Source organism: Panthera onca, chromosome B4 (assembly GCF_046562875.1).
Source record: "Panthera onca isolate mPanOnc1 chromosome B4, mPanOnc1 haplotype 2, whole genome shotgun sequence".
NCBI lineage: Eukaryota > Metazoa > Chordata > Mammalia > Carnivora > Felidae > Panthera > Panthera onca.
Window position 1 is genome coordinate 74,476,216 of NC_138345.1, and position 112,284 is coordinate 74,588,499.

At 41.4% G+C, this 112,284-nt stretch overlaps 2 protein-coding genes across 8 annotated transcripts; one reads left to right on the plus strand and one right to left on the minus strand.

The window, feature by feature from the left end:
* Positions 1 to 12,053: 12,053 nt before the first annotated feature.
* SENP1 (SUMO specific peptidase 1) lies at positions 12,054 to 67,195 on the minus strand. 6 transcript variants are annotated; one of them, XM_060657809.2, is made up of 19 exons: positions 66,955 to 67,195; positions 63,170 to 63,217; positions 61,595 to 61,725; positions 59,563 to 59,647; positions 58,664 to 58,705; positions 53,992 to 54,151; positions 49,711 to 49,882; positions 42,891 to 42,994; positions 42,522 to 42,808; positions 40,955 to 41,009; positions 36,649 to 36,687; positions 35,700 to 35,784; positions 35,309 to 35,464; positions 34,099 to 34,230; positions 21,310 to 21,513; positions 20,402 to 20,481; positions 19,382 to 19,466; positions 18,769 to 18,864; positions 12,054 to 17,823 (listed from the first exon to the last, which is right to left on the minus strand). In XM_060657809.2, the coding sequence occupies exons 1-19, from the start codon at positions 67,166 to 67,168 to the stop codon at positions 17,761 to 17,763; spliced, it is 2,238 nt and encodes a 745-aa protein (XP_060513792.1). In that variant the 5' UTR covers positions 67,169 to 67,195; the 3' UTR covers positions 12,054 to 17,760. The 6 variants fall into 6 exon arrangements, with proteins under 6 accessions (XP_060513792.1, XP_060513795.1, XP_060513796.1 ...); XM_060657812.2 differs by lacking the exon at positions 66,955 to 67,195 and adding an exon at positions 66,320 to 66,943; XM_060657813.3 differs by lacking the exon at positions 66,955 to 67,195 and adding an exon at positions 66,375 to 66,942.
* Positions 67,196 to 68,276: 1,081 nt separating this feature from the next.
* On the plus strand, positions 68,277 to 111,454 carry PFKM (phosphofructokinase, muscle). Of its 2 annotated transcripts, XM_060657807.2 has the most exons (24): positions 68,277 to 68,367; positions 69,017 to 69,139; positions 91,100 to 91,192; positions 97,367 to 97,440; positions 98,284 to 98,361; positions 99,990 to 100,179; positions 100,391 to 100,556; positions 101,311 to 101,355; positions 101,781 to 101,889; positions 102,002 to 102,097; positions 102,332 to 102,424; positions 103,040 to 103,165; positions 104,320 to 104,384; positions 104,876 to 104,945; positions 105,697 to 105,846; positions 106,267 to 106,337; positions 106,700 to 106,787; positions 106,862 to 107,014; positions 107,501 to 107,665; positions 108,722 to 108,783; positions 109,013 to 109,124; positions 110,413 to 110,512; positions 110,594 to 110,699; positions 110,924 to 111,454. In XM_060657807.2, exons 1-24 carry the CDS (start codon positions 68,286 to 68,288, stop codon positions 111,066 to 111,068), a joined length of 2,562 nt encoding a protein of 853 aa, XP_060513790.1. In that variant the 5' UTR covers positions 68,277 to 68,285; the 3' UTR covers positions 111,069 to 111,454. The 2 variants fall into 2 exon arrangements, with proteins under 2 accessions (XP_060513790.1, XP_060513791.1); XM_060657808.2 differs by lacking the exons at positions 68,277 to 68,367; positions 69,017 to 69,139 and adding an exon at positions 87,659 to 87,765.
* Positions 111,455 to 112,284: the final 830 nt, after the last annotated feature.

Sequence of the window (112,284 nt, forward strand, 5' to 3'; positions counted from 1 at the left end):
TTCCCCTGCTGGGAGAAGAGGCCAGGCAGGGTCAGAGCTGGCTCTAGGGCCCTTCCCTGATCATTTGCACTGGCCAGCCCCTGCTCTGGCTCAGGCTGGGGTGTGCACGAAGACACAGGCCTGACTCCAGTTTCTCAAGGCATTCCTTCCCAAGGACCAGTCCAAAGGCAAGACGTGGATCTGCAGCAGTGAGAGAACACTGGCACTGCATTCAGGAGGCCTGGATTCAAGTCCCAGTTCTCTCACTTTTTAGCTGGGTGATTTTTTTTTTTGAGGGGGGGAGGGGCAGAAGGAGAGAGAGAATCCAAGGCAGGCTCCATGCCCAGCACAGAGCCCAACTCGGGGCTCTATCTCACCACCGTGAGATCATGGCCTGAGCCAAAATCAAGAGTCAGATGCTTCACCGACTGAGCCACCCAGACACCCCTAGCTAGGTGATCTTATACAAACTATGTAAAGTCATCCAGCCTGGCACTCTTACCTGTAAACTATATAAGCCACCCCCCCCACCCCCCAGGGCCATTGGGCAGATCCATGGAAAGATACCAAATGGACTAAGTTGTATGGCACCAGTAAGACAAGAAGGGATCCAGACACATTTCTCCAGGCTCTGGCAAGGGGCTAGTGTTGACCAGAGTCTTGGTAACCAGCACCACTCATGCTCTCTCTGCTGTAGCAAGAAGGTCAAAGAGAAGCTCACGGCATCAGTCATCTGAAAATAATAGATTCCAATACTAACCATGAATGTGAAGTTCTTTCCTGTAAGAAATCTCCTGCATTTTTGCATCACCAAGACTTGGGTTTAATCTGCCTAGACTCAGGTTGGTAGAACACATGCCACTAAGGACACCCTTAAACTTTTGTCCAGAGGAGAAAGTTGATCTCTCCTGGGATAATTTATGGAGCCAGCAGAGGATGATGTATTATCTTTCCCCTGTATTTTGGAGCTGGTGTTTTTTGAATGACACAGATCAAAGGGGAGAATGGAGCTAGGGTCCAGGATGCTTTAAAGCAACTTTTGGAGGGACAAATTAAGATGTGGAGAGACTATAAAGGAAACCCTACTTATGGGACAAAGAGCTGGGCAGCACAGCTGTACCCTGGAGCTAGGAGAGGGTTAGGGAGTTATAGAAGCCATGATCAAGAGCAGGCTGTCGGCACTGCAGGGCCTAAAGCATTCCCAATGGCTTGAGGCTGAGGAGGGGCCCAAGAGAGAAAGAAACAGGGAGGAGGGCTGCAGCAACATGGCTGCTGTGAGGTAGAAAGGAGTGGGCTTGGGGAGGCTGGGTGGCTCAGTTGGTGAAGCATCTGACTTCGGCTCAGGTCATGATCTCGCGGTCTGTGAGTTCGAGCCCCGCATCGGGTTCTGTACTGACAGCTCAGAGCCAGGAGCCTGCTTCAGATTCTGTGTCTCTGTCTCTCTTTGCCTCTCCCCTGCTCACACTCCATCTCTGCCTCTCTCAAAAATAAATAAATGTTAAAAAAAAAAACAAAACAGAAAGGAGAGGGCTTGGTGACACAATTGGAACAGTCCCCCAAACTGGCCCTCAGCAGTGCCTTTGAAAAGTGACTGATGGAATGTGCTCAGGATATGAATAACATTAATAGTTAATGACAAACGGTTAACACTTACTGGGTGTCAGACAACTGCTCTAAAAGCTTTGCATGCATTATTGCATTTAGTCCTTACAAATGCATGGTGGTTGCCTCTCCATGCAGCCATCATCATATCCCACCCACACTGTGTAGCAGACTTGCAGGCTAGGCAGGGTTGACCCGAGTCCCAGGTCTGAGGGTAGGCCCCAATAGATCTGAGCCAATCAGGGTAACCCCATAGCGCATGCCAGAGGAACACCTTCAGGTTGATCCAAATGAAGTGTAGACTAGAACTTGACTTAATAATGAGGGAAGAAAAGACCTCTCTTTCCGTTTTATGCTAGACTGTGATATGTACAGGTGGGAGGCCTAGAATTGTCTGCAGCCATCTTAGGATCATGGGTGAACCATACTGAGGATGAACCAACATATCAGGAAGGCAAAGCCAGAGGAATCATAGATAATAAGCAGAAGTCGTGATTAAACTATTCCTGAAACTCTCATGACTTTAGGATTGTCATGTGAATTAATAAAGTCCATTATTAAGAAAATTGAGCTGGATTCTTTCCTCCCTCCCTCCCGTCCATTTTTTTTGTAACTTACAACCAAAAATATCCAAACTGATGCAGAATATGTGGCCCAGAGAGGTTAAGTAACTTGTCCAAAGTCAAGTAAGTTACATAGTAAGTGAAGGAGCTGGGATTCAAATGAAGGCAATGTGAATCTAGAGCCTGTGCTCTTACAACAGCATCAATGAAACCCACAGCGGCTGTATTCTGACCACACACCAGCTCCATGCCAAATCACTCTCCACTTCATCCCACAGCATCCTCACAGCAGCCTTTCGAGATGGCAGCTACCATTATTCCTGTTTTTACAGACAAGGGACTGAAGCTTAAACAGGTTAAGTAACACACCATCATCACACAACTCTGAAACAACAGAGCGAAACTGAACCCGGGTCCCTCTGATCCAGACGCTGGGCCTTCTCTCCAGTCCTGTAGGCAGGGGCTGCCCAAGAATGGTCCCCGACAGTCTATTCCATTCCCTTTGATGGTGAATTGACTTCCAGTTGTTCTGTCCAGGTTAGTCGTATCTCCATGGAGGTTGCACAGATAGGTGAGTGTTAAACGGAGGTAGGAGGCCAATTTTAGCCCGACATTAGGAAGAACATTCCTATTGTTCCAGCAATGGGGCGGGCTACCTGGGAGAGTTTGAGCTCTCCATGGCAGGCAGGCCAGCAGGCCAGGGATGGTGGCTATGGCTGCTGCCTGCATGAGCTAGGCTGACAGGAAACGCTGAGGCTCTGAGCTCCTAAAGCCTTCCCCTCCCTCCCTGGGCCTCAGTTTCCCCATCTGTACAGCGGTTAGGGCAGGACTGGGTGAGGGCTGAGGTTTCTTCCAGCTCTAACATTCTCGAATTCTGGAATTCCCGGAGGCAGGACTCCAGGCCCCAGGGTCTGGCCAGGAAAACAGAGACGAGGCTGTTTGGCCAGCTGGGTAGAACAGTGGAGCTTATTGAGCCCACGGTTCCCTGAAACAGAAACAGCCAAAGGGCACAAGCAGGGAAGATAATTTCATTTGTGGGGTTGGTGAGAGCAACTGAAAAAAAATGCAGTGCTTGAGGGCTGTCCAGGGAGGGCCGAGTTTCAACCGGTGGGTTGTGCCTGTGCGCCTGCCGGGATAGAAACTGCACACAAGGCCACATTCTGCCCTGGCCAGAAGGAAGACAGTGAACCTGGATGTGACGGTCCCCATCAACAGCACAGGGACCACGAAGACCTAGCTGGTCAGGGATCCCTCAAATGGGTTCACTTCCCCTGGAGACTCGAGAGACCTGTTTGTCATTAGCAAAGGAAGCCTTTTGGAAATGGGCCTTGGTTAAACGTAAACCACTGTTGTTCAATGTACATGTTGTTCAGGTAACCAAAAGGTGCTTATCAGCAATACAGAGACCATTCTCACAAAGTTGTGAGGCCAGAATTAGAGAGGAGGCCTGGGGTCTCCTTCCCTGGATATCTTTGGGCTGGCTTAGAGGCCAAGAAGTGGGCAAAATGCCACTATAAAGCTTTGGGGTGTCTCTCCAGGATCTTACCTCCACTCTTTGCTCTAATGATGATTAATGTTGATGTTGTGACTATTTTCAATGTGCTCTGACATCTGCAATCCCATCTGACCTTCATTATAATACCCTGAAGTAGACAGTGGGATAACTTTGTGCCCATCTAGACAGGAGAAAATGGAAGTTAGAGAGGGTAAGCCTCAAGTAGCAAATGACGGTTCTGGGGTTGAACCTAAGGCCCTCGGCCCCAATCCTCTGCCCTTTTTCTGTGGTACCCCACCATCCCTCCACCCCCCTTTTTGGGGACACAGAGGGCTGACTTTTCCAGGATGCTTTTTTTCTCTTGCTTAGAGACAACACAGAGCCCTTGGAGCTAGATTAAAACCATTACAAGTGCCGGCTTTGAAAGGATTGGTATTCAAAATAGAAGCAATTCTAATGGTAAAGTAAATGTAAAGAAGTCCAACAAAGTTGTGACTTTTATCATGATGATTACTTCTAGACTTTAAAATAAGTCAAACATTGGAAATTAAGTGACTAATTTTTTATTTGGTGTCCCCACTCCCTACTGGTGTCCTAAGTAGTTTCTAGCCCACATTTGAACCATCTCAGTCCCTGAGGCCCCTAGGTCACACTGCTCTGCAAAGACAGGAAGTCTCTGGAATTGGCTGTGAAATTGGGCCAGGCTATCAGGCTGGGAAGATGCCTGTGTTGGAGCAGGAAGTGACTGCAAGCAGAGACCAGGGCACCTGCAGGAGGTGTTCCATGAGTGGGGAGAAACGAAAGCTCTCTGAGAACAGCCTCATACTGTGCCTTGCAAAGGAGGACAAGCAAACAAAGTCACAGAAATGGAGGCTCTGGTAGAGCTATAAGTCATATTCTTCTGGGGTTGGGGAAACGCAACAAAGACCACCATCCTCACCCTCAGGAAGGAGGTGGAGCCCAAATCCAGAAGGGCCAAGGCAAAAAGAGTGACAAGAATGGCAGAGGAGGGTGTTAGGAGGGTCCAGCAGCGGGGCTAGGAAAGGATTTGGAGATTCCTTGCTCCCTAGGGGATCTATGGCATCCTCCAGAGCTCCTTGGGACTAGGGCTCCTTCCCGTGTTCTCTAGTTCCTTCTAGACTCCAGTCTGGGGATGAGGGGCTGGAATTAAGTGCAAGGACATCCACTAAGAGTTCAACTCTCATATTTTCCTACTTTTCCTGTTCTTTTTTTTCCTTTTTTATAATAAGCTCTATGCCCAACGTGAAGCTTCAGCTCATGACCCCGAGATCAAAGTGTACATACTCTACCTTCTAAGCCAGCCAGATGCCCCTTCCCCTGCTCATTTTGATATTGCAGAGGCTGAGGGGGCAATGGGAAGGATTGCGGAAAGAGGTTGGGGAACTGTATCAAGTGGTTGGGGGAAATTCTGAGCTCTTCAACAGCAATTGGTAGGAATTTGCAAAACTCTTTTAAGCAATGTAAAAATAAACAGCTGGTAACTCTTTGATTCTCTGCCTCAAAAGGAGAAAATGTGTTTGTTTGGGGAGCAGCCAGCAGGCAGCCCCCCCACTCTCATTCTCCCTGACCTAGTCCCTCCTGCCCACTCCCTGTCCCTAGCTGTCTGGCCCTGGTTCCTCAGCCACCCACCCTTTTAGAGACCCCATGGCTTCATGGGGGCTAGCTGTTCTCTGGCAGAGGGAGAGTGGGACTGGAGACCCTTGTATGCTGGTGGACCAGGCCAAGGTTCCAGAGGACTCTGGGTTGGAGAGTTCTTTGTAGAAGTCGGAGCACTGAACAAAGAGGTCTTTGAGACCTGGTGAAAGCCCTCAAGAGCCAGTGCCTTCAGCCCAGCCTGCTTGCTGTCCTCATACCCCCAAGGACTGGCTCAGGCAGACTTCTGGCTCTGGCCCTTTCTCCCCAGAGGAGATTTCTGATGCAGCTTTGTGCCCCAAATCCTGCACTGAGGTACTCAATTCACCTGAAATGTCACCAGGGATGGGGCTGTCCCCTCAATGCCCTCTCACTCCTTCTCTTTTTAAGACTTTGGAGTCAAACGGACTTGCTGTCAGTGTTAGCTTCTACCACTTACTGGTGGAGGGATCCTGAGCAATTGACAATTTTGACTGAACTCATTTCCTCATCTATAAAATGGGAATAATGATATTATTCACTTCATTGGTTGGTTACACAATGCTTAGCACATGTTAAGCACTCAATACACATCAGAATCATGATTATTATTTCTAATATCTATCACCATTCTTTCTTTCCTCCTAAACCCTGCTGGGCTTGACCCTCCAGTATGACCCCAGTCTGACCCCATCCCAAGTCCATCAGATGGGAGACCCTCAGTTGAGCCTGACCTGGGCTCTTTATAGATATAAGGTGTGTAGTTCCCCAAGGTGGGGGTATAGGAGTGGGAGTCATGTGAGAAAACTTCAGGCACTAAGTAGTACAGGGTGGGTTTGACACTGACCTTAGATGATTGAGAGGACTTTCAATGGCCATGTTTGTATCACTTACAAGCACTCAACTCCTAGAGAGTTCTGGAAAGTTCCAAAAGTTCACTGGTTCCTCTTGCACTGTTGGTGGGAATGCAAACTAGTGCAGCCACTGTGGAAAATAGTATGGAAGTTTCTCAAAAAATTAAAAATAGAGCTGCCCTATAATTGATCCATTAATCACACTACCGGGTATTTATCCCCAAAATACAAAAACGCTAATTCAAAGCACCCCTATGTTTATTGCAGCATTATTTACAATAGCCAAACTATGGAAGCAGGTCAAGTGTCCATTGACTGATGAATAAAGAAATGTATGTGTATATGTGTACGTGTGTGTGTGTGTGTGTGTGTGTGTGTGTATACATACATACCTAATGGAATATCACTCAGCCATCAAAAAGAATGAAATCTTTTTTCAAATCTTCCTGTTTGCAACAATATGGATAGAGCTAGAGAGTGAAATAAGTCAGAGAAAGACAAATTCCATATGATTTCACTCATATGTGGAATTTAAGAAACAAAACAAACGAGCAAAGAAAAAAAAGAGAGAGAGACAAACCAAGAAATGGACTCTTAACTATAGAGAACAAACTGATGGTTACCAGAGGAGACGTTGGTGAGGGGATGGGTGAAATAGGGGATGGGGATTAAGAGTATACGTGTCATGATGAAAAAAAATAATAAAATGAAGTAAAATAAGATAAAATAAGTTTACTGGTTCTTAAGCTTTGAGGTGTTCAAGGGATTTATGAGAAGCTGGCTAAACTTCTGAAGCCTCTTTCTAGCAAAATGTAGAATTCTACATGTTTTGCATATAATTTTAGTAGGCTTATCTGTGGACCTCAAGTTTTCCTGTACTCATATCAGTTCAGAAACTGACACCCAGAGGGGTTAAATAATTTGTCTGAGGCCCCACAGCTTGCAGTGATTTGAACCCAGACTGTAATAGTCCTTGATTTTGAGGAAAATGCCTCCATCTTGTCTCTGATTGAGATTGTGTTCACTCCCCGTCTTGGGCACTGGGAGTCTTTGCAAGCCCATGGTGGATTCCCTGGGATCCTGACGAGGTTGTTCGAGGATGAACTCAGATGGGACTTGGGCTGCGTAAAGGGATTGAGAAAGGCAAAGCCAGATCCCATACTAAGAGCCCAGAGGCCCTGCACATGGAAGTGAAGGGTTAACAGAGCCTGAGTGTGGCTTTGTATGTGCGTGCTTGAGAGCAAGGTTGCATGTGCAAAGGCGCACGTCTCTCACTTGTGCGTGTTGGTACCACAGGAGCAGGACCGCAGGCCAGCCTGGGAGAGAGGTGCCGCAGTGTCCTGGTATGAATGGGCCTCTGTCTTCAAGGCTGTGTGAGCCTCTGTGTGTACAGGTCCCATTAACTCGCCCTCAGCCACACATGGGAAGGGGAGGAGAGGCCCAGAGAAGCCGAAACCACTCAGAGTCCTTCTGATTTTAGAATGAAGTGGAAGACATAGAAAAAATAAATAATAAAGACCCAAACTCATATGTGACTAGAGTATACACACCACACACACACCCTCTGGTGCCGTCATAACCTTCTGTACCTATCTGGGTGCTTTGGGGTGAAGAATCTTCAACTCTTGTCCTAAAACAGATTCTAGATTGCTGACCCTATTTACCTTTGTAGCTGTCTTCTCTTTGTGAGTCTGGGTTTGGCTTCTCTCTCCAGACTCACCTGCAGCTCTCATGATGCACACGCATACCTCCAACCCACCAAGCAGGCCTCACTTGCACCATTATGCCTGGGATGGACAGGCTTGGCTCAAGTCCTGTCCTGAGCCCCATGTTCCCACTCCCCCTTCTAGTCCTCTCTGGGCCCCTGTTGCCCTTGGCTGTGGTTTGTTTAATGGAGCAACTCCTGTCTGGGAGCAACCCAGAGCTCAGGACACAGGCAGACACTTGTCCAAACTGGCTATTTTTTCACCAAAGGAGCCAAACCACAGTGATGGGCTCAGTGGCCTGGCCAAGTGCCTCCTCATTCCTCCAACCACTAGCCTGGCCCCCACTCCCCTGACTGGCCCTGATTACCAGTGGCCACTGGTTCAGGACTCCTAGTTACCTATCGTGAGACCTCCTCAGCTGGAGTCTGGTCCCCCATGTGAGGGGAGAAGAGAGATCTAGCTTCTGAGGCAGTAGCTGAGACTGAGAGGGATACCCTGGGGACCAAAAAATAGACCAACAACCATACCATATTCATCCCTCTCTTCCCAGTTCCTGTCACAGGGTAGGTCCTAAAAAAATAGATGAGTGAATGGTTGAATGAACAGAAGATAGATAAGCGGATAGGTAGATGGATGGATGGATGAATAAAAAGACACTCTCAGATCCAAGTAGACATTCTGATAAAAACCTAATTTGGGGTGCCTGGCTGGCTCAGTCAGTAGAGCATGTGACTCTTGATCTTGGGGTTGTGAATTCAAGCTCCACATTGGGCACAGAGTTTACTTTAAAAAAGTAACAAACCTAATTTGATTCCTTGGTCCAATCATGGGAAAGAAGGAAGGAGAGACCCAGGTCTAGACGGTGTAACCATCTTACTCCAGAATCTAAAGGAAATCTCTGAGCTCAGACCCTTTATAGCAGGACTTTGAGATGCCCCTGGAGGTCTGGGGTTGAGTGAAACTGGCCTTTTCTCCATCCTCATGTCTATTCCTCAGGCCCCTTCTTGCAGAGGCTTCTCTGCTCACTAGAAAATGTGCTCTGCAGCTGAGCAAAGTAGCAGTGAGTCAGGGAGGCGTGGAATGCACAGAGAGAGGAGGCTCAGGCTGATGGTGGTGGTGCCAGGAACAGGGCCTGGGGACAAAATGTTTTAGGCTGGGACCAGAGCAAAGTGTTATGTGCTTGGACTGGGAGACTGAGGACATTTCCAGCACCTAACACAGGGATCTGGCATAGAGTAGGCACTTAGTTATTTTTGAATTAATTAATTAATTAAACACTTCTATGTCCTCTCTTCTCTCTGGCTAACACCCCAAAATAATTTTCCAGGGGCTATATAGGATTCTAAAGAGCCCTGGATCACTAAGGATCTTCCTCTGGAGGTAGAATGAATCAGGGTCAGCAGCCCTGCAGAGGGAAAAAGGGACAGTGTGTGCGTGTCTACCCCCACCATCCCCAGTCCCCCTCTCTCACCCTCATCTTCCTCCCTACACCAGTTACCATAGTATTGATCCAGAAGCTGGGGGCACCAGGAGGGAGCAATACAAAGCCTCCATGCTTACATGTGTGTGACTGTGATGGTCTCGTCTCAAGCTCTGGCAAAAGGCCTGCTCACCCCACTGGCATAGGATGATGTATGGGGCCGGAGGCTGGTCTTCCGGTGGAGAAAGGCCTTGGATGGTAAGATAGGCAGCTCCATACCACCAAGGCCACAGCGGCAGGGCTCAGAGACCCCATTCAGGAGTCCAGTCCCCCAGGCCAGGCCCAAGCTCTCTGCTACTAAGATCCTCATGGAAGGAAAGGCTTAGAGCTTCTCCAGGAGCCTTGCTGCTGGAATGTGCTCCTGAAGTCTGATCAGTATTTCTTGCTGCAATCTGCCTTGAGAGAGTCCAAGCAGCAGCCTTCCTTACAGCTCACCCATGGTCAAAGCTACCCTCTGTATTAGATCTAAAGTCTGGGTTTTGAGACCCAAAGAGGCTTGCCTCTGGTCTGAGTTGAGCCCATTTTCTGAGCAGACACAGAACTGTTGGCTCAGGGCAGGCAAGGAAGGCCTCGTGAGCCAAGAGAAAACAATTAGGAGTAATTACCATCAACAGAGGCCCCCAGTGAGGGGTGAGGGTGGGAAAGGCCAGTCTGTGTGAGAGGGAGCTGCAAGTGGCAGACTGATTTTGGGGAAGAAATCAGAGAGAGGGTGGGAGGAAGGGTGTGTTGTCTTTCTTCTCCAGTAAAAGAGGAGGACCCTCCCCCACTCGGCCGGCCTCTAGTTTGAACTAAGTTCCACCTCTACAGGGGCTCTGTGTACGGAGGTGGGGGTGGGGAGCAGGAGGGCACAGGGCTACACATTCCTGAGATTCTCAAACCAGTTGGAATGGCTGAGGAAACTCCATACTGAGGGGACAGAGCATGAGACACAGAAACAAGCGAAAAGACAAAATGGAACACTGTGGAACACCAGAAATGTCTCCAGATGTCCCCACGCACACACCCTTGATTCCTGGGCCCCTGTGGGGATGAGCTCCACCTGCTTGGTGTCTCCCTCCTCATCACCCTCCCATCTTCAGCCCTTCCCCCTTCTAGGTTAGGACCAGAGGCCTCCAAGGAAAACGTGCTAATGTGGGCAACCCAGAATTGGGGATGAGAGTGGGAGGCAAAAGAAAGGCAGTGGGAGAACGGGTTGTGGTAGGAGGCGTGAAGGGAATTCCTCGGTACCTCTTTCTGGAGAAGCCGAGAGGAAATGAACCCAAAGGCAGAGGGACCCCACCATGCCGCTTGACCCTCCAATCTAAGGTGAAGAGGCAAGGACCTCAATCCCTCTCAGGAGACAAAAGAGGGAGGGTTAGCCTTTGGAGACCTCACCAAAGTTTTCTTCTTTGGTTTCACATTGATAGAGCTCCCATGATGTCCACGTCAGGTGCTTGCCCTGTTAAGATGCAACAGTGCTGGCTGTGTGGAAGCAGCACCTCATGGGGCTTTCTAAGGGATTTGGGGACATATGTTCTTGGCTTGGAGTCCCTCTTCCTATCACTGTCACTCTGAGACTTTGGGCTAACTTAGCCAACCCCTACGCTCTGTGGTTTCTCATCTGAGAAATGGGGATAGTAACAGCACCTATGTCATGCACTTGTCAGGATTAAATGAGGTAATGTATATAAGGTGTTTGGCACAAAAGGCCTCAATAAATGCTTATTCTTACTGTTAATGTTATTGGAAGGAGATAGTTCTGCTAGGTGGATAATGCATTTGAAGCCAGAGACCCCGGCTTTTACAGTAAACCAGACCCAAGGTTTGGAGAAGAGGCTGTCAAAATGGAAGGGACGCTGAGTAATTCCTTCACTCCTTCAACAATCCTCTCCTTCCACTGTTCGAGGCACCTGGGACACAGAATGAATAGGATTTTAGTGAGGGACAGACAGAACAAATGAGTAAATAATAGAGTCATATCGGAAATGCTACGGAGAAGGAATGAAAGCAATGGAGCCAGGGAGTGTGAGAATTGAGGTGTGGGGTTGACAGTGCACCAGAGTCTGTAGGAAGCAAGGGAGTCTATCTGGGGAAAAGCCCTCCAGACACAGGAAGCAGGAAGTAGAACCTCTGTGAGGTGGAAGCAAGTTCGGTTTGTTAAACACCAAGGAGGCCTGTGTGGCCGAGACCAGTGACCCTGAGCTGAGGGGTGGGGGAGGCTGTTGGAGGGGTGGTGGGCCCACAGTGTAGGGCCTCGTAGGCCATGGTAGACAGAGATCACTGACCGGTGATAGGCTGATGGGAAATGGGACACAGGTACACAAGGAAGCAAAACAGTTTCCCTGGAGTTCAGAAGAGTGTCTGGAACATGAATTCCTTAAGGAACAGAACAAGCCTCCCCACCTTCTCCCCAGGCCCTTTGTAACTTTCTGCAGTGCAAGGCCACGCCAGGCATCCCAGGAGCAGCTGGGGACAGAGGTTGACTCTGACTCATGATCTGATCCAGGTTCCACTTTGAAGGAGTCTTCTCCCTGTTTGGTGATGGACATGCAGATCCAGGCAATTATCAGCTACCTTTAACCACATTCAGGAATCAGAAAGTAAGAATGGCTTGAAGGCTTCCCTCCTCGCTCCAACCATTTTCAAATGGCCAAAAAATCTTAACCATGCCTAGAAAAATATCAGAACTCAAGAATATCCTGGAGGCTATAAGAGACTCATTCTAACTCACACACATAAAACCATTTTATCAACATAGTGGAAGATTTTTCAGAAGCTGGTGCTTCCTTATGTTTTATTCTCTGGAGTGTGAACTTTACAGGTAGAGCACTTCTTTTAGATTGTGAGGAAGAAGGGGTGCAGGAGAGGGGAAAGGAGACAAGGGATGCTGTTAGCAGAGTGGGTTGGAAGTCCTGACTGGTGTGTTTGGCTCAGGAGGGCTCTCTGGCCAGCTCCACAGACAGGTCTGGTTTTAAAAAGTGCCGGAGAGCCACGGATTTGCATGTTATTTGCGTTCCAGGCTTCAATTCCAGGTATGTGGAATGAAATGAATGAATGAACAGTATTCAGACTCCTGGTTAAGGGGTGGACTCAGGAATCCAGACCACATTGAGGATCCAATCACTGGTCCCACTTGGATCAGGAGACACAGACACAGAGACAGAATAAACAGTCAAAGAGACAGAGAGACAGTCTTAGAGAGACAAACACCACCAAGTCCTTTTTTACCAGGGAGTTTCCAGTCAAAGCAAGAAAGCAAAATCCACAGAATTTATTTTAAATAAATCAACCTTTAAGAAGTAGGGAGAGAGTCACATGTAAGTAGATAAATGCAACACCATCCCTGACTTATCTCCACCTCTGTCCTTCCATCATCCACAGCCAGCTTCAAAGTGGACTGTGTGCCTACGAGTCGGCCTTCTTGATGAGGTCCACTGTTTGGTGTCTGCCTAGCCTCCAAACTAGTTAGACTCTATGGCCTTTGAGGACAGGTGGCTTTTATTTCCTTGGTCAAACCAAATCTTCACACCACCCTCCAGGGCTCCCGAGTCCAGTGATTTAAACACATGCTTATTAAAGACCCAGTGTAAGGGGTTCCCCAGAGTATCAGATGAGGCAAACGCCCTCCAGGAACTTAGCTCTGGCTAACAAACAAGACACAGACAGGCAGCACGTAAAATGCTCCATTTAAAGGGCAAGGCAGAAAGACAGGGACTCACAGTCTCAATCTACAAGGGATGTACATCACTGGAAATAAAAAAGATGGAGAAAACCAGAAAGATGTGTGGTTAGAAAAAAAAAACACTTTGATTAGCCCCTTGGGACAGAGACTATGACCCCACAAGGGCAGGCTAACCTGCCAAGGAAGATGTGCAAGGACCGAGTGGGGCTTTAGGTGTTGGACCAAAGATGACCTGTTTGGAACCACAAAGGAGGTGCAGCCCCACTGCAGGCTGCCATAGGCAGCCCTCCTTCTCTGATCCTCAAAATGCTGTCTTTCTGAGTCAGTGTTTAATGCAATTACCCCCATTCCTCCCTGGCCAGCCAGAGAAGCAGCTCACACTCTTGGCTTGAAGAAAAGGCACCAAATCATTCACCTGCCCTCTGTGGCAATGGGTCTCAGACCATTCCTGATGTAAAAGACAGACTACAGGGGTGCCTGGGTGGCTCAGACGGCTCAGTGTCCGACTCCAGCTCAGGTCATGATCTCGCAGTCCGTGAGTTTGAACCCCACATCGGGCTCTGTGCTGACAGCTCAGAGCCTAGAGCCTGCTTTGGATCCTGTGTCTCCCTCTCTCTCTGTCCCTCCCCCACTCATGCATGCTCTTCCTCTCAACCAAAAATAAACATTAAAAAAAATTTTTTTTAAATAATACAATACAAATACCATGTGGAATTATATCATTTTCTGATTATAAGGGCTGCAGCGGTCTAGTAAGAGATTTTAAGATAATGCAGTCAGGGAAGGCTTCAGGCAGATGGGGATTTGGGTCTGTGTGTGCTCTACAGGTACTTGTGAAAGGAACACAGGAGTAAACTGAATGAAGGGTGTCCAGCGGATTGAAGACCCTGGGCTCCATGTATCTCTCTTTCTCAAACTTTCCCTTCTGGACACTCCGGTTCTGCAGAGGGGGAAGGACATTCTCCAGGAGTCAAGCAGTTGATGGCTACTCTTCAGCTGAGAATGGAGAAAAGGCAACAGCTATGATCTGTTGCATTAGGATGACACTCTGACCTGGGCCTTATTATTATGACGAAGCCATATTCATACTGGCCTTAAACTTTGAATCTTTACCTTGACTGAATTCTATTCCAAGCAGGATTATGGCCCTCAATGTTTCAGAATCTTAGACTTTGACAAGACTCTAGATATTTGGTCCAACCACTCATAATTGGAATTATCCCTACCCTATCCCCAACAGACCAAAGAGGCAGCCTGCACTAACGTTATCTTAAGGTTTATTTTCTGGCTCAAAGTCTTCTAGTTTCTCTTTTATATTCTACAGGGGATTCATGAGTGGATGACCAGCATGACCCCACATACCCTTAGGTCTCTCCTCATCTCCAAAGCTGGGAATGGTAGTCTTACTAGATGGGCTCTTTAATAGATAATTAGTGTTAGGACTCAGCACAGGTGAAATAGGCCCTGGGCTATAAGGAAAGATGCTGGCTCAGCCTTATTTGTCCCCTCCAAAATTTTAGGATGAATTTGAAGCTATGGGCAGGTTCCTCCTGGGCAGGGAAACATGGCAACTTCTCCAGGGGCTCAGCATATAGCCTGTTTGAATCACCAACAGGGCCTGAGACTCTATATTCTACCTTGCCCTGGCCCATCCAGGTGGAGCAAGGGAGAAGACAAAGTCTAAGTGTCAGTTATCTGTCTCTCTTACTCTGAAGACATATTTGAGAGCTGGAGGGATGGCAAGGGAGAATGACCAGAAGCCGAAACATTAAAAACACTGGTGCTCTTAAGTGAACCCTCTCCTTCTCCTCTAGGCCTTTTATAAGCCATGTGAACCCAGGTGGTGATGGACAGAATATGGGATGGGGTTGCTGGCAGTACTTTTTCAGGCTACCTGTGTCTGCCCCAGGACACTAAAACTTGGGGCTAACATTGCTAGGGACAGTGGGGAGAAGATGCTGGCACAATTACTCAATTAGAGGGGCTAAAGAAAATTTGATACCACACACAAGTATGAAGCATCTCATATATAGAGAAGTCAATTTACACATTTATACACAGTCTCCATGATGGAGAGGAAGAGGGAAAAGAACTCTTACATTCAACCCCAAACAGGACTCCCAGGAGCAACGATGGGTCCCAGGCAAAAAAATGGGACAGAACTAACCTCCATGCCTTGGGCCATGTATTCTCAAATGTTCTGATTTTCTCTGTACAGGGTCCAGGAGTGATTGTTGGGACTGTGGTTTCTGTTGAAGGCTCTATATCTAGATAGAGTTCATCATCTCTCGAGTGTTCCTTTTTAAGGGGAGGTAGGTCATTACGAGCACTGAGCACAGAGAAGAATGGAAGACAGGAGAAAAGGAAAGCAATAGGCTTTAGTTTAAAGCAATTTAAATAAGATATTGGTAGCATGCCCTTAGCCATGTAATGCAAGAACCTCTTTTTTCCCCCTCCCTGGTCATCAAAGCCCACCCTTAAATAAAGGAGAAATTAAGTTTCCAGATGCTAGTCCTGATTTTGTGGCTAGCTCTCTGGAAAAATAGCCCACCATAGAAGTCAAATATAGACCCAAATATAGTCAAATGGGTGGTTCCCATTGAGCCACCCTGGGCTACAACCTATGTCTCAGCTTGGTCCACCCATGTAGGGTGGTCTCAGGATCACTAACTTCCCCTTGTACAAAAATGTATTGACCAGAAAGGGGGTCCACGTTCACACAGGCTCAACAATTCCTTATATATTTTTCAAAGTGCTTTTGTTGCATGTTTCATTTTCTGTTATACATGGCAATAAATATTTGTTGCTTTGGTCTGTACAAAAAGTCTGTGAGGAAGGTAAGACAGATGTTATCTAAATGGACAAACAATAAATACAGAGAACTATCTTGTTCTGAGTCCCCCAGACAGTAGCAAGAGCACCTGAAAAAACTCAGGTCTTCTGATTCATAATCAGAATCTATACCATATTGCCACCTTTCAAGTTGCCACTGAAATACATTAAGTACCAAGAATCCATGTACAGGAGTCCTACAATGAGCCTGCATGCCACAGCTTTCTAACAGAGAATGTGAAAGGTCTCAGCAACTCATAAATAGAAAGCTATTTATTTCCTATAGAAAAACACAAGAAAGAAAGAAAGAAAGAAAGAAAGAAAGAAAGAAAGAAGGAAGGAAAGAAAGAAAAGGTGGTCTTCCCCAAAAACGCAGGCAGTTATGAAAAAGGTAGGACATCTAGTTGCTGGAGTGGAAACAGTAACATTCAGTTAACAATGGAATATTTAAAAAAAATAGTTTTCTTTTCAAATTGTAACCTGTGGTAAAACATAGAAAAATGTACTAAACAAGCTTGGTATAAAACAGAGTAAAATTTTCAAATAAGCCCAGAGAGAAAGCACAATGTTGGAAAGGATGGGGTACAAGGGAAGAAGAGAAAATATTTCATACAAAACTACCTATTACAATACAGAAAAAAGTATAAAACGTTCCTATTTTGGAACTGAAGTACAAAATGACACTGGCATTGGATCGTTTCACTATCTAGCCTGAGGAGCGCTCGGTGGGTGGGGGAGATGCTAGAAAGAACAAAAGGAATAGCGGTTTTTTTAGTCTCAAGTCGATCAGTCCAAATTCCACCCGTTTTCCAGTTGAAAATCTTGCCTCCCTCTGTAACCTCTACCCCTAAGCCAAAGTTCATTCAGGCCTCAAAGTATTGTTAGGAAGTCCACAAACACCCTACACATAGGGGCTGGGCTCTGTGCGTGCTAGAGCTAAATTTGGAAAATGGAACTAAATCTACAGGCTAAAGTGGTGAACACATTCAGCCTTTTAAAAAAACACGTATCCCTGTGAAATATATATATATATATATATATATATATATATATATATATATATATATATAATTCTCTGTGGTTAGAAACATATTTAAACTAACTAGCCACAGACCAAACTAGACCTGCATTCATCCAATGCTGGAATTTTATGCTAAAGACTGAGGTCCTTCTTCTTGGTCAGAAGTAGGCGGCAGTAAAAGTGGTGCCTTTGTTGCTCCACTAAACCGCTCCCTGGGTGGGTCTTCCCCATATCATGTGTTGTGAGCACATGCAAACCCCTGCTTTAAGGAAAGGACTGCCTGGGACTTTGGGGTCCACCCAGGGCTCATGTGCTGTGCCTCAGGATGGGAGGAAGCTACAGATGATAAAATAGCCTTGTACAGAAGCAGACGGATTTCACAAAGAGGCATATAAATAGGGAAAATCCTGGAGGAGGGACTTATGCATGTGACCCAAAGTCCAGTTTACAGTCACTTTCCTGACAACACATCTTGAAAATCCTGTGTGTATGTATGTGTGCGTGTATATGCTGGTGGTTTTCATCCCTACCTTTTTGCCCATGCCCTTTCCTACCTCTTAGTAAGGCCTAACAAGAGTTTATATGAAACCAAGAATCTGTCCAAGCTTCTCTCGGCCCCCAAATTAGGGACTGAGTGAGGCTGGAGCCCTTTGAAAACAAGATGGCAGAACTGAAGAAGTGAAAAGCAGTCTCTCTCTTCAGCTTAGGGATGTCCCTCACCCCTTTCACAGCACCAAAGTTTCTTTGCAAAAATAGTATCTGAGATACAAAAGGAAAGGCAGATGTGCTTGTGAATGCATCTCGCCAGGGCCTGGTCCAGGATCAAGGGCTTTACAAGAACAGAGGGTTGGGAGCAGCTGTCTCCAAGGTCTCTGGCTATAGACAACAAAGAGCTGGTCCCCCGCAAGGTCAATGTCGGCTAACTGAGACAGTCTTCACAAGAGCTTTCGGTGGAGAATCTCCCAGACCATCCGCTTCCGGAAGTATGGCATGTGTTGCTGTAGGGACACAGAGATACACTTAATTTTTTTCATTGTTTTTACCCAGACCCAATACTCCTTTCCTCCCTTCTCAAGATTTACAACTAAAAGAGCCTCAGTTGCATTTCTGGTCTTTCAAATTGCTCAATTCTTGATTACATGTAATTTTCTTCTATTGTTTTCTACTGCTATCTCTATTGCTCTTTTCCATTGTTGTGGCCTTACAAATTTTATTGGGCATTGCTAGAAGTCCCCAGGCTATACCTGAACTTCTCTAAGAATTTTGAGAATGGTGTCTATCAAGTACTCTATGTTGAACCCTGAAGAAGATAGGAGTCTAAGGCCCAAAAATCAAAAATTCACTTTTTAGGGGAAGAGTTATAGGAACTGCAAGAATCAGCTCCACTCAAGGGCTATGGTGGAAAAGTCTGGTAAAACCATTAATGTGAAGTGAAGGACACAGAATAAACCATAATCTCTAGTCTCAATCCACTCTGGTCTCTGAAGGACCACATGGACAGAAATAAACAATCACAAACTAAGAGAAGAATGATCAGGTGTATCAGGTGAGGGGCAGAGAGGAGGAAGGCAACATGACAAATACACTAGGAGTTCAAGGTGTGGCCTGTTCCAAAACCTGACTGCTAACTAAATAAAGAGAAAATGAAGAAAACGTGCTCTGGTCCCAGTTCTCTGTTTCCTATAGGAATTGAGGTAGGTGAGGGAGAGAGAGAAGAAGAATCTGCTAATGACCAGGATTCCTTGACTACGATACGTGATGTAAGATAACCCAGGATGTAGCCTATCACTATCCTTTTTCTTGTGATGTGGTACAGGCAGTAACCACCAGTGTTATGAGCCACAGACAGAGTCCCATAAGCAGAGCAAGTGGATGAAAATACATCTATCGGGCAGCCTGGAGACAGGGTGGTCACAGGGCTCCTTCCTGAAGGCTCAGCTCACCTGTGTGAAGTTGATTGGTCTGTCTTTGGTAATGCAGTCAGCATATTTGCAGGCAAACATGCCACAATCACTTCCATTCATCTGCTGTGGAATTTCCTGAAAGATCAAAAACAAAAAGGTAACATTGTTCCAAACTTCTTTCCTTCTAATTAGATTATAAATAAGAACCAAAGAATACAAATGTTATAGGTTTCCCTGAATTTTGAAGAGATGACCCTAAGTCCACCACCCAGAACAACAGAAGCTCAGAGGAAAAAATATAGCATCTCAGTCAGGTCTTCATATTAATATTAACCTTCCTATTAATAACACAGGAGACTCTCTTAGACTTCCATGACACCCAAGGATGTAAAGACTAGTCCCTCCCACAACGGCCAATCAGCAAACATTTCCCACAGGAGTGAAAAGCTCAGCAAAATAGCTGGGCATTTAGAAAACCTAGTTCTGCATGAGAAACACATTACCAGTTTTCCCACAGAACTTACTCTATCTTCCCTGAGGAACCAAACAACCAAGCTGAAGTCAGGCTAGACACTAAGATAGAAGGTCCCTGGGAATCAAGCAGTAAAACCTTGCCTTCCCAGGATTTCTACTTTATCAAGATGAAATGTACCTGGCTTTTCTTGCTGAAGAGCTGCCAGCCATTGGTGTCAAACTCTTTCCTTTTCTTGTCAATGCTTTCTTGCTTTAGGTATTGGCTAAAGGCATTGGGAGAGAATGAGATGAGCTGTGGGAACACTGAGGACAGCTGCCACCTTAAGAATGGGGCTAACAATCCTTAAGAAGGGTTTTGTTTGCACTTCTGGGGAAAACAGTATATAATGCAATGCTGGGCAGGGAATCTCTGGACTCCTAAACTTCCCCTGCAACTCCCCATAATTCATGCCCACCCTGGCAACCCAAGAGAAACATGACCTCTGCCTCTGACACCCAGGTTCCTGCTACCTGCTACTCATCCTGAGGAATGAGTTTTGATTCTTTTCCCTGGTTTATATGGTCCTTTAGAACTCAGTCTCGTGGAAGAAGATTTCTCTAGCAATATCAAGACATTTATTCACTATTTTAATTTTGACTCTCCTGTGTGAAAATTCAATCCAAATCACAACTTGATGAGTGCATACCTCATATACAGCACTCTTCTTAAGTGCAAACTGTTCATTCTGGAACCTACCTCCTCCTGGCCACCAGAGTGGTACAGTGGTACAGTGAGGAATAGGCATTTTGGAGAGAGAAACAGATAAAGGGTATAAAGAGATTTGCATTCTGGTTCCCAGTTGAGCCACTAACTAGTAGGACCTGAGCATATCAAAGTCACCTCTGTGAGTCTTGATTTCTTCATCTGAAAAATTAGGAGGGTGGATTAGATGATTTCTAAGTAGTTTCTATATCTATATATACATATTGACTCACTCATTATTTTTAGTGCACTGGGACAATAGTTGTCCCATATATTTGGGGTATCATATATTACTATAAAACTTGACTTACTCAGACATAAAATATCCATTCCTAATATGAAAATTTTCTTTATTAATCACTCCATTGATGGTAACAAAAGAACTGAGTTCAACAGCTGGAAAAACACAACATATGCCCTGACACCAAACTCTTTTGTCCTCAACTCCCTACTTACAGGAGGATCCTGCAGGCTTCATTGTTTATCCCACCCATAGAGTCGTAATAGGTAATATTCTTCTTTCGAAAGTCCACAACCTGGGAATAAAAAATCTGCGTGTTTATAAAATGAAGAAAAGTAGTTTCTCAGCTTTTCCCTTCCCTGGAATTTAGAGCCTTTTGCCAGATTTCTTGTGAAATCACAACAAGTTTAACTGATACTCTGCATTATACCATGCTTAAGCTGTGAGGAAAGAAGAAGGGGATTATTTACATGGAACTATGGTGACCTCATTAGTGGCCCTGAAATCTTTTTCTCGTATGTAGGTTCTTCATCTGCAATGCAGACAACAGTGAAGACACACATGCTCTTCAGAGACTGTAAGATGAATAAAATCATTTCCACACAGTGTCAGAAAGATGGTAAAAGATTTGGGGTTTTGTTCTTTATGTACAGAATTTCTCTTTGGCTTTATGCTTTTAAAATGTAATTCAAAATAGATTGTGAAATAACTTTTATATTTTTGTTAATATATTAAGCTAATGTGTTCATGTTCTCAGGGTCATAAAAAGTATTAAATTACCAAGTATGCAAATCATGATTAGGCAGAAAACAATAGTCACAGAATCTGAGTTGGCAGCATCATAAAAAGTCACTTTTTCTCCCCATGCCTTGCCTTGAGGCTGTTTATAGACTTACAACTCCCTTTTAAATATTTCCAGAAAAGGAAATTCCACAACTTTCTTCAAAGTCTAAGTATCTCCCACTCTTGACAGGAAGTTCATTGATCTATCCAATTTTCAGCCAACTAAATACTATTCTTTCTCACAATCATCCAGTGAAAATGTAGAATTACTACTCACTACTCTGTATATTCTATAATTATGTAGATTTCTTTTAAATTTGATTAAAGGAGAGGTACTCACAGCAAGACACCAGTGCACTCCCAGGTGAATGGGCACCAAAAGAATGTCAACAGAAAACACATCCACTTTCTTTGTCCAACGTTTCACTGCCTGATAACCAGCCGTTTTTAACTTAGTGAAAAAAAAGGTATTAAATGCATGCACACTTGGTAATCCCTTCTCTTTACTTCGCTCCATCAACATATTCATGTAGAAATTGATGATCTATGGGAAGAAATTTATGTATTAAAATAGATATTCAGTCCTTTCAAAACAGTTGTATTTTATGAAGGAAAAGCAGTTGCTGTATTGCACGGCATATATTATTGTTTCCTAATCAATTAAGACTTCAACACCCAACAGCCTCATGCCCCTAGATCAAATTCTGGAGGGTTGAGGTACTTGTAAACAGTGAAAACAGAAAAAGTGAACACACACACACACACACACACACACACACACACACACACACATATTATGGGTTGTAGGATCCATATGAGAGCATGCTGGTCAGATCTGTAGAAGACTGAGGATTAGGTCAAAAAACAAGAGTGCGGAGGAAGGGGTGCTAGAAGGCGAGACTTAAGAGAAAAGGAAAGGAAGGAGCCAAACATTTTGATAAGACACATTAGTAGTTACTTTAATCTACTGAGGCTGGGTGAACAACTTAAAGAAATCCTGAGCTCACAGTCTAGTATAATAGCTAAGACCAACAGTTCAATCCTTACATGTGGGTCACGTAATTTTGCACAGACAGAAAACTGTTCCATGGCTAAAGACTGCCTTTCCAGCCTAATAAGCCATCTTGCAGAGGCAAACTGCTTTGGTCTCAAGTAGAATTGAGTGACAGGATAAACCATCAACCGCACTGGGAAAAACACCTCTAAACTGACAGCTCAGCACTGTACCTTTACAGAGGCAGACACGGATGTTGTATAAAAACCTACATTACCTGAGACCTGAAAGCCCAGTCACAAACATGAAGAGTAAAGTTCTCCTCCAGAATCTATATGGTTAGCTTTCTCATTTTTGTTGACTCTATTTATGCCTCCAGTATCAAGTATGAGCGAAAGAAATTTAATTCACGTTATGGAAGATACGTGATACTTTCTGTTAATGAAACAACGTATTCTCTAATATTGACCGTGTCCACTATGGTTCCTGTAGGTCCAAGACACCGTGGTACTCAAGCCTGAAAGTTACCGTGCCGGAAGTTACTGCATACCGACTTTATGTGGCCAGCTAAGGCCAGGCCAGTGTCTGTCAACTGCAAGGAATGAATGGGCTAACTGATCCACAGCTTGGAAATATGACTAAGAAAACAGGCACATTTTTCAGAATGCTTTTTGGGGAATGGGAAAACGCCCCTGTCCTTTGACAAATATTTACACACTAGGATGCCAGAGCAGTGAGCTACTGCCCAACAGTAGGCAACTACATACTGGGTAGGCAGCAGGGAACACTGCCAGGAACACACCAAAACATGGTCTAGACTAGAGAAAGGGCCTATAGAAGAGGACGCCTAGGCAGTTGCAGGGAAACCACACTCGCCTTGAAGCAGAGCTCTGAGGGTGGGGGTGGGAGGGAAGACTAGGACTGAAGACAGACACTGTTCTGCCTGCATCTCTGAAGTCTGAGCAACAGGCCCAACAGGTCCAGAGGACTTGGGTTGTGGCTAATCCTCTGCCTAGTGTGATGCCCAATAGATAACAGGAGCTCAGTTATTTTAAATAATGATAATGAATCAAAACATAATTAGGATCACAGATTTCTCAAATGGAGGCTTTCAATCTAATTCTGCCCCCAAGGATAATGGTGCTAACGATGATTCTAGGCCTGTGAAAGGCAGCCAGGAATGCAGGAAGACTTGTCCAACAGGCACAGATTTCTAGGCTATAAACTACATTCTCTAGTGAGAAAAAAATCAGCAAGAAAGGATTGATTCCTCTGGTATTCTACTCATCCCACAGCATTAGCCATGTTACGAGGCTAAACCCTTCAATCCAAGGGGTGAAATGAATAGGCAGATGACTGCCATTCACTGTAAGCCAAATTTTCCATGGTGCAGACAAGTCATGTACTCTAAAAGGCAATAAGGACTCGAGCAGGAGATGGAAAGAATCAGGCAGAGATAAGGAGGCCCAAGCACATGAAAGCCATGAAGAGGTATCTCCCTTAGGTGTCTATCAGAGGAGCATCACCTTTGGGATCATTACCCTGAAGTGAAAAAGGATGACATAAATGAGTATCATGCTACCCATGATTTTCCTAGGAGGAAGGAGTTCTAGAAACCAATGAAATTAGACTTACACAGCCTGGATTGTTAGGTTTTTTATTTTTATGTTTTAATTGTAAAAGCATGGACTATAAAGCTGAAGGCCAACCCAACTTAAGAAGAAAAGAGACCTAATGATCAGGATACCACATTGTCTAATTCCGTTGAGAATCCCTCTTCCATCGCTTCAGTTCTGCCTCCAACCAAGGTCTGTCCACTGTGAGGGAAAGGACCTCCTCCAAAGTCAGCTTGTTAATTAGCTCTAAGGAGTGATCTGGGCTCTTTTTCACTTCCCCTGTATCCCAGTAGGAGGGAGCTTGGTGGCCTCAATGTTCCTTCCCATTAACTGAGGATGTATAATCTGACATCTGAGGCAGAACGAAGATCCAAGTTTCCTCAGTTTTTCAGCTATTACTCTGTCCAAATGAGGAAAATTGCCATAGGTCAGCCAAGACACAATCATACCAAAAAAAACAAGCTAGGAGTTAGAGAACAAAAAGAATCCTACGTGTCATCTCACAGAGGAGGGCTGAAGATGAAGGAAAAAGAAATGAGAGAAGGGATCACAGTGTTTAAGATGAAAGAGAAGCAGTGATAGAGCATTTGCTTGTGTTTTGTGAAGACAAGGGTCTCTCCCCTCCTATAGTGAGAGCTTTTTTGCACACAAGACTCTCTTAGTGCCAGAAGATCTTGAATTCCCCTTGAAATAAGGGGGCTAAAAGTAGTAAATCAGCCCTGTGCTGTGTTTGTCTTGCCAATATACCAGTATGTGGGGACAACTGCCAGTGTTGGTCCACTTGTCACTCTTTTTGGGGCCCACACTTGTCTGTATGCCCGCTGCGGCTCCAGTGACTAAGGGGCTGCCCCTCCTCCTGCCTTCACAGCCTTGGCCATGAGCGCCTGCTTGTCTATGCAGTGCTTTTTGAGGGGTGGGACTGTTGTTTATAGTGTCTTGTTCCTTTGTGATTTTATTTGAAGAGCTGCCAGGCTGAAGCTGGAAAAGCTTCTCTTTTAAAAAAAGAAGCCTACAATGTTTTCAGACTAAGGACTCAATATTTTTCCTGTATGTTACCACAATGACATAAATGACCACTGCTATTTGTATCTTCCTTCTCACCCAGTAAACCAGCTAAACTATTGTTTTCTCATCCATTTAGAAGTAAAACATCTCAATAACAATACTATCTTAACTTTTAACCCTTCCCAATTCTACACATTAAACCTTTCTAACTGGCTTAGAAAATGTTCTGAAAGTCCTGGGCTTAGCAGTGCTCCTAAGCAGAGGCCAAGGCAAGTTTGGGGGGAGCCATTTTCCCTGTTTTACTTTTCTACGTTTTCAACTTGACCTCCCTATTCTGATGGTCAAATTAAATCTATCCTTGTCAACCACAAACCACAGAGATAAGACAAGCAGCAGCACTTATGAGTCAGGTCATTTGCCCCTAAGATCTAACCTAATTAATACAGAAGGCAGACTTCAGGTAAGCTCTGTGTATTGCATCCCTCACTGTGAACACATACCCAGGATTTTTCTCACATGCAAATTCAAGTAACAAATTATTTATTAGAATTACTGCCAAAGTTTTAGACAAACACAGACAACATCTATTTTTATGGAGTTGTGATAACTGCAATTACTATTCTCCCTATGACCCTGCATAAATCCCTGGTTTATCAAAAGGACTAGTTCTATTAAGAAACGCCTTTAAGAGATAACTATAATGATGTGGAACCTACCAGTAAGTCATGTTAGAAACACTGAAATTTCCAATCTGATCACTATTCTACATGTAAGAGTACAGAGCATATGGTAGACACATCATATTCACCTAACTAATTTATCTCATTTTGCCTAGTGGAATCACTTTTTATTCCCTAAGGAAAACCTATTCCCTGTGCTAGGCTTGACTAGTTGGGCTTAATGTTTTACATTAAATGTTTTGCTCTCTTTACTGAGCATCACTTAAATTTAACAGCTTCTTGGAAACAACCAGGAAGCTGTGATCACTACTAATTCTCCATTTCCACTTTTGTTACAAAAGTCAGAATGCTAGGCAGAGTTATGTGCTCTGATTTCAGATGCTGATTCTGCAATAAAAGTCAGATGATCTTAGTATATCACTTATTATGTCTTACTTCTTACTTCCCTACTATCAATCAAGTAAGACTAACTTCTCTATACACAAGGCTATTGTGATACAGGATAGTTGAAAGACATTTCTTTCCTTTCAGAGATGAGACTTACAAAATAGGTAATTAGTCTGCCTGGCTAGTTAGGTTTGTCATCAGTGTAGTCAGTCTGCTACATAGATTCTACCTTAATTCACCTGTACTCCCTCACTCCCCATAAATGCTATGAGTCTTTTCCTTATGGTGTTTCCCTAGCTGGAAAGAAGTCAGAAATACAAAATTCCAACAGTCTAATGATTTTGCACTTTGGAAATAATTGACAATAATTAATAAGGAAAGACATGTCTGCTTGCTCTTTTCCTAATTCATCCATGTAAATTAATAGTAAGGGATGATAGGAAGAACAGGGTCCTGGAGGGAAAATAAAGAGACCGGAGAGCATCACCCTGTCTCTCCACACGGAATAGGGCATATTTAGTGCTGTGTAGAGAAGGAAGTGTTTCCTGCCCACAAGCATTTGGGTACCTACTCTGGCTTTTTTTTGTTTTTTAAGTTTATTTATTTATTTTGAGAGAGACAGACACAGCCTGAGTGGAGGAGGGGCAGAGAGAAAGGGAGAGAGAATTCCAAGCAGGCTCTGTGCTGTTAGCACAGAGTCCAATGTGGGGCTTGCATCCATGAAGCTGAGAGATCATGACCTGAGCTGAAGCCAAGAGTCGGATGCTCAACTGACTGAGCTACCCAGGTGCCCCTACTCTGGCTTTTTATATCCTTAATGATTTTCTACTTCTTCTATTGATTGTTGAGAGAGATGCGAAAGTCTCCAACAGTAATTAAAGATTTATCTATTTCTCCTTTCAGTTCTATCAGTTTTGCTTCACATATTTTGAAGTTCTGTTACTAGGTGTATACATATCTAGGTTAAGTACTCTTGAAGAACCTACTCCTTTTGAAATGTCTGTCACTGGTAATATTCCTTGCTCTGAATTCTACTTGATATGATATTAATACAGTTATATTTCATCTTTCTCTTGACTAGTACTTGAATCCTTTTACTTTTAACTGTCTGTGTCTTCACATTTAAAATGGGTTTCTTGGGGCACCTGGTTGGCTCAGTGGGAAGAGCACACAACTCTTGATCTCAGGGTTGTGAGTTGAGCCCCATGTTACGTGTAGAGATTACTAAAAAAATTTTAAAAAAGCAAAAACAGGGATTTGAAATAAATAATAAAACAAAATGGGTTTCTTTCTTGTGACAGTTCTGCTTTTTTTTTTTTTTTTTTTTTTTTTTTTTTTTAACAGAGACAGCACACTTGCATGCAAGCAGGGGAGAAGGACAGGTGGAGAGAGAGACAATCTTAAGGATGCTCCACACTCAGAGTGGAGCTGGGTGTGGGGCTCGATCCCACAACCCTGGAATCATGACCTGAGCTGAAATCGAGAGTCTGACGTTCAAATGACAGAGCCACCCAGGCCCCCCATGTACAAATTTTAAAGGGGAGGTAAAAATATCTCTTGAATAATATTTTAATATTTACTATACACTAAAATGACACATTTTGCATACATCACATTAAGTAAAATATACTATTAAAATTAATTTTACCTGTTTCTTTTTATTTTTTTCAATGTGACTACTGGAAAATTTAAGGGGCACCTAGATAGCGCGGTCGGTTAAGCATCCAACTTCAGCTCAGGTCATGATCTCATGGTTCATGAGTTTGAGCCCCGTGTCAGGCTCTGTGCTGACAGCTCAGAGCCTGAAGCCTGCTTCAAACTCTGTGTTTCCCTCTCTCTGCCCCTCCCCTGCTCATTCTCTCTCTCTCAAAAATAAACATTAAAAAAAATGTTTAATTACATATGTGGCTCACATTATATTTCTATTGGGTGTGCTGGCTTAGACCATTTACATTTAATGATTATTGATATTGCTGGGTCTGTTCTTCATATCTTTTTTCTTCTTTTCCTGGCTTCCATTGGATTGCGTATTTTTATTCCATTTTATCTTCATTATTTGCTTATTAACTATACCTCTTTTTTATTTTTGTTTTTCAGTGGTTGCTCTAGGATTTTTAATATAGGTCTTTAACTTATGACAATCTATCTTCGTATAACACTATACCACTTCACATACTGTGTAAAAATCTTATGCTAGTATGTACTTTCACTTCCCCCCTCTTTTGTGTTATGACTGTCATATCTTATATTCCAAATCCCACAATACATTGTCTTATTTCTGCTTTCACTAGTCAATTGTCTTACAGAGGTATTAAAAAATGAGGACATTTTCACTGCTCTTCATTCCTTTGTATAGATTCAAATTTCTACCTCATAGTTTCCTTTTGCCTGAAGAATACCCTTTAATATTTCTTATAAGACAGGTCTGTTAGTGATGCATTCTCTCGGCATTTGTTTGTCTGAAAAAAGTACACCCTTGTTTTTTGAAAGATGTATTTGCTGGGTACGGAATGTAAGTTGACAAGTTTTCTTTTCCCTTCAGTACCTTTTTCTTAAAAATTTTTTAAGTTTATTTTTTGAGATGGGGGCGGGGCAGAGAGAGAGAGAATCCCAAGCACTGACAGTGTAGAGCCCCAATGTGGGGCTCAAACCCACAAACTATGAGGTCATGACCTGAGCAGAAATCAAGAGTCAGACGCTTAACTGACTGAGCCACCCAGGCACCCCTTTCCTTCAGTATCTGAAAAAGGTAGCTACACTGTCTTCTGGCCTACACTTACTTCTGTTGGAAACACATTATATATTCCTTTAGTATATAATGTATCTATTTTCCTCTGGCTGCTTTTATTATGTTTTTCTTTACCACTGGTTTTCAGCAACTTGATTATTATACTTTTTGGTGTGGTGTCTCTTCTACTTGGGGTATGCTGAATTTCTTGAATCTGCCAGTGTTTAAGTTTCCAAAGTTGGAAAATCTACCATTGTATCTTCAAACATTTTTCTGATAACACTTACACCCATCTTTCCTTCTGAGATTCTAATTACATGCTCAGACTGCTTAATATTGCTCCACAGCTCATTGATACTCATCTTTCTTCAGCCTTTTGTTTCACTTGGATTGTTCCTGTTGCCATATATTGTAATTCACTACTTTTTTCTTCTGTAGGGTCCAATCTACTATTAATCTTACCTCATACATTCTCTATTTCAGATACTGTATTTTTCATCCCTGTTAAGTTCAACTGAAATCTTCTTTTACATCTTCCATTTTTCTCACCATAATGTTAATTTTCCTCTAAATTCCTAACCATATGGAATGTATTTATAATATCCCCTTTAATATCCTGCCAACGTAAGCTAGTTCTATCATTTTTGTCATTTCTGGGTATTTCTAGTAACTGTTTTTTCCTTTGTTCTAAGTTGCATTTTCCCTCTACCTTATATGCCTGGTAACATCTGACTGGATGCTGGATATTGTGATTTCATGTCACTAGGTTTTGTTGTTACCAGAATATGTTTTTATTTCTTTTTTATTAAAAAAATTTTTTTTTAACGTTTATTTATTTTTGAGACAGAGAGAGACAGAGCATGAACGGGGGAGGGGCAGAGAGAGAGGGAGACACAGAATCGGAAGCAGGCTCCAGGCTCTGAGCCATCAGCCAGCCCAGAGCCCGACGCGGGGCTCGAACTCACGGACCGCGAGACCGTGATCTGAGTTGAAGTCGGACGCTTAACCGACTGAGCCACCCAGGCGCCCCTGTATTTCTTTAAATATTGTTGGGCTTTTGTTCTGTGATACAGGTAAGTCATTCAACTCATTTTCAAGTTTTCAAGACTTAAATTAAACTTTGCTACCACAGGTCCAGAGTAGCCTCTATTCTAGGGCCAGCTTGGCCCAACTCCTGAGGTAATATCCTTTTGAGGCTCTATTCAATGCCTCATGACCTTTCCACTCTAACTGGTTGGAATACGAACTACTCTAAGCACCTGTGTTAGCTTTGAGGTTTGTTCTGATTCCTTTTTTTCTGGTGTTCTTTCCCTAGCCTCTGGTATTTTCTTTCTATATACGTACAGATCAATGCTCAGTCAAAGATTTAAGTGGGGCCTCTGCATGTCTCTGGGACTTTCTCTTTGTGCAGCCACCCTCCCTTCAGTATTGTACCTCACAAACCTTAGCGACTTTCACCTCCCTAATGTCTGAATTGTCTCCTCCACTTGGCAAGACTGTCAGATACTTCCAGTTTCTTCCAGCTCTCTACCCTCAACATACCACCCTAGTGAGGTGGGGAAATCATTAGCTCATCCCTTTCATTTTCCTTCTCTCAGGGATCTTGTTATCCACCATCTGAAAATTGTTGTCTCATGTTCTGTTCAGTTTTCTAGCTAAACTGAAAGGGTAAACCTCATCCATTTTATTTTATCATGACCAGAAGCAGAAGTCAGATCCATTTACTTGTATGCCTACATAATTTCCATGTATTTCTAAATTTATCTGAAGACTTATAAAACAATGCTTAAGCCCTCTAAGAAGTAGAATCATCAGGCTATAAAGCACAAACATCAAGCCACTGAATCACAGAAGTTACCTAAATCAATCGCCAGGAATCAACAAATAATTTCTAGTGCTGGCATCCATTTAAAAATATTTCCTTTCTGGGGCACCTGGGTGGCTCAGTCAGTTAAGCATTTGACTTTGGCTCAGGTCATGATCTCATGGTTCTTGAGTCTGAGCCCCACACTGGGGTCTGTGCTGACAGTGTGGAGCCCGGAGCCTGCTTCGGATTCGATGTCTCCCTCTCTATCTGCCCCTCCCCTCTTCACGCTCTCTCTCTTTCTCAATCTCTCTAAAATAAAGATATCATATGTTTTCACTCATATGTGCAACTTGAGAAACTTAACAGAAGACCATGGGGGAAGGAGAAAAAAATAGTTACAAACAGAGAGGGAGGGAGGCAAACCATAAGAGACAAATACAGAGAACAAACTGAAGCTTGATTGGGGGTGGGGACAGGGAAGAGGGGAAAATGGGTGATGGGCATTGAGGAGGCCACTTGTTGGTATGAGCACTGGGTGTTGTATGTAAGCGATGAATCACGGGAATCTACCCTCAAAACCAAGAGCATACTGTATATACTATTTAGTCAACTTGACAATAAATTATATTAAAAGTAAACAAATATTTTTGAAACATTTCCTTTGTTTCTTGATTGTGATTTTTAATCTAGTTTTGCAACTAATTCCACCTCTTCTTAACCCTGACCTCCTTTCTTTAGATATTTCTATTCAAAACTAATTGCCAGACCCAGTATAGAAATCCCCATCTATAATGTCCCTGGTGTTATCAGCCTTCCAGCCTCCTTTTGTACTCTTTACAAAGGCAGCCAGTTCCCACATTCCATTTTTGAGAAGTTTCATTTTCTTATAGTGAGTTAAAATGTCAATCCTGTCAATCATTAGTCCTCTGAAGCTATACAGAATTTAACTATTCATCTATACATAAATCCACTCATGAAAATATGTTTGAAAGCTGTTATTTTATGAACAGGTAATGTAGCCAACTCTTCTTTTAGTAAAGAGATAAGAGAAAGGGTAGCCTAATGGCTTTCTGTACATATTCTAAATACAGGACTTCTAGGTTTTATTTTCCTTATTAAACTAAACCTGATCCCCTTTACTTCTAGGATCTTATATTCCTTGTCTATAAAATGGTAAGAATATTATATCAGTTACCTTATTTTGGAGAAATATTTAAAGTAGCCTATAAAAGTGATAGGAAATACAGAAAGAAGAGAAATGGTTATAATGAAAATATATATTTGAGGGAAGAATAGGATTGGAGAGAGGACAAATTACTTGCAAAAGAAAACTGAGAACTCACAACTGAGAAACAGAATAACTTATTTTTAAATGAACATGAATACTTAAGGATATCTACTATTTCCTCATCAGAATGTTAACTTCTCAAGAACAGTAACCTTAAAAGCCTGAAAAATACAGTACTTTGACAATGGTGCATTTCAAAATAGTTATCATCGGGGCGCCTGGGTGGCGCAGTCGGTTAAGCGTCCGACTTCAGCCAGGTCACGATCTCGCGGTCCCTGAGTTCAAGCCCCGCGTCAGGCTCTGGGCTGATGGCTCGGAGCCTGGAGCCTGTTTCCGATTCTGTGTCTCCCCCTCTCTCTGGCCCTCCCCCGTTCATGCTCTGTCTCTCTCTGTCCCAAAAATAAATAAAAAACGTTGAAAAAAAAAAATTTTAAAAAAAAATAAAAAAATAAATAAAAAAAAAAACAAAATAGCTATCATCATCACAGACATGTGAACTGGTACCTGCTTTCAAGGTTAACATAATTCTAGCAAGCACTCCCTACACAAGTTATGGGTAGGTGTAGTAGAGATAAAGTAGACAAGGAATCTCTCCTTCTCCTCGACTCTCCTACATAATGTAATTTCCATTAACTTTGCTTGCTAGAAACCAAACCTTTGATGGGCCGAGGGAATGGAAAATATGTCCTGATGAATGCCGCTTCTGTAAGGTATCTCACTGAGGTAACTGCCACAGTAAATAGCAAGGACTCAGCTCATATCCCACTCATTGCTGCCCTCTAGGAGGTTTTGCGTAATTTACAACAAATGAGCTACAAGCCAAATAGAATAACTGACCCCTTCCCATTTAGCAGTAGTAGGCAAAAAATGGCAAGAAACCACAGATTAATGTCTTAAAATCAAAAACATTTAATTGGTGGATACTTTTGACTGTCCTTGATTTCTATTTTGCCCTTTGATTTGGTGAACTCTTTTTTTTTTTTCTTTCTGTTATTTGATCCAATGTTCTAGTATCACTATTCTGAGCAAGGGTGGTTTCCCCTAAAGCAAGACAATATCAAACCATATATTCCTTAACATTTTTGTTCAAAGATTTATTCAGGGAGTGATGAACTTCTGAAATTTGTATTTTAGAAACTGACCTTTGGCAAAAAGAATGGGGCTAGTCCAGCTGGCCCTAAAGAAAATCAACATGCTGGGCATGGCATATGGCTCTCACATTCAATACATCTAATCCTAAGACAGGATCCAATTTAAGATTTTGAGGCAGTATAGCATAACAGATAAGACCCAACGCTTGGGTCTAAATCCTGGCTCTGCTACTTACTAGCCATATAACTTTAGAAGTTTCTTAATCTTTCCAGGCTTTGTTTCTTCATCTATAAAACAGAGACAGTTAAACTACAGTATATACCTCTCCAAGGTTTGTGGCGACTGTTATATGAATAGAACACATAAAACACTTACAATAATAGTGCCTAGCATGAGGTAAATGCTCAAAAGATGTTAGCCAATATTATTATTTGGAAGACTGTAAGCATACAAGACAAAACTTTAGGTATCTAGAATAGCTAGTGCATACTATACTGAGTTTCTAAAAATCTCCCACAGCTGTGAAGTTTTGAGTATACTCAATATATCAGGCAAGGATGTTTCTTCTGGGCCTAAGAAAGGAAGAAGCTACTCAGGGAAAAAACCCAACCCAGTTCTCTTCTTTTGCCACGAAAATATCGCTCTGAAATAAAATAGGCTCCTACAAGTTTAAGACTGTTTAAAGACTGTAGTATAATTAATCTACTTAAAATTATTAGCAGAAGCTGAGAGCCATAGCTTTCTTTCCTTTCTTTCAACCCAGTACATCAAATATTTAATAATACAGCTTTTTCAATGTCAGTTTAAAAAATATCACGGGGGTGTCTGGGTGGCTCAGTCAGTTAAGCATCCAACTTTGGCTCAGGTCATGATCTCACGGTTTGTGAGTTTGAGCCTGGCATTGGGCTCTCTTTTGTCAGCACAGAGCCTGCTTCAGTTCCTCTGTGTACCTCTCCTTCTGCCCCTCTCCCACTTGCACACACATGCGCACTCTCGCTCTCAAAAATAAGCACTTCCAAAATATATATATCATATATGTAATAAATGTAGGCTACTTATAAATGTAGGCTACTTGAGAAAGCTTATCTCTCATATCCTAAGTGATCTAGAACAAGTAGAGATAAAAAAGGAAGTAGAAATGGAATCCCTAATGGAAATCCCAAAGAACTCCTTCATGCTACAACACAGTCCACTATTAAATATTTGCTCGATAGATGAACTACTGGGTAGGTGCCTTAAAGAGAGTGAGAATGAATGTCCTTTCCCTCAGTGTCTAAACTGTCTAAACATAAAATGGTAAATCAGCAGTTCTCAGACTTGAAGGTACATAAAAAATAAACTGGGGTATTTGCTTAAAATGAGTATCTCCACCACACTGTCTCATACTTATTCAGGAGAATGGAGAAACCCTAAGAGAGCTGATTCTACACAGGTCATCTGAGGACCACATTTCAAGAAACAGTGAGGTAACACCTTGACTTAGTTTCCACTTAATGCTTACTATTTGAATATAAAAACAGGTGCGAGATTACCTCATCATTGAGCCAGTTCAGATGGTTCAGAGTTTGAATATCTTTGCGTGTAATGGTCAAGCGGAATGCTTCACTCAGAACTTCATCTTGGTTCCCATTACGAAATACATTTTTTATTTCCTTCTCCATTTCCTAGGGAACCAAGAGGTACCAGAGATGAAGTGTACATGGCTATAGACACACTAGATCTCTCACCAAACCCCATATAACCCCCAGACTATATCAGTAATCAACTGTTCACTTCTAACATTTTGGTTTCTGTTCTTTCCAGTAATCTCCTGGGTTATCTCCTTTCATTCCATCCTGTCCCCCCTTCTCATTGCAGCACAACATTTCAGACCTTTCTTCCTTTTATTCCTAAAGTCTGAAATAACCTTCTGCTATCAAATTTTCTAAGTCTACAAGAAGACCTAATTATACTTCATATCTTTGGCCCACACAATTTCTTAACAAATAGACTCTTTCCCAAAAGGTAGCAGGGGATACAGGTAGTGTGTTTCAGACATTTTTCTAGAAAAATTTGGGTTTTTAAAATGTAAATTATGGAATCCAGCACACTATAATACATGTGTTATACTTACTAACTATATGATAGTTTTTCAAACAGAAGAATGAGTCAAGGAACAGATTATCTTAAAATGTACAAAGACTTTGGGGTGCCTGGGTGGCTCAGTCAGTTAAGCATCCAACCTAGCCTTAGTAATGATCTCACGGTTTGTGAGTCTGAGTCTTGCATTGGGTTCTCTGCTGTCAGCACAAAGCCCACTTCAGATCCTCTGTCCCCATCTATCTCTGACCCTCCCAAGCTTGTGCATGCACACATGCACTCTCAAAAATAAATATTAAAAAAGTCTACAGACTTTAATATATTTAACTGATTTTTTATTACTTAAAAAAATAGTAAGCCTCAACTTACTATCTGATGTCAAACTACCGTACATATACATTAAAAGTAAAAATGTACATAAAACACAAATTTATTAAATGTTTTTTCACTGAAGTCATGAAAAACCACTCACAATTCTTTCTTCAATTTTCAATAATCCTTTAAAAATAAAGCCAAGATTAGTAATACAAATGAAAGCGGGAGTATGCAATACAATGGATACTTTAAATGCCAGGTATTCTATTATTTCTATGTTTGAAATTCATTCTAAGTATCTTTTCTAAACACGCTTGTTAGCACAAGAATCCATAGTACGTAATTTACCTCTGTGATTTCAGGAAATTCATCTTCACTATCAGTTAATTTATGACCTTTCTTTTCTGTTTCTTGGGTGATCGTGACAGGGATCTCCTTTTCAAGAGGTACACGAAGATGCAGTTCTACTGAATCATGTACTGAATGTTCCTGTTCCTGCAGTCTCTGCAAAACAGAACTTTAGAATAAGTGGGATAAATAAAACTACTATTTGTCTACATACATTGAGTAGAACCATCTGGAGAGACCAAGCACATAGACTAATCACACAATATAAGTGCTATGCTATCATAGCAGCTCGCAATTACAACTTTGATCCCAAATCCAGGTAATCTTCTAAATTAGTTGCAACTTGGATGTGCTATTTATTTACACTCTTATCCCCAATTTTGTTTTTTACCTGGTTTTGAAGCTGCAATGCTAGTGCTTTCTGCTCTTCAATCTGGCGCAATCTCTCCCGTGCTCGAGAATCATAAACACTAGTTCTAGGAAATGAAAAGGAATGTGACACAAATGCAGACCACTGTCTTAGCATCATGCATGTTACTGATGAACAATGAGCACTAAACATAAAACCTCCATATAGAAAGTCTAAAGTGCCTACACTAACCTTATCGCTATTTAAGACAGAGTGAAACCACATGGTGTTATTGAAATTATCATACTATTTTTAATCAAATGATGAAATTATTAGTTTGTTGCTAAATGTGAACAGGTGATATTTGTGGCTATGTGTAAATGTGTAGTACTTTTTTTTTAACATTAAAATTTAGAGATTAACATAATCTCTAAGATTATGGAGAGACTGAAGCTTCATTCTAGAAATCCAAAAATGTGATCGAATCCCAAAGGAGCAAATAATACAAGATACTATTGAGGTTTTAATTCAAATACTGTACTTATGATCCAAAAGAAAAAATATGGATTTATTTTTTTCTCTAAAAACAGTGAACAAGTCCAGGGATCTGAATACCTTAGAGTTATTAAAACTGGAAACTAAAAACTTTTAGTGATTTTTCAAACTCCAGAAATGTGAATTATTCAATAAATTAGTTCTACCAATGTAAAAATAAGGGCACTTATTTTCCTTTCCATGTAATACTTAATATCGAAATAGTTTTCCAATTCAATTTAGCTTCAGCAATTGTTATATATTTAATAAACCTGAGCATAGAAATGCCCCAACCCCAAGAGAATTTTAAAAACCCAACAACTTAAAAGCTGTTTTATAAATAGATATAAATAGGGAATTTTTACTGACTAAAAATAGGTAGGGTGATTGGCTAATTGACTTCTTCTGAGAAGGAAGAGACTGAGAAAGAAAAATGATACCAAAAACAATAACTTACAATTCTTTGATCCACAGCTCTGCCTGGAAAAATGCAGGACTATGGTGGGGGAAAAAAATGGCAAATGAACAGGAGGCTCATAAGAAAATTCAAATATTTTCACCAAGAAAATCAGTCATTGAAATAATTTAAAAGAATGCTTTATATGTATACAACAAAGCAAAGGTCATAAATTACATAAAATAATTGTAACTGGGAACTAAAGGAATACAGCTATGAGTCACTCACATACATAGTAGTTAAAAAGGTGGCCCAAAGTTCAGCAGAGAAATTAACTGTAACACAGGTCCTTACTTGCACCTTGCTCCTTATGAGACCAACCCAACGGGAAAGAGTACATCACTTGTCAAGATAATATATTAAGCTAGAACGTTACTCTTCCAAAATGGTATAGATTGACAGATTTATTAATGATTTAGTCAAACCTTATGGGATCTTGGACTTCTTCCTGTCAGTCTACTTGAATCAAAATATATTCAACCAAGTCATAATGGATACTGAAAATCCCCACCGACAGAATAGTCTGTATCAGATGGTTAGTTAGCCAATGAACCAAAGTGGAGAATTAGCAATATACAGCTCCACTCCAAAGATGAGAGACCAATTCTATTCCACACGGCTCTTGCTGACAACCCAAATGAATAATGCTTAGTTAGCATAGTCACAGGCATGTCCCTCTTCCAGAGCCCCTTGCTCTTCTCACACATCCTCATCTCCTTGCCAATCCCTAACTGTGATCTCTCACAGAAACAAACAGAAGAGTGAACACTTTTCCAAAAAAAACTTTCAGATACAAGTAGAAGAAGTGCACAGAGCATGAAATTGGGAGTTAAGAGACCTGGATCTCCTGGAGTGGACCCGGATTCACTGTGTGACTTTGAACAAGTCACTTCATTTCCATGGTCCTTAGCTTCAAATTTGTAAAACATGGAGGTTAGAATCCCTTTCAGTTCTTGAATTGCTACAGTCTGTCCTAGTGAAGGCAAGAACAAGGACTCAGAAGGTATCCCTTGCTCCCCAGACTACCTTTTGAGAATTAGTATTCCCAACCATCCTTAGGGTAGGGTTTGGCAATGAATATGCTGTTCTACTGCCTCCCCACTGTCACTGAGGTTAGTAAGGGGAAAACATAGGAGAAGCGGCCTATGCCTTTGGCACAGTGGATACTGATGTAACAACCAAGATAGAAAGCCACAAAGATCAGTGGTAGCACTGTGAGGGGCTTAGTATGTGATACTAAAAACAAATGAACATGAAAACACATTGACTGCACAACATAAAGTGACAGGAATTGCCCAGAATTTCATAGTAGTAGATCTTGCTATTGAAATTTGTCTGCTTCCTTTATTAGAACATAAGCTTAATGAGGATAGGAATTTTTGTTTTTTCTATTTACTCCTGTATCCTCTGCACCAAGAATTGTGCCTGGCACACGGCAAGTACTCAGTGTTTATTGAATACGTGAATAATGTAAGGGAAAAGTATTTCTCTTCAGTGGACGTAGGTATTTGATGGATTAGGAAAGTAAAATGCAGGGGGAAAAAACAAAATCTTCTTGCTTTTCAAAGAGATTATATATTATTTCTCATTATGATTGAAGCATACAGTAAAAATAACTACAACTACTTATGAGCACCTACTTAGTACTCTGTGTGAAGTTCTGCTCTAGCTGTTTTATATTAGTTAAGCCTCATGATAATTCTCTTTTAGTTAAACCTCAATATAGAATAAGGAATTATTACTCATGTGTATAGAAGAGGAAATGGGAAGTTCAGAAGGATCATCTGTCTTGGAAGAGTCAGGATTAGAAACTGTGTCCAATTCCAAAGGCTGTGATTTCTACTATTGTAACATACCTTTCAATAAACCAAAGCCTTAAACCAACATGAAGATGACGAGTTCTTGGGCTATGCAAGAGAGCCTTTTAGGATTTCTAGGAAATTCATTTGTTTAACAAAGATTTATTTACTAAGTATCCATCATGTACCAGGCATTATGATCCACACTAGATGACAAATGCAAAAGTATTAGTAATAAATAAGATATAGGGATAAAAGTACCAGAGGAAAAGACTAATACTATCTGGAGAAGTCAGAGTAATGTCCTGAGAAAAAAATAACACCTGAGTCAGATTTTGAAAAGCAAAACGAGATTAACAAGTGGACAAGGAAAGAGAGGAAATTCCAGGGGTTAGGATCAGCATGTACAATGGCACAAAAACAGGAAACAGCATGCTATATTCTAGGAAATAAGGGCAGATCTTCACTGCTAGAATTTAATGGACAGGCAGTGGTGGGAGATTAAGAATAAAGAGCCCATTGGCCAAGACTTGGGAAAGCGGGCTCCAACTGCAATAAACAGCATTATTCAATCGGCCTTATCCAACAGATCATTTCTCCCTCCCTCTCATTCTTCAGGCATCACTAGTAGAAATCCTCCATAAAGGAAAGGCACACAGAGTAAAGAACTACTGAAGAATTAAAAGCATTCTCTACATGAGATCGACTTTTTCCCAATAAAGAATACCTACTTTTGTGTACTACGCATTAAACGACTTTTATTTTATTTGAGAGAGCAAGTGAGCAAGCAGGGAAGGGGGTGGGGGTGAGAGAGGGGGAAAGAGGGGGAGAGGGAGAGGGAGAGGGAGGGGGGAGAGGGAGGGGGAGAGGGAGGGGGGAGGGAGGGGGGAGGGAGGGGGGAGGGAGGGAGAGAGGCAGAGAGGGAGAGAGGGAGAGAGGGAGAGAGGGAGAGAGGGAGAGAGGGAGAGAGGGAGAGAGGGAGAGAGGGAGAGAATATGAATCTCAAGCAGGCTCCGTATCAGTGAGGAGCTGGATACAGGGCACAATATCACAGCCCTGGGATCATGACCTGGGCTGAAATCAAGAGCTGGACACTCAACTAACTGAGGCATCCTGAAACACTTTCATTGTAAGTATTTTTCTGTATGTTAACCTTCACAGCAATTCAATAAACCGTAACGTATTAACACTGGCATTTTTATTGATAAGGAAACTAGGTTTAGAACAGTAACTTGTCTAAAGTTATGTGATGTGATGCCTGGACAAGATCAGAACCCAGGTCTGACTCAAAATAAAAACAAAACAAAATAAAACAAAACCCACACATAAAGAATAAGGAATCCAAACTGTAAAGTCTCCTTGAGAAATTATAACAGAATTTTTAAAAAATATCTAAAATTTAGGACACACAGGAGAGTTGCAAAGAAGTACAGAAACTGAGATGAGAAAGAAACATCATTATTCCTAATTTTCTCAATGGAAAATGGATACTATTTTCATTCCAGCAACTGAAGTGCTAATGGCAAAGAAACTGCAATCTAAGTAGTAACCTACTGAATTACAGAGCAAGAAGTTCCATATAGAAGTCAAGTATCATATAGAAAATTAGACTTGAATTGAGACTTAAAAGCTAAGAAAGAGACTCCTGCTTCTTTAGATAGACAAGTTGAGGTAGGGTTACATACAAGGCAGATGGAACAATGACTATGCAGGTAAGAAAGCACATATCACACACTACTAATGTGTGTGTAATTAACACATGAAAGACTCCCATCTTCCCATATGGCTCCTTCTCTCACCTCTGTCATGTCTCTCTTCAAATGTCATTTCTCAGCCTTGCCATGACCGCCCAAATAAACAGTGCCCCCCTAACCCCAGTCTATATATTGCCCTGCTTTATTTTTCTTCACAGCATTTATCACTATCAGACATACACATTTATTTATTTGTTCATAATTTGTCCCCCACCTCTTTCTTTACACCCCTTACAACTAGAATGTAAGCCCCTTGAGTGCAGGGATTTCATTTTGGTCACTGCTATTATCCCCAATGTCTATATTAGGACACAGCACACAGTAGGTTATCAACTCGTACTTGTTAAAGGAAAGAATGTGTGATAGGAAGTAAGGCATGTGGAGGAAATGCTTTGTATACCATACTAAGGAGTTTGGGCATGATTTTATGTCTGATAGCCACTCCTGAGGGAGTTTAATGAATGATCAGATATGCATTGTAGAAAGACCACTCTGGATGTAGAATGGAAGATGGAAAAGAACAGGCAAAGAATGGATTAGAGAATATGGCAGAAGATGGAATGAAGCACAACAAGGAGGACGGAAGAAGACAACTAATTAAAAAGTCATTGAAATAATTCAAATAACACAGGCAAGAAATCTGAATTGAGGCAGTTTTACTTTTATGTTATGCAACTCTTAGTGAAGAAATTGTGATTAAAGAGAGGGAAAAGAAACCAATATATCAAGAATGTCTTTTTTTCCATAGTTTACCTGGGAGTTGCAGTCTGGGAATCTTTCACTTTGAGTAAAATCACAGAGTCTGATCCTAAAAAAAGAAACACAACAGCATACTATTATTTAAAAAATTCTACCCAGTTATACACTCCAGGTGTCTATAGTTTAAGCTCCCATACTTCAGTGTATTCTGTTTTCATAAAAATAATGCAGCGCAAGGACAAAGGTAAGATGGAAGACAAAAGGAGGCAGGTCCACTTTCACTGAGCCAGAAATAGGGCTTAGGGAAGAGCCTGCCTCACAAAGAAAGAAGTCGCTCCAAAAATACAAGTATATATGCCCTTCATCATCTACTCCTGGGCTGTACTTGATTCCTATGCTGCTTCTTTCTGTTCCTGGGGAACAAGAATAAGCCACAACTTCTCAAAAGTCTTTAGTTCATGAACTACCATGAGACTGAATAAGGTGAAAGAGGAGAGGGGGGAGGGGGAGGCAGAGGCAGAAAGAGAAAAAGCTACAGAAGTAGCAGGGTCTAAAAAAGTACAAATTCTATCATTTATTTTGTGTTATTGATAAAGGCAGGAATCATGTCCTTCTAAATGACTGACACCTCATTTAGGATATTTATTAAATGGTACAAGGAAAGTAATGAAACATTCAATGTACTACAGCATATTTGTTTCAGTTTAGTTGTAGCTAAGCATTTGTCATACAATGTTATGTTTTTGAGGTTAAAGGCTTTTTTTAATGGTAGTTCCCAGTAAATCATCTCACAAAATTTTATAAAGGTTTTCATGAATATGTATAGCTATATAGTGATGCCACTAACAATTTTAATCCCCAAGTGAAAATTTTAAGAAAGTGAGAAATATCTTAAAAAAAAAAACAAAAACAAAAACAAAAAAACCTAAGGAAGGAGGAAAGAGCCTTAGAGTCTGATCTATCAAAAGATCCCTAATGTCTAATCACTTAACCTTAAACTCGTTTTAAGTTATATACCTAAATACATACTATCATAAACACATATAACACACACCTAAAGAAAGGGGAAACTAAGCAAACAAAGAAAATTATCATAGAAAACCTTAATTAACTGGAGTGCTAAGTGTCTGGATATTTTGGTTAGCTAAAAGTTAAGTAGAAAACTTTTTGTTTCCAAAATTTGCTGATGACCCTTCTAAAATGCATAAACCTACTATGCAGGTTTTTCTACTAAGTATTACCTGGTTAAGAAATTTTACTTCAATACTTAATTGATGTTCCAAAACTTAGAACTTCAGAGTACTTAATGTTCATCACAAAGTACTAGAAACAGAGAAAGTATTGAAGTAATTGGGATGATTATACTCTGACTCTAGACGCTGCTCAGGAAGTTAATCCTTTTAAGTAAAATATTATATGAAATCATTTGCATCTCCATGTAAGAAAAAAGTAAATTATTTATAGGTTTAGTTTATTTGTGGTACGGCTAACTGAATTATATATATTTAAAGTATCTTATGTGTTAATTAAATTACATGCACATTACAACCTTGCAATTCCCATAGATCCCATAAACAGTTAACTGGTTATTATTACGGAAAATATACGAAACCATTGTTACCTTCCGATTGTGTATTTGAAGCTGGTAAGTTGTCTGGCTGATGTAGAAGAGAGTGGTGATGTTGGGGTTGATGGAGAGGATCAGAATCTTTGGATCCAAATGCAACAACATCTGGGGCATAAGACGATAAGGAATACACACTGTGGGACACTTGTTCCTGGGTAGTTAAAATGCTGGCAGATCCAGATGATGAAGTATCAGAGCCAATAATCTGAGCTGCACAAGAACTTCCATTTTTAAACAGTGGGTCTTTCAAAGTATTCTTATTAGAACTAAGACATCGGGACCTAGCAAGAGGAGAATATAGTTTTAATATCAAATAACAAAGTACAGAATTAAATTCATTTGATATATGTTTCTGTGACTCACAGGTGTAAAGGAAAATGTGTGGTGGGTTTGGCTACAGAAAACTGTTTCCCTGTAACCATCTGTAGTAGCTGTCTGTAAATCTCTCTTTCTTCTTCTTGGACTGTCTAGAGAAAAAAAAAGAAGAAATTTTAAACATCCAATAAGGCAACTTTTTTCTCAAAGCAGCATCTAGACTCCCAGCAGCTCTGCCAAAGTTAAGGCAGAGTCCTTTAAGATAATTAAGAATTATCATTAGGGATATCTAGAAAATTATAACAGGAATTAAATGAAATAAATACCAGATATTATATTTTGGAAAATTATGGGACATATATGTAAATAACAGTGCAGAGAAACTATAGGATATGAAACCAGAAGGCCAATAGGCAATCACTTTTGAGTCAACTGAGACAGTCCCAAAAACAAAACATTTGAGGACTTCTCAATTAGGATTCCAAGAAACCCCATGATTCCTGACATCTACTAAAAAAGTCACGAGGAAGCAACTAGAATAGTCAAGATCAGAGTGGGATACCTTGCTGTTTTCTATCCTGTCCAATTTTAACAGTGTAAGTATTTTCCAAAGATGGTTTTTATCTCAAATATTTACTCTTTTTTCCTAAACCCCAATAATAAGTTTAGGGAAAAGCACATACTCCATAATATTCATTCACTCGTGTATTGACTTGAATACCTACTAAGCACCACTCACTAGAGATACTGCACTGAATAAAGTAATATTTCTGTCCTTGTGGAGTTTATATTACAGTTAAAGGGACTGGCAAGCGAGACTAATCAAAAATTATGGAAAATGAAAATGAAAAAATAAAGACAAGGAAATAGAAAGTGATGGAGGGGAAATAGCAGCAACAGGTAAGGCCCTTCTAAAAAGGTGATATTTCAATAGAAACCTAAATCAAGGGAAGAGGTAAGTCATAGAAATTTATAAAAGACTATTCCAGGTAGAGGAATAGCAAATACAAATGCCCTGAAACAGGTATGTGCCTGATGTGTTCAAGGAAAAGTAAGGTCAGCGTGAATCAGAAGAGCAGTAAGAAATGAGGTCACTCAGCAGAGAACCAGATTACATAAGGACTTGTAACTATAGTAAAGCATCTATTCTATACTGATCCAGAGAAACAATGGGAAGCATTCACTAAATAATATACTCTGGTACTTAAAAAAAATCTTATACACAGTTTAATATAACCACCAATCTTCAAAAAATAACTTTAATACTTTGTGGCAAGGCTAGCAGCATCCTGCACTGTGACATTTCAATATGCGCAGAAGCATTTTGCTAAAAATAGAATGAATTAAGCAATTATCTATGCAAAGGCAAACAGACACTAAGTTTTCTCTTCTTGATCACTGTTTCCTACATAGTAAATTTCAATTACGTTGTCACTATAATGTTACTGTTCTAACAAGATTCACCTTGAACTATGAGGCATGAGTAAATAAATACTCCTTATGAAAAAGAGCTATCCTTAAATTTGAATAGATGAGTAATGAGAAAATTTGAATAGATGGGTAATAAGAAAATAAGTAGAATTAGTTGAGCATTTGGTGGAAAAATAGACCCGGAGGAAAAACAAATTGCAATTTTCTATATGAAGAAAATAAACTCCATTATTTTATCCTTTATACATTAATACTGTATTTAAGATGATGACATACTCTTTTCTAGTGTTTGTGAAGAGATTGTCTGCAGTATTGGACAGGCACTTCAGTGACAGCACAAAAATTATAATGTAGAGAAAGACCATTAACAGGTATACATTAATATCAATTACCAAATCTGTAGTTTTTAGCTATTCTACTGGGGAGGCCATGAGTATCTGAGAGATAAATTTAAAAACTGTAATTAAAATAAATGTCTTTTTTTATTAAAACCTAAATTTGCTATCATAAAGGTTCTTTAAGTAGACAGTCTGAAGAATGAAGCGTCATTACAATTATTTAGGTTGTAAGAGATTGACAACCAACTACATAGTGATCTATACACAGGAAAGCTGTGTTATGTGGCACTTTCATGACTGAAATTTTTCAATACCTCCCAATGTAAATTTTGACTCCACTTTCCCACTATACCAAATAACCGAATTCATAATCCACAATACAATGGGGTTAACACGTTTTCAGGAGTGGTAAAATGGAGGGCATGAAGGGAAATCAGAAGAATAATACCACCTGGGTAATGGAAATTAACACTTTTTTAAAAAATTATTTTTACATTTATTTATTTTTGATAGAGACAGAGCACAAGTGGGGCAGGGGCAGAGAGAGAAGGAGACACAGAATCCGAAGCAGGCTCCAGGCTCCGAGCTGTCAGCCCAGAGCCTGACGCGGGGTTCGAACTCACAAACGGCAAGATCATGACCTGAGCTGAAGTCGGACGCTTTACTGACTGAGCCACCCAGATGCCCCTAAATTATTTTTAAAGTTTATTTATTTTGAGAGAGAGCGAGAGAGCACATGCATGTGAGGAGGGGCAGAGAGACAGACAGAGAGAGAGGGAGAGAGAGAATCTCAAGCAGGCTACGTACTGTCAGTGCAGAGCCCAATGTGCCAAACTTGGACACTCTACCAACTGAGCCACCCAGGCACCCATAACTCTTAATTAACCAGTCATTTTAGTTCATCTCCACCTCCTTACTAAACTAGATTTTAAAAAGCTTTGACTGCATTATCACATCATAGGAAGGAGAATAAAGCAGATAAACTGGTTTAAGAGGTTACTTTGCACACCAAGGTGTAAAGAAACATTCCCATCCCATGAAGACTTCAAGAGCACACTGAGAACAGTGAAATAGAAAAGATCTTTGTTTGTGGTACCCTTCAACCTTCATAAACTGACTTCAACCCTATAAAATTAAAAATGCTTCTCTCTTCCCTCCCAACACATAGCAAAATGGTTTCTTGGAATAAGTTTTTATCCTTATAAATAAAACATGAAGAAACAAAGTGCCATTAAGTGACTCACCTAGATTAATTCAATGTAAGAACTTATTTTTTTTTAATTAGTCTTCATTCTTTTTTTTTTTATTTTTTATTTTTTAAAATTTACATCCAAATTAGTTAGCATATAGTGAAACAATGATTTCAGGAGTAGATTCCTTAATGCCCCTTACCCATTTAGCCCATCCCTCCTCCTATAACCCCTCCAGTAACCCTCAGTTTAATGTAAGAACTGATTTTTAAAAGTCTATTAAACACACATAACTCACCCACAAATCATTTTCCCCAGTACATGTATCTTCAAAGAAAAGCTTCTGTCTAAGCCTGAACAACCTCACAGTTATTAGACAACATAAAATGAGCAGGAATAGATGTTCTATATTCCAAACAATTATCTAAGGTCTCTTTAAGCCTCTAAATGTTAATTTAGAGGTCACAAGAATTTATCTTCTATTTAGAACCACTTCAGGCAAAGAAAAGATAGTCCATGCAACTCTCAAAAGAACATATATGTAATATTTGACTTTTCCAAAAGAAAATCCAAAAAGGTAAGTCATTTGAAACTTCAAACACAATTCTTTTTTGGAGCATCTGGTATTACAAATAAAGTAAAAGAAAACATCCTTCTTTGTATATTACTTATTGAACTATTTCTACTGAGTAAGCAAATTATTAAATTAAGATGAAAGGAAGTAATAATTGCTAACATGTTAAAATAAAAGAAGCTGGATAATGTTATGTGTTAAAACTAATAAAGGACCAAGGAAAGTTTCAAACAGTATAAAGGTAATTAAGGTGCTGGATTCTATTTTTAAAATATGTGCCAGATTCTTGTACTTAAATGCGTCTGTAAGAGGCTCCATCATAAACCTGAACTGTCTGTAAGATTATAAAAATTTAACAGAGAACACAAAATAAATTGTAGGAAACTGGTATAACTTTTTGTTACAAATTACTCAAAAAACTTCATAAATACTCCACTTTTGATTCTGTTTAAAGTAAAAGCTTTATACTATATAAACCTCAACTATCAAAGGTACATAATTCAACAACCTTCTGTTTTTAAGTCCAAAATTCTTGGTTATAACAAAATTGTAGGGGCGCCTGGGTGGCTCAGTCGGTTAAGCATCCGACTCTTGATTTCAGCTCAGGTCATGATCTCAGGATTTGTGGGTTTGAGCCCCACATCTGAAAGCACAGAGCCTGCTTGGGATTCAATCTCCCTCTCTCTCTACCCCTTCCCTTCTCTCTCTCAAAAAATAAATAAACATTTTTTAAAAAGCTTAAAAAAAAAAACCAGTATTGTAAAAGGTTTTGGGTATTCTTATGAATAAAACCATCAGTGCTGTCTATTAAGAAAGCCCGACATCTTAAAATGTTGCTCAGTATGTTGCAGAGAAGGATGTCTGGAAGCAACATATCAGTGAAAAGAAACTACATGTGTTTTTAACATTTTACATTTTTATTGTCCCTAGTATTTTCTCTTTCCCAAACAGAAATTCATTTCCTCTAAACAATGTTAACAGAACTCTCAGTTAAAATGGAAATACTCTACACTGTCCAGTATGGTAGCCACTAGCAATGTGTGGCTAATGAGTACTTGAAATGTGGCTAGTATGACTGAGAAAGTAAATTTTAATTTATATTTATACATTTATTTATTTATTTATATTACATATATAAATTATAACTTAATCTGAATTAATTTAAGTAGTGCATATGGCTAGTGGTTACCCTATTAGTACCGTTCTTTAATGATATCCCTGAATCAGCCTTCAGCCAAGTGGTGGTCTAGCCATCACTTACATATTTCCAAATTCTTCTTTATGTATTCTTTTTAAACTTCTATTGTAAGGCTGAACAATGCAGTGGTTAACATCATGTTAATTTTATAAATGACTTTATATTCCTGAAGGTGATAAATAAATCCAGCAGTAAGATTAATATCTAATTTTCCTTCCTTAACATAAGAAACTGTATCTCCCTTGGAGATCCCAACATTTCCATGGAAAATAATTTTTCCTTCAGTTTGTAAGCTCCTATCAGTAAATTCTTTATTCCCAAGGGAAGAAAAAGAATTATATTTTAATCCAGATTATCTAGTACTATCCAAGACTAAATATCTGAATAATCTGTTGATAGTTTAATAAAATTTGGTCCAATATTTTATCTTACTCGTATTATATGGGCAATCCCATATTCCTGTACTACAAGTGACTTGATTTTCATATCAGAATATAGACCTAAAAAACAAATGAGGCAAAATTTTCTGCATCTCGTTTCACAGAATAAATTCAATCTTTGGCATCTTCTTGACACTGTAGAAGAAAGAGAAACTCCACCTTCATGTCCTCCAATGGCCCACCCTGGACATTGGCCTAGAGGGTTGGTTGGAAGGATAAAATTATTCACTTAGCCCAAGTCCTCAGGCTGAAGGCAGAGGTGAAAGGAGGAGGGGCTGAGTGGTCCAAAGGACTGGTTAGCTAGTGGGATTACAATGAACGCACATAGTCTTAAGGATCCTAGTGATCTCAGCAGCAACCACATGGGGCAGGGGAGAGTTGGGAGGCCAGTATCCAGCTGCCATGCTGCTGCTGTCTCCTCCCCCACAAGTCTCTCTGTACCCCATAGGCTGCCTAGGATCCAGCAGAAGCACAGCCCCAGTAATTAAGAAAATATGATTTATGTATGTAATAACTAATACATACATGGTGCTAAATTCAATAGTACAAAAGTGAAAAATAAATCTCTACTATTGCTCAGCTCTTATCACCAAAGGCAACTGCTGCCAGTTTCTTATCTATCCTTTACCTACTAAATATGACTTACTAGTTCTGCCACCCTCTGCTTGAATATTTTAGATTCAATACAAACTTAAAACCAAAAAAAATGCATTTTTACTAACCATGTCACAAATAATCAAGTTCTGCCACTTAAACAATCATCATTAACAAATTATCTAGTTATTTAGCACATAGTGCTATATTCTTGACTCTCCAGTCTATAAGCTCCAATGGGCTGGAGCCATACCGCTGGGTTGTATAATACAATGCATACCAGACTAGACTCCAAAAGACCTGGGTTGTAGGCTGGCTATTTACTGTGTGACCTCTCACCTTTACTCTCCTAATATGTAAAATGTGCATATCATCTCTACCTATTTCACAGGATTAAAATGATTCAACATAGTAATACATGTGGAAAGCATACTGGAAACTCTATATGCAATATAAATGTAAGGTATTGTTATTTATTTGTATCTTCAATAGCAAGCAGTCCAAAGCTGACTAGATGCATAGTATTTAACTTAACAGGTACAAGCACATTTCCTACCACATAAATTATACGCTATATTATATTTACAGAATTGAATTTCTCCTTTAGGCTTACTGAATGCATATAACAACCAAAGTGTCAACAAAACATCTTTTTTGGGGGGAACATCTATGATCTCAAAGATCTTCTTACTCAATGAAGGGTTGTAAATTATTTAGCTGGCTTCTTGATTTTCTTCTTACACTAAGGGAAAATTGTCCTAATAAGAAATAAAGGCAGGTATTTCATCAAACCCAGCAAGATTAACAGTTTGCCATATGAAACAAGAGTTGAGGAAGGGCCCCCCCCCCCAAAAAAAACAGAGATAGTTTGATATATGAGAACTCATTTAGAAAATACTGAAAAGTAAGTCTGCTGCCCAACAGGAATAGAGAAGATGATAAGAAAAATAATGAAGTCCTCCTAAAATCTAAATTAAGAAACAAAAAGCAGAGAAAGGACTAAGTGAACAGATGGTTAGTAAATGTCTGAATCAGAGGAACAAACGGTTGAATACAGGGAAAGATTCTAACCTTTAGCAGTGTTTGTCGCAGGTTTTCCTTACCTCTTCTGCTGTACTAACATGTCGCCTCTGAGTTTTCTTGGGGCTCAAGAGGTTTCGGCGACATGAACCACTCCAAGATGGACTTGGGACAGGCTTAATAGGAAAAGATTTTTCGTATGCAGACACATGGCAGTGATGATTTGACTTTCCTGTAAAAGTGTTTGATAATCCACTAAAAAAAAAAAAAAAAAGTTCATAAGAAAAAAACAGCAAGAAAATCCAACCTAGTGATTTTCACTTTCAAGAAATACCAAAAACAAAACACCAACAGGTAGAATAATGGATGTACCATTTGAGGGACATATACAAGAAATGATGCATGGGTTGCTGCACCAGGTTCTGCAACTTAAGAAGTCCTAGATTACCATACTACATAATTACCAAACATCTAAAATTGCATTTCTTAACTTTATAGTTCCTTTGGTCAGGAACCAAAGACCTGTGCAGTATGACAAAAAGTATATCAGGTCAGACTTCTTCAGTAAACTTGGGGTCTATGTATCTTACACTTTCTATTTACTTGCTGCAACCCCCTCCCTCAAGCCCTTTGTGGGGAATTATTTATGCAAAGATGGATAAAGCTAAAGCCTCTCAAAGAAGCTTTTAAACTGAATTTTAGGGGCTCCTGGGTGGCTCAGTCGGTTGAGCCCCTGACTTCAGCTCAGGTCATGATCTCACAGTTCGTGAGTTCGAGCCCTGCGTCGGGCTCTGTGCTGACAGCTCAGAGCCTGGAACGTGCTTCGGATTCTGTGTCTCCCTCTCTCTCTGCCCCTCTCCTGCTTGTGCTCTGTCTCAAAAATGAATAAATGTTAAAAAAAAAAAAAAATCTAAACAGAATTTTAAAATTTCCTAAAAAGCCAACAGAGGGCTCCCATCCTTCATTAAAAACAACCAGAAGGCTTTCTTTTAGGCTGCATTGCTCTCTGCCAATTCTCCTTCTGGCCTATTTACCTCCTCTGAAGGAGAATTTTTTTGTTTCTTTAAACTGTTTGTACCCCCAAATAAAGGAAAACACTGGCAGGAAAAGTGCTTTTGTGAACTTAAAGCTCAGTCTTATCTCTAAGACTTGATTAATAATTTAAAGTTCTTTCTATGTGGTCTTTTTCATCTATTATTACCCAGTAAGTATAAGGTACTTGCTCTTAGCATACTGAATTTTCTTTCTTTTTCTTTTTCTTTTTTTTTTTTGCTGAGGATGCAGAATACACAGCTGACTAAGCTGAATTCAATGAAAACAACTCTTTAAATCAGTACAATTAGTCTGGATCCAAATGAAATCAGACTAGTCTAAAGAAAATCAAAAAGCACTTACATGCTCTCTCAAAGGGAAAAAAAAAAAAGAGACAAATCAAGAAACGGCCTCTTAATTATACAGAACAAACAGATGGTTATCATAGGGGAGGTGGTGGAAGGATGGGTGAAATAGGTAATGGAGATCAAGGAATACACTTCTGATGAGCACGGCATGTTGTATGGAAATGCTGAATCACTACATTGTACACCTGAAACTAACATAATACTGTATGTTAACTGGAATTAAAAACTTAAAAAAAAAAAAAAGCACTTACATGCTCTGCCTCTAAGTCTTCAAATTATAATGGTGGAGTGGGGAAAGGAACAAGGACTCAGAATTTTGGGAATAGGCTTATTTCCTTAGGATGGGTGGATGCAGCTACAAAAAGAAAGGCAAGTATAACTGGCTTGGTGAAGATATAATGAATTCTTCACAATGTCTTTTTTATTGATGCTTCCTAGAGTGTGTGTGTGTTTAATGCAAAAGATTTATTTTCTAAAGAAAAAAACAGTGGGAGAACATCTTGCAATGCCAGAGAGCAAGGATGCTTCCAACAATTAATGAGGTTGGGCCAGACACAGCAGTAAGCTTGAAAGAACTCCCACTGGATAAAGCTGTGAGAATGTGAACATTACAAGAATAATGATGGTGGTAGATTGAAACACACTGAATCTGTAATGACACTAAAAAATAAAAGAAAAATTCCTCTGAACCACATGAAGTGGCTATTAAAAAAAAAAAAAAAAAAAAAACCTCGCTTTGAAAATTGGTAATGGAAAAGAAGATCTAATCGTATATCCTGCCTTCCCAGTAGATGTATCTTAAGGTAACCAAACAACCCTATCTACTGAGAAAATAAAGCTCTCCTTCACAGCAGAGTGACAATAAGTGTAGAAGAAATGATAACACTGGAAAAGTATTATTTCATTAACTCTAATAAAATTATTATCAGGCCAAAGAAGGTCAAAAGATACAAATTTCCAAGTTCTAAGTAAGTTCTGGGGATGTAATGTACAGCATGATGACTATAATTAATACCATATTACATATTTAAAAGTTGTTGAGAGGTCTTAAAAGTTCTTATCACAGGAAAAAATAATTTTGTAACTATGTATGGTGATAGATGTTAAGTAGACTTACTATGGTGATCATTTTGCAATACATACGAATACTGAATCATTATGTTTATATACCTGAAACTAATATAATGTGATATGTCAAACATACCTCAATTTAAAAAAATTATCAGATAACAATTATCAATTGATGTGAATAACTATTAGGCTGATACGAAACTGGTCATTGATAGAACACCAAAGTAACATCATTTACATCAGTTATATTCTAGTCACAAGGGGGAATACCTAACTGTACTAAAGGATCAGACTGTTACCTCTCTACTCCAGAATCACTAATGATAGGAGAACCAGATTTAGAGGTTTTCTAATGTGATGTAACACATCACTAGTTTTTATTGAAGACAAAAATCTAGTTTACAAAAAAATACAGAGGATAAATGACAAAATAATACTATGAAGAAGAAACCTGTCAAATCCAAAGGGTGGAACACTATGTATAAAAGTCATGTCATAAGAAAAAAAGGGTTTTCTAGATTGTAAGAGAGTTAAAGGCAATAACCACCAGATGCAATCCTAGATTATATACTGGTTTGGACAAAGAAGCCATAAAGGATATTTTGGGTCAACTAGGAAAATTTAAATACAGTTTAGTGTACAAGACAAATTTACTGAATGGAAAAGAAGATGTGATTGACTTAAAAATCAGATTATTATAAAAGTATGCACAGTATGAATTCATGTTTGAAAAAATGTGTATAAATGCAGAGCAACACATCTGGAAGGAAATATACTAAGATATTACAGAGGTGATCTTTAACTGGTGGAAACATGATGTTTTTATTTTTTATTTTTACCTATCTGTATTTTCTGATTTTTCACAAAGCACATGTACTTGTTTCTATAATAATGTTATTTTTAAAAATAACAGTATAGCCTTACTGAGTAAAAAAAGCAACTTGCCAAATGATGCATATAGAAAATCTTTAATGAAGACAAAATAACATTATACATTTCATAGTACACATGCATATATTTCACGCTATATAAGAGCAAAAGAGAAACACACATAGGGAAAGGTGTGGATGGAAATACACCAAGGGGAGGGGAATAAAATTGTGAGGAGTGGCCAAGGGATCTTCAGCTTTTTTGGCAATGTTTTAATTTTTACAATGTGAATGCATTAATGAATTCTTGTGTAATTAAAAAAAATAAGGAGTGGAGAAGACTATCCCTGGGAGTACTGACACATGTTTCCAGAGTCCACGTGCTGATAATCATAAAATAAAAGCCATCTCGTTGGTTTCTATCAATGCCAGCAAGCTTAGCTTTAACTAAGCAGGAAATTAAATGATACCATATTCCTAAAATCCATCACTAGAGTAAAATTTAAGAAATCATAAATACTATTTTAAAAAAGAAATATCTTACTAATAAAGTTCTTGAGGGAAACCTTTATAAGCTTAGTGAGGGAAAAGGTAGTGCCTATGAAATTGGGCTGAAAGGATAAAGCCCTGAGGCCATGGGGTGCAGAGTTTCTTTGGTTTGAGCCAGGTCTCTGCTCATGTGAAAGCCTATAAAAATGCGCTGATTTCTTTGCTACTGAAGTCGTAGAAATTGAACGACTTCCACGTTAAGATTCATAATAGCCATATTAATCCCAAAATAAATACTCATTCATATGCACCAAGATTTCCCTCAAAACTCTCCTCTAATGAGAAGCTTTGGATGTCACCAAAATTCAGCACCAATTAAAAGTTGAAAGTTTAAAATGCATTTGTCCATATTTTCATGGTTTAAAGTTCAGAAATGGTGTTACACCTTTAAAATGCCAATGTTAACAACTATCTTATGGCCATTTTCTCTTATACCGGAGGAAAGATTTGTGAACTAAGCAGCCAGAATACCTACCTTGAGGTCTTTCGGGTTTCGAGGTAAAGACTTCGGCTGTTTCTTGATTTTTGTAAAGTTGAACCTGATGCTGGAGTGGAATTTCTCCACTGGCCATTTGCACTCTGGCCAAAGGTTCTTAAATCTCCTGAGCCAAGAAAACTGTCTGAGGAAGGGTTGTCTAAAAGAATAAAAGTTTGAATAATTAGACAAATACCGACAGTAGTAGTTTTCCATATGACTGCAACCATGTCCAACATTGTATTCCAAAGTAATGTGGCATAGCACCATGTGTCTCATGGAAGAAAGATCCCAGTCTCAACTGCCAGTAAAGTCTGCAGTAAGGGAACTTCTACAAACTATAATTGATTCAGCCATACTAACCTGAAAATTGATGAAGGAGCTGAATCCTGCCACAGCCATGTGCCTTATCTGCATCAATGTGACTCCGTGGTGTCCACCAAAAGTCAACATTTTACCCCAACTATATCTTGCAAGCACTCCCAGGCCTGGGCCTGAAAGAAGGTAGGCCAGACCAGTAAGAAAGCAGGTGGAGGGCCAAGGAGAATTGTAATTCAAATGAACAACAGTTATTGCTTAATAAGCAGCTGGTGTCACTTTGTTTTTAATTACCATGTTCACGACTCAGGGGCTCTCTCTAAGAGCAGAGATAACTTCATTGCTGCTTATTCTGGCTGGCTTATGGCAGGAATGACCCATCATATGCATCTGGTTCTGGTATGATTATCTTCAGTCACTTAATGTCATAATCATCAGACATATCAATACTCCCTCCAATGCTTGATATTGCAATCAGACTAAGTAAGAATTATACTTGGATCTTCTGACTTGTGGCTTATAGGCTGGGGTAAGAAAAGTTTCTTGAAATTTCACCTAGGACTAGAATAATTTCTAAACCCACCTCTCCCTATCAGCAGGATCAGACAATTTAAAACAGCACCTTCAAAATAACTTCAGATATTAGGTTATGGAACTCTGAGGAACACCAGCGGAAAATTGAGAATGATAATTGTCTACTTCTCGAATTTTTGCCTAATGTGGACAATATTTTGAAGACCTTTCAAAGCGAATTAACACAGAATTCTGCACAATATTATGTTATTTCAAATATTTAATGTAGCTCTTGATACTGTATCCAAAAAATAGACCAGGTGACAAAAATAAGTTTTGTTTTGTTTTGTTTTTTTAGGATCAGGAATATTGGGATTTAGGATGAATAAGACAGGAAAAACAGCAGTGGTCAAGGGTGGTGTTAGTACCAGTTGATTCACCAGTGGATGAACCTAATCTAAAATTATATTTACTTTCAAAATGAATTATAACCTTTTACCTTTGTAATCAGTATCTATGCATAGCATCTATCACTGTTACTTTAAGGAGAGAAACATAAGACTAATAAAAATGAGTATTATTAAAGGCCAGAACATTTTTATCTTTAAATGCAAAGTAATAACAGTAGAAATCTGTCTCTCACACGTTTTGCTACAATATGATTAGGGAATGATTTGCCTAGAGATGTCTACTTAAGGAATAAGTCTACCAAAAAATGCAAAATTACCCTGACAAGTGTGAAATTTGAGACCAAGGAGAAGCCAGAGTAGCCTCCTCAATGGCATTTGACAAAGGCTTCGGCTTTCAAATGCAAGGGGAAAGCACAGGATCAGGCAGTCTGTTTAACCAGAACAAGGTGGTTCTATCCCCACTCAATGAAAGCAATGAATAGTCCAGTATTGCTGATGTAATCAAGCAGCGATAGAGAGGGACCAACATAGGGCTGCAGACACTCTTTTTTTGGTGTTGGTTTAGCCTGGTATTCTGTCATCATTAAGAGATCAGGTTGCAAATGCCACAATTAAGATTACTTATTATGTGCACACACACACACACAAAACTATAAGGAAATACACCAAAAATTTAATTTTAGTTGTGTTCCAATAACAGAATGATAGGTATTTTTCTACTTTCTCTACAAATTTTCTACAAGGACAAGGCAATATTTTATGAACATAATGAAATAAACTATTTTAAAAAATGTAGATCAAGCAATCACTACTATGAAAGTAACCATCATCAGTTGCTCTTGTTAACTTTCAGGTTTATTTAGTTATAAATAGCAGGATGCTTTAAATTATCTACTAAATGCCAGTGTGGCAACCTAATTTAACATATTTTCCAAAGATAAGACATTGATAATGACTCTAAGCTTGAGCAAAATCATTTCTTTTTATCTTTATCTACTTTTCTTTGTTTAGGGTTTAAAATGTTTTAATTTTCTTTTGTGTTCTTAATAATTAAGCACAATAAATTGTGTTCTTAATAAAATCAAGAGCTCTTGAAGTCTGAGCAACATTAAGTTATTAACGGAAAGATTTACATTTTCTCTGCTTTCTAAAAATGAATTTTTTTAAATCAGTGTTTTTAAATAGGTTAATCTTGAGTGGAATAAGAAGCAGATTTTTTAAAAGCTTGATATAGAGAGGCAGAGCCAGTAAAGCAGTAAATGGTAAGCTCCAGACCCTAGATTCTAAAGTTTTGGGGCTTTCCCATGTTCTTTTTCACCTTGATGGAAAAGAGAATAGAGTCAGAATGAAAGGCTGAGAGAGTCAGAATGAAAAGACTAAAGCAGTAAATGGGATACCCACATCTAGCCCAATCAAGCAGTGAAGCTCATGGTGACTGACCACAGAAATTAATGTGGGGATTATCGGAAAAGAATACATACAAAAGAGGTAGTAGAGACAAAATTCTGCAGGATTTAAAATCAATTGGAATGGGTGTGGCAGGAGAACAAAATTAGGAAAAGTACACAATAAAAAGTACGTTTGATTTGAACGTTTTATTACAAGAAAAAAGTATGTAACTCTTAGCCTTCACAGATTAAAAATTCTGATGGTCAGAGAGCAACCCTGGAGGTCTGTGACATGCCATACCTTTGCTTGGTCAGGGATTAGATGAAATTTGGTAGGCACAAATCTGAATCCTCTGCTTCACGCTTTAATTTAGAGAATGAATCTAATAGTTCAGCATCCCCATTTCAACATGGCTGTTGTTATTTTTTATTCATCACATATACAGTAACCGTTATGAAGTTATTTTTTTGCTTTTCCTAAAAAAAAAATGGCCTTCAAGCGACAGAGAAAAACTTCAGTGTAAGATTTTGATACGAGGATCAATTTATGGTATGAGGACAAACAGGAAAAATCTAACTCTCAAGAATCATGTCACTGAGTACAAAGCCAAGAATCTGGCCAAATATCACCACAGTCAAGAACATGAGGATTTGAGATAATCTCAGATATATCCTTTGTGAATATTAAGGGTCTAATGAAATTTAGAAGAAAAAAGGCTATACAGGGGTGCCTGGGTGGCTCAGTCGGTTAAGCTTCCAACTTTGGCTCAGGTTATGATCTCATGGTTCACGGGTTTGAGCCCCACATTGGGCCCTGCACTGACAGCTCTGAGCCTGGAGCCTGTTTCAGATTCTGTCTCTCTCTCTCTCTCTGCCCGTCCCCTGCTCATGCTCTGTCTCTCAAAAATAAATGAATATTAAAAATTTTTTTTTAAAAAGAAAAAAAAAAAAAGCTATACATACAGATGTTTTTAAGTCATATTATTTACAATAGCTAAAAACAGTAAGTGTGAAGGGGACCTAAACTATAGGGAAAATAATGAAGCAAATGATTGCATGGGCCCATTATCCTAACTCATAGCCCCTCGGGTCCCACTGCATTTGTGAATTTAAAATTTTTGGAATTTTAGAGAGATATCCTGGTATATACTATGGTAGCACTTCAAGGTATAATCTGAAGCTGCACCCTGTAATCAAACATATTGATGGATCTGCAGTGAAATGTGTGGTGATATATCTGCAGTGAAATAAATACTCATATTTATAGATAAATAAAAGACACAAACAGCTTCAGGTCAATTCATGTAGGTTTTGCCAAGGAATTAATTCAGGTCAGGTCACTTTTGATACCAAATGAATTAAGAAAATAATTTTTGGTTTTCAGAGCTTTTTGGATTTTAGAAATGTACATAAAGTATTGTGAATGTGCATATCAGTCCCATGGATTATTAGAAATGAGCATAAAAAGGTAGATACAAAGAATAACATGTAAACAGATGGAAAAGTAAAAATAAAAATATATGGGCTAAGAAAGATTACATGTATTGAATCATACGATGTATACCAAGCATGTACACAGATAAAAATTAGAAAAGGCCAGAGTTGAGTTGTTATGGTCAGCAGATTTTGAGTATAATTTTATGTAACTGTTTATTATTAAGCAATTATTTTAAACTACAAGCAAATATTCTACCCAATGGAAAATCAACATATGAAATTACAAGCAAACACAGCCTGAGTTCAAATTGAAATACTAATGATCTCATTTCATTAATGATCTCATTTCATTATCCACTCAACTGTCCTTCCCCTAGAATGAGCTGTCCAACCAGATTTCAGGCTCTCTGCTCATCAGAAAGGGCTTTCCAATAATAATGATGGCAGAGTTACTTTCTGAGCCAGTTAACTGATTTTTCCATATAAATTATGCACACACTATGTGGAGACCATTTCCCATACCAGGAGAGGAAACCCAGGGTAAAGTACCACCCACCTAAATGACATTTAAATATAATATAAATCTAAAAAGATCATCATACTAACGTCTTTTTAGGGGAGGAGATCTCATCTTGCTGACAAAGAATCCTGAGGAAGCCAAATAACAATAATTATTATTTGCATTTCATATTTATAATCTCAATTTATCCTTATAAAAATCCCATTAGGGCAGGTTCAATGGTATTACTAGTATTCCCATATTTGCGGTAAGGTGAGGAGATTGAAGAATTAGTAGTGAAAAGACATGGGAAGACCACCATCATCTTCCTGGGTTGTAGTGCCAGGAAGCTAACCAACAAAAACCTCTTAGTTTCCCCAAGACAGAGCCAGAAGATAACTGTAAGTCTGTAAGTCCTAACATTAGGAAGGGGGCAGATGGAAAGTCAGGCAGGCCAAGGACTAGGAATAGCCTAGAGAATGCTGACTTCTGTCATGGATCACAAGCTGAATAGGCAAGCCCTTGAATATGCAAGCATGGCTGTGGCAGGTGCTAGACAGAAACATGTAGTTAACATTTCCTGCCCTGATGGAGGGACAAGCTTGTGTAGAAATAATTTTTTAGGATTCATGATTTCAAGCAAAATAAATAGGCTAGCTCTGTGCTTTAAATCCACCCAAAACAAATATCCTTTACATCATATATGCATATTAAAAAAAAAAAAAGCCAAAACCAAAGCTGTACTGCTTTTCACAATGACATAATGAACAAGTAAGGAAATGGATTAAAAAAAAACTTTTTCATTAAAAATATGTGGTTTGAGACCAGGTCAGTAAAGTATTATAGCAATGCTCCTTCCCCATTCACACACACAGTGATGTTTTATGGGAGAAAATACAATTTTGCTCTTGACAATGTTTTCACTTTAGAGATAGTAAACACAAACAATTTGCTAGGAAGAAATCTGAATGGTATAAATGCCTTGACTCCAAGCAATGCGTCATACCTGAATAATAATTTGGATTATAAGCTGCACTTCTTGTAGAACATGTATAAGATCGGTCCAAATTTCCTTCCCTGGAAGGTAATATCTAAACAAAGCAAAAGATTTTTCGTAAATCATATTTTTACAAAATGGGATAAAAATTTATACTAGGAAAAATGTACCATTAAACAAGATTATGACATATTTCAGAATTCAATATAATTGTATTTTTATATACTATAAATGTACTACGTACTAATAAGAAAGAAAAATACATAAACAATCTGATGGAACTACTGAGGCTTCAAGGGGAAAAATGGGCAAAGTATCTGTTACACAACTTAATGCAAAGGATGTTCACTAGAAGGTAAATATGTATGTGGTATATCCTGTTCTGCAAGCCAGCTGTATCATTTATCAAAGGGGGTGACAAAATGTACCTGTTTGGAATCTTTTGATAACTTCATACAGAAGTTCTTAATCGGGGGTGGGTACTGCACCCCAGTACCAATCTGGAAATGTGTGGATATATATTCAGTTAAATTATTAAAAATGATTATTGGGGGCAGATACTACAGGCATTTAGTGCCCAAGTGTCAAGAATGCTAAACATTCTGCTATGCTTGGAAGAGATTCACACAGCAAAGAATTGTCTCATCCATATTAGTAATGGCTTTCCTACTGAGAAAAACTGCTTTAGGGGCGCCTGGGTGGCTCAGTCGGTTAAGCGGCCGACTTCGGCTCAGGTCACGATCTCGCGGTCCGTGAGTTCGAGCCCCGCGTCGGGCTCTGTGCTGGCAGCTCAGAGCTTGGAGCCCATTTCAGATTCTGTGTCTCCCTCTCTCTGACTCTCCCCCGTTCATGCTCTGTCTCTCTCTGTCTCAAAAATAAATAAACATTAAAAAAAAAAAAAAAAATTAAAAAAAAAAAAACTGCTTTATTACTCAAACCTTAATGTGCAAATAAACCAGCTGAAGATTTTTTTCCTTTTTAAAAAAAAGTATTCATTTTAGTTCCAGGTGTACACAATTATCCAACTTTTCTATGTGTTATGCTATACTCACCACAAATCTAGCTACCATCTGTCACGCTATATTCCCTATGCTGTGCCTTTTATTTCTGTGACTTATTCATTCCATAACTGGAAGCCTCTATCTCCCACTCACCATCACCCATTTTGCTCCACTCCCCTCTCTACAACCATCAGTTTGTTCTCTGTATTTATAAATCTTATTCTGTTATTTGTTTATTCATTTATTTGTTTTGTTTTTTAGATTCCACATATGAGCTAAATCATATTTGTCTTTCTCAGTCTTATTTCACTTAGCATAATATTCTCTAGGTCTATCCGTGCTATTACAAATGGCAAGATCTCATCCTTTTTAAATGCTATATAATATTCCATTTGTATATGTATACCATTCATCTATCAATGGACATTTAGGTTGCTTCCATATTTTGACTATTATAAATAACGTTGCAATAAACACAGGGGTGCATATATCTTTTTAATTTAGTGTTTTCATTTTCTTTGGGTAAATACCCAGTAGAGGAATTACTGGATCACATGGTATTTCTCTTTATCAGATAAAAAGTTTTAAAACTGTAGATTCTGACAGAGGAGGTCTGGGGTGAAGCCTGAGATTCCGTATTTCTAACAAGCTCCCACGGGATGCTGTTGTTTCTGGTCCTTTGAGAAACTACACTTTTTATAGCACTGGGAAATCTCAGAGCCTCTGAATATTTACAAATTGCCCATTTAATCCCAACAATTTTAAGACACTAGTTTAAAAGAACACTGACCTGTGTTTTCGTGATTATAATATGCATAGGAATAAAATGTTTTCTAAAATAAACAGTTCTCAAAGAACTCATACATAGCCTGGTTCTTGTTTTAACTTTAATATATCAAACAAAATTCAGAACACCAGAAATACCAATTCTAAAAAGTTTATATATACATTCGTCCTTTTGAGTATGGCATTTAAATTACATTAGATGAAAACTGAAACCAAAATAATTCATTAAATAAGGGAAGAAAATTATTCCTAACCTGATGGTCAGAAAGTGAAAGCTGGTCCTCTGGAAAACCTGTTTGTCCCAGGAGATGGGTTTTGAATATGGAGTTGTGGTTCACTAACGTTACTTCTCCAGCATCCATCCTCATCCTATCAGCAATATCATCTGCGAAAAGAATCCAAAATTAGTTCAAGTCATAGAATTCTTCAATAACTACTTTCCTATGAACAAATCTTTTCACCTAATAAAAATGATTCCCAAAGAACAGCTCTATAGTCAAATAAAACCTCTTTCATAACTAACCATTGGCCAGCAATCTCAAAATGTCATTGTCAAAAAGAGGCCCATGTGCAGAAATTGGCTCATTTGGAATTGACTGAGATCATCTGCCAAACAGTTCAAAACCTATACAAGTATTTAAAAAAAAAAAAACAAACCACATTTAATTCAAAGTTTCCTTAAAAAATTAAATTTCCCCTAAAGAAATGTTGAATGTTTTAACTAGAAAAGAAGTAACTACTTAAAACACACACACACACACACAGGGAAAAAAACTCATCATTCAAAAACAAACACTCAAAAACAGTTAATAACTGTTTATTTCCTTTGTCTAACTCAAAAAGTGCTTAAAAATGAATCCACCTGAACTGTCTTTTCTGCAAAAAGTATAATGTATACATATGGCTCTTGACAGATATCAGCTCAATTACTGTAATACTGTGGCAGAACCTTACTTTATAACCATCTTTGAGACCTTTGTTAATGTAAGAGAATAGAAGCAAATGAGAGTGACAGAATTCAGTGACTTACACTGCCATCAGCAATTAGAGAAAAGGGAAACAAATGACCAGGTAAGAGAGACGGTAGACTAAGCAAAAGGAAAAAACAGAAACAAGAGAGAAGACTAATGTGAATCTAAAAGGAGCACGTGAGATGTTATAAGATGTGTAAGATCTAACTGTATAGACTGTTCAACCTATTCCTAATTGGCTACTAGTCCTGACCTTGTATGGATCCCCTTTCTAGACATGAAGAACTATGAATAATGCAAAATGTTGCATTCATAGTGAATTCTCAATGTTACCAGCTAAGTGAAATTTTAAAATTTACCCTAATCAAATTATTTATCATATAGATGGTGGTATAACATAGTACAAAAGAACAGGGACTCTGAAACCAGGCTGCCTGAGTTTATATTCTGGCTCTGCCAGTTATAGTTGTTTCTTAACTTCTGTGTCTCACTTTCCTTGTTGATATTAAACACCCTTGTAAGACAGTTGTAAAAAATTAAATGAATTAATATATTTTGAGTACTCAGAACAGGGCCTGGCACATAGTAAATGTTTGCTAGTGTGTATTTGGCTTTTTCAATACAATGAATGAGAAAATGGTTCCAAATGATGCTATAAACAATGTCTCAACCAAGAGTATTGTCTAGTATTACAGTATTACATAATTAAGTTGAGATCTCTCTTAAGATTATTACTAAGCACAAAGATGCAAATACTGAAAATGTTAAAAACAAAACAAAACAACAACATTTTTTCATTCCAACCTAACTAATCAGAGTAACTAAAAGACTCAATTACTACTTCAGAGTTAGACTTACCCATGTCAGGTCTTTTCACATCACTGACTTTAGCAAAGATACAAAGTTCTATAAAAGAAGACAGAAAACGGAAATGTGACATACTGGAACACCTCTTTCATACAATAGAATAGGAAGCCATTCAAAGTGACATTTGTGTTCTTAGGAAAGAAAAATATAAAATGGTAAGAAGAGATGACTTGATAGAGAAAACAGACACTAAAACTAACCGGAGGCAATTTGAAACATTTCCAGAACCTGAGCTGTATTAGACAGCAATTACAGACTACCCACAGAATGACAGAACATTACAGCAAGAAGCAAATTGGGAGTGCCAAACCTTAAAGATTGATTTGTATATATATGGTCATAAAGTTAGTGACTGAACTGAAATTACAACCTGGAAATTCTTCACAAACCGTTCCTTTATTACCTCATGCTAAACCATTTAATTAAAAAGTGATAGATCTTGTGGTGGTCCTGTTAGACTTCTTTTCTAGAAGTTTTACTCAGTGGCCAAACATAAAGCTACTGACACTCTAAGAACAATCAAGGAATATTTCCCAATTGTAATAAAGTACTTTCTCTCCCATCATTAATTAAACTGCTACAAACCAAAGCCCCTTTACCTACATGAAATTTTCTCCTCTGATGTATCCAATTTTCCCAGAAAAAGGAAGTTAAAAGCCTAACTGTGTGGAACTAGGTTAATAAACATGTCCTTGGCACTCATGCTTCTTGGCAGATTGAAGAGGAGACTAGGGATGGTAACAGTCACACTTATTACCGTCATAATCTCATTACCAAATTTTTTAAGTTTATTTATTTTTTTTGAGAAAGAGTCCACATGCATGCATGCAAAAGCAGGAGAGGGGCAGGGAGACAGAAAGAATCCAGAGCAGCCTCCATGCCCAGCAGAGCCCAAGGCAGGGCTCGATCCCAGGACTCTGAGATGACCTGAGCTGAAATCAAGAGTCAGTCGCTTAACCAACTGAGCCACCCAGACGCCCCACCATATTTTAAAAAGATTGAGCATATCATCAACTTTAGTTTGTCATCAACCTTATCAATCAACTTCATCAACTTTAGCAATATCAGGGCTTCAATCTACTAAGGGCTAGATGATGATAACAGGTATTCCTTACGGTCACAATAATGAAATGCAGGCACAAAGGAAGCCTGCTTGAGCTTTTCTTGGCATAGCTACAGACTAAGCAGAGCAATCATCTGATTACCCAGTCTTGCTGGGGAGGGTTCTCAAAGAATTTAAGCCTTATATTCAGGCTTCAAATATATTTCCAAATGCTCAATGTAACAAAAGGCTTCTATCTGGAAATTTTCCAAGTATTCTTTCCTCTTCTTCCTTTTTAAATAAAGCAGAATCCCCTGGGTTCCACATTAATGATTAAAGCCCCACATTTACATTGTAACACAAATGCATCAGCTTCTTCAGTGTGCTTATGTTACTTTCTCTTTGCCATTTGCCTTTACGTTAGAAGTAGGGATATCTTACTCCAAGATTCAACATGAAATGCTGGATCTGGAAACGTTAATGCCACCAAACTCTTGTAACCCTAAGATTTTTTTGCCTTTTAAGAAAAGTATTCCGGGGTGCCTGGGTGGCTCAGTCGGTTAAGTGTCAGACTCCTGATCTCGGCTCAGGTCATGGTCTCACGGTTTGCGAGGCTCTACGCTGAAAGTGCGAAGCCTGCTTGGGATTCTCTCTCTCCCTCTCTCTCTCTGCCCCTTTTCAGCTCACGTGCTCTCTCTCTCTCTCTCAAAAATAAACTTTTTAAAAAAATATTCAAACAATATTTCCTAGTTCACATTGTTCATTTAATTTACTAAAAGAATATAAGCTATTACAGCTATTCAGGTGAAGTCAATAGCTGAACACAAAACAATAGGAAATTTGAAAGAAAAAAAAAGATGGCGAAGTCCTGACAGTAACAAAATGTAACAAGTATGGCAAAACATGTATAAGCTTACATGCAAACAGGTGACTGTAAAAGAGAATGTTTAGAGCCACAATGAAGTTACTAGAAAGTATTTACTTGAGGAGAGGCGATTAGCTTTATCCAGGACCAAATGGGGTTAGAATAATTTATGATATGAGAAGGGAATGGAAATATGGAAACGACCAAGTGAATCATTCTAGTCTGAACTCTGGATATGTATATGATACAGTTCGTAGTATACACCACGTATTTGCTTGTGTTTCTCGTATTTTCACATGCCATCTCTCCCAGTTAGACTCTAACACCTCAACACTGTAACGCCTTAAAACACTGAGTATTCAATTCCTTTCATACACAAACATTTACTCTGCACCAATTACATACAAGGTATTAGGAATACAAAGATGAGTAAGAAATGGTCCCTGCTGCTGAAACACTGTCAACTGGGGGGGAAAACAGATCCATAAAAAGATCCTCATAGCAAGAAAATAAAGCCAGTGCAATTGGTAGGAGGCGTGGGAGTCAGGTAAAGAAAAGACTTTCAAAGCAGTAGTCGAGTTACATCACCTTGGCCTGAAGTGGCAGAACCTGTTTTTTAATCCATTTGCTCCCTCTAGACTTAACTCATCAGATGGGTGACATGAAGACCATGTCTGCAGTCGGGATGAATTGGAATGGGGGGGGGGGGGGGGGAATGAAAGAGACTTCTCAAGAGAAAAATGAAATGAGGCTTCCAGACTGGGACTAAAGGGGAAAAAGGGATCGCTAAATTGGAAGAAGATTCAGGGATCATGCTTAAGAGACGAGGAAGGTTGCACTGTAACTGTAATTCCAAATTCTGTGGAATCTACCTTTCAACAGGAGCCCGTGACACCAACTAGCTCCACAAAAACTGAGGAGATGGTGTGATCCACTCCATTCAGAATATCCAATTAGAACAAAGACGCGAAGTAAAGTAAGTGGTAGCCTATATAAGGCTTTATATAAATTTTATAAGCACCCCCCCCCAAATAAGTGTACCAAACGTGAAGTGAAATGACCTCAACAAGGCTGACTTGAAAGTGATAAAGGAGTAAGTTATTGCCAACGAGATAAGTGAAAATACTGCAAAGGCACCGATAAACAGAAATCAACAAACTGAAGAGAAGCCGGGCGTATATCCAGAGAGACCACGTTAGGGCACACCAAGAAAGAGACGGTTCAAGGGAATTACCAGGAGGCGATGAGCCAGGTAAGCAAACCGTGGCAGTTAAGGGGGTTTTCATAACCTGGGCAGGAGGGTCCAGACGTTTCTTTCTGGTGGTGGCACACTAGCGATATCACGTCTCAGGGAGATACCACAGAGTAAAAGAGTTGGAGAAATGTTTACGTGAGACGCAGAAGTAGTCGAGAAATATCACTCAGGTCTCAAGGAAGGCGGGAGGTGAAGCAGGTGTAACAGAAAGCTGAGCTCCCCGGTGAAAACAGCTTTCCCGTGAGAGAAGACCCTGCTCGGGCGGGAAAGCCCCGAAATCCCAACCGGCCTTTTTGCCCCCAGGAGGGCTGGGCGCCGAGATGGGGCCTGTGGTAACGACAAGGGAGACGGCCTCTCGCCGGCCCGGGAGAAAGAGGCCTGAAGGAACGGCCTCGGGAAGCCTAACTAACGGCCGCCGGCCACATCCCGGCCGGTGGATGGCCGGGGGGAGGGGAGGTGGTCCCAGGGGGCGGGGCAGAGGAAAAAGCGCCGTCCCCACAGCCCTCCCAGCTTCCGCCCAGCCCAACCCAGGCCGCTGGGCCCGGACCGGCACTGCCTCCCGGCCCAGGCTCCCTCCATCCTCACCCCTCCCCCAGCTTCCCGCCGCCACTCACCGAACCGGAACCGGCTGCTATGCGAAGGGGTTTCCGGCCGGGCGCGGAACGCAAAACCCGGGAACCGCCGCGAACCGGAACAGCCTCCACAACACCGGAAGAGCCGTCCGGTGGCTGTGGAGGGGCGGGGGTGGGGCGGGAGGTCAAAGAGCAGAGTTGAGGACTCGGGGGACGCCTGCGCAGTGTGGCCAGGCCTGAGAAGCCCGGGGACCATCTAAGGCTGAAGTCATAATTTCCCTGTTCCCCTTTTAGTTTGGGATTTTTTCTCGTTCCCGTTCTCGTTCTCGGATTACTGTTAGTGTGCCCGTCGTCCTTCGCTTTTTCCTGTTCCCTCGATCCCCTTGCACGCCGTCTTCTGGTTCCGCTTGGCGATTTTTGCTCTCGCTCAGGTTTCCATGGCAGCTTTTTGCTGTGGCCGTCAATCGGAGGAAACTTGTGGCCACTTTGACGGATGTGGACCTGAGAGCTAACTCGAGCTCTATACCGTGTTTCATTGAGAATCACGGAACGTTAGTGCTTGTAAGAAATATCTTAATCTAACGGTTTCAGGGAAGTGAAGTCATTTCCCAAAGTTATAAAGTGCATGGGAGATCTGGGACTAGGAAACACGTTTCTTAATTTGTAGGCCTTGTAGTCTTTGCACTACATCATGCTTGATTGGCCATTCGGGAGAAGAAAAAAAAAAAAAAAAAAAGCAGTTTGGGATTAGTTTAAATTAGATTCTGGAAACTTGTGGCACTTTACAGACCTCTGGAAGAGTTTGAAACATAGGGAGAGGTGTGAGGAAAGCTATTGGCGGTCCACCAAAGACCTCCTTTTCCGAGTAAAAATAGAAAAGGATCCAGGAGTCTGCCCTCTGAAGAACTAAATGGCCCTGGTGTTGCTCCTGTGACTGAATGGATTAACATATAATCTGTGCTCTACTTTAAAAAAAAAAATAATTGGAAGAAGTATGTTTATTCATTCAGACTTTTTACAAAGTCCTTCAACTTGGCCTCTGGACTCAGGCCCTGTCTAGAAGTCTTGGAGAAATGCTTCTGAGTAGACCCTCTAGACCTCAGAAGTCTGAGCTCAGACTTTATTAAAAGAACGGGAGTCTCTGTAGGCCCCAGCCTCTTACCTACTCTGGAAAAAAGGAGATGCTTGCTGAATTCAGATCTTGCCCTGTCAAATACATAAAAGTAGATTATTTGCATGACTTCATATGCTGAAACTACATATTGTCATGTAGTATTGGGCATACCTGATCCATATCAGTTTTGTCCATCTTAAATCATTCCATAGATCTGTTCATATGGATTAAACTCCGTCTCTATTTCTAGGAGACAGCCATGCATAAGGAGGAATTTCATCTGAAATTTTTCACGTGTGTGATTCAATCTCGCGGGTTAGTCAGGACTCCTCAGAGCACAGGTACCGTTGTCTCCTGATTATACACCAGTGACAAATGGGTTCTCTTGCAGGAATTTCGATACAGGATGTAAAACTTACTAGTGTAAATGTAGGCTTTAGGGGTCAACTGACTTTATTCCATCCCCACTATAGTAAAATATTTGTCACTGAGTCATGTCTCTTCCTTGCACAAGTATCAGCTGAGATTTTGGTCTGATATGTGGAAATAGGCCCAGGCAGGTAAGGAGGACTTGGAAGTTAAGGAAGAACAAAATTTATAACACATGACCTAGTAGTTGATTTCTCTGTCCTTTGTGAATTATTTTAAACTTTCTGGGCTAATCTGTGGGAGTTCTGGTTACAATTGTCATTGATACTCTAAAACCTATAAGATAGAGTCCCAAAGAAAAATGGTTTTCTATTACATCTCAGTCTCAAAGTATCTAGAGATATGTTCTGCTTCTCTCATTTATGTCAAAGGAGTAGAACCTTTTTAAGGTAAGATAATATTGAGAAAAGTCATCACTTCTCTAATTTTTCACTGAATTATGGAAAAAAGGCCCTGGACAGCTGAGAGTTACAGAGAAAATGAAGGAGAATAAGTAGCACTTCCTTCCCTGAATCCCACCTTTAGAATAACCTCAAGTAACCTAGAGATACTGCTTTTCAGGGGGAGAAGCTTCAACTTCCAGCATGCTCATACAAAAGCCACCACCTGAGATAGACAACATGAAGTATCTACATGCTACGGATGATCCAGACACTGTGGAAGGCATACCTATTTTGAAAACTGGTGAGGCATGTAGTTAAACAAGGGGGTGGGGAGAGGTGGAAAGGAGTGTTGGAAAATGAAGTTTATGCATACATTATAAATTAGGATACAACTACCAAATTTGAAATATGAATTAAGACACAAGGGAGAAAGTGTGTGTGTGTGTGTGTGTGTGTGTGTGTGTGTGTGTGTGGAGGGGACATAGAGAAAGTAGGAGATCATCTGGGAAACTAGAAAGAGGGACAGTTCTCTCTATGAAGAACACCTTAATTTAGTCAATAGTAATTCAACTGGCTCATAACTGTAAGGCACTAATCTAGTTTATACTATTATTAGCAACCTGGATATGTAAAAATGTGAAACTCAATGGATTATATAAAGGAGTTTTATATTGCAAAGTGATTCCAAATATTGTAAAAAATACTCACCTTAGGAATCCATTTAGTAACAAATTTCTGTTGTATATTTTAATTTTTTTTTTAACCTTTATTTTTGAGACAGAGAGAGACAGAGCATGAATGGGGGAGGGTCAGAGAGAGGGAGATACAGAATCTGAAACAGGCTCCAGGCTCCGAGCCGTCAGCACAGAGCCCGACGTGGGGCTCGAACTCACGGACCGCGAGATCATGACCTGAGCCGAAGTCGGACGCTCAACCGACTGAGCCACCCAGGAGCCCCACTGTTGTATATTTTAAATAGTGTGTAACTCACAATTTATATGAAACATTGGAAACACATCCCTAGGTTTCCTCTCAAATGAAATACATCTATATTGGAGTCAGTTCACTGCAAACATTGCATTCCCACATGTGCCCCAAAATAGACTAGAAATGATAGAGACATTGTACAAATTATACATATAAGACATAACCTTGTCATTTTTCTAATAGTTTACAGTTTGACAGATTATTTAGTCCAGATTATTTAGTCCAACTCCTTCTATTTCAGGAAGAAATTCAAGTCTAAAGTGATCTTCCTCAAGAACTTAAATTCATTGGAATAATTACTCTCAGCACCTGTGAAATATATTGCAGCATTTATCCAATAATCTTTTGAGCAGTTGCTATTCAAAGTCATTATTCTAGGCTCAATAGCTGTGAACACAAACTAGCATTTTCCCTTTCCCCCAGGAGCCTCTGATCAAGAAGGGAGTTAAGTGAAGAGCTTGATAGTTTTGAGTAAGTGAGTAAGTGAAGTGCTTGATACCTTTGGTTTGAAATGAGTGAGTGAGTAAGTGAAGTAAGTAAGTGAAGGGCTGGATACCTTTGGTTCAAAATGTTGAATTTCAAAAGAGGATGCCACAGAGATGTAGGGAAGGGAGGGACCAACTGACTGCTTAGGCAGAGCTTCACTGAACTCTAGCAGGGCACCATGTAGGCAGGGCACTATGGTCCAAGAGCCAGTCCTAAGCTTTGAAATGCATAAACTATAGCTTAATTCAGTCTCATAAGTGAACCTAGAGTTAACCATACTCACAAGAAAATGGTTTATACACAAGAATATCAACTTATGAAGACTTTGGAGTAATATGTATCTATATATGACAACGATGTGGGGTCTGTGTCCCTTTAATCAGACTTGCTTTGCCCATCCATAAACAGCTGTTAGGTATAAGAAATAAGCCCAGCTGGTGGCCTTGTCCTACAGTTCCTTGAATTTGTATAGATTATTTCTTATTTCCTTATCTTCCCTACTTTTCTCATTCTCATTTTGCTCTATACCTAATACTCGCTTCAGACCCCCTTAGCTCTGATGGCTCATTTGGACCTGCTTCTGTGGTTTGAACTCAGCATTATCCCATGGAAAAAAATTCTGATGTTAACTTCTGCCTTTAAGCACTGAGACCCCAGGTAAGAGCTACAGTGAATCCTTCCAGCTTTCCCACTGGAGATGAAGAATCAATATTGGGACCTCTGTTCCTCCTTATCTGCCTCTCTCCCTGCCTGCTTCCCTTTGTTTCCTTCCTTCCTTCTTCCCTTCCTCCTTTTCTTCCTCCTTCTCTACTTCCCTCCTTCTTTTTATTTCTTCCAAGAAAATTGGTCGAGCGCATACTATGTCCGGCACTATAGTTGGCACTGGGAATAAAGCAGCAAACAAAACAAGTACGTTGCCTACTTGCATGAAGTTTTAGTCTTGTGGGAGTAAGAAGTAATCACATAATCACACACAGCGGGATTATTCGAATGGTCCTAGTACCATGGAAAACAATAATATCACAGAATGTAAAAACAGGGCACCTAACCTGGCCTGAGAGGTTGGAAACACCTTTTCTAAGGAAGTCCTGAAAGATGAGTGTGACTTAGCCAGGAAGAGGGGGTAGAAAAGCTTTTTGGGAAAGAGGACAGTAGAATCTGAGTTGAGAAGGAGTTTGGCTCATTAGAGGAATAGAGAAGACCAGTAGAACTTGGGTGAGGGAAGAGTAGCTGGAGAGTGAACTATAAGGATAGTATAAGAGCCAAATCATGCTATGCCTTCTAGGTCAAATCACTGAAGAGTGACAGGTCTGGCCCCAGGGTTGAAGATGAATTGGAGGGGGCAAGAGTGGTCACCGGATCTGGTGGGATGGGAAATGTCACTGCCTTGCTCCATTCCTCACGTAGGGCATGAGTGAGGAAATCATGCCATCAAATAGCATGGTTGGCAGAGGTGAGCCCAGAGCTACTGATGCCAAAACACCCCCAAAACCTGGCCTGGCGTCCCTCTGCTGCTGCTGCTGCTGCTGCCGCTGCCAGCCTGAAGAATGCATAGGGACTCCTTCTAGGATGGTCAGCTTCTTGCCCCAAGTGAAGCTATATGTGGACATGCTGAGCTCTAATCCTGAAGAAAAATGGAACACATTTTGTTTCTAATCTCACACTTGGCAGGGAAGCAGCTGCAGTTACTATTTTCTCCAAATCCCTGCACATTAGAATAGACAGCTCTGCCTGTACTATGATGAGGCAGGCTGTGTGTGTGTGTGTGTGTGTGTGTGTGTGTGTGTGTGTTTCTGGCCTTTAGCGGGTCAGTTCCTAACATAGGGAAGCCATTGGTTCCCACACTGGGGCACAGCAAAGGAGTGACTCACCTAGGCCCTAACCTTTACAAAGAATGGTGGTTAGAATTCCCGGGGAGCCGAGAGTGTAAGACCATCATCTCCAGCAGAATGGCTCATGGGCAGCAGGTAGCTTTGTGGGCCAGACTCTGGTCCAGCGGATCCAGCTGCCCACTAGACCTAGACCCTCTCCTCTGCATATACCACTCCTGTTCACTGATGGACAGCCGGCCTTAGTAACCTGTGACTCTTGAGATGATTACGTATCGGGCTGCAAATGAGGGAGCATGCCAAGATAGTTGTGTTACACCCATCTGCCCCTGTGTTACCACTTCTCCTTGGAAGGGTAAGACCCTACTACCAGATTCCTCACTTTAGTTAGGCTATCTGTCACCAGCATTGCCCAGGTTCCCCCCACCATTCTGTTCTTTTAACAGTGAGACCGTCAAACCCGCTCACGCCCTGGTTTATGCAGACCAGGATGCAAAGTTTCTCCAACACTGTGAATGCAACTGATACGTAAAGATGTCACCATAGCCAAAGTTTCTTCCAAGCAGGTTATACTGTTTTCTGCATCAGACACAAGATTCTCCATATACAGATGCCATGTTATAAGTGACCCAAGAACCCTTGTTGAAGGAAAATCAGTGGGGGTTCTGCCTCTATAAAGATCATCTTAGTCTCAACTAGTTGCCATTCAACATTGATCTGGTCCCAACCTTCTAGGACCAGCTGCAGAGAACTTAAGTTTTCATGAAGCTGAAACTCTCAGGGCTCTTCAAATGTAAACTGAATTGGGAAGATCATTAAGTAAGAAAATAGCCATACAAATTCTCTTCTTTCAGCCAAATATGCAAGGATACCATTAGACCTGTGGAACACTTTTTTCCCCCCATCTTTTATTGATTAATAGAGAAAATCTCATGCATCCTCTTAGGCCACCCTACTCTGGGTGGTCCCCTATCAAACTGCCTCTCAAGTCAACCCAGATAAATAGATTTAAGAACTAAATATATATTCCTTGGAATATAGTGCTTACTAAAACATCTAACCCTTTCACATGCTTGATGAGGTATTAGTAGATCTGAAGTGGAAGACTCCCAGGATTGTCTTATGTAATTATTATTTGTCTTCTCTGTTCTGATACTGCCCCCCCCCCAAAGCTTACCTCTTTAAGGAAAGAAAAAGTTTATCTGGTCTAAGCTTGAGGCTACATATCTTAGCTGAAGAGTTTATTTTCCTCTGCCTTAATCAAGGCTTGAAGTTAGTGCCTTCAGCCTATAGTAGGGGTCATCTGGACACCTGTGACTTCTTTCCTGAGCTAGCTTTCCCAAGAATTTGATAGTAGTTGGTGAAAATGACTTCATAGGACCTATTCAAGCCTTTTTGGCATACAAGTTCATTTTTCAAGTGATGGTGTTCTCAGACCTCCACACTTGGAACAATTGTTCTCAAACTTTATCGTGCATCAGAATACCTGGAGGGTTTGTTAAACCACATTGCTGAGACCCCACCCCTAGAGTTTTTGATTCAGTAGGTTCCAGGTCAGACCCAAGGATTTGCATTTCTGACAAATATCCAGATGATGCTGAATCTGCTAGACTGGCATTGTCTTAAACCAGTGCCCTACATCAGAAACATTAGTATCAGTGGCTGGTGGCGGCTGCTCTGTCTCCAGGAGTCATCCTCTCCCAGCCAGAGCCAAAGATGACTCTTCAGTGCAGACAGTGGTTTACTGTCTATGCCCAGGGTCTCTCCTTAAGGAGTTTTCCGTTCTGGTGGAAGGAAACAGATAATTACTAGATGAGATCTAGGAGTTTTGTAGGAGTGAGAGGACCAGATAGATGTTCCAACTCAGAGAGAGGCTCATACCCAATTGCTGCATGTATTTCACAACATCAACCCACCACATCATTGTAGCCCATTTACAATTCTGAGTCAAGTCCAAAGGAAATCTTAGTGATCCTCTGGTATGACACTCCTACCTTATTCCTGTTTTAGAACCTTTGCATTTGCCATTCTCTCTATCTGAAAGCTGTTCCTCCAAAGGTAGCATGGTTTTCTTTCTTGTATGTTCAAACCTCTTCCTAGAATGTCATCTCAGCAAGGTTTTTCCAGTCCACCCTATTTAAGATAGCACCTTTGTCACTCTGCTTCTTCTTTTTTTTAAGTTTACTTATTTAAGAGGGAGCAGGTGTACAGCAGGGAATTGGCAGAGAGGGAGACAGAGAGAGAGAGAATCCCAAGCAGGCTCCACATTGCCAGCACAGAGCCCAACACAGGGCTCGAACTCACAAACCACGAGATCATGACCTGAGCCAAAACCAACTGACAGAGCCACCCAGGTGCCCCTGTCACTCTGCTTCTTTGCTCTGCTTTATTTTTCTTCAAAGCACTTATCACTACTTGATTAATTTGTTTATTATCTGTTTTCCTCACTAGAATGTAAGCTCCATGAGGACAGATCTTTTTTTTTTTTTTTTCCATCCTGGATCCCCTTGAGTCTAGAACGGTGCCTACCATGTAATAGGTGCTCAGTATTTGCTGACTGAATGTGTGAAACCTAGAGTAATGCTATTTCCTATTCTTCTGGGTTAGAGTCATACCTGGACAACTGCCATACCTACTTCTCATTCCCAAATGTCCTGGTACACCATTACTAGCATCCTTAACATCATCTTCATCATCTCATCACAGTGGTCTAAATGTAGATCTGTACCCATTCCATAGTCATGACACCATCCTTGTGGTAATGAATGGGCTCATGAGTATGGCATACATCATCCTCTTTATTGCCCCCCCCCCCCAATCTGTGCCAGCGTTAGGTAATCATTGTTAAAGAGATGTTCTGTCTTCATGATCTACTCAACTCTCTGGTAATAATGTCTAGCTTTATACTGGTTTGGAGGGTACTGTCCAAAGCTTTCTATATCTTCATTTACCTACCCACTACTTAGCAGAGCTAATGGTCAGGGCATATGAACCACATACTTTAGAATACTTCAGCTGGTTTATTGAAGTGCCCTTCCTATCTAGGTGTTGCATAATTGTCTTTAAACATATTTGGACACTTCTCTCCTCCAGAATGCCTTCTTTTATAGTAACTATAATTTTTGCACCTACTCTCTGCCTAGACTTCATGCCAACATCTCAGTAGCTAACTGGTATCTGGAGAGTTCTGTGAAGTCCAAGAGGACCTTCTAAATACCTTCCTGTTCTCTGAAAATTAATACAAAGAATATGCCTTTCATTGTTTGTTACCAAGGCATGACATATGAGGTGAGATATCATTTGGCATTTCCATGTGCATATTAGCTTTTCCTGACATGCTGAAAACAGGTAGACCACCACCAGATAGTACAAGAAAGAAGAAATAGTGGATTTTAACCACATGGGCTTCTCAGTCCAGCTGACCTTCTTTTGGGTTCAGTCCTTTTTTTCCCCCTCATTGTCTGCCAAGTCCTCTAAATTCTGAATTTTATCTACCAACCTCAACAACTGAATAAAGCTGATTATAGTTTGGACAAAGTTCTAGATTTCCACCAGTCCCCTAGTTATGTAAATCATTAGAACAGGCATAGGCCCCCTTGAGAAGCCTATCAGAGGGCCCCAGTACAAACCGAGGACATTTCAGCTTTCTCCTTTAGAGGAAGAGTCCAGGGTATCCTTCTTCAGCCCCATTAAACCACACCAGCAATGAAAGTAATCTTGGAATGAGTTCAAATTCAGCAGCTGGCTTAGTTTGTTTGCCTGGAGAATTTGTTGGTCTCATCTCTTTTTTGTCTATCTAACTTGCTGCTTTGCTCTTGTAATTCCTGGTCCTAAACTCTAATAAGCTGTGCAATTTACTCCTGACACTTTTCTTAGGCACCCTAGTTTGTATGGCAATGTTTAGACCTCTTCCTCAACCCCCTCTTCCTTAGCCACCATACTGTGTTTACCTGTAGGCTTCATGTACCTGTTCTGAGGGATGCTTCTCAGCCTCCCCCATTAGAGGGATGAGGGTTGGACATACGTCATATTTCCTACAACTGCCCAGATTCAAAATTCTCTCCCATCATCAATCTACCATAAAATTATGTATCCAAATTTTGATATGTAAGATAGATCAACCATAGCCAGCTAAAATACCCTTTACAAGTTGTTCACATTCCTTAGAAACTATATTTGAAATTTAAAAGTTGGTTGATAAACAGAAAAGTAGGTAAAAGTGAAACGTATGGTCTTGGAATTTAGGATTAAAATTAAAGAAAATCTATTTTTATTTTATTTTATTTTTTATTTTTTCAATATATGAAATTTATTGTCAAATTGGTTTCCATACAACACCCAGTGCTCATCCCAAAAGGTGCCCTCCACAATACTCATCACCCACCCTCCCCTCCCTCCCACCCCCCATCAACCCTCAGTTTGTTCTCAATTTTTAAGAGTCTCTTATGCTTTGGCTCTCTCCCACTCTAACCTCTTTTGTTTTTTTCCTTCCTCTCCCCAATGGGTTTCTGTTAAGTTTCTCAGGATCCACATAAGAGTGAAAACATATGGTATCTGTCTTTCTCTGTATGGCTTATTTCACTTAGCATCACACTCTCCAGTTCCATCCACGTTGCTACAAAAGGCCATATTTCATTCCTTCTCATTGCCACGTAGTACTCCATTGTGTATATAAACCACAATTTCTTTATCCATTCATCAGTTGATGGACATTTAGGCTCTTTCCATAATTTGGCTATTGTTGAGAGTGCTGCTATAAACATTGGGGTACAAGTGCCCCTATGCATCAGTACTCCTGTATCCCTTGGGTAAATTCCTAGCAGTGCTATTGCTGGGTCATAGGGTAGGTCTATTTTTAATTTTCTGAGGAACCTCCACACTGGTTTCCAGAGTGGCTGCACCAATTTGCATTCCCACCAACAGTGCAAGAGGGTTCCGGTTTCTCCACATCCTCTCCAGCATCTATAGTCTCCTGATAAGAAAATCTATTTTTAAAGAGCTAATCACTGTTTCATTATCTCATCCATCTCTCTAATGCTGGAATATTTGTATCCCTTAGTGTTTTACTCAGGAGCAGTACAAATAAACAGTGCCGAATTCTTACTATCCAGTTTCTATTTTCTCTTAATTCATTTACCCTCAACTAATATATTCATGTCATAAGGATTTGATACATTATAATTATTAGTTGGATTATTTATTTCTTTAATTATATCCCAGGTCCAGTGAAATGTAAACTTCCTGTGAACCTTTGATAGTCCCTCCAGATTTAAACTCGTAAGAGTTTATTATAACTCATTACCTGGCACAGTGGCTAGCATATAATGAGTCCTCAATAAATGTTTGTTGAATGTATGAATTAATAATGAATAGGGATTTCTCAAGATTCTTATTAGGAAGACATTTCTATAGGGGCACCTGGATGGTTCTTGATTCTAGCTATGAGCTGACAGTGTGGAGCCTGCTTGGGATTCTCTCTTGCCCTCTATGCCCCTCCTCTGCTTGCACACACTCTTAATTAATTAATTAATTAATTAAAGTCATTTTTAAAAGTGGAAGACATTTATAGCTATTTCTCAATATGATCTGTTTTTCCCATTAGCTATCTCTATTTTGTGTTGGTTTTTACTAGCATAATTCTCAGAAAATAACATCTTCAAGTTTGGAGATTGCACTAAGATGTCCATAAGCAAGGCCTAAGTACTTCTGAGAAAATGCTTCTGTTCTGGCATTCCCTCCCCCAACTGACCTGAAAGTTCCCTACGTGCCTTTTGAGATAGTATTTCCTTGATTTGTGCTTACATAGTTTTCCAGAAACTCCTGGGCATGATTGATCCCTGCACAGAAAAAGGAGTCTAAAGGATCAAGTGTCTTGGGATAAGACTATAAGTAACAGTGACATTTCCTTGCTTTCACCTAGTTAAGGTAGACTAATTAATACAGTAATTCATTAAGAACACTTTCAATGAAGACTTAAGAGTTGGTTTTGGGTAGGGGCACTTGGCTGGCTCAGTTGGTAGAGCATGTGACTCTTGATCTTGGGGTTGTAAGTTTGAGCCCCACATTGGATATAGAAATTACTTAAAAATAAAGGTTTTTTTTATTATTTTTTTAATGTTTATTTATTTTTGACAGAGAGAAAGACAGAGCATGAGAGGGGGAGGGGCAGAGAGAGAGGGAGACACAGAATCTGAAGCAGGCTCCAGGCTCTGAGCTGTCAGCACAGAGCCCGAAGCGGGGCTCAAACTCATAGACCACGAGATCATGACCTGAGCCGAAGTCGGACGCTGAACCGACTGAGCCACACAGGCACCCCTAATAATAAAATATTTTTTTAAAAAAAGAGTTGAGAGGTGCCTAGGTGGCTCAGTCAGTTGAGCGTCTGACTTTGGCTCAGGTCATCATCTCATGGTTCATGAGCTTGAGCCCTGCATTAGATTCTGTCCTGACAGCTCAGAGCCTGGAGCCTGCTTCGGATTATGTGTCTCCTTCTCTCTCTGCCTCTCTCCTGCTTATTCTCTGTCTCTCTGTCTCTCCCCCCAAAAACAAATAAACAGTTAAAAAACAAGCAAACAAATAAGTAAAGAGTTGGTATTTGGTAGAAGGAGGCAGGAATGGATTTCTTCTCAAATTTCAATCTTTATGTTAAAGTTAGAAACTCCAGAATGTAGGGGGAACTTTTCCAGCTTTTCCTTTCCCAAAACTTTGACATCTTTATTGAGATATAGTCCACATATCTTAAAATTCACCTACTTAAAGTATATAATTTGGACTTTGGAATTCCAACTTCTCATTCCTCATGTAAGTAGCTTGGAAGTCATCACCACATCAATAAGTAATAAGTAAAAGTAAAAAGACTGAAATATTAACAGTTCTTCTTGGATTCATAAGAAACTGCTAGCCCCAAAGTTGGAGAGACAGATAGACAAGTAGAGTTAATCACAGGTTCCTAGAGCAGAGACCCATGAGCGGAAGTCTTCTCGGAACCAGTGATGGGGTAACAAGTTGTTGGAGGCTCAGTGTAGAATTCCGAGAGTTAAAAACTACAGGGGGACCCAGTCAAAGGGAGTCCCCATAATATTGTGAGATTTACTTTCAGGAGCTCAATTAGATTCTCACAGCAATATCAGAAAAATCCCCTGGAGCTTCCAACAGGGCGAGGAGAAAAGGAAACATTTGAAATACATGAGAGCATTCTTTTCCTGTTAACAAGCCCTGCCTTCAGAGGAAACTAGTTAACCAGGGCCTAACTGACCTGAGGAGGAGAAATACCCAACTCTAGCCCATTCTAGCCATCCTGTCCCACCTAAAGGGAGAAAAACCTGAGAAATGCTTGTGAAGTTCACAGTCTAGAGGCATAAGCTGAAATGTAATCATAAGACTATAGAATGCTTCCTTTCCTCACCACATCTTACCACCACATTACTAAAGGCCTATTTACAGCACTTCTTTTTACCCATTACATCATGTCTGGCTATCAAGAAAAAATTACAGGCATATAAAAAGGCAAAAAACACAATTTGAAAAGACAGAGCAAACATCAAAACCAAACATGGCAGGGATGTTGGCATTAGCAGACTAGGAATTTTAAAAACCTATGACTAATGTACTAAGGACCGTAATGAATAAAATAGCATGCAAAACAGAGAAGTAATGTAAGCAGACAGATGGAAATCCTAAGAAAAACCACCCCCTCCCAAATGCCAGAAATTAAAAAAAAAAAAAAACACAACACTATAACAGAAATGAAGAATGCCTTTTGTATTGGTAAACTGAACATGGCTGAGGAGAGTCTCTGAACTAGAGGATATATCAATACAATTCTCAAAAACCAAAGAGAGAGAGAGAGAGAGAGAGAGAGAGAGAATGAAGACTGAAGAACATATAACAGAATACCCAATGACTGTGGTACAACTACAACAGATGTAACATACACATAATCAGAATACCAGAGGGAGAAAAGAAAGAGAGAAAGGAACAGAAGAAATATTTGAATCAATAATGATTGATAATTTCTCCAAATTAATGTCAGACATCAAACCACAGATCCAGGAAGCTCAGCAATATGCAAAATAAATAAATAAATAAATAAATAAATAAATAAATAAATAAATAAAGTCAAGCTCCTACACCTAGGTATATTATTTTCAAATTACAGAAAATCAAAGATAAAGAAAAAGTACCAGAAGCCAAAGGAAAAAAACACCTTACCTATAGAAGAGCAAAGATAAGAATTACATCTGACCTCTTCTCAGAAACTATGAAACCAGGAAGAGAGTGAAGTGAAACATTTGAAATGTAGAGAGAATAAATCAGAACCAGAATTCTGTACCCTGCAAAACTCTTGTTTAAAAGTGAAGAAATAGACTTTCTCAGACTAATTGAGGGAATTTGTTGCTAATTTGGGGGTTAAGGGCACAGTTGAAAATCTATGTATAACTTTTTATTGCCCCAAAACTTAACTACTAATAGCCTACTGTTGACTGGAAGTCTTACTAATAACATAAATGGTCAATTAACATATTTTGTATGTTATATATATTATATTCTCACAATAAAGTGAGCTAGGGAAAAGATAGTGTTATTAAGAAAATCATAAGAAAAAAAAGCAAATCATAAGGAATAAAAAATCCATTTACGGTACTGTAAAAAATCTGCATATAAGTGGACCTGCACAATTTAAACCAGTGTTACTCAAAGGTCAACTGTATATGCTTATGTATGTTTATATATAACTGAAATGAATGACAGCAATGGTACAAGGGATAGGAGAAAGGAATTAGGATTATTTTGTTATTTTAGGTATTCATACCACTCGTGAAGTGGTATAGTGCTATTTGAAAGTGGACTTAGATTAGTTGTACATAAATATTGCAAACTCTAGGGCAGCCACTGAAAAAGTAAAAAAGCATTACTGATATGCTAATAAAGGAGAATGGAATAATATAGACTGCTCAGTTAAAACCACAAAAGGCAGAAAAAGAGTAGAAGACAAAAATAGGAACAAAGAACAAGGGCAATAAATAGAAAACAGAAATGAATGTGGTAGATATTGACCCAACTATGTCAATAATCACTTTGAGTGTCAATGGTCTAAATGCATCAATTAATGTATTGTCAGAGTTAATCGAAAACATGCCCCAACTATGTGTTAACTATAAGAAAACCACCATAAATATAAAGATACATATAGATTAAAGGTAGAGGGAGAAAAATATATCATGCGAACGCTAGTTTTAAAAAGGAGCAATAGCTCTATTAATTTCAGACAGAGCAGACTTCAAAGTAAAAAAAGTTATCAAATATAAAGAAGGGCATTGCATAATGATAAAGGGGTCAATTCTCCAATAAGATATAACTTCTTAATGTATATGCACCTAACAACACAGCATTAAACTACTTGAGGCAAAAGCTGATAGAAGTGAAAGGAGAAATAGATCCACTATCAGAATTGGAGACTTCAACACTCTTCTTTCTGAAAGGGACAGATTCAGCAGACAGGGAATAGGTAAAGACATAGTTGAACTTAACAACACCATCTATCAAATGGATATAAATGACATCAACAGTTCATCCAACAGCAGCAGAATACACATTTTTCTCAAGCTCACATGGAACATTCACCAAGATAGACCACATTCTGGGCCATAAAACATACCTTAACTGAAAGAACAGAAATTCTACAATGTTTGTTTTCAGACCATAATGGAATCAAACTAGAAACCAATAATAGAAAACTGGAAATCCTGAATACGTGGGGACTAAACAACACATAAATAACACATAGATTAAAGAAGAAATCTCAAGAAAAATTTGAAAATATTTTGAACAAAATGAAAATTAAAACACAACTTACCAAAATCTGTTGGATGTAGTGGGAGCAGTGCTTAAAGGGAAATTTATAGTATTGAGTGCATATATAAGAAAAAAAGGTCTAAAAGCAATTACTGAAGTTTCCAACTTGGGAAACTATAAGAGAAGACCAAATTAAATCCAAAGTAAGCAGAAAAAAAGAGATAATAAGAATTAGAGCAGAAATCAATAAAATTGAAAATAAAAAATCAATGAAACCATAAGCTGGGTCTTTGAAAATATCAATAAAATCAGTAAGACTTAAACAGGCTAACTAAGGGGAAAAAAGAGAGGACACAAATTACTACAATCAGAAATAAAAGAGGGACATCACTACAGATTCCAGGGAAATTAAAAGGACAACAAAAGAATATTGTGAACAACTCTGTGCCCACAAATTTGATAACCTAAATGAAATAGACCAATTCCTTGAAAGATACAATGTGCCAAATCTCACACAAGAAGAAACAGATGACCCAAATAGGCATAAATCTGTTAAAGAAGTTGAACTAATAAATAACTTTTCAAAAAAGCACCAGGCCCAGATAGATTCCTGGTGCATTCTATAAAACATTTAAGGAAGAAATTTTGCCAGTTTTCTATAATCTCTTTCAGAAGATAGAAGCAGAGGGAATACATTTAACTTATTCGACGAGGTCAGCATTACCATAATACCCAAACCAGACAAAGATATTAAAAGAAAAGAAGACTACAGATCAACATCTCTTATGACCATAGATGTAAAAATCCTCAATAAAATATTATCAAATTGAATTCAATAAAGTATAAAAAGAATTATATACCATGATCAAGAGTAATTTATCACAGGTATTCAAGGCTGGTTCAACACTTCAAAATTAATTACTATAATTCATCACATAAACAGATCAAAATAGAAAAATCACATGATCATATCAATAAATACAAAAATAGCATATGACAAAATCCAACACCCATTCATAATAAAAATTTTCAGTAAACTAGGATTATAGGAGAACTGTCTCAACTTGATAACGAATATCAGTGGAAACTTAAAGTTAACATCATACTTAATATTGAGAAACTTGAAGCTTTCCCACTAAGATAAGGTACAAGGCAAAGATGTTTCCTCTCATTACTCCTTTTCAACGTTGTACTAGAAGTCTTAGCTAATGCAACAAGTCAAGAAAAGCTAATAAAAAGTGTACTGATTGAGAAGGAAGACATAAAACTGTCTTTGTTCACGGGTGATATGATTGTTTGCACAGGAAATCTCAAAGAATTAACAAAAACTCCTGGAACTAATCAGTGATTATAGGAAGGTTATAGGATGGAGGTTAATATGCAAAAGTCAATTGTTTTCCTGTATACTAACAATGAAAAAATGGAATTTGAAGTTAAAAACACACTACCATTTACATTAGCACTCCCAAAATGAAATACTTAGGGATAAAGCTAACAAAATATATACATTATCTTTATGAGGAAAATTTTAGAAACTCTGGTGAATGAAATAAAAGAAGAACTGAATAGAGAAATATTCCATGTTCACAGATAGGAAAACTCAATATTGTCTAGATGTCAGTTCTTCCCAACTTAATATATAGATTAAATGCAATCCCAATCAAAATTCCAGCAAGTAATTTTATGGGTATCAACATACTGATTCTGAACTTTATATGAAGAGACAAAAGACCCAGAATAGCCAACATGATATTGAATGAGAAGAACAAAGTTGGAGGACAGACCCTACCCACCTTCAAGATTTACTGTGAAGCTAATCAAGACATTGTGATATTGGTCAAAGTATTGACAACTAGATCAGTGGAACAGAATAGAGGGCCCAAAAATAGACCCTCATGAATATAATCAATTGATCTTTCACATAGGAGTCAAGGCAGTACAATTGAGCAAAGATAGTCTCTTCAACAAAAGATGATGGAACAACTGGACATCCATGTGCAAAAAAGTGAATCTAGACACAGACTTTATGCCCTTTACAAAAACTAATTACAAATGGATCATAGACTTAAATATAAAATGAAAAAATATACAACTACTGGAAGATAACATAGGACAAAACCTAGGTGACCTTGGGTATGGTGATGACTTTTAACATACAATACCGAAGACATTATTCATGAAGGAAATTCAGTTGACCCTTGACCAACACAGGTTTGAAATGTGTGAATCCACTTACTTATACACAGGTTTGTGGGTTTTTTTACAGTACAGTACTATAAATGTATTTTTCTTATGACTTCCTTAATAATCTTTTCTCTAGCCCACGTTATTATAAGAATACAGTATAATACGTATAATATACAAAATATGTATTAATCAACTATTTACATTATTGGTAAGGCTTCCAGTCAACAGTAGGCTATTAGTACAGTTGACTCTTGAACAACACAGGGCTTAAGGACACCAACCCCTTATGCAGTTGAAAATCTGTGTATAACTTTTGACTCCCCCAAAAGTTAACTACTAACAGTAGTAACTATTAACTATGCGCAAGTAGACCCATGCAGTTCTAACCCATGTTGTTCAAGGGTGAACTGCAATTAAGTTTTTTTGGGATTCAAAATTTATACACAGATTTTTGATTGCATAGGGGCCACATGACTCAAGGGCCAACTACAATTGATAAGCTCAACTTCATTAAAATGAAAGCGTACAATTCAATGGTATATACTATGTTCATAGAGTTTTGCAGTCACTTTAAGTTTAGGACATTTCCATCACATGCAAAAGACATCTCGTGTTCATCAGCAGTCACTCCTCATTTCCCCATAGTGCTAGGCAACTGCTAATCTGCTTCCTGTTTCTATAAATTTGCCTATTTCATATGAATGGTATCATATACTATGAGGTCTTTTTTGTTAGCTTCTTTTACTCAGCATAATGTTTTTATGGTTGCAGGGTATCCGTACTTCATTCTTTTTATTGGCAAGTAATATTCTATTATATGGATATGCCACATTTTATGTATTCATTCATCACTGGAGACATTTGGCCTGTTTCCACTTTTTGCCTATTATGAATAATGCTGCCATGACCACTGGTGTACACATTTGTGTGTGTGTGCATGTGTGTGTGTGCCTGTGTGTGTGTGCGTGTGTGTGTGTGTGTGCATATGTGCTCATTTTCCTTGGGTATATACCTAGGAGTGTAATTGCTGGGTCATATAGTAACTCTGTTTAATATGAGGAACTGGAAAGCTGTTTTCCATAGTGACGACATCACTTTACACTTGTACCTGCAAGACACAAGAGTTCCACTTTCTCCACATCCTTTCCAATACTTGTTATTTTCCTTTTTTTAAAATAGTCATCCTAATAGATGTGAAGTGGAATTTCATTGTGGTTTTGATTTGCATTTCCCTAGTGATTAGCGATGTTGAACATCTTTTCATATGTTTATTGGTTATTTGTATATTTTATTTAGAAAAATGTCTAAACCCTTGCCCATTTTTTGTTTTTTAATATTACAATTTTATTAGATATTTCACTGAACAGAATATGTTTTTTAAATTGGTAGACTTTGTTTGTTACAGAAGTTTTAGTCTTACAGAAAGTTGAGCAGTTTGCACACAGAGTTTCCTCTCCTGTGGTCAGTTTCCATTTATTATTACTACTTAGTGAGGTACATTTGTTACAGTTGATGAGCCAATATTGATACATTATTATTGATTAGAGTCCATAGTTTATGTTAAAGTTCACTCTTGGTGTTGTGAAGTTCTATGAGTTTTGACAAATATGCCATGTCATGTATCCAGCATTATAGCATCATACAGAATAGGTTTACTGGCCTAAAAACCCCCTGTGCTCTACATATTTATCATTCCCTCTCTACTCTAAGCCCTTGAAAACCATTGATATTTTTACTCTCTCTATAGTTTTACCTTTGCCAGAATGTTACTTAGTTGGAAACATATAGTATGTAACCTTTTCAGACAGGTTTCTTTGACTAAGCAATATGTATTTAAGTTTCCTCTATATCTTTTCTTGGCTTCATAGGTCATTTCTTTTTCTTGCTGAATACTATTCCATTGAATTGATACATCACAGTTTATCCATTCACCTTTTGAGGGACATTTTGGTTACTTCCAGTTTTGGGCAACTATGAATAAGCTCTTATGAACATTTGTGTGCAGGTTTTTGTGTGGATGTAGTTTTCAACTCATTTGGGTAAATACTTAGAGAAATGTGATTGCTGGATCATACAGTAAGGCTCTATTTAGCTTTGTAAGGAACTGCCAAATTGTCTTTTAAAGTGACTGTACCATTTTGCATTCCCACCAACAAAAAATAAGAGTTCCTGGTGCTCCACATTCTTGTCAGCTTTTGGTACTATCAGGTTTATTATTAATTTTTTTGATGTTAGCCAGTCTAACAATATGTAGTAGTACGTCTCTGTTTTAATTTGCAGTTCCCGGATGACATACGATGCTGGGCATCATTTTATATGATTATTTGCCATCTGTGTATCTTTACCGGTCAGGTATCTGTTCAGACCTTTTGCCCATTTCTGAATTGGGTTATTATCTTTTAAAAATTTTTTTGTTTATTTATTTTGAGAGACAGAAAGAGTGTGTGCATGCAGGAGGGGCAGAGAGAGAGAAAGAGAGAGAGAGAGAGAGGGAATTCCAAGCAAGCTCCTCACCATCAGTGAGGGGGGCTCAGACTCATGAACTGTGAGATCATGACCTGAGCCAAAATCAAGAGTCAGATGCTCAACCCGACTAAGCCATCCAGGTGCCCCAAGGTTATTATCTTTTTTTATTATTGAGTGGCAAGAGTTATTTATATATTCTGGATACCTATCCATCTGTTATCACATATATGATTTGCAGATATTTTCTTCCATTCTTTAGGCTGTCTTTGGATGGTAACATTTACATCACAAAAGTTACTTTTGTGTATTCCAGTGGTTTTATCTTTATTCTTATTGTTTGCAGCCAGAATATGCAGGGGCAGAAAAAAAGTAAGCAAAAGGGAGGGCATAGGAAGTCAGGAGAGGAGAGATGCCTGTGGAGAGGCATTGCAACAAAGACCTGGGTGAAGTGGAAAGAGTAAAGAGGATCTGAGGAAAGGATGCACCCTTAGCTCTGGGAGTTCTTGGCCCATGTTGCCTCCACGGACACTGTTTGCTTTGCAGCCCTGTATTTTCTCAGAGAAAGGTACATAAATATAAAAGGAGTTTTTGGCGTCCCTCTACAGAAAATACCGGTGTTCAATGTTCCTCCAGGGCAGGGACTCTATTTCATTTATCTTTTCATCCTCAGCACCTAATACAAAACCTGGCGCAAAGACTTTCCACGAATGCTTGTTCAAAGAGTGACAGAGGTGTGAGATAATGCATAAGGCCAGAGGGGGAGGTTTATTATTAGTTGTTGAGGATGTTTGAATGCAAGGAGTCTCAGTCTGGCTAGGAAACAGTTGTCTCGGCAGACAACATGAGAGGCAACTAAATAATTTCTGATTCCCACTATGTACAGGAGCTGATGGCTCCCGAGACAGAGATGGGGACCCGAGAACCTTCTGGGGAGTGAGGAGAAGCTGATGCCATATCTGAGCTGTCCTTGGGAGGAGGAGGGAGGGGTAGAGAAAGAGGAGCAGGAGGAGGCGGAGCCTCCGGGCCAGCATCAGCTAGTGGAGGTTGGGAAGCCTCTCCTCTTTCCCCTCCCTTGTTGCCTCCACCTGGCTCCTCCCCGCGTTCTCCAAGCTCCCCTCCCCCTTCCCCAAGGACAGTCTGCAAGGAAGCCGTGGCGGAGGAGAGCTAAGACTAAAAGGCAAGAGGGGCCCTTGAGTAAAGACCGCGGGGGAAAGCCGAGAGCGAGGTGGGGATGACCGTGCTGGGAGGAGGCGCTGGGGAGAACTGGAAGGAGCGGACGGGAAAAGAAGAGGTGGTATGGCATCAGAAGCTGGAGCGAAGAGGGGGGATGGGTAGGGGAGCCGTGAAGAATCCTAGCCCTTCGGTTCATTTTCCTCCGCTAGCACGCACAGCCCCCGCCCCTGGGAATCAGGGATGGGTGGGTGGTGCTCGGACCTCGTTACCCCTGGCTGCCTCACTCCTACCCTAGGCACTCAGCCAGTTCAAATCAGTGCACCTAGGATGTTGCCTCCCTGTATTTATCCCTCCCTCCTGCTTATCTTCACACATGTGATTTTATATTTAGGTTTTATGTCTGTGTGCTTCTATGTGTGTGTCACTGTGGATCTCTAAAGGTTGCTTATATATGAATCTGCGTGCACTTCTGTGTCCTGTGCCTCTTATAACTGGTTTAGAGATACAGGAGAAGGTTCTTTTTTGCAGGTCAGCACTCCTAACCTTCCCCCTTGTTAATGGTGAATTCTCTCCCTCACTGGAAACTCCATGGGTGGCAGATCCCTGTGTAGGTTTGTCAGTGATGAGCTCCCAGAGTGAATGAGAAGAAAAAACTCAAGGAAAATGGGATCAGCATACTCGTTTTGTTCTTTCGTTTCCAAATGTTTGCCTTCTTATTTGCACCAGTTACTTAGTCTTTTTTTTTTTTTTTTCTTGAGAACAGCAGAAATTTGGACATGAACACTCCAGTTAATAGGAGAGTGTCTGTATCCATATGTTTATTACATTCCTTTCACTGTCACTATATGCTTTCTTAAGTCCTATTTGTATCTCTATGCGTTAGAAATAGAATATGGAGCTGTCTGTATCCAAGCATACTAAATAAAAGTTTTCATAGGTCTATGTGCGTCTTGTATTGTTCCGTCAGTTCACTAATGCCTTCAACAAGGATTTATTGAACTGTTATGTGCATGGACTTCACCAGGCTTTGGTTAAGCTGTGGGAAAGTTTTAAAAAAATGAACGTGATCCCTCCCTGGAGGATTGTTCAGTCTAGTTAGGGAAAGTGGCTCGTAGCAGTCATCTATCCAGGGGTCTGCAAACTTTCTGTAAAAAGCCAGATAGTAAATATTTTAGTCTTTGCAGGCTATCTGGTCTCTGTCACTATAATCTACTCTGTTGTAGCACAGAAGCAGCCATAGGATAATGTGTGAAAGAATGAGAATGGTATGGACACTGAAATTTGAATTTCATGTAATTTTCACATGTCCTGAAATGGTTTTTTAAACCATTTAAAAATGTAAAAATCTGGGGCACCTGGGTGGCTTAGTCAGTTGAGCATCTGACTCTTCATTTTGGCTCAGGTCGTGATCCCAGGGTTGTAGGATCAAGCCCTGCATCAGACTCCTTGCTGAATGTGGAGCCTGTATGAGATATTCTCTCTCTCTGTCTCTCTCTCTAAAAAAAGGTTTCTTAAAGAAAAATAAAAATGTAAAAACCTTTCTTTGTTTGCTGCCATACAAAACCAAAAAAAGGGCTGGATTTGGCCTGTGCTCTGTAGTTTGTTGACCCCTGATCCAGTCCAACCTTATTGTCAATATATAAGAAGCAATTTAAATACCATATAAAGTAGTAATTAAGTGCTAAATGAATGATCTAATACCAGACAATATGTGATTAGAGGAGGTCCACAAAGAATCCCTCCTATGGTAATCAGGAAGAGTTAATAGTCTTAATATTCATAGGCTTGCAGCTAGGCCTGGCCTTAAATGATGGAATGGGATATCTGTGAAAGGACCAAGGTGGCCTTCTGGATGAGGGATGCAGTGTGCCCAGGTACACAAATGGGAAGGAGCAAAGTAATGTTCAGGTGATGATGGGACAGAAAATTCATGGGAACAAAGGTTCAAGCTTTGGCAAGGGCTAGATCATGGAAGCTTTGAATGCCAACTCAAGAATTTGGACTTCATCCATCAGAATGGATTATATGTAGTATGTCTGTGAATCTGTGTCCCATAATAACGCTATATATGTTTGTGTTTGTATGTCTTCACGAGTGTCTCATTGCATGTACTTTATTGGTATGTATGCAGATTTGTGTGTTTATGTGACCTGTGTCTTTATCAGCGGCTACCCTGATTTCCTCAGATTCACAGCAGAAACATGAGCTGTGCATAAAGGTCATCAGCCCCGGTTCAAGTGATTTGGCCCAGTTCAAATGAATGCATCCTCAGGGTCCTATGACCTACCCATGGAGGTTTATTCTATGTCTCTTGTAGAGTGGAGAAGGGAAACACAAACGGAGACCAGCTATTGTAGTAGGCAATTCAGGTGGAGAGAGGCGCTGAGGATCGCAAATAAGGGAGGATAAGGGAAGATAGTAAGGGAGAAGAATACAACTTGGTAACTTTTGACTCTCAGAGTAAGGAGGAGATCAATTTAAAAATTTAGATTTTAACCTGGATAACTGGTAGAGTGATGACTCCTTTGACATTTTATAGACACAAAAGTATGTCTTGTGTGTTCCTTTGAGAGAGATAAGCCCTAAAGACAAAAATACGAAGGTGTTCACATGGCGTGTGTACATAATGTATGTATATCTGGCTATGATTCTGTGTTGTTCTTCCCATTTGATAGCATGTAGTGTGAAGGGCAAGGCCTGAAGATGAGTCAAGAGAGGCTCAGGAGGCAGGAAGCCTGAGAGCGATGGGAGAAGGCATGGAATGTCTTTAACCATTCCTGAGCCTGAACCATCGTTTTGTGCAGGCTCAAATGTGCATGTAAAACCTCAAACCCCAGTTCCAGCTTAGCCCAATTCCATAAAACGAAACCCTAATCTTCACCATAACCCTGCCTTCCCTCACTTTTCTGCTTCCACTTGGCTGGTTCTCATCAGTGCCCCAAACCTCAGCCGATTCCTACCGTCTGCAGCAGCCCTTCCCTTCATTAAAAGGAGGAATCCTTGAGGCCACCTTAACTTTCCTCCTTCTTTTCTCATTTCTGTTCAGTCAACTGCCCTTCCCCTTGACCTTAGCTTGTTCTCCAAATAGACTCCAATTCAGGTGGGAGGGATTAGCCAGGACCTTTGCAGTGTTGGGTTTGATTACTGTGACATTTCAGCTTGTCAGTTTGTGGGGGCGTGGCCCTCTTCTGGAAGAAGTCCAAAACACCCAGGCTGCAAAGCTCAGACTTAGTATAGTAGGAGAGCCTGACTGAGGTGGCTCTAGCCAGTCTAACAGAGCCATTTCCTGAGCACCTCAATCCACCTGTGTCTTAACTGATCGTGCTCTTCAATTCTAGAGTGGATCATGACCCATGAAGAGCACCATGCAGCCAAAACCCTGGGGATTGGCAAAGCCATCGCCGTGTTAACCTCTGGTGGAGATGCCCAAGGTAAGGAGGAAGGCCCTGCTTGGGGAGGGACAAAAAAACCATGGCTGGTAGGCCCTTTTGAGTTTCTTAACTCCCTTAGCCTGTAGAATAGAACTGTCCTTAATGTCCTCCTGCTGTAGATTCACACTGGAATCCTGGGCTTTCCCGAGAATCTCTGTCAGGTCTAAGTCCCCAAGTGCTTCTGGATATTATTTCCTCTACTTTAATTTACTCAAATCTTCATAAAACTTCTTTCCAAGTTTCTCTGAAGATTTGGGACCATTTTGTTCCTTTGGTACCTAAAAGACTGGTGTTTTCTCAAGCATCACTAGGAAGAAAGAGACTAAAGAGATAAACTTGTTGAGAAAGCAGTAGGTGGATTCACTTCAAATACATAGAAAATGTAGGTGGGGAAATGGGGAGATGCAGAAATTGGTATTTGGTGGGCCCTAGCTAGATCTTCAGGTGTTACCTCTGAGGTACGTAGAGTTTCTGCACCAACCAGGGTCCGGCACCACACTCCTACAGCACATTTCCTTCTACTGGGCACAGTTCTGCTTCATGCTTAGTTTTCTCTGGCCTTTCCTCTTCTTCCATTCCTTTGTCCCTCGCATAAGCAGGAATAGCAGCAGTTAATCGGTACAGACCCATGGGGTGAGGTGGGGGCGGGGGCAGAAAGCAAAGCCAGAGAGAACCCCTTTCTGGGTTGAGTCCCAGAAGCCTGGAAGTCAGGGAAATCAGGTATATGGAAAAACGAAGTGGGAGATAGGGAATGTGTGATTTTTTTTTCTCCTGATGATCTTGTATATTGTAATTTATAATACGTTGAAATCTACCTTCAGAATCTCTTTGAGAGGGATACCAGGACATGGAGACTGTGCTGAGAAAAATAGAGAAGGAAAGAGATTTCAGCCAGTCTCCCCTTCACTCTGCACCACTCTCTGTAGGCTTCCTAAACTTTGTGTTAATCACCCACTTTGCTTAGAGCCCTGCCTTGTATGTTGTGAAGAAGTTAATTTCCTTTGGAAACTTATAGTTTTAGGAGAAAAGATAGCATACGTTACTGGAATTCTTATGTAAGGCTTATAAATAACAAGAATCAAGTGTGCCTAACCAAGTAGAACCCACTTCTATAATGAACAGATAGGCTTTGGTTGGATTAACCAGGGAAGAGTTCACAGAGAAGGTAGATTTCAAGAGACCGAACTCTTCATTGAATGAATTCTTCATTCCACAGTGTCTGGTGTACAAAGTAGGTGCTATATAAATGTATCCTTAGTTAAATGCAAAGGATGTTATTGAGCACCTGCATTTCAAGCAGGATGGCAGGCACTAAGGATACATCAATGAAAAAGTTACACACTGTTCTTATGATCCTCATTATATGTTAGTAAATCTAGGCTTTAAGTATATTTTTTATCTAATGTATATTTAATTGTAATTGTGATATGTATTATGAACATGAGAATGCCAGAATGAGGACACTTAGGAAGAGGGGCACAGAGGTCTGAGTTCAGGAAGAGTGGCCAGATTAGGAATGCAGAGCCCTACTTGAGGCTGACCTTGCTTTTCTATTGCTTCTCTGCTCTCTCCTGGAAAGAATCCCATGCTCCATAAACTCTTGAGTGTTGATCCTAAAACCTTGGTAGGGTGGCCTGTGAAATTGGATTAAGTGAAGCAAGAAGAGCCTGCTAAAAATCCAAGTGAGGCATACAAAGTTAAGAATTTATGAAAAAGAAGGGCTCTCTGGAGAGGGAAAGAGGAAAAAAAAAAGAGACAGAGGGAGAGAGAGAGAGCTAGGATTTAACTTGGGTCTAAGAGCAGCAGAGCCCTTTCAGCTTCTGATCCTGAGCACAGAAACCCTCTTATTTTAGAGGGACCATCACCAGCTTTAAGGGAAGATCATTCTTGGAGGCAGGCGCTAGCATAAGCTGATTTCTGGAGGGCCAGCTGGACCAAGGCCTAGGGGATCTTGTGACAGGCACAGTGTACCCAGGGAAATATCCCACTGCGAGGCCACATAACATCACAGGTGCATGTGAGCAGGTGGTACAGGAAGAAACTAAGGGAGGCAGGGAAGCAAAGCAGAAAACTCAAAGTAGAGTTGAGAGGTCTCAGCTAAAGGAGCAGCTCAAATAAAGTAGCGGCCTGCCCAGTGATAGGTTTAATGATCTTCAGTTCTCCGAGGGAGAGGGCACAGAAATGACTTTTAACCCAGAGGCTGTGGGCCACATGGGAAAGTGAAGGTTGGGTTCTATAAAATCCACAGAGGCCACAGCTCTGTCATTCCCTGAGCTTAGCAAAGCCAATAACCTCTTAAAGCAGAAGAGAGGCCAGATTTCAGACACCCTGAGCTCAGAAACTGGGCTGAGTAGATACAAATTCCAGTCCAGGAATGGCCCCAGCTCTGCTAAACCATACCACATTTGCCCACACAACATTGGCTTATTCTGCTGGAAAGGATCTCAGTCATCGCTCTAGCCCTCTGCCTTCAGATGGGCAGTCCATTCCAAATACATGTTTATCCTGTTTTTAAAGGATTACAGGAACAGGGATTCTATTACCTCTCTGGATTGCTATTCTAGTATTCATAATATTAATTACATATTTGTCAGAAGTGTAATTCAGATCTAACATTTATTTTTCATGTTGGAATTAAAGGATTTTTTTTCCTATTCAAAGTTCAATTAAGGTAGAAACTTTCTAACATCTGCTTTCAAAAAGATAGTGACCAAGTCATTTATTAGTTTTTTCTATCTCATGTCATAGAGACTCATTACCCATAGTTCTCCCCAAAGCCTCTTGCCTACAGGCTGTAATTAGAAACTCCAAAGTATGTGCTTCTGATGTTCTCCAGAGCCCCTCCTGGCTGTACCCAGAATACCCCCTGGGTGGTGCCTGTAATCTTATCCTTCGTCTTGCTTCTAATAAGTCAGACAGCTGTGAATAGAGAGTTATTTAGGGCAACATGGTACAGCTAAGGAGATCCTGGCCAGGACTGGTCTGAGGCCAGAATAGGCCAGTGATGTTAAGTAGGAGAGCCCAAAGAATTACTGGGACTCCCTAGCATAAGTTATGTGTATACATCCTGGTCGGTGAATTCTAGGGAACTGGGGGGTTTGAAATGCAGGTATAGGGGACAATTAGGGTCCTAAAACTTGATTTCTAGGAAAACAGTTGTCCAGCTTAGAGGCAGGATGACCTCTGGAGGTTGACAAGACTGAGGTAAGAAGGTAAAAAGGGATGAGAGAAGAGAAAGAATCTTCTTTTCTTGTGGGATTTTTCTTCTGCCCAATAGATTTGGATATTTCCTACCTGCCATCTATTGTTTACTTTGTACTTAAAACCTTTTAAGTCATTTGTTTTTCTTAAATCTTTTCTCCCTACCCTTACTCAGCTTAGGAGTAGGAAACAGCATTCCAACCTATAAATTTCAGTAGAGTGTTTTTTCCTTATTTCTTAAGATTACAAATTCATACTCCAGAACTGTAGGTATCCAATAGACAAGCCCACAGGCATTGTGAAAGTCTAGAAAATAAATCAACAATAGTTTCATTTCTGTTCTGACCTACTGATTTATCCTTACTAAGGCACTGATGGCTTTGCATTGACCCTGACTTTGTTCTTTTCAGACACACAGGCTTTTCCTAAAGCTTCTGAGAAGCCTGCTCCCATCACAGAGTTTTCCATTTTGATTCCTTCAGTTTGAGGATGTGAACCTAGACTTCTAGACTTATGTGACTTTGCCTTAGTGATGGCGGAAGTGGGCTTTGACAGCAGTGCTCACCAGTGACCTCTTGTTGGCAAGCCCAACCTTCCCGTTCTTATCTTAGATCGATTATTGGAAGCATTTGGCAGTGTTACAACTTCTCAAAACTGTTCCCTTTGGCTTCCAAGACATGGCTAAGACCTGGGTTTCCTTTTGCCTTTCTTGCTGCTCCTTAGTTTCCTTCATGGAACCCATCATCCCCTGCCCATTCCCTCAGCGTTGGTTTTCCTCAGCGTTCCATTCCTTGCCTTTCCCATTCTAATTCTACATATTCTTGTGAGACCATCTCTCCCAAGTCCACATGGGTGTCCCACAAGAACTTCAAGCTCAACATTTCCAAATACGAATGTATCATCCACACCCCTACCTGCCTGAATCAAAACTTGCCTCTGCTTAGTTAATTGCACCTCAGTCTTAACTCTTTGCCTGTCAGTCATGGGGCCTTTCCATCTTCTTCTCCAACACCTTGAAATCTAACCACAGTGCTGTGCTTCTCTTTCCCCATTGCCTCCTGTCCAGTGTCTCTGTTTTGTCCCAAATGCCACTCTCTCAGTCTAGGCCCTCATTTTGTCTAGGCTGCCAGAGAGCCATCTTATCCCAGCGTCCTCCACATTGCCACCAGTGATCTTTTCTGATATACAGATAGTGTCATGTCTCTCCACTCTCAAAATTCTTAGAGATTCTCCATCATTTGCAACTTTTGTTTTTTAGGCCAAAGACCTCCTTAAGAATCAAATGACAGCTGTGGACCTTCTCCCAAAGGAAATTCCCGTGCCCAGAAAACTTTTCATACAGTTTCATGGGTTCATGGATTTCCTGAAACCATCACCCATGGATCCCCAATCAAATCCTGGCCTACAGAATAAGAGCCAGGCTTCCTCACGTGGCATACAGGTGCCTGCTTACCTTTGAAGCTTCACTGCTCACCACTTCCTGTCTTACGTTTTATCCTTTGTAATACCCAGTTACCTAAGGTTGTTTCTTGACCCTCACCTTTATTTGTGCTATTTTCCTGCCTAGAGCACTGTCCCCCAAAGTGTCCACCTGACATAAAAGATTTATAAGGAAATTGTCCTTTAGGTCTCAGGTCAAATGTTGTCTTTTCTGTATAACCTGTTCTGACTTCCTTTCTGGCAGCTTGGATGCTCCTTCTCCTTGTCCCCACTGCGCTTTGTACAAATCTCCTTCATAGGGATCCATATTGTAACCATGTTATATTCTTCACAAGTCTTGAGGACCATTACCGTCTCCTGTATCTTTGCATCCCTAGACTGTATCATTCAACTGCTGTTTCCCTAGTGCCTAGATAGTGCCTGGAGTATGGTAGGTATTTAGTCAATATTTGCTCAGTGAGTGAATGGGCCTTCAATTTGATTTGGTGCTTATAGTCATCTAATACCAACTTTCGTCAGCCTGCAGAAAAAAACCCTCCAAAATAGACATTTTGGTTTTGTTGGTTCTATTCTGCTCCAGGTAGCTTTGGAATTTACAGTAGTTCATGATGGATTTTAGCAGATTTTTCTAATTACTGGTTTCTCTAGTGCTCACTGGCACATGATATTTCTCCAGGCAGGGTTAAGGACCCTAGGAATAGATTGTAGATTGAAACAAAAAAATGTTCTGGGGTATCTGAGGACAGGTGGCTAAAATGGTTCACAAGAAATTGATCTATCAGGGCTCTGAGATTCCCTGAGCATCACCATGAGCCCCTTCTCACATGACAGGGCAGGATGGGGTTACCGGGATCAAGACCCAGGTATGTGTTCCATGTCTCACTGGGGAAGCTCTGCTCAGCACAATTATCAGTAGCATTGTTTCTAATACAGAGGCCGTTATAGCTTCCCCCTTGTGTTGTGTGCTGTGCAGGGTGGTTCCTCCACAGTACTCTCAGAAAAGACAGTTCTCGTCACTGAGTAGCTACCGGAAAGGGAGAATACTTAACATGGGAGAGAGGGGAAAGGCTCTCCTCTCTGTTTTAGTCCTAATTAATTTTAGTCCTGATTGTCTCCCAGTGGAGAGACTGGGCTCTGTGACCTTGACCTCTTTGAACTTCAGTTTCCAAATCTGTAAAATGGAGGTAACTTCAGGGTTGTGGAGAGGATTAAATGAGATGAGGTTTGACAGGCGTTTAGCGGTGTCTAACCCTACTGTAAGCATTCAAGATTATTATTCCCCGGATTGCCCTGGCAGGGAAAGGTCTTAAGAAAGATGGGATTGGGGAGGGAAGGGAGATGAATTGGAGGTATATGGAGCTACATTAACACTGAACACGATAATTTAGTGTTGTGGGGGAGGCCAGAAGACTTGGAGGAGAAGAGGATTCTAGATTCAGAGAAAAGCCTAAGAGAAGGACTGAGATATCTTGTAGTCTAGGCTGCTTTTCTCAGGAGTAACCTCTTCCTGTCGTCTTGCTTCCCTCCTTTCAGGTATGAATGCTGCTGTCAGGGCTGTGGTTCGAGTTGGTATCTTTACTGGTGCCCGTGTGTTCTTTGTCCATGAGGTTGGTTTTCTACTTTGTTCTCCATCATTCTTTCTCTGTTTTATGCTCCCCCCTCCCTACTTCCTGTTTCCTCACCTCCCAGTTACATGCTATGCCTGACCTATCTCAGCTCCTTGTCTCTAAGAGTGTCTCTCCCTGACTCCAGTCTCCAGTAATGATGGTAGGATATAGGGATCTACAGATGGGGTCCTCATGTTGCCCGTTCAATTTAAAGGAAGAAGTAACTCTCTCTTCCCCTTACCTCCACCAAAACAAAGAGAGAAGCTGAAATGAGTATTTCAGAGAAAATTTAGTATGTCCTGAGACAGAGCCTTTGGAAAGAACAAAGTCTCATCAGATTTCTGCAGTTTGCTGTACCTTCTGAGGTTCTAACTCCTCTTCCTTCTCTCCCTTCCCTCTCATTCTTTGCCCACTCTTTTCCCTGTAAGGTTTATCTGCCTTCTCCTAAATTGTATCTTTTCAGGTCCCATTTCTCTCCTGCCCTTCTTCCACCACCCTTCTCTTTTCCCTCTACTGTTATGAAAACTATCTGCTATTTAGTTCCCCGGGAAAGCAGATTGGAGGACATGGGATAAACCAGAAGCAAGAAGAATTAGGATGAAATATTAGGAAGGACATCCTGACCTTTTGAGATTGCAGGGAAATAGAAGAGGGTATTGAAAGGTTGATGTCTTCTTCCTGGGACTGTGTTAAATATGACAGTGTCATGGGCATCCAGGGATCAGTAATGGGAGGAGATGACTTGATTCTCAGAGAACTGCTTCCCAGAGATCCTGTCCTAATTGTGGGGGTTTAGGGAAAACTGGCTTAGCAGAAGCTGAATGGGTGTAATGTGCTCCACAGGGTTATCAAGGCCTGGTGGATGGTGGAGATAACATCAGGGAAGCCACCTGGGAGAGTGTTTCGATGATGCTTCAGCTGGTATGTTCCAGAGGACTCCTGTTCCTTATTTGTCCTGTCCTTGTCCCACCCCACTCTGGTTTGGCCTCATGGTTGCTCAAGTTCCCCCCATGTGGCTCGACGTGAAGGGTTCTGTGACGAGAGAGGTGCCATGACTGCCCTTTACTCTTTGCATTTGAAAACATCACCCTGGTTTCCTAGGGTGGCATGGGGGTGGGGGTGCGGTCACAGGACAGTTTGCTCTTTATGGAAAGGTCACAGGCAAGACTTAAGGAACTGGCACGTAAGCAGGAGTTGCTCTGGAGTCACAGGGAGGGTCTGGCCAGGAAAATAACCTTCCCAGAGGCCTGGAGCCAGAGCCAGAAGTAGAGCTGAAATCTGCTGGTCCTCATGTGATGGTGAGAAGGTCACTTGAAACCACACTGTTTAAGGGAGGAAGGAACCAGCACAGCCTTTTAGAGTTTCCAAAAATACCTTAAGATTATGCGGATTGTATCCATAACCCTTTGTGCTACTTTCCGTAAGTCATTATATACCTATTTTCTGATTTACTGAAAAATCCACAAATTACATTTGTACCCCCATTCTTTACCGCAGTCCTCTAAAAATCCATGGGAAGAAATACAATATGCAGTACTTAGCAAAGATTTTTTATAGGCGATGGTGCCTGCTGTTAAGTGGTCTGAAAATGAGTCAGAATTCTCTATCAGTACTCCCAAAGGCATGAATGCCAGAAGATTGTACGATTTGTGAAAATCCTAAGTATACTTACCTCTCTTGGGGCATCTATAAGTCCCTGGGGATTTAAGGCTTTCTATACTCAGAACTACTTTTCCTGTGAATATGTGGATATTGTGTCTCCTTCCACGAGCACCATAGATCCTGAGGAGTGAAGGGGAAAGGATTGGCAGGGCCTGGTTACAATTAGAAATCAGTGAGTTCAAGAGGGAAAGCACATTGGGATGACCAAGCACGTTGGGATGAACTGCTAATTATAGTGTGGACACAATCCAATAAAGTCAGGCCACTGGGGAGAATTTCCAAAGACTAAAGTCAGTGCTACATCTTACATTTCTAAGAACATGTGAAAGACGGAGATTGTCCAAAAGCCAACAGCATGTATGTATTCCTTTGCTCTCCTTGAGGATAATCACTTTGATGACAAAGCCTTCAATGAAATGGGTTAACCTTAGCAGTCTTCTAAGAGGTGTAGCAGAATATAGGAATGACCCTATGATAGCTCAGCCAGAATTATTTCCCTTTCCTTTAGAAAGAACAAATGACTTTTTTTTTAAAGTTTATTTATTTATTTTGAGAGAGAGTTGTGAGTGGGGAAGGGGCAAAGAGCGAGGGAGAGACAGAATCCCTAGCAGGCTCTGCACTGTCAGCGCAGAGCCCGAGGCAAGGCTCAATCCCACGAACTGCAAGATTGTGACCTGAGCTGAAATCAAGAGTCGGACACTTAACCAACTGAGCCACCCAGATGCCCCTAGAAAGGACAAATGACTCTTAAGGATGTTAGGGCACTTCCTAGAAAGCCAGGTAGTTATGACAGCTCATCACGATGTTGGAATAGGGGAAATCTTAGCATGTCGAGCTCAAATTTGGCTGTGTCATCTGGAGAGCTGACTTCTACTTCTTCCCCACAGGGAGGCACAGTCATTGGAAGTGCCCGGTGCAAGGACTTCCGTGAACGAGAGGGACGACTCCGCGCTGCCCACAACCTGGTGAAGCGTGGGATTACTAATCTGTGTGTCATCGGGGGTGATGGCAGCCTCACTGGGGCTGACACCTTCCGTTCTGAGTGGAGTGACTTACTGAGTGACCTCCAGAAAGCGGGTGAGACATTGTCATAAGTATTGTTTGTGCGCATGCACACACACCCCTCTCCTCCCATTGGAGGAAATCATCACCCAGACACAAAAGGGAGGTCTTTGCCCTCCTTTCTCTGCCATTGCTTATGCTTCCCATTGGCTGCAGTTCCTTCTCTCTCCAGTCATCTGCTCTTTAGGCATGTCAAGGTGGCTCCTGGTTTGCTTCTCATTGCCAGGTAAGATCACAGCGGAGGAGGCTACAAAGTCCAGCTATCTGAATATCGTGGGTTTGGTGGGCTCAATTGACAATGACTTTTGTGGCACTGATATGACCATCGGCACTGATTCCGCCCTGCACCGGATCATAGAGATTGTGGACGCCATCACCACCACTGCTCAGAGGTTAGGGGACTTGCGGGGGGCAGGTGGGGCAGTGGAGGAGGATCGCAGCTGGGGCAGGCTACAGGGCTAGGGCGTCTAGAGAAGATTAATGCCCTTGGGCTCTAGACCCCCAACGACCCGTTTTCTGGGGTGGGAACACTGTCTTTAATGAAGAAGCATCCCTAAAGCCCTGAAATTGCACTGTTGTCTACAGGCCGTATGTTTGCCCCTTGTCACTGTCTTGCCCACTGTCCACATTGTAGCTCTGAGGGCTTTGATACCTGTAGGGTCTCCCAAATGATCAGTGTCCAACATGAGACAAATCCAGGGAGCTCCAAACCTTAGCCACCCTTTCAGCTATAGTGTAGACTGTAGAGGCCGTCACTGCTGCTGCTCAGTAGGCGGCCTGGGGAGGCAGTGTGGGAGAATGGGAGGCGGAAGGTAACAGTTTGCCAGGGTCATCCTAGGGGATTCCAGGCTGATGCTGGTCGAGTCCTCACTTCTTCACTTCTTTTCCTATTTTCTCTTTCCTTTCCTGGACCCCATTGCTCCCTGGAACAGAGCCACAGTACTGACACCTTTTACTGCTATGTTTTAGTCAGCCTGTAGCCATCCTAGACCTAGGTCTGGGTCTTCCTGGTCTCTCCAGAAACCCGCTGGGAGGTCTAACAATATAAATGCGTCTCCCAGGGAGGTTTTGCGGCCTACATGTGGGTGGCGGCTTGGGACCATCAGGACACTGGGACTGTAAATGTTCTGTGTCTGTCTCTTGCAGCCACCAGAGGACGTTTGTGCTAGAAGTGATGGGCCGGCACTGTGGGTAAGATCCCCGTCTCCACTCATCTGTTTTGTGGAGCCAGCAGTAGCCTTCTCTTCCCCAGAGAGTCCAAAGAGGTCTCCCAGGGATAGCAGATTCAGAGGTGTCCATGCTTGTCTCGGTTATGGCCCCCTTTCCCCACCCCCGTACCCATGCGTGGAAGGGTGTGCCTATGTGCCCGTGCACAGGACAGACACCGCTCTGAGATTAGAAGCCACCGTGGCAGGTGAGCACGAAGAGAAGGTGCCCTTCAGGGACAAAACTTCACTGAGAGGCTGTCTCAGCGGCGCTCTTACCCTCACCCCAAGCATGAAAGCACAGATCCTCACACATTTCACCACCTATGGGAACAGGCAGACCTGCCAGGTACGGGTCAGGCAGTCTGTGGAGCGTGGCTCTTAGTGTGACGCTTCTGCCTCTCATCTCAGATACCTGGCCCTTGTCACCTCTCTCTCCTGTGGGGCTGACTGGGTTTTTATTCCTGAGTGTCCACCGGATGATGACTGGGAGGAACATCTTTGTCGCCGGCTCAGCGAGGTACTGGCACTTTATTTTGCCCTTGAAAAACCACTCGCCTGTTTCACTGATGATGCACTTCCCCTCCATCGGTTTCATCCCACTGACCTCTTTCCTCTTTGTTCTTGACCAGACAAGGACCCGTGGTTCTCGTCTCAACATCATCATTGTGGCTGAGGGTGCCATCGACAAGACTGGGAAACCCATAACCTCAGAAGACATCAAGAATGTTAGTATGAATGAAACCAGAGAGGCCTTGGACACCACCCCCCACCCCCTTCCCCAGTGACTTCTGAGTCTCCCCTTAGTCCTTCTGTACATCTCTCCCCAGGTTTCCTGCCCCCTGGTTTCCCAGGAAGATAAGATATAAGATAAGAGGCTAAGCCATCGTGGTTTATCTAAGCCTCTGCTTGTTTTTTCTCTTTGACTCTGTATCTCTCTGTCCCTCTTTTGGTCTCCTCAGCTGGTGGTGAAGCGTCTGGGATATGACACCCGGGTCACTGTCTTGGGGCATGTGCAGCGGGGTGGGACACCATCAGCCTTTGACCGGATCCTGGTAAGTCATGGGGTTCTGTGGCCCTTGCGTCTTAGAACCCAGGACTTGCTGTCCTTCCCCTGCAGAATCCCACTTCCCAGGACAGGGGCTTACACCATTGGCCATGCCGCCTCCCTCCAGCTTCTGGACTGCAGTGGCCCTTGACTCATTCCCATCCACCCGAGTTCTCTTCTGTTGCAAAAAATGATGGGAAATTATATGCTCTCCAAATAGTGAGGACTAATATCTCAGCTTTGATCATTAGTAAAATTATTAAGATCTAACCTTAGACACTCAGGTTGAACCCTCTCATCCTACTTTTGTTAGAAGAGAGAGGCAATACTCTCCCTTGTTTTATCAATAAGAAGGGAATATTAAGCCTCAGTAATCTCCTTGATTACTACAATGGACATGCTTCTCTGGAACCAAATAGAATTCTAATGGTAAGAGGATGAAGAATCAAGCTTTAGATGAAATCTGGGTAGGGAGATAAAGCCCCATAAGCTCTTAGCTGTAGTCCTTAAATGTGCAATTCAACCCTGTGATCTGGAAGGGCCTCAGGTGCCCTGGCTCTCCAGGCCCAGTCCAGATGGGGAGGCCTGAACCAGACTGTCTTTTCTCCCTGGGTTCCTGCAGGGCAGCAGGATGGGTGTGGAGGCAGTGATGGCACTTTTGGAAGGGACTCCAGACACCCCAGCCTGTGTGGTGAGCCTCTCTGGGAACCAGGCTGTGCGCCTGCCCCTCATGGAGTGTGTCCAAATGGTAAGTACCGACCTCAACTCCCCGTCCTAACAGCCCAAGCCCCTGTCTTTGAGCTAGAGCTTAGAGGGAAAGAGACCAACTTCGAAGGGCACTGGAACTCCTGTTGGAGATGGGAAGGCAGCATGGTGTAGTTAAGAGTCAAATGAGGAAAGGGCACAGTAGGCTTTGCATAGGAGCTGTCCCCTCTCTAAGCCTCAGTGTCCCCATCTGTTAAATGTTCCTAAGAAACGTGGGAGACGCTACATCTTACCAAGTAGTGAGACCCAACGTCGCACAATATCCAGCCTCGGATGCTTTTGCCATGTCTTTGTTGGAAAAGAAACGGAGTATGTCTCCAAATGTTATTAAAAGCAGGGAATAGTATTATGGTCTGGCTGGCTAGCTCGTATGTTTCTATGATTTCTACCTTGAACATGTTTCTCTGAAACAACGTGAGGTTCCTAACACTCACCCTGAGGGCTACTATAAGGAGCGGAGGGAAGCTTTGTAGAAGGTCTGATGCAGTATCTGGAAAATACCAGGTGCTCAGGAAATGGCTCTTATTACAAAGGAATCACTCCTGTGATACCACAGAGCTGTGTGTCTGGGGCTGAGGTGTCTGGCTGATTCTTAGGACTGGCCTGCATGCTCAGGGCTGGCTCCCCATTTCCTGGCTTGCTTCTCCCTCAAACTGGGAGTCCCAGAAACCTACAGCCTAGACAGGCTCCAGCCTTGCTTGGAACTATGTATCCCAAAAGCTAAAGCACGGGCTCACAGAGCAGAAATCAGTAGCTGGGAGACACACGGCAGGGATCAGCTTTTCTTCCTAACTGGGATCCGTAGGGTCTTCTTCATACACTCAGTTTAGAGGCTACTTTCAGGTTGCGGAATGGAGGAAGATGCTATTTTATCTGTGAGCACTCCTCCACTCTGAAAAATATTCAAATAAGTAGAGCATTGAATCAGCTCCTTCCTTTGGCTGCTCATTTCTCCAAAAATTAAGGAAAAACAAAGATGCTGCTTTCTGTGAATGTTTGGGGAGCATAGCAAAGGTGGGAGGTGTGGTGGGTAGGATCCAGGCATAAGAGTGGAGACAGAGCATTACCACGGGCTAGGAATCCAGCTGTGTAGAACCCTGCCCTGTAGTCATGACTCTTGCTGTGCTCCTCCTTCAGACCAAAGATGTGACCAAGGCCATGAACGACAGGAAATTTGATGAAGCCATGAAGCTGAGAGGCCGGTGAGGAATGACCGGAAGCTCACTAGCTACAAAAATCAGATATTGGAATGGAGCAAAAAACGGACATGGTTTAAAACCCAATATAAGAGCTTCTGCCCCTCCCTGTTCTTACTGTCTTTGTGACAGTTCCTTCCTGAGAGAGCTGGTTGTGAGGTGACCAGGAGGCACAGTTTGTCCCAGGGATGCTCTTCCTGGGATTGGCCTGCTGTAATCCGGTGGTTTTTGTGTGGGTTCCAGCCAGGTTTTCAGTTTCTCTAGCCAAGGGACAGCGTGTCGTGCTGAGTGCAGTGCCTGGGAGAAGAGTCCTCAGGGAGGGTTTGATCGGTTACTGGCCCTTTTTCAGCCCCTGCCCAGTTCCTGCCAGGTCCCAGTTATGTCCTTTGAGGTTTGCCCAGCTGGACTTCACACTGGGAACAGAACTTTAGATCCCCTTGGCTCCTGGCCGTGAGGAGCGGCCTGAAGACCCCCCACCCCACCTGTACTTTTTCCAGGAGCTTCATGAACAACTGGGAAGTGTACAAGCTTCTGGCTCATGTCAGACCCCCAGTCTCTAAGGGACCGGTGAGTTCTCTCCCTTTGACTCTGTCTCTCAGTCTCCCTCCGTGAAGTGCCACCTCCACTCGTATAACCTAGAGCCTGGCCAGCTTCTTCGCCCCACTAAAATCTCCAGTGCCGAGTCCCTGACCCTACTAAGAAATTTTCTCTTAGCACCCCCAGATACTAGCCCCATGTTCTTAATGTGCCCCGGACGTCTCTGCCCCAAGGCCCACATCCAATTTAGGATCGACGAGGTAGCGTGCAAGGACTGGGAAAGAGATTTACGGATTAATCCTTTGGGCAGACCTGGGAATGATCATATGAATGTACTTCAGCCACTTCTTCCCTTGAAGTAGTGGTTCTCGGTACTGAGTGTCTATCAGAATCATCTGGGCTGCTTATTTAACGTGCAGATTGCTGGATCCTTCCCTCAGAGAGGATTTAGCTCTGGGTCATGGCCAGGAATAGGTTGGTTTAACAGGCTCCCTAGATCAGGCGGTCCAAATATCACACTTTGGGAAATGCTGCTCTGGAAGGCCTCATTCGTTACGTAATGCTATCTGTGGGCAGGGACAGCGGTTTTCCTTATTGATTTGTGATAAAGAATTTGCTTCCACAGGATGAGGGAACAGGCTGTGCTGGCATTCCTGGAGAGGGGGTACATTGTCCAGAGGCACATGTCCTGACCCTAGGACCATGAGGGACACAGGGTTCAGCTTCCCTTACTGACCTGTCCCCCTCTTCGTCCTGCTCCCTCTCCACTTCTTCTCCCCAGAGTAGCATACACACAGTGGCCGTGATGAACGTGGGGGCCCCAGCCGCAGGCATGAACGCTGCCGTCCGTTCCACCGTGAGGATTGGCCTCATCCAGGGCAACCGGGTGCTGGTTGTACATGATGGCTTCGAGGGCCTGGCCAAGGGTCAGGTACGGGGACTAAAAGGAGGAGGGCACGTACTCTGAGGCACGTAGCAGGGGTGACCTGTCGGTCTTTTTCTTTCTCCTGGCCCCTCCCCTCTCTCTCTCTACCTTTCTTTCCTCTCAGGGTTTGAGCAGAAGTAGATGCTTAATCTTAGGGCAGTATGAATAGGCAGGAGCCACTGAAATGAACCCTTTACAGGCAACACACCTTGTTTAATTCTCTGTCCCAAAGCTCAGTGCAGTGCCTGGCATAAGTAGGTGCTTACTATTTGTGAATGGGCAATAAGACCAGAGGAAGTTCACTGAGGTGGGGAAAAGCCGATGCGTGGTGTTCCTCTTCCAGCCAGGGTGGGTGTCGGGGTGGGATCAGAACTCAGGAAGTAGCATTCAGTCCACAGGGCAGACCTGTGTGATCTTTTCCTGCAGATCGAGGAAGCTGGCTGGAGCTATGTTGGGGGCTGGACTGGCCAAGGTGGTTCCAAACTTGGGACTAAAAGGTAAGTGGCATTTTGGAAGCACCTCCTCCTAGTCACCCCTAAAGATGTCCCTTGGAATGTGGGTGTCAGTTCATTAGGTCAGCGTCTACACTGCTGTAGTCTGCATCTTCTGTCCCCAAGCTCACAGTTGCCTCAGTGAGGGAAGGCCTGCATATCTAGACATCTCTTAGCAGCTCTAGCAGTTTTAAGCCCCAGGATGTGTCCTTACACAGCCATGGGGGGGGGGGGGCAGGGAAGGGGGCACAGGTCAAGAAGTTATACATAAAGCACATTCTAATTCTAGCTTTTTTCTCCCTCAACTTTGCTTAATTCTCCAAATTCCATCACCTCATCGCCCACCCTGCCTCATCCCAATCAACTAGGACTCTACCCAAGAAGAGCTTTGAGCAGATCAGTGCCAACATCACTAAGTTTAACATTCAGGGCCTTGTCATCATTGGGGGCTTTGAGGTGAGTGCCCTCCCGTTTGTTCCCCTCCTCCCCACTTTTCCCTCTCCCCTCATGGCTGCCACCCTCCTTCTCAGGCTTACACAGGGGGCCTGGAACTGATGGAGGGCAGGAAGCTGTTTGACGAGCTGTGCATCCCGTTTGTGGTCATCCCCGCGACGGTCTCCAACAACGTCCCCGGCTCGGACTTCAGCGTGGGGGCTGACACAGCACTCAATACTATCTGCACGGTGAGAGCCCGCCCCTGCTTCCCAGGCCTCTGGCCAGCTCTGTAATCCCTGGACCACGTGTGCTGGAGAGTGAGCTACTGTTTTTGTACTAACCAAGTGACAGTGTTCAAACGGTGCCTCTTCGAGCCCAGGCCCTTACGCACTTTATTTCTCCACGCTACGGTGTTCATTCTCACCTGTCAGCCTCCAACGCATCAGTACTCTGCGTCCCAAATGTTTTTTTCCGTCCTGAGGTCAGATAGCCTAATTTCCCTGCCCTGAACGACACAAAGGGTAAGTACAGCTTCCTTCCCAGGAGGCGAGTTCCACAGGGCAGTTGGCAGGTGTGCCGGCCGCCCCCTAAGGCAAGAACTTGATGAGGCGTAGGGGCCTGGCTGAGCCGGGGAGGGTGGCGTGCCGGGGCCGGTTTATGGCAAGGGCCAGAGAAGTGACAAGGATCAGACCCCGGACTCTGTCTTTCTAACTGAGACCCCGCTGTCTTTGCAGACCTGTGACCGCATCAAGCAGTCAGCGGCAGGCACCAAGCGTCGGGTGTTTATCATCGAAACGATGGGTGGCTACTGTGGCTACCTGGCCACCATGGCAGGACTGGCAGCTGGGGCCGATGCTGCCTACATTTTTGAGGAGCCCTTCACCATTCGGGACCTGCAGGTAGATGGTCACTCAGAGCCTGTTATGCAGCTCTCCCCTGCCCTAGTCTGTCCCCACAGCATCTTGAGCTGTGAGAGCTCAAGATGAGGATAGCTGCTTGGTCTCTGGGGCCCTGCGAGGAAACTAGAAAGAGCAGCAAGAGGGCATCTCCAGTGTAACCTCGCACACGTGACCACAGCTGCTGTTTCTGGAGCATTCGTTTCGAAGGCCCCACGTTGCTAAGCCCTTCTCAACGTGTTTTTGCATTTTGTCTTCAAAACACACATGCAAGGGAGCTATTATTATCTCCGTGTTACGGACAAGAAAGATTTAGAGAGGTTAAAAGACTTTTCTAAACTTGTGAGTAGGTGGTTTAACTAACAGAGAAAGTCGGTGGTGTCTCTACTGATCATGCCACCCGCCCTGGGCTCCCTTGCTACCAAAGCAGACTCTTCTCATTCCTGTCCCTCCCGGGGTTAGGGTAGGGCGCTCCGATTCCTTTTTCTCAGAGGGGCCGTATGATCCTAGTTTTCCAAGATTTCAGTTCACTGGAGGGAAGAAGAGCCACAAAGTGCAGGGGCAGCAGGCTGAGGGAACTCCCTCATGCAAGAACTCAAGTCCCTGCTGGGAATGGAAGGTGGGAGTCTTCCTCCTTCACCCCCATCTCAAAGCCCAGATGAAGGAACTGGTTCCTCCCAAGCGAATCACTGCTGCACCGACAAGCAACCCATTCAAAGGCCAACACTGAGAGCAGTGGGCCCCCCACTCGGCCCTCTGAGGGAAGGGAAGCAGAATCCCCTGGAAGGGGACACTGGGAGCAGGTGGAAAGGTGAAGACCGGCAGTTACCATGGCTGTCCTTAAGTCACCCTCTCCCAGTTCTGCCTGGCTCGTTTGGAGTCTTTGTTCACATTGCAGCGTGCACTGAACTTCTCACAGGGACTAGGCACAGATTGTAAACAGCTCTCTTCCAGTTTCTCTCCCCATCTGGAGAGGCCTGGTGGGGAACAAGAGATCTGTGCACTTGCCCGGCCTTATCCACTCCTGGCAAGGCTTAAGATTTACTCTCTTATTTTCAGGCAAATGTTGAACATCTGGTGCATAAGATGAAAACCACTGTGAAAAGGGGCTTGGTGTTAAGGTACCTCATCCATGGTGTGTTCCTAAGCGAAGAGAACAGTTAGGCTTTGGCTCTAGCCCACAGAATGAATCCATGGTTGGGATGCCCTGAGGAATTTGGGGACACAGTGAGAGAACTGGAGCCATGGGAGGAGACAGAAAAGGGAAGAACAAAGCCTACTGAAGCAGAAAAGGGTTGGGAGGGATGGGGAGACAACCAAAGTCACAGGCTTTTGGTCTCTACTTGGCAGGAATGAGAAGTGCAATGAGAACTATACCACGGACTTCATCTTCAACCTGTACTCTGAGGAGGGGAAGGGCATATTTGACAGCAGGAAGAATGTGCTTGGGCACATGCAGCAGGTCGGGAAGACACCCCAGTCATACCCTTCACCAGACGGCCACAATCCCCGATAGCCATTGGGTCTCCCACTGGTCCCCAATTTGCTGGAGGCTGTCGGTGCCACCACAGAGCACGAGCCTGCAGTTTTTACTGTCACAGAATCGAAACAGCATTACCCTGGAAATGGCCTTCGAGGTTATGTGATCCCTCCTGGGGCAGGGCTTCTCAGCACTGGCACCATTGTCATTTGGGGCTGGATAAATCTTTGTTGCGGGTGGCTGTTCTGTGCCATTGCGGGATGCTTTAGCAACATCCCTGGACTCTACCCACTAGATGCCAGTAGCACCTCCCTCCTAAGTTGTAACAAATACAAAATGTCTCCAGACTTTTGCCAAATGTCCCCTGGGGGGCAAAATCATCTCTAGTTGAGAACCACTAATTCAGATGAAGAAAATGAGGCCCAGACGGGAGAAACAACTTTTTTAGGGCCGCTCATCAAGCTTGGGTGAGAGCCAGAATGCACTCCAGTGCTCTTCCCAGCATGCCATGCTGCCTTCCTGTGCAAGAAGTACAGCCACCTTGCTGGTGTTGGGCTCTGTCTGCACTAACCGGGGTTTCCGGGGGGAACGAATTCCCTTCTGCTATCCACATTCAATCCCCACCTACGGCAGGCCTCGCTCACAGACAGTACTGGTGGTCTTAGGCCTCCCCATCCCAAATGTCCCCAGCTGATTCTGCTTAAGTATGGACCTTTGACCGTTGTCTACCTACCTATGAATTCCCAGTATCCTCAACTTGAATGAGCTTATTAGCCCCTGCAGGAATGGGGTCTAACTGGATAAAGCATGGCGATCTATTCCCCACTTTCCCACCTCCTTTCACTTAGTTCAGAGAAAATCTGCATGATGTTTTATATTATTCTGAGGTGCTACCAAGGACATCTATGTTGGTTCACAAGGAACACTTCTGTCGATGATGGTGACTGACAAAAGCTGCTAGGCTGAAGAGGGGCAAGGAGGCGACTGGCCAATCAGACTGGAAGTGAATGAACAGGATCTGGCAGCTGTGAGACCAGGTCCCCCCATATCTAATTAGTTACTCTTACCCCTGGTAAATGGCCAAATAAGCTGTGCCAGCTCACTCTGTTCTCAGCGCTATCTCAGGATTTCCTTCATGGTTAGACTTCTGGATTCCTGTTTCCAGCTGCAAACCTGGGGCCTGTTCTTTCCTTTTTTCTGTGTGTATTCAGGTATCTCTGCCACTTCATTAGAGTCCTTCCCTCTGTAATTTTTATGATTCTTTTTCCAGGGTGGAAGCCCAACTCCGTTTGACAGGAATTTTGCCACTAAGATGGGTGCCAAGGCTATGAACTGGATGTCTGGGAAAATCAAAGAGAGTTACCGTAATGGTAGGTGGGGTAAGAGGGTAAGACCCCCCCATAGTGGCTGGTTCCCCATTACAGAAACCTACTGACCATCCTGTATTGCAGGGAGGATCTTCGCCAATACACCAGACTCAGGCTGTGTTCTGGGGATGCGTAAGAGGGCTCTGGTCTTTCAACCGGTGACTGAGCTGAAGGAGCAGACGGATTTTGAGTGAGTACATCTACTTCCCCGGTAGTTTCAGGATCTGCTCTTCCCAACCTGTTCGCTGTCTTCGATCCTTTTATCTTAGGAGTAACACCTGGACTCGTACCCATTTTGGATCTTAGGCCATGTCCTAAAATCCAGCCTCTTCTGCTCAACTTCTTCCTATAAGCTTTTGATAGAAATCAGTTGGGGTGCTGAAAGATTAAATCATCTGTCTCATTCCTCTGTAGCCACCGCATCCCCAAGGAGCAGTGGTGGCTGAAGCTGAGGCCCATCCTCAAAATCCTAGCCAAGTATGAGATTGACTTGGACACCTCAGAGCACGCCCACCTGGAGCACATCAGCCGGAAGCGATCTGGAGAAGCTTCTATCTAACCCTCTTTGGAGTGAGGGTAATGGATTGTCTGATCATGGTCAGCTCACCCCCCGATAGATCCAAGTCCATGCATTCTCAAGTGTTTTAGCCCATTTTTCATTAGGTTTCCTTTTAATCTGCACCTGTAGCCATGACCAGCTCTGGCCAGGGAGCTGAGGCAGTGGGCAGTGCATAGAAGGTCCTTTGAGGTAGAATTTATCATCACTTCTACCCCAGCTTCATCTGTCACACAAGACTGGGCTCCTCTAGTGCTACTGCTAGATTTCAACTACTCGGTTAGAATCTTCCTAAAAATAAGCTCTATTTATTTCTTGTGATAACAAAGTCTTGGTTCCTCTACTACTCTGACTGCAGTAACACTAATAAAGGCCAACTGGTCACTGTGCTTTTGGTTCTCCTGTTGTCACTTTTGTAAGTAGAATGTCATACTGTCAACCCAAAGCACCAGACCCTGCTCAGACAGACATGTGGGAAAATGCATCCCGTATGATCACCCCATGTACTCCTCTCCATCTCTTGGCTCTGCACATACGGTCCTAGAACATCATATACTGGTCCTTACCCCCTATCGCACACTAGTCCCTCCTGCATCCTCTGTAGCCATAAGGTGCCCTGCCAGTCTCCTTTAAGCATGAAATTGTGTTTCACCTCGTGATCATATACCCATTACCTAGGGGTTTTTCCAGCCATTCCATGATCTCTACTTCTCTTCTGACAACTCAGGGTTCTTCCTTCTCAACTCTTCCCCTGTTATTCCTTCCTAGATGAAACGCAGACCCCATTTGTGGGGAGACATGCACATTTTGAAGGCCTGGGAAAGAGACCCCCACTCCTGGACCCGGTTTGGTGGGCTGGCTGAAATACTGCTTGAGAAAGCGGTCAGTTCTCATTCAGCTCCATTTGTTTTCTATTCCATAACAATAGCTTCTTCCTCATCAGCCAAGTAACCATGTAATGTAGTTGGTCTTCAGGAGCGAGACCGCAGATTTTACCCAAATTGACAGGATGGCACCTGTTGATGCCAAGTTTAAGCTTAGCCTCCAATAACCAGATCCTGACTCTCAGCACAAGCGTGCATACTCCTCCCAACCTAGTTTCCTCACCTGCCTGATGAAGCAGGAAGAGGTTCAAGGTTTTACCGGCCGTGGAGGAATGATGATGTCTAATATGTCACTTTTGCTGGCTATCCAAAGTATTACCTTTACACCCTGAAAA

Coding starts and splice junctions, on each gene's coding strand:
- SENP1 (XM_060657809.2), bottom strand. CDS start 67,168: ATGGTCCCCGGGCTTCTCAGGCCTGGCCACACTGCGCAGGCGTCCCCC. Junction 42,995..49,710: donor ATGTTAGTACAGCAGAAGAG/GTAAGGAAAACC, acceptor TTTTTTCTCTAG/ACAGTCCAAGAAGAAGAAAG. Junction 18,865..19,381: donor TCTTCAGCAAGAAAAGCCAG/GTACATTTCATC, acceptor TTGATCTTTCAG/GAAATTCCACAGCAGATGAA.
- PFKM (XM_060657807.2), top strand. CDS start 68,286: ATGCATAAGGAGGAATTTCATCTGAAATTTTTCACGTGTGTGATTCAA. Junction 106,338..106,699: donor TCCAAACTTGGGACTAAAAG/GTAAGTGGCATT, acceptor CCAATCAACTAG/GACTCTACCCAAGAAGAGCT. Junction 110,700..110,923: donor AAGGAGCAGACGGATTTTGA/GTGAGTACATCT, acceptor ATTCCTCTGTAG/CCACCGCATCCCCAAGGAGC.